Source organism: Eretmochelys imbricata, chromosome 3, assembly GCF_965152235.1.
Source record: "Eretmochelys imbricata isolate rEreImb1 chromosome 3, rEreImb1.hap1, whole genome shotgun sequence".
In the NCBI taxonomy this organism is placed as follows: Eukaryota; Metazoa; Chordata; order Testudines; family Cheloniidae; genus Eretmochelys; species Eretmochelys imbricata.
The window spans coordinates 210,947,005-211,087,622 of NC_135574.1; the positions used below are offsets into that span (position 1 = coordinate 210,947,005).

General features: G+C 49.8%; 5 protein-coding genes across 9 annotated transcripts; 4 read left to right on the forward strand and 1 right to left on the reverse strand.

Moving 5' to 3' along the window:
• Positions 1 to 2,524: 2,524 nt before the first annotated feature.
• GALM (galactose mutarotase) lies at positions 2,525 to 40,320 on the forward strand. Its single transcript, XM_077812093.1, has 8 exons — positions 2,525 to 2,533; positions 2,889 to 3,109; positions 7,895 to 8,049; positions 12,932 to 13,138; positions 21,120 to 21,201; positions 35,177 to 35,318; positions 36,411 to 36,585; positions 37,993 to 40,320. Exons 2-8 carry the CDS (start codon positions 2,911 to 2,913, stop codon positions 38,068 to 38,070), a joined length of 1,038 nt encoding a protein of 345 aa, XP_077668219.1. The 5' UTR covers positions 2,525 to 2,533; positions 2,889 to 2,910; the 3' UTR covers positions 38,071 to 40,320.
• A 299-nt stretch (positions 40,321 to 40,619) lies between these two features.
• LOC144263321 (serine/arginine-rich splicing factor 7-like) lies at positions 40,620 to 58,041 on the reverse strand. 2 transcript variants are annotated; one of them, XM_077814271.1, is made up of 9 exons: positions 57,710 to 58,041; positions 51,878 to 52,058; positions 50,293 to 50,469; positions 49,349 to 49,423; positions 49,164 to 49,265; positions 48,468 to 48,521; positions 44,971 to 45,015; positions 44,312 to 44,347; positions 40,620 to 42,473 (listed from the first exon to the last, which is right to left on the reverse strand). In XM_077814271.1, exons 1-9 carry the CDS (start codon positions 57,735 to 57,737, stop codon positions 42,416 to 42,418), a joined length of 756 nt encoding a protein of 251 aa, XP_077670397.1. In that variant the 5' UTR covers positions 57,738 to 58,041; the 3' UTR covers positions 40,620 to 42,415. The 2 variants fall into 2 exon arrangements, with proteins under 2 accessions (XP_077670397.1, XP_077670398.1); XM_077814272.1 differs by lacking the exon at positions 44,971 to 45,015.
• Positions 58,042 to 59,240: 1,199 nt separating this feature from the next.
• GEMIN6 (gem nuclear organelle associated protein 6) lies at positions 59,241 to 70,557 on the forward strand. The gene is made up of 3 exons (XM_077812094.1): positions 59,241 to 59,711; positions 62,869 to 63,014; positions 69,909 to 70,557. The coding sequence occupies exons 2-3, from the start codon at positions 62,887 to 62,889 to the stop codon at positions 70,279 to 70,281; spliced, it is 501 nt and encodes a 166-aa protein (XP_077668220.1). The 5' UTR covers positions 59,241 to 59,711; positions 62,869 to 62,886; the 3' UTR covers positions 70,282 to 70,557.
• A 3,841-nt stretch (positions 70,558 to 74,398) lies between these two features.
• On the forward strand, positions 74,399 to 80,611 carry LOC144263322 (serine/arginine-rich splicing factor 7-like). Its single transcript, XM_077814273.1, has 8 exons — positions 74,399 to 74,535; positions 74,851 to 75,031; positions 75,117 to 75,293; positions 76,170 to 76,244; positions 76,358 to 76,459; positions 77,107 to 77,154; positions 78,717 to 78,752; positions 80,283 to 80,611. Exons 1-8 carry the CDS (start codon positions 74,508 to 74,510, stop codon positions 80,338 to 80,340), a joined length of 705 nt encoding a protein of 234 aa, XP_077670399.1. The 5' UTR covers positions 74,399 to 74,507; the 3' UTR covers positions 80,341 to 80,611.
• A 14,892-nt stretch (positions 80,612 to 95,503) lies between these two features.
• On the forward strand, positions 95,504 to 120,678 carry MAL (mal, T cell differentiation protein (MAL blood group)). Of its 4 annotated transcripts, XM_077812095.1 has the most exons (4): positions 95,504 to 95,590; positions 116,617 to 116,784; positions 119,499 to 119,624; positions 120,604 to 120,678. In XM_077812095.1, the coding sequence occupies exons 1-4, from the start codon at positions 95,504 to 95,506 to the stop codon at positions 120,676 to 120,678; spliced, it is 456 nt and encodes a 151-aa protein (XP_077668221.1). The 4 variants fall into 4 exon arrangements, with proteins under 4 accessions (XP_077668221.1, XP_077668222.1, XP_077668223.1 ...); XM_077812096.1 differs by lacking the exon at positions 119,499 to 119,624; XM_077812097.1 differs by lacking the exon at positions 116,617 to 116,784.
• The last annotated feature ends 19,940 nt before the right edge of the window (positions 120,679 to 140,618 follow it).

Below are 140,618 nucleotides of genomic sequence, written 5' to 3' on the forward strand. Positions count from 1 at the left end.
CATGCAGCGGATACAGATTGCCTTTCTTCTCCAGCACAGACAAGTTATAATTGTTGCCAATGCTCACAATTCTACTGTGAAAAGAAAAGGAGGACTTGTGGCACCTTAGAGACTAACAAATTTATTTGAGCATAAGCTTTCGTGAGCTACAGCTCACTTTATTGGATGCATGCAATGGAAAATACAGTGGGGGGATGAACATGAAACAATGGGTGTTACCATACACACTGTAACGAGAAAAGAAAAGGAGGACTTGTGGCACCTTAGAGACTAACCAATTTATTTGAGCATAACCTTCGTGAGCTACAGCTCACTTCATCGGATGCACTGTAACGAGAGTGATCAGGTAAGGTGAGCTGTTACCAGCAGGAGAGAAAAAAAACCTTTTGTAGGGTTAATCAAGGTGGGCCATTTCCAGCAGTTGACAAGAACATGTGAAGAACAGTGGTGGGGGGGAGGGGAATAAACATGTGGTGGGGGGGAGGGGAATAAACATTTACTTTGTGTAATGGCACATCCACTCCCAGTCTTTATTCAAGCCTAATTTAATGGTGTCCAGTTTGCAAATTAATTCCAATTCAGCAGTCTCTCCTTGGAGTCTGTTTTTGAAGTTTTTTTGTTGAAGAATTGCCACTTTTAGGTCTGTAATCGAGTGATCAGAGAGATTGAAGTGTTCCCCGACTGGTTTTTGAATGTTATAATTTTTGACGTCTGATTTGCGTCCATTTATTCTTTTACGTAGAGACTGTCCAGTTTGGCCAATGTACATGGCAGAGGGGCATTGCTGGCACATGATGGCATATCTCATATTGGTAGATGTGCAGGTGAACGAGCCTCTGATAGTGTGGCTGATGTGATTAGGCCCTAGGATGGCGTCCGCTGAATAGATATGTGGACACAGTTGGCAATGTGCTTTGTTGCTAGGATAGGTTCCTGGGTTAGTGGTTCTGTTGTGTGGTGTGTGGTTACTGGAGAGTATTTGCTTCAGGTTGCGGGGCTGTCTGTAGGCAAGGACTGGCCTGTCTCCCAAGATCTGTGAAAGTGATGGGTCGTCCTTCAGGATAGGCTGTAGATCCTTGATGATGCGTTGGAGAGGTTTTAGTTGGGGGCTGAAGGTGACGGCTAGTGGCGTTCTGTTATTTTCCTTGTTAGGCCTGTCCTGTAGTACGTGACTTCTGGGTACTCTTCTGGCTCTGTCAGTTTGTTTCTTCACTTCAGCAGGTGGGTATTGTAGTTGTAAGAATGCTTGATAGAGATCTTGTAGGTGTTTGTCTCTGCCTGAGGGGTTGGAGCAAATGCGGTTGTATCGCAGAGCTTGGCTGTAGACAATTTATTGTAGATAAGTTTCTCCCCCCCCACCCCACCCCACCGTTCCTCACACATTCTTGTCAACTGCTGGAAATGGCCCACCTTGATTATCACTACAAAATGTCTTCCCTCCCCCCCGCACCCCCCCGCTGCTGCTGCTGCTGCTAATAGCTCACCTTAAGTGATCACTCTCCTTACAGTGTGGTACACTGTACAGTTATCCAGACTCCAGCGAGAAACTGCTGAATTGGAATTCATTTGCAAATTGGATACTATTAATTTAGGCTTAAATAGAGACTGGGAGTGGCTAAGTCATTATGCAAGGTAGCCTATTTCCTCTTGTTTTTTCTTACCCCCCCCCCCCAGATGTTCTGGTTTAACTTGGTTTTAAACTTGGAGAGTGGTCAGTTTGGATGAGCTATTACCAGCAGGAGAGTGAGTTTGTGTGTGTATGGGGGTGGGTTTTTGGAGGGGGATGAGGGAGTGAGAGAACCTGGATTTGTGCAGGAAATGGCCTAACTTCATTATCATGCACATTGTGTAAAGAGTTGTCACTTTGGATGGGCTATCACCAGCAGGAGAGTGAATTTGTGTGGGGGGGTGGAGGGTGAGAAAACCTGGATTTGTGCTGGAAATGGCCTAACCTGATGCTCACTTTAGATAAGCTATTACCAGCAGGACAGTGGGGTGGGAGGAGATATTGTTTCATATTCTCTGTGTATATATAAAGTCTGCTGCAGTTTCCACGGTATGCATCTGATGAAGTGAGCTGTAGCTCACGAAAGCTCATGCTCAAATAAATTGGTTAGTCTCTAAGGTGCCACAAGTACTCCTTTTCTTTTTGCGAATACAGACTAACACGGCTGTTACTCTGAAACCAGTAAGTTTCTAGTCCTCCTGATTGCAGAAAAAAACTTTGAAATGTGATCTCAGTGTATCATAAAAACTCAAACACCAGAAGGGAAATAAAATGAGCCCACAATGTATTATTTTTTAAATCTAATGATTTTTAAGCCAGTCTGGTGATTTTGGGGGTCTGTGTCCAGATTTTTGAACCCTGGGGGTTGGCAATCCTGCATTTTGAAAGTCTCTCTTCCCTTTTATTCTAGCTCAGGTCTCAAAACTACAGGCCACAGCATACAGCGCTCCCCCTGTTGGGGCCAGAAGCGTGGACTGTATATCCCAGCATGCAATCCTCCACCTGGAGCTGAACGGCTGGCTGCTCGTATGTCATATCAAAATCCAGCCTTGCGTGCTGGGCCCAGCAGTGTTCACCTGCTCGCTGAAACGGGATGGAGCAGCTGATAGTCGCGCTGTAGCTGAGGTTGCAGCTCAGTTTCTGATTAGCAGATTACTGGCTGGCTCCTTGCTTCAGAGTGGGGCCAGGAAAGGGTGCAGGGTAGGTTATCCCTGCTTGCTTCTCTGGTTTGGCCTGCTTGGGGGAGGATCATGTGATTTCCTGGCTCCAAGCCCTGCCCTGTTTGCAGTGTGTGTTTTCTTGCTGCTGTCTCTGCTCTCTGGATTTCCCCTCCTCAGCCCTCTGCTTACCTTGCTGTTGTGGTTTCTTGCTTGTGTTCCAGAGACGTCCGGCTGTGGGGAGCAATGACAGAGGTGACCAGAGAGGTGTTTGGACACTTGCCCCAGAAGGGAGGAAGAGGAGGGGCTGTTGAAAAGTTCCTGCTGAAATCAGACAGTGTTAAAGTGGAGATTATCTCCTTAGGCTGTATAATCACTGCACTGGAAACCAAAGGCAGGGATGGGAACCTCTCCGACATTGTCCTGGGCTTTGATCGCTTGGAAGGTGGGTTTAAATCCATTTTTTCAAAGACAATATGCATTGACCTAGCTTCTTGGTTATTTTCTTTCTGATCCTTTTCTAAGGTACTTCTCACTAGGCCCCTGGTTCTCCATGGCCCTGCCCCCAGCGTAGTCCTCTGCTGTAGTCCAAACACTACCATATCCGAGTGGTGCTGTGTTCCATCCACCCACACTGCTGTGAGTGACTACCTTATGTTCAAGGCAATGGAGAGGCTTCTATTTCAGTGAGAGTGTGTGTGTGTGTGTGGGGGGGGGGGGGTTTGCAGGTTGCCATTTGCTTCCGTGGAAGCAAGATCAGACCCATATTACACAAGAATCCCAACCACAAGAGAAGAAAAACTTCCTTCCCCAGCCCAGAAGGACTTTTGCTTCTTAGAACAAAGACTTTCAACACAGCTCAGCATCTGGGTCTGTACAATTAGGAAAGAGACGACTAAGGGGGGGATATGACAGAGGTCTATAAAATCACAAAAAGAAAAGGTTTCAGAGTACCAGCCGTGTTAGTCTGTATTTGCAAAAAGACAAGGAGTACTTGTGGCACCTTAGAGACTAACCAATTTATTTGAGCATGAGCTTTCGTGAGCTACAGCTCACTTCCTAACCAATTTATTTGAGCATGAGCTTTCGTGAGCTATAGCTCACTATTGGTTAGTCTCTAAGGTGCCACAAGTACTCCTGTTCTTTTTGAAAAAGAAAAGGAGTACTTGTGGCACCTTAGAGACTAACCAATTCATTTGAGCATCCGCGAATCAGATTAACACGGCTGTTACTCTGAAACCTATAAAATCACACTGGATTTTATAGACCTGGACACCTCCCAGCTGCTGTCAGTTTTGTTTGATCTGGTGTACTTGCAGAAGCAATGGTAGCAATCAGGTCCACAGAAAACATGTCCCAAGACTGTAAACATACAAATACTCTTTCTAGAGCAAAAGTACAGTTTTAATGTCCTTTAACTCTTTTTGCTTTACCAACCATACCACTTCCTAGCCATTAAGGAAGAGTTATTTACCCCTTCACATAACACAAGAACCAAGGATTGCCAATGAAATTAACAGGCAGCAGGTTTAAAGCAAACATAAGGAAGTATTTCTTTAAACAACACACAGTCATCCCATGGAACTTGTTGCCAGGGGATGATGTGAAGGCCAGAAGTATAACTGGGTTCAAAAAAGAATTAGATAAATTCCTGGAGAACAGGTCCAGATGGTCAGGGTTGTAACCCCATGCTCTGGGTGTACCTAAATCTCCAACTGCCGGAAGCTGAGACTGGACAATAGAGGTGGAGGATTCAAAATTGCCCTGTTCTGTGCATTCCCTCTGAAGCTTCTGACACTGGCCAATGTCAGGGACAGGACACTGGGCTACATGGACCGCTGGCCTGACCCAGTAGAGTCATTCTTATGGCAATGATATACATTATTATAGTTTTGGTTACTATAGCAGCTAGAGGCCCCAATCAAGAATGAAGCCTTGAGAAGAAGGATGATCCGCTGGTTAGGGAACCAAGCTGGCACTTAAGAGATCCTGGGTTAAGTTACCTGCTCTGCCACAAACTCCTTTTGTGACCTTGGGGAAGTCACTTAGCCTCTCTGTGCCTCAATTCCCCAACTGTACAAGGGGATAATCGTCCTGCCCTGCAGAGCTGTGAGAATAAATGCAACAGCATGTGAAGTGCTCAGATATGGTGATGGGAGCCATAGGAGGACCTTAGATAAATTTTGCTAGGTGTGTACAACCACAAAATGGGATAGTCCCTGCCCAGTGTGTAACCTTTACCTCTAAGCACCCAAGTGTCTCTCTGTCGGTTGCACTGGGGGAGTTGCTCCTGATTTACACACCTATGCAAGCGAGATCAGAGTCAGGCTTGCGAAACTTGAAAATGGAGCAGGGGCCATGTTTTTGTTCTGTTTGTACAGCATGCAGCACAGAAGGGTTCTGGTCCATGGCTAGGGCTCCTAGGCCCTAGGGTCATACAGATAATTAATAACACTGTGAATGTTGCAAAAAGAAAAGGAGTACTTGTGGCACCTTAGAGACTAACCAATTTATTTGAGCATAAGCTTTCGTGTGCTACGGCTCACTTCATCAGATGCAGCTCACGAAAGCTCATGCTCAAATAAATTGGTTAGTCTCTAAGGTGCCACAAGTACTCCTTTTCTTTTTGCGAATACAGACTAACACGGCTGCTCCTCTGAAACCTGTGAGTGTTGTCAATCCCCGGCTGCAGAGCGGGGTGCTGGGGATGGAGAGGCTGGGGACTTATGGATCAGTTCAGGGCGGGTGTGTGCAGGGCGGTCTGTGTGAGAACTGACAAGGGGGTGGAGGAGGCTGGCAACCTTGGTGCAGCCGAGCAGGCGGGGTTGGTGGACAAGAGGCGGGAATGGGCATGCAGTGAGTGCAGAGTCAGGAAGACCCATGAAGTGAAGAGAAGTAGCTTGACCCCAATGTGGAGAAAGAGGGGAACAGGTGGAGAGGCTTCGGGGGGGTGGGGAGGGCAGACAGAGTAAGTGATCCAAGCAGTTGTGCTTTGTATGGAGAGGAGGGACAGCGATGTCGATGGTAGGGGCCTGAGAGGACAAGCCTGTATGTTCAGGGCTCCGGGAGCGAGGGATGTGAGTGGACCTTTCTGACTAGCACCTTACTAGAGGGGAGCTAACAGGCCCGTCTGTTACTCTGCTGAGTCTAGTTCTTAAAACCATTTAGTTCCTGATTCTGCCCATCTTGGCCACTGAAATGGATGGGATTCCTCAGGCTAGGGGTTACTCTGCGTTACGCTGAGCTGGGCCTTTGGAAAGCCCATGAAATAAGGCTTGATGGGGAATGGCTGCCTTGAGGTCATTGTATCCCTAGACAGATCTGAGCGAGGCACGCAGCACGGATGAGTGCCCTGAGTCCTGCAACAAGCAGCCGCTCAGTTACCGCCTGACTGCAAATAGGTGCTTTCTTCCTGTTTTTAAGGCAAATTATATGAGCCACTTGGAGCACCATGGGGTGACAGCTGAGAGTAGAATGCCCCAGCTGTCACATTAGGACCATGTTCCTGCCTCTTCCGAAGACTGAGGAAGCACTCCGAATGCTCGCTTAGCTCCAGAAGGGAACACAGACTTGCTGGCAGCTCTGTGTCAGACACACATCAGACTGCTTTTATTTCATGCATTCCCTCCTTGCTATCTCACAAATTTGCATGAAAGTAGGCATCCAAATTCCATTCTCAATGGAGAATCTGAGAGCAGAGCAGAGACCATGTATTAATCTGGCCTTTTGCCCGAGGAATGGAGTTGATTTGAATGGATGGGTTCGGTGTCTCTGGTTAATAGGGTGCGTGTGTTGCTATTGTACAGCACTAACTTGTTTCTGTGTAGGCTGTAATTTTCAAACCTCTCTAAAATCCACATGCCTAGTTAGAATGGCTCAAAAATTGGCCTGTCAGTTCAGAGTCTGGGTAAAGTCTGGGGTGAAAATTTGGTGACAGTGGATGACCGTGTTCTCTAGACTAGAGTACAGACCCTCCCAGCCCTTCACCAAAAGGAAAAAGACCTGTTTTTTAAGTGTCAGCCATCTCATAATGCACAGATATGGACCAGACAGGGGGCTCTATCCCCATGAAGCCCCCATCGCTGCACTGCCCTTGCTGAGACCTAGCATCAGAACTCCTGCAAGCTATTGGAGTTTGCTTTGTGAGCTCAGCTGCTGTGAGCCATGTTCTTCTCCTGCAGCAGTGAGAGATTGTTAGGGAGACCATCCCACGTAATATACCACAGGGGAAGGGGAACTGAATTGGGAGCTAGAAACCGTGAATTAAAATTTCTTCCTGTGACTGTGAGGAATATTTCTATGCATTTCATCGCTCTTAATAGTAACCCAGGCTGCCTATATCCCTGTCCTGATGGGAGATCACAGTCCTTCCTCTATTTAGCAAATAAGCAGCTGCTCAAGGGCCTTTCAGCCAAAGCCAGGAATAGATCCAGTCTCTAAAGACTGACCCAAGACTCCTCCCCTCAAAAATGCCGCCCTTTTAAGTGACTCTGCCAAGGTGACTTGCCCTAGGCAGCAACAGAGTGTACATATATTGATGGTGACTAGGGCAGGGCCTGCAAGCAGCAAAAAGACAGTCTGGTGGCTGTGGCAGTGTACTGGGGCTCAGGAGATCTAGTGTCTGTCCTGGGCTCTCCCACAGCCTGCCTCTGGGATGCTGAGCAAGCCTCGTACAGCAGCATGGTTTGGAGGTGACCGCCTGGCTGAGATCTGCGTAGAGAATGCCTCACCTCCATTTAGCAGGAAGGATTGCCTTGTGGCTAATGCATCAGCCTAGTGCTGCAGGTGGCTACAGTGGATGGGAAGTGTCACCTTAGCTCTCCATTTCCTGGCTTTTTAAGAGGTACATCTTGTTTAGATAACTGTTCTTGAAAAGGGACCGTAAACTCCACAGTTCCCTGTTCTGCAGCCATGAGTTTTGAAACTCCTGAGGAATGAAACTCTCCCATTCTGGAAGGGCACGAGGAGTGCAGGGTAGTTGTTAGGTGTGATGGAAATGGTCGTGCACCTCCAAAATGCGCAACTGGGGATGCCTTCTAGAACTCAAATCAGTAAACAAATGGAGACTTGCAGACACCTTCTATGTTCTCATCTTAAATTAGGATCCTTGTCTTATTGCCAGGACTGTTTTTCCCCACCCAACCCTACTTTCTGAGCTCCATCTGCCTGGCCCTAGGGATCACAGTAAAACTGAACTTTGTTTTGAATGGTGACTCATTTATTTTGTTAGGTTATGTCAACAAACACCCCTATTTTGGAGCCACTATTGGGCGAGTTGCTAACAGAATTGCTAACGGGAAATTCACAGTGGAAGGAAAAGAGTATCAGTTGGCCCTCAACAACCCACCCAACAGCCTGCATGGAGGGAACAAAGGGTTTGACAAGGTAAATCTGATCATCATCAAACTGATTCTGATCTCCCTTGTTTTCAATCAGGGACATCCTGTTAAAGCAAGAGGTTGATTTTAGTATGCTTTAGCCCTGTGTTATTGATGTTTGAGGACAAGCTTTCTGTACCTTGAAAGTTGACACTCTTTCCAAATGGCTTCCTTATCACGCTAATATCTCCTTGTTTTAGAATGATCCTTCAGCTCTGTACAATTAAAACACCCAATCCCTGCAATTTGCACCAAGCGGCTTTTACAGCTGGTAAGCTGCCCCTAATTAGGAATATTGTCTGCTACAGAATTGTCCACTACAGCTAGTCTGGGGCTGGACTCTACCTGCTGGGTGACTGTGGAAAGCCATTTCTCCTTCCTGTGGTTCTGTTTCCCCTTGCTGTGGCAGGGATCTCTTCAGTTTTAATTTTAGCAAAGACATCTCTTATCCCAAATACTCATTATACACTGGAGTCAAATGGACTCTAAAAAAACTAAACAAGGAGTTTTCAACAGTGTAAGTCTCTTTCTCAGTACTTGTCTACATTTGAAAACTGCCCAGTGTTTAAACTCAATTGGATGTGCTCAAGTTAAGTAGACAAGCTGAGTAGACAAGTACTGGATGTGTCAGCCGCGTAATAGCTGTTAGCCATGACTAGCTGAGTGGTGTTGAGCAGAACCAGTTGTCATCTAGCTGGCCGCAGTGTTGTGGTCAGCATGAAGTCATCCTAGTCACAGGTTCCCAGGCAGGTTACTGTATAGCATTATGTCCTTTCTGGTTGGAGAGATGAATGGACTTTATGATAAGTCTGAGATATTTTCCTGAAATATCTTCCAAATATTTTCTATGAAACCCATTTTTTTCACACTTACAAATTTTGATTTTGTTGGCTCTGTTCTTTTCAGTTAGCTACAGAAAAACCTGTATATAGCATTAACAAAGTCTGCTCTCAGAGCTGGCTCATGTCCTCCAAAGTGCAGGAATTTGCAGCTTTGCATTGGGGATCCATGTTTAAAGATCAAGATAAAGTTTAATGCCAGGTATCCCCTTTTTTAAAAACACTCTTTGCCATTTTACCATACTTCCCATAGAAGTATCAGTGTCTTTTTTGTGACCTGTATTGGCTGCCTTTTAAAAGAACCATTTGTGTTTGATCACAACCTTGTTTTGTTATCTGTATATGTATTTTGTTCAGTTTCTAAAAATAAGTATACAAAACTTGGACTGTAAGCTCCTTGGGGCAGAGACTGTCTTTTTGTTGTGTGTCTGTGCAGTGCCTGGCACAGTGGAGGCCTGATCTATCACCAGGGTTCCTAGGTGCAGTGGCAATGCAGATAGTATCATTTCCCGATATACACATGACCTCAATCACTCAGGCCCAGCCTCTTGTCTTTTGGGATGTTAGTAGAGGCTCGATCCTGCAGGGTGCCCAGCACTCTGGTCCTGATCCAGCAAAGTCCATAAGCACCAACTTAACTTAAAGCACATGAGCTGTCCCATTGAATTCAGCAGGACAACTTATATGCTTGAAGTTAAGTATGTGCTTAAGTGCCTGGCTAAATCAGGAATAGAGTACTCAGCGCCTCGCAGGATCAAGTCCAATTTCCCTAGGGCTTCACAGTGGTGCTGGAACAGTTTTTAGAGTGGGAGTACTGAGCTGTGCCTCCCCTCACCTGTGTCTGCGTCCCTCACCGCCCCCTTGAGCTGGGGCCAGGAGCAGGGCTGTGGCTTCGGGAGGGGAGAACGCAGACACAGTAAGAGGGCTGAGGCTGGAGTCACAGCTTTGGTGTGGAACCCCGGGCTGGAGTCAGGAGCGGAGCCCCACAGCCTGGACTCTGGGTGCCGGGCTGGTTGCGGCGCCAGGTGGCCAGGCGCGGGGCCTGGCGGCTGGGACCCCAGGTCAGCGGCCGAGAGCCCAGGTGCAGTGCCAGTGGCTGGTACTGGGGCCAGCAGCAGAGCCCCCCGGGTGCGGGGCTGGCAGCCGGGACCCTGTGCAAAGCCTGGGGGTGCTGCAGCACCCCCTGCACCTCTAGTTCCCGCAGCTATGGGGCTCCAGCTGCCTTACAGCCGTCATGGATGGAAAAAACACAATATTTAATTTAAAAAACGAAGTAGAAGTGTATGTACATTTAATAGCAAATCCTCTGAGACAGCTGTTTTTGTCCATGAAGCTGCTGTTCTGGGCTTGGGTGACTGTTAATGGCTGGTGGGGTTTTGTGTGCTTGTGCTGTTCTTTTAATCCTGGGTGACAACATTCAAAAAAATTGTCAGTTTTTGCAGGAATAGAATGCTGATTTTGGGGGCCATAAAACCTTAATGATGTTTCTTTGAATGGTCAGGTCAATGAGATCTCCCCTTCAGCTAGTTAGCGTGTCTAGACAGGCTCTAACAGGAAGGCCTTTAATCACCGGAGAAGTGCTCTTACCACAGTGCAGTAGATGTCATGTTACTGAATAGTCATGTTATCAAAGCCGTTCTGGTATAACCAAAGGCCAGATCCTCAGCTGGGGTAAATCAGGATAATTCCACTGAACCGCACATTTACATCAGTGAAGGATGTGGGCCAAAAATGTGTAACATTTTTTTTCTATGGTTTCTCCTACTGCACAAAGAAAATGTCATCACTGACGCCTTGGCTGCAGTAGTAGTAACTGTAAACATGTAGATTATTTCTTTTTAAACATTCTCTGAAGATTATTTTAAAGAGTAAAGAAGAGATTTCTTTAGGTGAGAGGTTTTTCGCAGGAGTGGGTGGGTGAGCTTCTGTGGCCTGCATCGTGCAGGAGGTCGGACTAGATGATCATAATGGTCCCCTCTGACCTTAGGATCGGACAGAATGTCCTGTGCTGTTGTTAAACTGACAGCTGGGAGAAGGGAGAGAGTAACAATAATTTTTGTGACTACATCTCCTACCACACAGACCATATGGTAAATAATGTTTGGCACTCCAGAAAGCTGGTAAGAAACTGATCTTGCCTTCCGGGTCTGAGTTATATGAAATAGGTCAGGGTTACATAAAATTACACCCTTGTCATGTGACAAGGAGTTAGTAACCACTGACTGGAGCAGCTGTGTTTACACTCTGGGCCAGACTCTCACTTCACCACTAGCTAGATTTGTCTACCTCCTTCCTTCTCTGGATGCTCGCTGTGGTGTAGCCGCTTAGAGCCCAGGGTCAGCACTTACAGCAGTCCCACTTGCAGAAAGGCACATTACAATTGACCTGATTATTTGATTTCTATGTCTGGGTCAAGACCACACACATCTGCAAAGAGAAGAGCATGTGAAGGTCTGTTCAGCCATGGCAAATAGAGAGCAGGCTGATGTAACTTCATTCCAGTTAGAAGGAAGCTGACTAGGGAACTTGGAGGATGAAACTCTAGGGGGTATGAGAATACTGCGATTCAACTAGTTATTGATCCTGCTGTCTGTGTGTCCAGAGAGCTGAGGAAATCCCAGAGTCTGTGCCGTCCTGACCCAAACCCAGAAAGCAAATACATAAGATTATAATTTGCCTAGGATTTCCCCTTTTAGAGCACATTCCTGCCATGGAGCTCAAAGCTCTTTCCAAGCGTGAATTAATTAATACTCAGGATAGCACTGTAAGGCGGGTAAAGTGGTTATTAGCCCTGTTTCAGGGGTAGGTAACGTGAGGTACGCAGAGATGTGAAGCGGCGTGCGAGAGTTCTCCTCACAATGCAGCTTGCTGCATTGCTGCCTCTCTTGCTCAGCTTGATGGTGCTATAAAAGACGAAAGCAAGGAGAAGAGGAAGAAAGGGGTAAGCAACATGTGTGTGACTTTGCATCTCACAAGCTAAGCAGGATTGGGCCTGCTTGTGACCCCAAAGGACATGCTTCAGCATGGACGATATTCCTTGCTCTGTGTTGGTCACGTACCTGTGCTTCCGCATGGTGCTGTGGGAGCATGGCGCCTTTCTGATGCGATCCTAACTGTTTGTGGTCATTCTGGGTATGTCTGCACTGCAAAAAAAGACCCATGTCAGCGAATCTGAGTCCAGGTCAACTGACTTAGCTTGTGGGGCTCACGCTGCATCGCTGAAAATAGCCAGGTGGATGTTGCCTCTTGGGCTGGAGCCTGGGCTCTGAAACCTGGCAGGGGTGTGTGTGAGTCTCAGAGCCTGAGCTCCAGCCTGAACAGGAATATCTACACGGCTGTTTTTAGCCTCATTGCCTGATCCTGAGTCGGTCGACCTGGGCTCTGAGACTCGCTGCCGGGTGGGATTTTTTGCAGTGTAGATGTACCCTAAAGATCCTAATCAGACACTTATCAGAGGGGTTTGAGAGTTATCCCTAGTGCTCTGATTGGACTCCAGCTTCAGTTGTTCTGTTCCTCCAACTTCTCCTAGTCATTTCAGTTGGATACAGTGTTTGTTTTCACTTCCTGTTTTAAGCTGTGTGCAGCTGAAGAGCTCCCACCCCAGGAGTGGGCTAAGTGATCCCTGAATGTAGATTGTAGGACCTCAAGATAAAATGCAGTATATACATTTGTTTTTAGATTATGTATCTGAAATATATAGGACCTTGAGGAAGTGGGAAATAATACTGATTGGCAGCCTCTTCTTCCTGTGTTTAAATCCAACATGTAGCACAAGAGAAGGATGTTACTCAGTAAAATATTATGATTTATATTACGGTGTCACTTAGGAGCCTCAGTCATGGATCAGGACCTTATTGTGGTAAGCACTGTACAAGCACGGAACAAAAAAGGCCCTTTGCCCTTAGAAGTTTACTGTCTCACAATGGTTTCTATGTCACTGCAGCTGCAAACAAGAATTCTGTTTGCCTCTGGGAATGGAGGCATTATCTTGCATGTGGGTTTCAACGGGGTAGAGAAATGAAATGAGTGTCAACAAAATTGTTGTTGCAGGTTCTCTGGACCCCGGAGGTGCTGCTAAATGGCATACGCTTCTCCAGAACGAGCCCAGATGGCGAGGAAGGGTATCCTGGGGAACTAAAAGCCTGGGTGACCTACACGCTCGATGGTGGGGAACTAGTGATAAACTACCGAGCTCAAAGCAGCAACACTACCCCTGTTAGCCTGACAAACCATGCCTACTTCAATCTAGCAGGCCAGGTAAGATAATCATCCTTGGTACTTCTCCTGCTTTGGAAGCGTGACCGGATTCATCTCACTGAGCTCAGATGGTGGGCTCGTAACTCTCATAATGCCTTGTAACTCCCTCATGAGCTACGCTGTCCAGTGATCTTACTCTGCTTGCTACAGCATTGGAACAGCTAATACTTTAATACATCGTGAGGGGCGGGGAACCAAGAGCCACGTGCAAGTTGGGGCACGATGAGGGAGGGAAACTCTGGGGCTGTTCGTAGTGTAGGTGGTCAGAAAAGCTCAGTCCAAGGGGGTTCAGGGCAATCAGGGACATGGCGTGCTCAGGGAAGGTAATTTGGCACCAGGAGAAGCTACTGTAACTCTTTCAGTCTGTTTTGATTCCCAAGCAAGTGCAGAAGGGACTGCGTACAGGATAGTGGCCTGTGATGTACAGAGCAGACTGGATGATCACCTGGTCTTTTCTGGCCTTAAACTCCCTGACTCTGAGAAAAAATGAAGCTTGTTGGGGTCATAGAATCATAGAATATCAGGGTTGGAAAGGACCTCAGGAGGTCATCTAGTCCAACCCCCTGCTCAAAGCAGGACCAATCCCCAACTAAATCATCCCAGCCAGGGCTTTGTCAAGCCTGACCTTAAAAACTTCTAAGGAAGGAGATTCCACCACTTCCCTAGGTAACGCATTCCAGTGTTTCACCACCCTCCTCGTGAAAAAGTTTTTCCTAATATCCAACCTAAACCTCCCCCACTGCAACTTGAGACCATTACTCCTCGTTCTGTCATCTGCTACCACTGAGAACAGTTAGATCCATCCTCTTTGAACCCCCTTTCAGGTAGTTGAAAGCAGCTATCAAATCCTCCCTCATTCTTCTCTTCCGCAGACTAAACAATCCCAGTTCCCTCAGCCTCTCCTCATAACTCATGTGCTCCAGACCCCTAATCATTTTTGTTGCCCTCTGCTGGACGCTTTCCAATTTTTCCACGTCGTTCTTGTAGTGTGGGGGCCAAAACTGGACACACTACTCCAGATGAGGCCTCACCAATGTCGAATAGCGGGGAACGATCACGTCCCTCGATCTGCTCGCTATGCCCCTACTTATACAGCCCAAAATGCCATTGGCCTTCTTGGCAACAAGGGCACACTGTTGACTCATATCCAGCTTCTCGTCCACTGTAACCCCTAGGTCCTTTTCTGCAGAACTGCTGCCGAGCCATTCGGTCCCTAGTCTGTAGCGGGTGCATGGGATTCTTCCGTCCTAAGTACAGGACTCTGCACTTGTCCTTGTTGAACCTTATCAGATTTCTTTTGGCCCAATCCTCTAATATGTCTAAGGCCCTCTGTATCCTATCTCTACCCTCCAGCGTATCTACCTTTCCTCCCAGTTTAGTGTCATCTGCAAACTTGCTGAGAGTGCAATCCACACCATCCTCCAGATCATTTATGAAGATATTGAACAAAACCGGCTCGAGGAACAACCCTTGGGGCACTCCACTTGATACCGGCTGCCAACTAGACATGGAGCCATTGATCACTACCTGTTGAGCCCGACAATCTAGCCAACTTTCTATCCACCTTATAGTCCATTCAGCCAGCCCATACTTCTTTAACTTACTGGCAAGAATACTGTGGGAGACCGTGTCAAAAGCTCTGCTAAAGTCAAGGAACAACACGTCCGCTGCTTTCCCCTCATCCACAGAGCCAGTTATCTCATCATAGAAGGCAATTAGATTAGTCAGGCATGACTTTCCCTTGGTGAATCCATGCTGACTGTTCCTGATCACTTTCCTCTCCTCTAAGTGCTTCAGAATTGATTCCTGGAGGACCTGCTCCATGATTTTTCCAGGGACTGAGGTGAGGTTGACTGGCCTGTAGTTCCCAGGATCCTCCTCCTTCCCTTTTTTAAAGATGGGCACTACATTAGCCTTTTTCCAGTCGTCCGGGACCTCCCCCGATCGCCATGAGTTTTCAAAGATAATGGCCAATGGCTCTGCAATCACATCCGCCAACTCCTTTCGCACTCTTGGATGCAGCACATCCGGCCCCATGGACTTGTGCTCATCCAGCTTTTTTAAATAGTCCCAAACCACTTCTTTCTCCACAGAGGGCCGGCCACCTCCTCTCCATTCTGTGCTGCCCAGTGCAGCAGTCTGGGAGTTCACCTTGTTCGTGAAGACAGAGGCAAAAAAAGCATTGAGTACATTAGCTTTTTCCACATCCTCTGTCACTCGGTTGCCTCCCTCATTTAGTAAGGGGCCCACACTTTCCTTCACTACCACTCATGACTTTTGGGAAAATGGCTCTTTAATTCTACTCCCCATTGTTTCTGTGCCAGGAGACCCAGAACAACCCAACCAGCTAACAAAGCGTTAAATAACCTCTGCTTCAATGATACAAGTTTCAGAGTAACAGCCGTGTTAGTCTGTTTCCGCAAAAAGAAAAGGAGGACTTGTGGCACCTTAGAGACTAACAAATTTATTTGAGCATAAGCTTTCGTGAGCTACAGCTCACTTCATCAGATGCATGCAGTGGAAAATACAGTGGGGAGATTTTACATACACAGAGAACATGAAACAATGGGTATTACCATACACACTGTAAGGAGAGTGATCAGGTAAGATGAGCTATTACCAGCAGGAGAGAAAAAAAACCTTTTGTAGGGTTAATCAAGGTGGGCCATTTCCAGCAGTTGACAAGAACATGTGAGGAACAGTGGGGGTGGGGGGGAATAAACACGGGGAAAAAGTTTTACTTTGTGTAATGACACATCCACTCCCAGTCTTTATTCAAGCCTAAGTTAATTGTATCCAGTTTGCAAATTAATTCCAATTCAGCAGTCTCTCATTGGAGTCTGTTTTTGAAGTTTTTTTGTCGAAGAATTGCCACTTTTAGGTCTGTAATCGAGTGACCAAAGAGATTGAAGTGTTCTCCAACTGGTTTTTGAATGTTATAATTTTTGACGTCTGATTTGTGTCCATTTATTCTTTTATGTAGAGACTGTCCAGTTTGGCCAATGTACATGGCAGAGGGGCATTGCTGGCACATGATGGCATATATCACATTGGTAGATGTGCAGATGAACGAGCCTCTGATAGTGTGGCTGATGTGATTAGGCCCTATGATGGTGTCCCCTGAATAGATATGTGGACACAGTTGGCAACTGGCTTTGTTGCAAGGATAGGTTCCTGGGTTAGTGGTTTTGTTGTGTGGTGTGTGGTTACTGGTGAGTATTTGCTTCAGGTTGGGGGGCTGTCTGTCAGCAAGGACTGGCCTGTCTCCCAAGGTCTGTGAGAGTGAGGGGTCGTCCTTGATGATGCGTTGGAGAGGTTTTAGTTGGGGGCTGAAGGTGACGGCTAGTGGCGTTCTGTTATTTTCCTTGTTAGGCCTGTCCTGTAGTACGTGACTTCTGGGTACTCTTCTGGCTCTGTAAGTTTGTTTCTTCACTTCAGCAGGTGGGTATTGTAGTTGTAAGAATGCTTGATAGAGGTCTTGTAGGTGTTTGTCTCTGCCTGAGGGTTGGAGCAAATGCGGTTGTATCGCAGAGCTTGGCTGTAGACGATGGATCGTGTGGTGTGGTCTGGGTGAAAGCTGGAGGCATGTAGGTAGGAATAGCAGTCGGTAGGTTTCCAGTATAGGGTGGTGTTTATGTGACCATCGCTTATTAGCACCATAGTGTCCAGGAAGTGGATCTCTTGTGTGGACTGGTCCAGGCTGAGGTTGATGGTGGGATGGAAATTGTTGAAATCATGGTGGAATTCCTCAAGGGCTTCTTTTCCATGGCTCCAGATGATGAAGATGTCATCAGTATAGCGCAAGTAGAGTAGGGGCATTAGGGGACGAGAGCTGAGGAAGCGTTGTTCTAAGTCAGCCATACAAATGTTGGCATACTGTGGGGCCATGCGGGTACCCATAGCAGTGCCGCTGATCTGAAGGTATACATTGTCCCCAAATGTGAAATAGTTATGGGTGAGGACAAAGTCACAAAGTTCAGCCACCAGGTTAGCCGTGACATTATCGGGGATAGTGTTCCTGACGGCTTGTAGTCCATCTTTGTGTGGAATGTTGGTGTAGAGGGCTTCTACATCCATAGTGGCCAGGATGGTGTTATCAGGAAGATCACCGATGGATTGTAGTTTCCTCAGGAAGTCAGTGGTGTCTCGAAGACAGCTGGGAGTGCTGGTAGCGTAGGGCCTGAGGAGGGAGTCTACATAGCCAGACAATCCTGCTGTCAGGGTGCGAATGCCTGAGATGATGGGGCGCCCAGGATTTCCAGGTTTATGGATCTTGGGTAGTAGATAGAATACCCCTGGTCGGGGTTCCAGGGGTGTGTCTGTATGGATTTGTTCTTGTGCTTTTTCAGGGAGTTTCTTGAGCAAATGGAGTAGTTTCTTTTGGTAACCCTCAGTGGAATCAGAGGGTAATGGCTTGTAGAAAGTGGTGTTGGAGAGCTGCTGAGCAGCCTCTTGTTCATATTCCGACCTATTCATGAAGACAACAGCACCTCCTTTGTCAGCCTTTTTGATTATGATGTCAGAGTTGTTTCTGAGGCTGTGGATGGCATTGTGTTCTGCACGGCTGAGGTTATGGGGCAAGTGATGCTGCTTTTCCACAATTTCAGCCCGTGCATGTCGGCGGAAGCACTCTCTGTAGAAGTCCAGTCTGTTGTTTCGACCTTCAGGAGGAGTCCACCCAGAATCCTTCTTTTTATAGTGTCGGTAGGAAGGTCTCTGTGGGTTAGTATGTTGTTCAGAGGTGTGTTGGAAATATTCCTTGAGTCGGAGACATCGAAAATAGGATTCTAGGTCACCACAGAACTGTATCATGTTCGTGGGGGTGGAGGGGCAGAAGGAGAGGCCCCGAGATAGGACAGATTCTTCTGCTGGGCTAAGAGTATAGCTGGATAGATTAACAATATTGCTGGGTGGTTTAAGGGAACCACTGTTGTGGCCCCTTGTAGCATGTAGTAGTTTAGATAGTTTAGTGTCCTTTTTCTTTTGTAGAGAAGCAAAGTGTGTGTTGTAAATGGCTTGTCTAGTTTTTGTAAAGTCCTGCCACGAGGAAGTTTGTGTGGAAGGTTGGTTTTTTATGAGAATATCCAGTTTTGAAAGCTTATTCTTAATCTTTCCCTGTTTGCTGTATAGGATGTTGATCAGGTGGGACTGGGAGTGGATGTGCCATTCCACAAAGTAAAACTGTTTCCTCATGTTTATTTCCCCCCCCCACCCGTTCCTCACAGGTTCTTGTCAACTGCTGGAAATGGCCCACCTTGATTATCACGACAAAAGGTTTTTTTTCTCCCCTGCTAGTAATAGCTTACCTTACCTGATCACTCTTGTTACAGTGTGTATGGTAACACCCATTGTTTCATGTTCTCTATGTATATAAAATCTCCCCACTGTATTTTCCACTGCATGCATCCGATGAAGTGAGCTGTAGCTCACAAAAGCTTATGCTCAAATAAAAATGATATAAGTGTATCCCAGTGTCATAGGCACTTCACTTTGAACTGACACATCCCTTGGTCTGACCTCATTCTACTAGAGCCTAGAGCCCCAGCTGAGATAAGGCCCCCACACTAGGAGCTGTAGACAAATGTAGTGAGAAAGTCCCAGCTCACAGTCTAACTAGACAAGACAGAAAACAGCTGGAAGGAGAGAAAAACAAAGGCACAGAAAGGGAAGGGGAATTGTCTAAGGTCACCCAATTAGTGGACTGCAGAGCTGGGAGTAGAGCCCATGTCTCTTGAAAAAAGAAAAGGAGGACTTGTGGCACCTTAGAGAGTAACAAATTTATTAGAGCATAAGCTTTTGTGGGCTACAGCCCACTTCATCAGATGCATAGAATGGAACATATAGTAAGATATATACCACGAAAGCTTATGCTCAAATAAATTTTTTAGTCTGTAAGGTGCCACAAGTACTTCTGTTCTTTTTGTGGATACAGACGAACACGGCTGCTACTCTGAAACATGTCTCTTGAGTCACCGTGCCCTGCCACGTGGACCATACTGCCTCTCAGTTACAATTTACTCTCATTACATTTATAATCAGGCATGAAGGCAAAGGTTTAGAAAATAATTCCCCCAGGTACTGCTGTGCAGTGAGGATAGCGTCTGATAGCATTGTTACATCCTTACACTTAGATAACAAGGCTCTTTGAAACATGCTCGATAGAAAGAGAGATTTTAGAATGTCTGTGTAATTTAACTATATCAATGCCATTGTTTTAACAACTGCAGTGTAATCATCAGTATATAGTTAATTGATTAATGATAAGGCCAAGTAAACAAGTATAATTTTCAGCATAATCACATTTTGTGGAGCAGACATAACACCTGCAGTGTGTGTGTCTCTGCGTGAGAAGTTATTACGCTGATTAGAAAGTGACACAAATATTTAAGGGCTTGATCTTGCTCCTATTTCAGTCGGGGGTATGGTGGGGAGGGAGTTTGCAGGTTGCCATTCGCATCAGAGGAAGCAGGATCAGACCCGTACTTACACAGAATACCAGCCACAAGAGAAGAAAACCTTCCTTCTCCAGACCAGAAGGACTTTTGCCCTCTAGAACAAAGACTTCCAAACACAACATGCAGCATTTGTGACCCTAACACCTTCTGATCTACTTTAGTGCCAAAATGGCTTGTGGCCTTTGTTGGGTTACACTTTGCTGTTAGTTTTGCTTTTTTGATGATTTTTAAAAGCTTATTTAGGCACTTTAGATTTTTTGTTTTTGTTGCTAAACAAATGTTGTTTACATACTGAAATAAAACAGATGGCTTGTAAACCCTAGACAGAAGGTTCTTTATTTGTTTATGAAAGATAGCTGGGCTTTTACGGAATTATGAGGGTAAAACTTGGAAAGTGTGCTGAACCCCCTTCACTGGGAAAGCTAGATAGTGTTGACTTTTCTTACAAACAGGTATTGACCAATAGCCATTGACAATATCAATGGTAAAAAAACATTTTGCTTTGGGATTTACAGATTTAATTGGGTTAGGCATTTTGGATACAACAGCTGCACAAGCTAGAGTTACTTAATTTAATTTTTGATAATTAATAATAAGATGCCATGACCCATTTGGCTTTTGTACTGGCCAAATTAGAGAATTGCATACTGAAGAAGATTTATGGATGATTTTTTGTTGCAGCAAAGATTTAATGGTTTCAGCAGTATGAAGATTGGCATGATTTGGAAAAGGATTTGGGGGATTTTTTTTTTCAATTTTAGCAGTTACTTTTACTTTTTTTATACTTATGCGTGTGTTTGGCAAAAGCATTAACACGTTTAGCCACAGTTGCCTGCATCTTTGCTTTCTTTTTTTTATTTTACAATTTTTTTAGGGTACAAACACAGAACAAAAAGACAGTCCTTGTCCCAGAAAGCTTTCAGTCAAAGACCCAGATCCTCAAAAAAAACCAGTGGGAGTTAGGTGCCTAAATACCTCTGAGGATCCGGGATCAAGAAAGTGTCTACCTTAGGTTTTAGATGGTACCTTCTACCCTAGTAACGTCCCTTTGTGCACTAGGGGAAAAAGCAATAAGGAAGTGCAGGACAGGCAGACAGAGGGGAGTGCTGTGGGTGTGGAAATTACCGGCTCAGTCCAGCTGACAAGGCTTTTCAGTATACCCGCTGTTCTAGCAGTACATACAAGCTGTCATCCTGACAAGTATTCTTCTTCTTGAGTGTGTATAGAAAATGGATTAGGCTGCGAGTATATCGAGCAGTGGAGTGGGATTAAAGCCTTGGGATTATGAGGGTTGCTTTTGCTTCTCTCTGTTTACTGGGTAATGTGGAGACTGACTGTGCTAGTTGTAGGGAAGCTCAGAGTCACGAATGTTTGAACGCTGCAGTCCAGTGACATGGGCTCTGCTGGAGTTTGTGGTCAGTGTCCATGTGGTTTGATAACTGCCAGTGGAAAACACCCTGCACAGGTACCTGGACACATGTAAGGGGTACAGTGTAAGTATAAACATTTCTTTCATTGTCTCCTAGGGATCACATGATATCTACAACCATGAGGTCTCCATAGAAGCAGACTCTTACTTGCCTGTGGATGACACCCTGATCCCTACTGGTCGGTGACTTTGAGAATTGCATTTGTTTGAGGGAGGGGATTTCATAGCTCAGCTGGAGCAGGACTGGCTTTAAGGCAAGGAAAGTCATTCTTAAACATAAGTGAAGTCTCTTATTCCATTAGAGTAATGGATTGATTTTTCTGTTAGCAAACAGGAGTAACGTGGCATGAAATGGGGTCCAAAGCGACATGACAATAGCTCTTCTTGCTTGAGGCAGCTCCGCAGTTTGCACAGAACTGACCCTTGTCTCACCCAAACATAGCTGGAGAGCGATTCCCTAAGCCCTAGTGTGACTGATTGCTTTGCCTTGCAGCCCCCATTATGGTGCTGGTACCTGCTCCATGGTTAATTGAGGTTTCAACAGATGAGCCTGATGTTTGGCCTCCATTTAAAATCCCCCCAAAAGCTGCATGTGTCTCCAAATTGAGAGGTTATATCTGGGTCCCACCTGGGATCCTTCCATCAAATCTGAAGAGATCAGACAAAGTTCTGAGGGGATCAGTGGCATTCTAAAAGTCTAACACTTTTTGCCATGTACCGCACAGGAGAGGGATCTGTGACCTCATGTGTATGCCAGCTAGTGAGTCACATGTCATCTGTACAGCGACACACTAGCTCTGTGTCTAAAGATCTCATGTGCCTAGACCATGCAAAGAGCAGTTGGTGAGGTTACACATCATTCTGCTTTGTTTCAGAGATACGGGTGTGAAACAAATTACACAGCCATGTGTTCTGACATGGACATTTCCCATATGCCACATGCAAGGAAGAAAGTTGAGAGGTTGCTTTCACCACAGAGGCAGAGTTAAGGGGATTTGGCTGCCTTAACTGTGAATTTCTCTCCTTTCAGAGGTTTGGCTATTTTGGGAACTCAATTCAGAACTTCCAGGATTTCTGTCCTTTTTTTTTTTTTTTAAATCTAGCACCCTTGAAACGCAATTTACATTCTAACGTTCAAATGTGATTTACATTTACATTCAAACCACTGACAGTGCCTGCAGCGTTCCTCAGTGGATCAAGCACAGTGTGAGTAGCCACAGGCTGACTCACCACTCTCAGCATGTGGTGAGCGTTCCCACATGGGGCAAATAAATGAGGCAATTAACCAGTAAACAAGGTGAGTGATTCAGCTTGTCATCAGAGGACAGTTACTGGAGAGACAGGAAGGGGGAGGCTGGAAGGAAGGGCCAGATAAGCCCCGGATCTCCAGGAGGTGAGATCTCTTCCCCCCATCGTGTGTCTGGGGAGAAGGGGAAAGCCGCATGTTGTGGGGAACGAGCCCTCATATAGCACCTTGTGAATGAAGCACGCAGGGTTGAACTTGCCATGGGAGTGTGTGAGGAGTGTTTGCAGAGAGGAATCCAGGGTGAGGGACTTCACTCTGCTACACATAGGTATGAGTAACTTCATCAGATCATCTCGGGGCATCATGGGTCTCCATGCTTCCATTGCGTAAATGAGTCGGGAGGGGAAGCCAGTGTAACCCTTTTTGCCTGCGGTTTTTGGTCTCTCTGGGTACCTGTAGGTATGTCTATGCTGCAGCTGGGAGTGAGGCCCCAGCCTGGGTAGACAGACTTGCACTAGAAGGCTAAAAACAGGTGTGTGGGCGTTGCAGCTCTGGCAGAGGCTTAGGCTCGCCGCCCCCCTAGGCTTGAGTTCGGGTGGCCAGTCCAAGTCTCCACCTAAGCCGCAAGGCCAAAGTCCCGCAGCTGTTTTGAGCGCTCTAGCCCGAGCCACGCCAGCGCAAGTCTGTCTCTCTGGCCTGTGAGACTTGCTCCCAGCTGCCTCTCATGCCCTTCTCCCCGTCTTATCCCCACCTCCTTCCCCGGCTGCTGGTGCTGTTGCGAGCTGAGCAGCTCCTAGTGCTAGCACCTGGTTCCTTTTCCCCTTTCCATCCTCCTGCAATGCCTGGCTTACTCAGGCTCATCTAGCAGAGTTTTCCACATGATCTTGAGGTCCTACTGTCCCCATAAGCTGTGCCTGGATAATCTGTCCCTCAAAGCCTGGTCATATTACATGGTGGGAATCCCTGTTATAGTCTGATTGCTTTGTTTCACATGCGATGGGTTAGATCGTCAACTACCATAAATCAGCATAACTCGATTGCTGTCTCCCTGGGGCGACACCGACTGACACCAGCCGAGGAGTGGGCCTAGCAGCTTGTACTATGAATGACTGCCTTGGTGATGAGCCGTGGCGGCTGGGAGCCCCAGGATCTTTTAAATCACGCAGGCAGGCCGCAGGGCTCCTAGGCATGCACGGGGTGGTACCGGCAAAGGCCGCCAGGTTGGCATGTGGAAGCCCTGGCCGTGCCCATTGACTATTCTGCCCTGGGGCCTGGAATTGCTGTTGGTGGGCCTGCTGCCAGCAAAGCACTGGCAGCTAAACCTCAGTGGAAACCACCAGAGCCCTCCCCGTCTAACCTCAGAGACGCTTAAATACAATGAGCGCTGGTGGGTGATGTTCACACACTGTATGGGTAACTATGTACAAGAGGAAAGGCGAATCCTTCAAAGTTTTTGGCGAGGTCTTTCCCGGTGTGGAAGTCTCCGTGTTCCAGGGTTTCTCCGTCAGTCTGTTGATTTCAACGGAGTTGTGCTGAAGTGAATCGGAGTTGAGCCAGGCCCCATGTTTCTAGGCCTTAAGGTTTTCGTTGCAAGCATAAACTCCCGACTCGAGTGTAAGCTGTGCTGCAGGTTTCACCAGGAGGGCGCACCCATCGCGGGTGCGCCGCTCACCCTGGCTAAGGTCCGCAGCATGGAGAAGGGAGAAAGAGTTGCAAAGGCCCTGAGTGAGTTGTCCAGGCTCCTTACTCCTCTTGGCTGAGGGAGAGAAGGAGTTAAATTTAACGGGTTCTCTGTGCCTGTGTCCTCTCCACTTGACACCAGCTGAGGCCAGACCGAGAGCACTCCTGCTGTACCAGCTGCTCCCAGAACTGGCCTTATACCCGCCACCCACCCGGCAGCCGAGGCCCCTTCCCAAGAGCTAGGATGGGCAGGAGCCAAAGATCCCAGCAGTCCTCGTAGAACACCAGTGCCTCCCTAGGGACTGGGGAGCTGGCGCTGTTTGTGAGCTCTGAGGAGCAGCGGGGAGGCCCCTGCCCAGCTAGGGCAGAGATGGCTGCTCCCGCACTGAAGAGCTAACAGCTTTGGGTGCGGGGAAGCAGAAAACTGATTAATTTGTGCAGCTGAGGTGGAAGAGACCACAGAACTGATGAGCTGGGGGTGGGAGGAAATGGAGGGGGCATGGCGTTATGGGCATATGGAGGATGAATGAGGGAAAGTTGGGGTGTCTGACATGCGGGGAGGGGTGAAGCAGTGATGGAATAGCAGGGTATGACAGGTGTGCGCATGTTTGTGTGTCCCTCTGTCCACACAGAGATCTGACAAGGGGGTGTGTGTGTGTGTCCCTCTGTCAGGCAGGGCTTTGACCTGTGTCTGTGTCCCTCTGTGTCCATCCAGGGGTTTGATGGGTGTGTGCATGAGTGTGTCCCTCTGTCATCCAGGGGTCTGACGTGTGTGTCTGTCTGTCTGTCCCTCTGTCCACCCAGGGACCTGACGGGTGTGTGTGTCCCTCTGTCCACCCGGGGGTCTGAAGGGTGTGTCTGTGTGTCTGTCCAGGAGTGTGTGTCTATGGCTGTATGAGTGTGTGGGGTGGGAGTGTTGTGTGCGTTGGGGTTTCTGGTAAGCCTTGGCTAGCAAAATTTTGCTGGAGCTGGTAGGTTTTATTTCCTTGACGTTTTTGCAAGTCTGTATTACCATATGCCTTCCGGCTCCGCTGTGGGCAAGTCACATTGATTTGCTCCTGGGGGAGGGGGAGTGAGTAGATCTAGGTGAATCTTCATTATTAAGCCTCATGCATCTCCTCCGGATCCAGGACCCAATTCAGCAAGAGACTGAATGTAGGCACATCAGTATTCCCCTGGGCTTCAGAATGCAAAATGGCATTGACTTCAGTGGGACTGATGACGTGCTTAGAGTTAAGCCCATGCTAAGTACAAGGCACTTACTTACCTTGCTGAATTGGGACCTTAGTATAATGTTTCAGTGGATGCTCATGCATTTTAAATAACATCTGTTCTTGAAAGTTAGCAATTACCTGGCTGGTTATTTAAGTTTTTAATGGTGCCTTGGCTTGATAGTCCTGTTTTCTGTATCTATTTGCCTTTTAACATTTTGGATAAGTGAATACGTTAAGGCAAAAAACTAGAGGGATAGTCTGTGCTGAGTGGGTTAGGCGGAGGTTGTGTATATTTTAAAAACCATTTTGTGCGGGGCTGTCTCTCTCTCTCTCTCTCTCTCTCTCTCTCTTTTTTTCAGCACAAGTAGCAGACACTTGAATAAAAGTTTCTCTTTTTAAAGTGATTCTTCCTCCACTCTGATGTATTCAGTAGAATTCTACATTTAGATTGGATTGAAAGCCACAAAAATGCATGACTTGTAAGATAAAGAGTGATTCTGAGCATTTGCAAAGAAGAACTGGTGCAGAGCAACTGATGAGTTCAAAGTGAGTAGATCTGAAAAGCCAGGGCAGTCGGCAGCGAGGTGAGGCTGTGACTGCTGATGTGAGAAGAGAAATGTCCCCAAACAGAGACTTCAGAGTAACAAAAAGGTGAACTGTTTGATGGGAAGTTTGTCATTCCATTCAAAGTTACCCGCATTGGCGATAAATCCGAGCAAATAAAAACCTGGCAATGGCCAGGAAAATAGTTCATACAGAACTTGGTCACAGACGGCAGCACTGCGCCAGAGAACCGGTGGCTGTGATCCGTGGCCCTGATCTTACGCTGCCTGTCACTTACACCTGTGCTTCCAAATCTGGCTGGCAGCATGTGGCATCTGCTGTGCGGCATAATTTCCTATTGTCTAGGACTGTGCCGAGTGGAGGAAGAGTCACTTTAAAGAGAGAAACTGTTTTGCTCAGGTGTCTACTTGTGCTTAAAAAACAACAACACAGTGCCACGCACAATGGTCTTAAAAATATGCGCAGCCTCCACCTCACCCGCCGAGCACAGAATATCCATCCAGTGTCTTTGGTAGCATTTGACACCTGCTCTGTGGTATTGTTTCCTGTTGTAAAGGTCTGTGCAGGGAGTGGGAAATGACGGCCCTGTGTGACTGTGAAGAAGGGGATGATTTTCAAAGGGCAGCTAGGCACCAAATTCCCATCTGTGCCTCTGAAAATCTCCCCTCAAGTTACAACTTTTTGTTAATGGGTTTGAATGCTTTGGGCTCAAACAATTCTTAAGGTCCACTAGAAGTTTAGAGATCACAGTCCGTGACCTTGTTCTCTCTATGGGCTTTATTATTAGCATATCAGGTCACTATTACAGTCTTCTCTAGCTTCTCTCTACTTCTTCCATTTGCATTTACTTATTACGTATTCATGTGCTGAAGTGTGTGTTAGGGCTTCTAAAGAGTGATTATTTGGGTATGTTCTTCTACACTTTATTTGCCGATTGTCACTTGTTATGGCACTTAAATACTAATAATGTAAGAGTATGGCAGGCCCTGGTGGGGTACGGAGTGCACACTGGAGCCCCCTGGTTCAATCTGCCATGAATAGCCTGCTCTGTACTCTGAATGCAGCATGTGAGACATGTTTAATTCCACCCACAGTCCTGGTGGAGTTTGGTCCATTATTCTCCGTACACTTTTCCTTGGTTACATAACCCTTGGCAGTATTCGTTGCCATATGGGTATAACTCGATGTGCAGAACAAACCATTCAGAAGTTTCTTGTTAATTTCAGAGGGTTTGATGACGCCTGTAAGGCCCAGTCTTGTGTCGCAGAGTTCCGTGGTCCACAGCGTGCGGGGTGCATAAACCGCTCTCTCTCTTTAATGAGGGCATATGCCGCTCCTCACATGGCTAGCCATCTCTGCTGATTGGTAGTTAGAGATGGAGTCATGGCTCTGCCCACTCCCTGCCTCTCTGGTGGGAGCCCCTTCTCAGCAGCCCCTGCACTCGAACACACTCACTATGTGACCACATAAGGCGCCAGTCTCGCAGCTGACAGTGATTTTTAGCAAAGCCAAGTGATCTGCAATAGACATTACCTCACTGCAGGAATCGGTGACACCACCCAGCCACGTGTGCAGATCCGGCACTATTCATAGCCAGCTTGTGACTTGTACACCGATGGTGCTTGAGGGTAAGCCATGAGCTGCTATCAGCAGCTGAGGAAATGCTGGTGATGATGTGACTGAGAGTATTGCACAATACCAGCATGCTCATGAAAACGCTGGCTGCTGGGAAACTCAACCACAGAGAAATATGAAGTTGGATCCTGAGTCAGCCTAGATCATTTTATGTTTCTAGAATAACTAGCTGCAGTTGGAGGTGGTGCTCATCCAGCCTTGGCCCTCATCCATTTCCCCAGTCGACTAATCACTGTGTGTGTTCTGCGTAGCAATAAGTGATGGAGGAAATCAATGGCGGCTAAGGTCAGTTTGTGCTCACCAGTGGAGTGACAAATATCTAGCAACTCTTTGGGAACCATGGGCCAGATCCTGAGCGCCAGCTAAGCTGTGCAGGACACAGAGGGAGTGGGGAAAGGTGGCTCTAGGCAACATCTCTGTTCCTCTAATCCTGGGGCTGTGAGGTGCTTCAGGGGCGGGACAGGAGCCTGGGTCTGCAAGAGGGCAGACGCACAACCGGCAGCCGCGGTAGGGCTGCGTGCATTACTGTATGGACCCTGTGGGAATAAATACCACAGGACGTACTGCCTCAGGAGGAGGAGTCCAGGAAGTGTCTGTACAACAAGATGGACTCCCCTGTTGGCTGTAAGGGCGGACATGCCTCTTGGCTTGCTCTGGGACTCCTGACTCCAGCACTGACTTTCAGAGCTGTTCCTAGTCTCTGACTGCCACTGCTCTGACCACTAGGTATGACTGCCCAAGCCCCAGTCATGACTGACTGACTGGCTAGGCAGTAGTTTGTCTCTGGTGGAATTTACAGCAACCTCAGGGATGCTCTAAATTTTGCCAGCAATAATGTTCCCATAGGGACTGTTCTACCAAGGATCACCGGGGTCTCCAAGATGCTTCTGGCCCACCCCAGTGCCTAAGGGGATGCTGGAACGGGTAGTCAAAACTGGCTACACCTACTTTATATGCCACACAGGGACTCTCCTACAGTAGGGTAATCTACCCATAAAGCGAGCTAATTGTCCTGTCTGAGAAGCACCAAGCAGTTGGACGGGGGCCTGAAGATCTGCTGTATCCATGCTAAAAAGCTGAGGTGCTCTGATCTGAATGTTCTTCCTCTTCTCTTTCCTTTCAGTAGGGGGTTAAATCATGGGTTGGTCTCAGTTACCTTTCCAGCCTCCTTTAAGTCATTGTCTCTTGTTCCAAACCATCGGTCGTCCGGCTTGCTGCGTGGTGGAGGCATGTTATGCTGCCATGATGCAGGACATCCCGCTAGAGGAGCTCTCTGAAGCAGAGGAGAGAAGGGATGTGGAGGAAGTGGTTGTGGGATATGACTAAGAAAATTTGCAGTGAGTGGGCTTGTATCAGCTTCGGTGCACGAGAACTGAGCGTGGTTCACACAGGCACAAGCCAGGAGGAGCCGGTCTCGGGCGGCTTGCGGCAGCTACTCCTGCTGGAAAGAGGCAGCAGCTGACAGTGGTGGAATTGAGCAGGGGGTGATTGGAGGATTGGCCTGGAGATTATCCCTGATTTACAGCTGGGGACACACAGAGGGGAAGTGGCTTGCCCCAGGTCACCCTGCCTCTTGTGCGTGTGGGAGAAGGGAAAGAGACACCACAGATAACACCAATAGCCCTCTGTGTTGGGAACTGGCTGTCACCCAGGTCTAGCAAGCTGTTAAGGCTGTGCACCTCACACCCCTCCTTGTTTAATTATCCTTTTAATCTGAGCTAAGGGGCCCAGACTAAATGTACGTTTGCACTTTGTGGGAAAACATGCAGACTCACAATGTGTCAGTCACCGAATCACTGGAGATCCCAGACCTTATGGCATGGCAGGCTTAGCCTCCAGAGACGTGGAAGGAGGGATCTGCTCACTTAGTGCACAGGCCTTCTCTCCCCTGACTGAGGGCCTGAGCCAGACCCCACTGAAGTGTGTGGGAAGACTCCCATTGAATTCAGCAGGCTTTGGGTGAGGCCCTGACACTGAGCAGCGTGATGTGAAGTAGAAAGGCCCCGAGGAAGGGAGCAGTTTGTCACCTTCGAGCGCTGTGAGGAAGTTCTTGTGGTGCAAAGTTGTCATGAGTTGCTCATCTGAGAAGAGCGCGCTGCGGTTACTGGGATCACAGACACTTTAGAGCACAGGCAGGCAAACTTTTTGGCCCGAGGGCCACATCCGCGTTGGAAACCTGTACGGAGGGCTGGGTAGGGAAGGCTGTGCCTCCCCAAACAGCTTGGCCCCCGCCCCCTATCCGCCCCCTCCCACTTCCCAACCCCCTCAGAACCCCCGACCCATCCGACCCCCCGGGCTCCTTGTCCCCTAACTGCCCCCTGGCCCCCACCCCCTATCCAACCCTCCCTGTTCCCTGAGTGCCCCGACCCTTATCCACACCCCCGCCCCCAGACAGGCCCCCACAGGACTCCCATGCCTATCCAAACCCCCCTGTCCCCTGACAACTCGCCCCCCAAGAACTTCTGCCCCATCCAACCTCCCCGTGTTCCCTGTCCCCTGACTGACCCGACCCCTATCCAAACCCCTGCCCCTAACCGTCCCCTGGGACCCTCTGCCCCTTATCCAACCCCCCTGCTCCCCGCCCCCTTACCATGCTGCTCAGAGCAGCATGAGCTCGCAGCCCCACTGCCTGGACAGAGCCAGCCACATTTCCGCGCGGCCTGGCAGGAGCGGTGGGCCAGAGCGCTGGCAGCCTGGCGTGCTGAGGCTGCGGGGGAGGTGGGACAGCAGGGGAGAAGTCAGGGGCTGGCCTCCCCAGCCGGGAGCTCAGGGGCCGGGTAGGACGGTCCTGTGGACCAGCTGTGGCCCGCAGGCCATAGTTTGCCCACCTCTGTCTTAGAGAGAAGCAGTCTGAGCAAAGGGACAAAATGCAAGATTCAGCATAGAGCTTTTCAATGGCTCTTGTAGAGCTGTGACATCGAAGCAGCTCTGGGCCTGGAGGGGGTGCAGCATTTGCTACTGGGATCCCCACCAAAGCAGAATTTCCCATTGCAGTGCAGAGCCTAAAACAACACCGGTGTAAAGACAGACCAGAGTCGCAGTGCTCCGAATGTGAAATAACACCAGTGAGGTCAAGGACATTACACCCGTGGGAGTGGGTGGAGAATCAGGCCCTCGGTTTCAGAAGTTTAGCTCTCTAAGGCTAGAGCATTAGAAAAGTGGCTACTGAGCGTGCGTGTCTCAGTTTTTGGGTACCCAATCTGAGATCCTTGGGGCCAAACTTTCAGAGGGGCTGTCCCCCCCACAACTCCAGCCAAAGTGAATGGAAACCTGTGGGTACTTGGCACTTCAGAAAAACCAGCCTTAGGTATCGCAAGCTGAGTTCCCAGCGTTTGAGGTATCCTGAAGTTAGTGTACTCATTTGAAAATGTTGGACACAAACAGTTACCAGTAGCCCGCGTTGGCTTTGCTGTTCAGATCCGTTGTAGCAGGCTTGGGGCCCAATTTACTCTTAGAGGTGCTACTGATAAAAACGTAGGACCCTATCCGATGGCAATGGAGATGCGTCACTGAGCACCGGATCGTCCCGTCAGTCAGGTATCCACGCGTGCGCACTGAACCTGCCCCATGTGAAACCAGTGCCACAGGGCCACGAGAACAGCTTTGCTATTGAACGTGGCTTGCTCCAAAAAGTCATGTCTCTGAGTCAGCCTTGGAAGTTTTGATATCAAATTCCCCTTGCTTTGAAGCAAAATGACTTGATTCTGAGTGTCAATGTGTGTTTGCAGTACCAGGAGGAGGAGGGAGGAAGTAGATGTTCCATCTGCTTAATTATTTTACTGTTGACTGAGTTTAGAAAAATCCCCGTGTGCTCTTCCTTAGCATGAGCCGCACTTTGCTTGTTGAGAGAGCCACCTGCTGTTTTCAGTAACCAGTTCTAAGATTGCTATTTCTTAGAGCCCTAGCTAGAGAAACCACATACAACAGTCGTCTTGTCGAAGCAGGTGTGCTTGCATGTTAGCATCTTTCTACTTCTTCCAAGGGTGTTGCTCTATGGGCCTTCTGCGATAAGCGAGGAGAATTGCAGAACATCAGGCCGTGCCTTGGTGGGTTTACTCTGGAAGTGTGGGGAGCTGGGGAATGTTGTGTGCACTTCATGCTGACTTGCTGCCTCATGTCTTACATTTTAAACCCCGTCCATTATGATCAGGGAATATACACAGAGAGTTGGGGGGAAACAATTCTCACACTGTCTGAAAGGCTGCAACATAACACGACTTTATTTCTTAGAATCCAAAAATCTAACACACACAAACCAAATGGAGCCAGAGACAAAGCAGGCTGCTCCCTAAGGCAGAGAAGCACAATTCATCCTACTGTAGGCTGGGTCACTGCAGACTGACTGCTGGCACACTTCCCTCAGAGCCCCCTAACCTGTCAGCAAGACCGGGAAGCCTCTTGGAACTTAATCGCTTGTAATTTCAATAGGTATAATTTTCAGTACCCTAGCCCCAAGGGAGTAGGGAATTATCCTGGTTGTTCTGAGCTTCTGCAGAATTTCTGCTTTCACATAAAAAGAAGAGTAGGTTTCTAGCCTTCATGGTGGTGAGGGAAACTTGATAAATCTGAACTGAGTGTAACCAGTGTTGTATTGATCAGGGGTTGTGAGCATCTCTCTGGCCAGGGGGTTGCATTGTGTATGTCTGCCTAGAGCATGGGGGTGTGAGGGTGGGTGAGCGTGCCTCCATTTATCCAGGGGTGTGGAATGGGTGTAAGTATGTGTCTCCATCCAGAAGGGTGATGGGGAAGGGTCGGTGTGTTCATCCCAGGGTTTGAGAGCGTGTACGTAAAAAGCCCAAGTGAACGAAAATGGGTGAAGTCAGTGCGGCCACAGGAGATTTCCCTCTCAAGAATAAACCTGGATCAGTTCTTTTCTTGCTGGGAGTTTCTACAAGATACCCTAGAGAACAGCCCATTGTTCCCCTGCCGAGCTGTAGCTACACACCTCCTGCCTCAGCCATGCACACTGCTACTTAGGCCAGAATGTACAGTGGCACAGCTAGGTTGGTTAGAAGTGTGAAAGACTCCTCACCTCCTAGCTACGGAGCTGGGTTGGCAAAACCCGCGGGAGAGAGGCAGCTACGCTGACACCCGGGCAGCCAGAAGCCATCTGGTAACGTCGGTCAGGAGGGTGGTGTCCCTCTGCCATCAGAAAAACTCTTGTCAGCGGAGCTGTCTGTACTCGTGGCTCTGCCAGCGTCACTCTACTGCCATGGGCTCTGTAGCATGGACACGGCCTCAACTGCCTTCTTCTTTTACTAAGTCTCTTTGTCTCTTCCATTTTTCTCTCCTCTCTGTCTCTCTCCCACTTTTTAGATTCTGAGAGGCTGCTGAAGTGACCCACCACGCAGTAACACTGAGCACAGCGTTCAGACTATGCCTCGTCCCGTGCATTTGTAGCAGCCCTCTCGCATTTGCATACACAGTGCGTTGCAAGCTAAGCTATCTTTTGCCTTCCTTGCAGCTGGCTCTGGTTCCTCACCTGCCCCATTTCTTACTGTAAAGCTTAAAAGCAGGGCATGCTTCTCCCTGCCCTGCATGTCTGAGACGGCCATAGCTCAGCAGCGTGAGCTGGCTCACCTCAGCCAGCAGTGCCCCCGCAGAGCCGTGGTTAAGGGTGCATTTTGAAAGAGCTGGTGAAGCCTGAATCTGCTGCTCAGCTGAACCCTGTCACCAGATTAATGGTGTCTCCAGCAGAGGGGCATGGGTGTGGAGGGGAGAGTGTCTGTCCATTGTGTGATGTCACAATACAGCAATGCCGATCGGGATGCTGCTTCCCCCTCCCGCTCCGGCTCTGCACTGCTGGGGTTTCTTGAACAAAGCCCCTGCGCTCACAAGCTTTGTCACTTTGCAGATCACACTGGAGTGGATCTGACCTGGCCCAGATCCTGAGGTTCTTACTCAGGCAAACATCAATGAGTGGGAATGACCCCTGTGAATTAGGCCTCGGAACGAGAGGGTCGCACATTCCATGGCTTCGGTAGGCTGAGCTCGGTGCAGCCCTCCATTCCCCCCGCACGCTCCCTGTGGGCCACCCACCAAGTGCCTCTGTTTCGGGGGTTCCCTGCAGCTCTGTGTGCCCCCATTTATTTTCTCCTTCCCACATACTAGAGCCTCCCAGCCACCTTGCCAGGGGTTCGGTGTGCTCCCCGTTCTTCCCGCCCCCAGGACAGGAGCTGTGTGCACACCCTCATTCCCCTCACCATTATTCCCTGTCTTCAGCCTGTCTGGGAGGTCAGTGACTCGGGGTGTCAACATGCCAACTCCACTGGGTTGAGGGGCAGCGCTGCATTAGTATTATGGTTATGTTGGCAGGGCCGCCAGCCAGCTCTTAGGGCTCTGGACAACTGCAGAGTGCTTAAAGCTGTGGCTTTGCTAATCAGTGGCAAGGGCTCCCTGTGTGTCTCCTTCCCCCTTCTCATTTTCCAGTTTCCCCCCAGATCAATAGGGTTCTGCCTAGTGATGCCTAGGACATCCCCTGCAGGTTTGGAAGTGATCGGATGAGGTGTTCACAGACATGCAGAAAATGCCGGGAAGTGCAGTTGTGCTAAGTGTAAAGCCTTGTACGTTTGGCCAACTGTTCTCCATAGCTGGGTGGTGTTGCGTACAGCAGGATGTGAAGCATTGACTGTATTAATGCATTAGGGGCTGATCACAGAATCCTAGAATATCAGGGGTGGAAGGGACCTCAGGAGGTCACCTAGCCCAACCCCCTGCTCATCAGATTGTGCCATTTGGACGCCCGTTTGCTAGTCTGCATGAAATGAGCCTGTGAGCTCGGTCCAGGTCACTGTGGGCAGCACAGACCCCTCCTTCACAGTGTCCTTGTTGGCGTTGCTACTAAAAGCACCAAGGCGTCAATGGGAGACTAGTCTGTCATCCCTACAAGTGGTCCCTTCAGCGCCAGGTTGAGCCGTATTGACTCTGTCCTGTGGGGAAGTCTGTACACAGTGCCTGTACGGTAACTCGTTCTGTAGCTCAACAAAGGGCTTCCATCTCTCAGGCTATCCACTTTTCTGAAGCATGAAATGCTTACTTTAAAAAGTGGTGTAAGGAGTTCTAAGAACACCCAGATGGTAAGGCCCTTATTCAGCAGATTCACTACTTAGAACATCAGCTCTTTGGGACAGGAACTGTCATTTTGTTCCGTGTTTGCACAGCGCCTGGTGCAGGGGGGCCTGGGCCACGATGGGGCTCCTACGTACTGCGGCAATGTTAATAATAATAATAATAAAACACTCAGGCACATGCTTAACTTTACGTTCCCGGGACTACTTTTGTGCTTAGAGATATGAATGGCCTTAATTGCTTTGCTGGGTTGGTAATACAATATGGGGCGTAACAGTCTTCAAGTACATAAAAAGTTGTTACAAGGAGGAGGGAGAAACATTGTTTTCCTTAACCTCTGAGGACAGGACAAGAAGCAATGGGCTTAAATTGCAGCGAGGGAGGTTTAGGTTGGACATTAGGAAAAACTTCCTAGCTATCAGGGTGGTTGAGCACTGGAATAAGTTGCCCAGGGAGGTTGTGGAATCTCCAGCATGGGAGGTTGTTAAGAGCAGGTTGGACAAACACCTGTCAGGGATGGTCTCTAATACTTAGTCCTGCCTCAGTGCAGGGGACTGGACTAGATGACCTGTTGAGGTCCCATCTAGTCCTACATTTCTGTGATTTCTACCGCAGGGTTATCACTGACATCCTTCAGTATTTCAGAGCTGCAGTGTCCTTCTCTTTATGGTTCCTGGAGCCTCTCTGTGAGCTGCCAAAACAGGCTGTGTGCTCACAGAGAGCCTCTCTGTGCTATTTCCCCCCCAGGAGAGGTGGCTGCGGTGCAGGACACCGCTTTTGATCTGAGGAAGCCGGTGGAGCTTGGAAGACACATGCAGAAGTTTCAGCTCCCTGGCTTTGACCATAACTTCTGTTTGGAACGGTCGGAGGCTCGACGCTACTGTGCAAGGTGAGAACTCGATCGCCTCAGCTGTGTAAAGCCGTGGTGGTTCCCTGGCTTCAGGTCTTTCTGGTTTGTACCAGTTGTGCTTGAAGCACAGAGGGCATCGACTGGGGACTCCGAAGGAAGGTCCCAATTTTCTGTCCCTTCAATCTACAGGCCACCCATTACCAGGGTATTTGAGCCTCACAGTCTTTAATATATTCCCCCTCACAAGAGGCCCGTGAGGCAGGGCCGGGCTGCCGTCCCCATGCTGCAGATGGGGAAATAAGGCACAGAGAGATTGAGTTGTTAAGGTCACAGTGGGAGCCTTGGGCAGGGAATTGAACCTCTCTCCTGAGCACTGGGCCGGCACCCTGACCACTGGACCATCCGTCTCCCCTCTCCTTGCCCTGCTGGCTCCTGTTTTTTTTGGCTCCCTGCCCCTCACTCTGTCTGGCTTACACCTCCCCGGTCTATGCATTGCAGGGCCCTTTCCCTCCCCCACACCCTGCCTTGCTGCTCCCATCCTCTCCACTCCTGTCCCATAGGCCATCCACTGCCATCAGCCTCCTGTCAGTGGTGCTCCACGCCCCGCCCACCACTTTGTCTTCTTGGCCTTCTCGTTGCCTGGGCATTCAGACTGCACTAATTGCCAGGGAGGCCGAGTGCCCTATGAAATTGCATGAGCTGCAGGCTGATCTTCTGGTTCCTCTAGCAGGCTTCTCGTTAATGTCACTGTTCCTGTGGGGAAGCTGGGACAAAGAGGGCTCTGTCCTGTGCACTGTGTCCTGAAGTGCTGGTCAGTTCTTCTCATCCTGTCTTCTTTCCTTGCTCTCCAGCTTCCGTTCCTTTCCCCTCTTGCTTTCTGTCCTTGCTCCCTGGGTACAAAACTGCCTCTGGTCACCACCCCCCCCCACTCTCCTGCTGGTAATAGCTCACCTTAAGTGATCACTCTGGTTACAGTGTGTATGGTAACACCCATTGTTTCATGTTCTCTATGTATATAAATCTCCCCACTGTATTTTCCACTGAATGCATCCGATGACGTGAGCTGTAGCTTGCTCAGATAAGCTGGTTAGTCTCTAAGGTGCCACAAGTCCTGCTGTTCTCTTTGTACAGAGCACACCATCCCCCTAGCGGCAGGACGATGGAAGTTTACACCACTCAGCCTGGGATCCAGTTCTACACTGGAAATTTCCTGGACGGCTCGCTGGAGGGCAAAGGGGGCTCTGTGTATCCCAAGCATTCAGCCTTCTGCCTTGAAACACAGAACTGGCCAGATGCGGTTAATAAGGTAACTATTGCTGTCCTGGAAATGCGTACCAGCGCTGAGGGGAAGGGCTCCTCTCAGCTAATGGCAGTTACACACGTGCTCACGGAGACGCAACAGCTCCTTAGGTCGGGCCTACACGGCTTCGTACCAGTAGATCCATGTTGGTTGGGTGTGCGCCTCCTCATGTGGGTGCAGTAACTCCAGTACAAAGGGGCCTTCTACCAGTGTGGCTTGGTCCCCTGCCTGTATGGGACTAGCGATACCCGCATAAAGCACCGTTACACCAATATAACTGGGTCTGTACCTGGGGGGGATGGCGCATCCCTTTGACTTTACAAGTGGAATTAGGGTAGTACAACTCATGTGTGTAGACAAGTCTTTAAGAAACTGCCTCTCTCGGGCCTTAATTCTGGAGGCTGTAGTTAGGCAAACACCCACTGAAGTCAACCCCCCCAACTCTTACGAAGAGTGTCCTGGGATCTTTCACAGCTGCTTTTCCGGTCACGCCCTCACCTGAGCAGGAATCTCAAGCCATGCATTGATTGCGGGGTCGTGACAAAATGCCACTAAGAGCACCACAAATAACCTCCCCTTCCTAGATCTCAGTTTGGACTCAGGTTTCCAGGAATGTATTAACCAAATGCACCACCAGCCCCGCTGTGTAACAGCCCTATCAAATGCCAGAAGCTGGGTGTGTAAGGAGGTAGCTGAATGCTTTCCTTGTAGGAGGAGGAGATATTTTCACTTGCTGAATGATTGTATCTTAGCAACCAGGGGGTCGCACACTTTGTTCCTTTTGTCAGGTGAGCTCATTGCACCCACCAGGGGCTCCCTGTAGCCCTCCATTCCCCCCAACAAGCTCTCTGTGAACCACCTCCCATCCCCCTCCATTTCAGGGACTCCCTGCCATCCCTTCCCTCATGCCAGGAATTCTGAACTGTGTCTTAGCAATGAACGCTTCCTACAGTACTCAGCCCTGGCATCCCTTCGCCCATGCCCTGCTCCCGTTCTTGCAGGTATGTGAGAGCCTGTGAAAACACACGTGGCACCCTGCAGCCAAACTGTGAACAGCAATGTACAACTCATTTCACAATGTTCCTCTCCCTCGGGAGAGCTGCGCCTGGAACAGAACAGCTGTTTTAAATGCACAAAACAACGCTGAAGCTGAGGATTAAAACAAACGTTAAACTAAGCAGTCTGAAGTAGCTTATTTGGTCCTAGCATTTTAACGTGTCCTTAGCTAGCTAACAATAAGCTGTATCAGGTTAAACCACCTTGCCTTAGAAGGCTACTATGAAAGTTCAAAGGAGCACGAGGGTTTTAGATCTTTTTACCAAAGCTAAAAATGGCTCTTGCTGAGCAGTGATTGCACTCATCACCAAGCTGTGAGACTGTCAGATTGAAGAGACTGTGTTTTTCTTTCCACAGCCCTATTTCCCCAGTGCGCTGCTGCGGCCAGGAGAGGAGTACAACCACACAACTTGGCTCAAGTTTACTGCAGCTTGAGGAGTCACCTCTGCAGCCACAAGGAGAAATTCATCACAAAGTGCTCTGAGTATGGGGGAGGGGAGCAGGGGAAATCACTGAAAACAGCAGCAGGAGCTTTCAAACTTCTCCAGCACAGGCAGAGGTGACAGGTGCGGGGACGTCTCCTAAGGACGGAGTTTGTAAAAGCTCTCAACTCTGGCTTGACGGCTCCCATTGGAATCACTGGTAAATCTTCCCTTGATGTCAACAGAGGAAGAGTTAGGCCAGTGCTGAGGCCCTGATCCACAAAGGGACGTGCACACCTAACTGCCATTGATTTCAATAGGAGTTAGGACCCTAAATACCTTTGAAACCTGCCCCTTAGTCCATACAAAACTTGTCTTCCTCATCTATCAATTGGACCGTGTCAAGGCCTCTTTTAAACTCCTCTCCCCTTTTTCCTTCCCCATGGAATCAAGTTTAAACCTTTTGTCCTGTCTTCCTTCCCGGCCATGCACTCTTCACTCAGGGGACAAGCTTATCTTTGAGTGAGTCATTCCCACTTGCCCTGTCAATTCTGTCACGTTTGTCTCTTCCCACTCCCCCATCAGTGCTGCTTTCTGCACCATCCCTTTTGCCATTCAAGTGCTAACTAAAACCTCACTTCTGTGAACCAAAAATAAATCTACCCACTATTCCTTCTTTCTCTGTATCTGTATTTTAGGCCTGGTCTACACCAGAAACTGTTACCTGTGTATCGGTTAGGGGTGTGATGTTTTACCAGTAGTTATACCAGGAAAGGCACTAGTGTGGATGCAGGTAAACCGACATAACACAGATGTACTTATTTCCCTCTCATCTAGGTATAAAACAGTCCAACTTACTAGTGTAGAGAAGCCCCCAGAGAAAGAACTGCCTTTGTAAGGGTAGCTCATACTCATACAAGTAGGGACTGAAGCCAGGGGGTCTATGGCCTACATCCTCAAAAGCATTCAGCTACTTGACTCCCGTGGGCCTATGTGCAGGACTAAGGCCAGGTCTCCACAACAAGCTTTAGCCAGTGTAGCTATGTTGGGCGGGGTATCTGTTCCCTATACTGGTACTTACAGATTGATCAAATTACTCCATCTTCTCTTCCGTAAACTAAACAGATTGAGCATCTTGAGTCTTTGACTATAAGGCATGTTTTTTAATCATTCTCACCGCTCTTCTCTGCACGCTCTCCAATTTTTCAATATTCTTGAATTGTGGAGACAGACCTGGACAGACTCTTCCTGTAGTAGTTACATCAGTGCCAAACACAGTGATAATATAACCTCTCTAAATCTATAGTCCCATTTATACACTCAAGGATCACATTAGCCCTTTGGCAACAGCATCATGCTGGAACCTCATGTTCAGCTGATTATCCACTGTGACCCCAAATCTTTGCTTCCTAGGAGAATCCCCCATCTTGTGAGCATGGCCTTGGATCTTTGTTCCTAGATGTATGACTTTAGATTTGGCTATGCTGAAATGCATAGTTTGCTTGTGCCCCGTTAACCAAGCAATCCAGAACGCACTCTATCAATGTCCTCTTCATTATTACCACAGTGCTCCCATCTTTGTGTCATCTGTAAAATGATCAGTAATGATGATGATTCCCACTCAGCCCCTACTTCTTACTATAATTGTTGCCTGGTTCTCTCCCACTGAACATTCTCCTCCCAGCTCTAAGCCTGCAGGTTTTCATGGGCAGTTAGTTTCCTCTTGAACTTGGTCTACATGCACAAGTTACACTACCAAAAAAAAAAAAAAGTGTTAAACTCGTGCAGCAAAACTCTGTGCTGACTTGTTTCAATTTAAGGGTTTGTCATTCCAGTTTAGTTCAGACCTGTTCCCAACCAATTAACCCCAAACCAGAATCAAGGAGCATCCACATAGGAGTTTGCACAGGTCTGACTAGATTTAAATTCACACATCTTAAACCCATGCAACTTTTCATGTACACAAGCCCTTAAACAGCTGTGGTTGTTAATAGCAATAACTAGACTGGCATCATTTCCAGCTGCTCACACCACCAGATGCTCTTAAGGTTTTCCACTACTTGCCAGTTTTTGTTTGCGGAAGAGATGCACTGTTGATAATAGCCCACTTTAATCGAATTGTCTCGACCCTCCACTTGGTAAGGCAACTCCCATCTTTTTGTGTACTGTTATATATACACATCTTCCTTCTGTATTTTCCATCCATGCATCTGATGACTTGGGTTTTAGCCCACGAAAGCTTATGCCCAAATAAATTTGTTAGTTTCTAAGGTTACACAAGTAGTCCTTGTTCTTTTTACTGTATTACAACACATCACTGGCCACAGCTCCTTTATAGTCTGCGCTGCCCACTGTTTGGGCACTATGCCCCCTACCACAGAAGGAGGGACCCTTCCCTTTGAAACAGTCCTGCCCGCATATACCCTGATTCCTTACGTACTCCCATGACAGACCGTTAGCTGTGCACCAAACTGTTAAATCCTAAGGAAATGCAGTCCCAGCTGCTCCGTTTTCTGTGCTGCTCTGGAGGAGTGGAGAGACAGAAGAGATGGACCAATACAGTAATTTTAGAGTCTGCGTGTTTATTGTGGAGTAGGTTTGTCTTAACAGTACAGAAGAGAAAGCGCTCATTAAATGCAATAGCATCATTCCATGTGGCACTTTTACTAGTTATACTGTAAAACTGCCAGACAACGGACAGTCTATATTGATGAATGTCATCCTAAGCAATGGCTTCTGGGTATATTTGCTAAATTATTCTAGGAGAATGTTGTCATTTCCTGCTCCTCATTTTGCAGTCTGGTTTTATGGATATTAGCAGAATATTAATCACAGCATAATTAGGATTGGGAGTGGATGCTTCTGTTGCTAAGCAACAATGCACTGAATGTATGGAAATTAGACACCAGAAAAATCAAGACTAGGCATCAAAGCTAGGAAAGTGGCTAGTACACTTCAGAAATAAAGCTGCCAAGTGGAATATCTTCAGAGTGTAGGGAGTACTTAAGGGTTTTAACATCTACCAGACATAAGTGGAGTCTAACATTAAATGAGAAGTCTGTTATCTGAAAATTATGGGTTACCCAAAATTTGTCTTTTGGTCCAAAAGGTCATTTTGCTATTTAAGGTACTACATTAATAACTTCTTTTAATCTGCCATTAGCCATTTCGTTAGGAGCCCAAACAAGTCTGCTCTTTCCAATTCAGTGGATGTTTAGAAAACCCTAACAGTTCTTCTTAAATGTTGAAACTGACATCTAGCGACATTACATAAAGTAGTCCAGAATAAAAATATAACCTGGAGATTTTTAATATCTATTAAGAAGGATGCTGGCAGTCTAACCCTATTTTTGCCAATCAGGAAAGACCTATCTGGACAGCCAGTCTCAGTTTCAACGTGAAATGCCGTATCCCCATGCAACTCCTGCCTACAGACCAACAAGGCTTTCAGGAGTTTCACATAAGATTCATTTTAAGCTCTTCAACCACATTTTTCCTGTGTGCGCTATAGAGTTTATCTTACCAATGTCTAAACAGGTTTTGTCTACCAGCATACAGGCTGCTTTTATGATTGTAAAGTGTAGCAGAACAGTTCTCAACTGCACAAGTTCACTCAGTTTCGTTCAGGTTTTCTCAGGTTAGACTAACTGACCATAAATAGGTTGTTGTAGAGAGAGCAACCCAGCTGCCTTTTCTCTCGGGACATGAACCGTTATTTAAAGGTGACCTGCAGTGCAAATACTGTGCTTGTGCCCTTCTGCTTTGTGATAAGAAAGGCTTTACTTTTTGTAAACAAACTTTAGACATTAGAAATTCATACTCTCTCTACACTGAAAGATTACAATGAATAGAGAGCTCATGTAAATGGTATTACAGGAAGTTATGGCAACTGAGCGATCAAGCATTTTTAGTCAGTGTTTAAAATTTTGTCATCATCCATTTAACATCAATAACAAGTTCACATAACTAGAGACTACTTAAAATAAACTGGGATGATTACGATTGGTTTGGGGTAGGCTAATGGTAGCCACCTTTTTTCTTGTTAAGCAGTAGGGCACCACAAGGAGGGTTTTAGTTAGAAATACACATTTTATTTCAATGCCTCAATAAAAAAACTTGTCAATAAAAGAGCCCCACATTTTCAGATCACAGGATGTTAATACATACAACAAAACAAGTTGTGCACTAGTCTACTGATGTGACTTTGCAGAATTTAAAAGATCAAAATCCATGCCAATAATCAGATTGAAATACCCTTCTAGAACTAAGCCCTTACCATTTACATCAAAGACACCACAAAATCCCTTATAATAATGTAAACAAAATAACGTTCTTCCCAGAAGGTTAACTTTGAAATTTCAGTCCATTCTTACAGGACTTGCACTCCTTCTTCGAGGGCTTCCTGACGGTGAACGACTGAAAGTGAAAAGAAAACAGGAGTCAGTTGGACTAACTTCAGTATTCATCTGGAACTGCAGATTCAACACCACCCACCATACCCAGAAAGCCCTTTCCTCCCAGCACTGATCAGCTTAGCGAGTTAGTTTTACACCTCTACCCCGATATAACGCGGTCCTCGGGAGCCAAAAAACCTTACCGCGTTATAGGTGAAACCGTGTTATATCGAACTTGCTTTGGCCTCGAGCATTTCCATTAATAGTCACTTCCCGCCCCCGACTGACTCCTCAGAACCCCCGCCCCATCCAAGCCCCCCCCGCTCCCTGTCTCCTAACTGTCCCACCCCCTATCGACACCCCCATCCCCTGACAGGCCCCCAGGACTCCAACGCCCCTGCTCCCCGTCCCCTGACCGCCCCACCCCCAGAACCTCCGAACCATCCAACTCCCCCTGCTCTCTGTCCCCTGACTGCCCCCCAAGACTCTCTGCCCCTTATCCAACCCCTTGGCCTCGGCCCAGCACCCTTAACATGCCGCTCAGAGCGGCGTGTCGGAGCCAGACAAGCGGATGTGCTGATCCACCGGAGCGTGCAACCCCACCGCCCAGAGCACTGCTTTACTGCGTTATATCCGAATTTGTGTTATATCGGGTCGCGTTATATTGAGGTAGAGGTGTACTTTTAAAACAGACCTTGCATACATACACTGTTAGACGATACCCTCAAGGATGTAAGAAATCTCAAGTTTGCTATAGTCATTAGTAGGATTTTAAAGTTTTTAATTAATAAACAATGCACCTTCAAGATTTGACAGTCATTTCTAAAGTGTCCAAAAGAATAGCAGGAAAAGAACAGAGTAAGGAGGAAAAGGAAGGCTACAAACAAGGTCTCAGTGTGGCATGTTACAAGCGACTCCCGTTCCCATGTACTCCTTCCCTCAGGAGATTTTTACCAAGCTTGGAAGAGCTGTCTCCAAGTGTTCAGAAGAGCATACTTACCCGAGTTAATGGAGAATGGTTATAAATGGCTCAGACTAAAATTGAAAAAACAAGGCTAGTGATTAATTACATAAAAACATACAGAAGTTCAAATAAGAACCGATCTGGGCTACACAAGGGAAATGTAGAGAATTTTATCCTGCTCTTACCATGTAGGAACAGCAGACTGCGCAGCTATTTGTTAAAGTAGAGCCAGCAGCAAGGATGACAGCAGTTTGAGTCCATTCAGCCAGATGGGTGTTTGTTACAAGAAGTCTTTAGTTTATGTTTTGTTTCACACATTTAATCTGTTTCCAGCTTTACTCTGAGCCATTTCCATTTCCCACTATTCTTAGTATTATTCAGATTTTTCCTCTGGCTACAAACATCCCTTGAGAAACTGGGTTCAGTCCTTCTGAAGAAGGTTTAACCTTAAGCCAAAAGTAGCCACTGCACCTTCTACAAAAGAAGTTAGTCTCATTACAGTCACTGGAGTTTTTAAACAGACTGTTTAAAATGGATTCTCCCTGTGGCTATTTTCCCATAGGTTTCATGTATTTTTGCTTATCCTCTTGCATGGATCTCAGTTCAATGAAACCTTTACAGAGGATGGAAGTCCAACAGAAATAGCCCAAGACAAGCTCTTCATAGTGCACCATGTTCCCACTTTCTTCTGAGCACCTCATTTTAGTAATCAGTGTCATATGCATTAAGGAAGTCCAGTCTCTCCAAAATATTCCTTTTAGTGCTTACAGTTAAGTAAAGGAAAAAGTTCCGGTAACTTCAGTGTTGGCAAATGCTGACTTTTCAGTAGTGATGACAGGACTAACACTGTCATATATGCTACACCCAGCAGTCTTTAGTAGCAAGTTTCAACTTACCTTCTCTTTGGAGAGGGGGATCTGGACTTTGATCGGCTGCAAAACAGAAAGAAATACTAAGTGACAACTTAATAAAGTTACATTACATTATAACAAAACAATTTCTCCCATACTTAAAAATAGTGAGAAAATCTCCAGAACCTTAGTCAGCATTATATATAGGTATCATTGACAACACGTCCAAAATCTTTTACAAGGATTTGTAGGGGCATCAAATTAATCCTCACCATCCCTACTAGAGCTGGAGCTAGATATGACTTTGCAGCAAACCCTTTTAGGTGTTTCAAGAACAATTTTTCTTAACTGTCACAACACTTCCGTGATATAGGGGTGGAGGAGAGGAACAAGTTGAAGTAAGAGGAATCAGTACTGTGGTGGAAACGAAATGGTTAAAACAAAAAGATGGGCTAGGGAAATTTCCCTGCCTTCCCCCACAGACACCCGCAAAGAAAATATTTTCTAGCCACAGTTATGTTTGAAATAGAAAACTCACTAAATATTCATGACCTTTGAAGTAAAAATCCCAACTATTAAAACTAAGCAATAACATCCTTCAAATACAAGTGAAATATTGGTCCAAGCAAAGGGCTTTGTGAATCATGACGAAGCAATACTGACTACTAAAAGGTCTAGTGCAGGTTTCAGCATTACATGCTCACCTTTTAGCAGGTGAGCCAGATTTAGATCTACCATGGGACCCAGACCTACAATGGGAGAGAAATAAGGCTCAGCAAGGCACAAGTGGGATGTATGTACAGTGACGTTACCTAAACCAGTGATAATGAAATTCATACCACGTGCCAAGAAAACTGTGGAGGGCTAGTAACCAACAGGCAGAAATCCATCCGTGTGGGGGGCTTTTGCAGTTAAGTTTCAGAAGACAGCTTTTTAATTCAGTGCCACACATGCCGCAGTCATCATTCATCAACCTATTCTAGATATTACTTGAGACAGTTCGTATGAGTACATTGTCCAATCGAAGCTATGACTAGCATTTTCACAAAAACAATTGAGTGCTGTATTCCAAACTGGCAAGATTCCATTGGGATCTTCCACCTAAAAGCCAAGCTGTTTTCCAGACAGTACTCTCCTGCAACTCAACCATCATCATTTCAATGTTAACACCTTCGCCACTTGAAATCTTCAACCTTGGTTAAAAGTGTCTGCTGAAAGTGTGACATGTTTTCTAGCTATGAAAAGTTAACTGTTCTGAAAAGACTTCCAAAGGTGTCAGCTACATTGGAACAAGTTTGAAGTGCACCTCAATGTTACCAATGTTGTCCATAAAAGTAGATTAATTTTCATTTTCTAGATAGTTTAATCAACAAATAGTATTTTAGTTTTCCAGTATTCAAGCCTTTCCTCAACTATTTCAGCATTTCATAAGCTTTGATGTTGTCAGGATTGTGATCACTATGTTTAGGTAAACCTTGAACTACTACATTGAGTTCAGTCAGAAGAACACATCAAGTCATTCAACCACTGCACCCCTTAATGTCCTTTCTGAACCAAGAACTTGGTTTCTTTGAAACAAATACTGCCTTAGCCAAGTGACACTGCTGTACCTCAGTCCTAATATTAATTCTTGTAAGAATCTAGAGCTCTCAATCATCTAAAGTCACTATGATCAAGAAATTCACAATCTTCCTTCCTTACCAGCTTCACCACACCAAGTGTTGCTCAATTGCTTTTGCATAGACTTTCTTGACACACAAGACAATGAAATTTCACTCATGTGGCCAATTAGTTTATGAAGATAATGCATGAAGCCTGCTACAGTAAACCATACTCTGAACTTTACTAGGGTTGCCACTTCCAGGTATTTTCAGAAGCAGAAACCTTGAAACAGGGCACTGATATTCTTTACTTATAGCAATTCCCAGTAGTGTCAGCAGTTAGTTTCTGCATTCCATCTCATGTGATGCACATCTTGCAGTGACTGCTGACCATTCCCAGGAGCATGCATCAATACTTGTGTAATGAGATATACCAGCATGTTTTCAAGGCAGATATAAGTTGCTCACTCATATTCATTTGTGTTTGATTCCCCCCAACTATTTCTGCGGTATGGCAACACTTGTGCCATTTTCTTTGCTCAGAAAATCTTTCAACAACAAGAATTAGCATGAGAGCAGTGCCTCCTTAATATAACCACCATCAGAAAAAAGCTGCTGTGTGATTTTGTGACATTTTAAAACTAGCAGCAGGATGAGAATGTTTAACTGGTTCTAGAACTTTTATAGCTCTAATGCCAAGCCTTCCCTTTGTTCTTCTGTAAAAAAGCCATGAGAATCGTCTGCTTACTTGAAAGTCTAATAGTGAATATTCTGAAACCATGCACAGTGAACAATATCAATGCTTCACTACTTTTCAGTTACTCGAGTCCTGAAATGGCCACTTAACTGCACACTTACAGTGAAACAGGTATGCTGTGAATAAGTTTAATGTTAAAATGGGAATTCTAGGTGTAATCCCTTCATCTGAGAACAAACTGCTGACTCCAAGAACACAAAATCCCAGTGCTAAAATTCAGTAGATAATGGTATGCAGGGTTATTCAAGAGTCTCCCTCGCTGACACGTAAATTGAGCTTGATTAGTTGTTCTCTGCACATCACTGGCATATGCCAATTAAAGTCTGGGCAGATTCAATGACGATGAAAAGAATGGCCAAGTGGAAAAGTGAATTTAGAGGAACAAATGTTAAGGCTCACTGTGGCACTTATGAGGTAACAGGTAGAAAGAGCCCACCTTAGCAGCAAGAGAAAGCACACCACACTTCTCCTCCCTCCAGCCTCCCCCACACTAGGCAGGGCTTCTCACCTCACTTCCTCCTGCATCTTACTGCACCCATGTCAGTATTTCTCCTCTCTTATCCACCGCCTCCTCCTTTGGTCCTTCCAGTAAGGATTCACCTCTCCTGCCCCACTACCAAGCAGGGCTTCCCCTCCTCTTCATCCTGCCCTTCCCCGAGAAAGTTCTCACCCTCTCTCCCACTTGTAACAGAGATCCTGTCTCTTGCCATCACCAGTACCAGGCTCTTCCTCCCCTCTAGGCAGGGGGCTGTCCCACCTACTCCCTCTAGGTGCTGCTTCCTTTACTTTCTCTAGGCATGCCCCACAACCCCACCCCAAACAGCAGGAACTACTGTTGCTGCTAGAAGAAATGGAAGAGATGCAGCTAGGAGAGAGCTCGTCTTTAATTCTGCAGCCCTTCGAGAGAGGGAGCAAAACCAACGGATGTAGTCAAGAGCAGAGAATGGAACAGCATCATCCGTAATCCTAAATTTTAATTCTATCTTTACATAACAGACAGCAGGAGACCTGGTCCACGAATGCCAGCTTTGCTGTCCATCGCACACCCATGCACGGACTGCAGCTTAGACCTACTCATTACAGAAGTATGAATGAGAACTCAGGCATGAAACATTTTACACACAATTCTTTAAATCTGGTTTGAGACATTTAATTCCTATGATCCGTTCTGTACAAAACAATCCTCCACATTATTATGCCACCTTTTAATCTAATTCAGCTACCACAACTGACAATTGCTGCCCTGTACTGTTCAGAGATCAGCATTCAGACAGTCTGAATCAGCAGTAACCAAGAATTTGGGCACTAGTGAGTCTTTCATGCACTTGTCCCAGACACATACCCAGGATGCTACAGAATACCGAGAATCTGGCATGGAGAACCCTTGGGAGAGGAATGCTTTAAGGAGTAGCACAACAGTACACTTTGACTTCCTGCAGGTTAGAAGCAGGAAGGAATTATGATCTCAAATGGGCAAGGTGCATTTAAGTACTAGGACTTACTTCAGTTTTAGGTGACTTATGTGTTTCTCATACATATTAACTGGCATACATGCATATTAGTTAAAAGTGGTTTATGTACCAAAGGTTTGCCTATTGTTCACCATCACAGCTCTAGACCTAAGGTGTCCTGTAAAACTGCAGGTAAAGTAATAAAATATATTATAAATAAGACTATGATGTACAGTTTTAGAATACTTCATACCCTAAACTTGCTGGAAAAGCAGTTTAGACAGCACCCAGCATTTACTGAGAATTGAAAAAAACTAATGCATTTGACCACAAGTTAATTCAGCCTGCAGCTATTAGTTAGTTGCTTTAACCAATTCTGTCAAAGATCTTACCTGCTTCTTGGCCATGTAACGGACCTGGATCTTGAACGTGATCTGGATCTAGATCTAAGTTTGAAAAGAAACTAATAAAAACCAATCAAGCTCCAGGAGAAAGTATTAAAGTCACCTATCAAAGTAGCCTTGTTGCCGATTGGTGCTAAGGTAACTGTCAAGATCACAGGACCTACAGGGTGAATAGGACAATCAGAACAGACACCTAGCTTACACAGAATAAGGCTATAGGTTTAACCATGTAGTCCCAAAAGCTCAGTGCTTGCCTAAATGGTGGGGTAATGTGCTACACATTAATTTGTCTGTGTAGCCCGTTTTTGTTTGAAACAGCACTATGTTAAAGCACACCAGGGAACCTTTGTGCGCACCAGCAGGGTCTACCCAGACCAATTAACGCACAAGCATATTAATGCTCTTTAGAGATCACATCACAGTACTGCACATTTCTGCTCTGTGTAAACAAGCCCTCAGAAAACTATTTTTTCACTATCTACTTTAGTTCAAGAGGAACTAAAGTTAATGTATTCCCCAATAGCCCTTTTAAAGGAATTATAGTTCGGTCTTGAGGGTTGTCAGGCCCTTTTCAAAGAGTCTGCTCTGCAAACACCGTAAAGTTACACTTCCCACAAATATGTTCTGAATCTACCACCTTAATAAAAACATTATCTGATAGTCATTGTGCATAATAACAATTACCTTGATCTTTTTAAAGAACCCGACCGGGACCTGCGGGGTGAGGCTGATCTAGATCTACGAGGAGAGACAGATCTGGATCTGCGAAGGGAAGCTGACCTGGACCTGCAGGGAAAAATTTAAAAATATAATTATGCAATGTTTGATTTCTCTTAAAAAAGGGAAGCACAAGACAGTCTGAAACGCACCTCCTACCACGGCTTCGGCTGCGTGACCGAGAATACCTTCTTCCTCTGGACCTTGAATGAGATCTAGACCGTGACCTAATGTTAGGTTAGAAAAAATAAGTATTAGAAAAGAACTTTAGCAATTAGTGCACTTGAGCCTCTGCTGAAGTCAAAATTTCAGACAACTAAAAATTAGTGTCTGTCAGTTGGAAAAAACTCAGGGCCTATTTGTTTTGAGTATTTTTACTACCTAGAAAAGATGTTAAGCTGAATTACATTTAGAATTACATTATAATATAAAACACTGTAATGTGTATTTAAAATAAACCTTGCAAGTTTGCAGGTCGACCCTCTTTGGCCCAAGGTCTAGCAGATCTAGACGATCTAGAAGTATCTATAGCCGATCGCTGCATCTAGGTGTTCTCTTCAATCTAACGACGATCAAACTGACAGCCAAATGAGCCAGGGTGAGGCTTGATTGACGCAAGAAGATTTTTCTAGGTGGGAATGTGGTCAATCTGGTGTTCCTCTTTCTAAACCGGAGGGGGGGGGCCCCAATTGAAAGCCAAATTTACTGTTACGGCGATCACCGTCTCAAATTTTCTGCCCTTTAAAGAATATGGTGAAGCTAGGTGTAGATGGCTCGAGGGGATCTGGCCTCTTATGCTGATCACCTCAAGGTCTAGGAGGATCTTAATTGTCGGATTTTGCAAGGCGCCTCAGCATGATATCTTAAGGCTCGTGACATTCTGAATCAAGGCGACTGACTCAAACGAAGAAACCTGAAAGGTTTTGACCAGGTTGATTATTAATATATTAACATTTATATGAAATAACAAATTGTAATATATACCTGTATAATTACAGCATTAAAGTTAAATTAAACTGGCATAACATTCTCTCCTTGGCTAATGACTACACCAGTAACTGGTGAAAAGAACCAATCACTCCTTTCACACGCATACCTGCTCCTCCGTCGACGACTATAGCGATGACAGTCATAAGCATAATGGCCTTTCTCGCCACATTCATAACATCGGTCATTAGGATCAAATGGTCGCCGCGCAGGAGGTCTATCGTAGCGGGAGCGACGGGGCATGCCTGTTGACAGCTCAACTCTCACTCTGGAGCCACAAATCACCCTGTAATTTGATATATGCAAAATATCAATTAATAATCTGGTATTTTTCCTTATCTAATGCCTATTAAATAAGAAAGCCAATCTCTAAAGAATCACTAAAATTTGAGAATCCCATTTCTATAAAAGAGTACATCTTTTAAGCTCTGGTCTACACCTAACACTTCGGTCAACCTAGTTATGTCGCTCAGGGTTCTGAAAAATTCTCACCTGAGAGATGTAGTTAAGCCTACACAAGCCCTGTTGTAGACACTAGGGATGTAAAATATTAAACGATCAAATGTTAACCGATATTAGTCTTACCGTTACTATATTGCAGTTTACATTTAAAACAGATTGCCCCTGCCCCCACGTGCGAGCACACCATGTGCATTAACAAATCCGCCTCTTCCCTATCCTCATCCTGCTCCCCACTCAGTGGCAGCGCCCAGGCAGGACAAGCCAGGCTGCCCTTGCACGGTGATGGCTCGAGAGCCCGTAACACCAGGGAGCGGGGGCGGATGAAATGCGTTGTGCTCTCGGGCTATCAATGCCGGTTCCCAGGATTGGGTGCCTCACTCCCCACCAGGAGCCAGCACAGCAACCCCAGCCGCGCACATGCTCTTCCACACAAACATGGGCCCCCTGCCTGTGGTGCAGCCGCCACCCCCCGCTGGCCCAGCCCCTCGAGAGACCCCTCACCATCTCGGGAGACTATGCGGAGGCCCTGGACACCATCCAGACCCCTACTGTGTGGGCGGCTACTCAGGGCGCCGCTCACTGCTGCCACGTGATGTGGGTGCGGCGGGCTGAGGGGGCAGGTGGCGCTGGGCACTAAGTCTGGCAGTGCCGCTACCAGGGAGTTCTCGCCACCTCCTGGCCTGGCCCATGGGGTGGCCAGGAAGCTGGGAAGCAAGGGGAACGTGACCGGAACTAGCCAAAGTCCCGCAATGCACCAAGGGAGACCAGACCACATGAGAGGGGAGACTGGTGTTGCCATGACACCTCCCAGTCACTTGACAGGTTCTCCCTGCCACCATAATACTCCCAGATTACGTGATGGTCTCTCCCTCTCCCCCCACCTCCCATCGCCATGACAGTGTGTGGGGCGGGGAGGGGGGGAATATGACGGGGTGCGAACTGGGGATGTAATATATTAAACAGTTAACCGATAAAATTTTTAGTTGCTTAAATGGGTATTTTTTAAAATGATATTTACATCCCTAGTAGACACCATGAGGTTTATGGAAGAATTCTACCGTCCTTGTCTCTCAAGTGCTGGATTTACTGCAGTGATGGAGATACTGTTTCCATCCCTGCAGCAGCAAGTGTCTACACTACAGCGGGACGGTGGCAATGCTGCTGTAGCACTTATAGGTCAGACACATCCTTAGTAAGAAGTTAAGGCCACCAGAAATACAATACATTCGTACTTTCCATCCAAACCTCGAACTGCGTCTTCAGCATCTCTTGGGTCTTCAAACTCCACAAAGGCGAAGCCCGGCGGGTTCCGCGCGATCCACACAGTGCGCAGGGGGCCATAGTAGCTGAAGGCTCGCTCCAGTTCTCCCTTCCCGGCCCCAGTGCCCAGGTTCCCCACGTACACCTTGGTCTCTGCAAGAGCAAATCACACAATCGTTGAGTAACTGAGTAGCCCTTTCCCTCCCTCCCCCAAGACCTGCAGGGTCGCCCCAGTTAAGCAAGGCGGCTGGTGTAAAGTTACAAACTGCTGATCATCACAATTTGCTACTGGCAGAAGTTACTGACATCTAGGTGTTCTTTTTGCTGCCCTGTCACAATCTGCTGCCTCTGACTTTCCCATACTCCCATCCTAGGTAGCAAATTATGACAGATGGGGTAGACCCATCACAACTTTCTACCTCTCACCTTCCCCATCCCCGTCAAACTGGTGGGCGCAGAATGTATTCGGGGGTATGGGGGGTTGAGACGCTTTATGGGGAAAAAAATAACTGCACACATTTTACCCACAGCAATGAACAACTAGCAAAGCGGATTCCTCCAGACATGTCAGGTCCTCAGACGGCGCTGTGCCCTTGACTCTAGATGGCGCTGTGCGCTTGACAGATTTCTGTTTAGCTTGCACAGCATTATCCAAAGTTGTTGCCATCTGTACATTAATCTGTTTGCTACGATGGGGTGTGCACATTTAACTGAAGGTAGAAGGGGATCTCCAGAGAGTTGTCTCAAGTGTCCAACCCAGGATGGAATTGTTCTGCTCCAAAAAACAGGTGCACCTATCACATTAGTAACAACAGTGTGATGCAAGTAAGCAGTATCTCACTTTAAATTTACATTACTATATACTTCCATGGCTCTGTCTGAATCGATGCCATACTGTTTTTAATATTTAGTGAGAGTTGCATGTTGATGTTTTAAAAATTGGCATATGTACTAGTGTGGCAGGGGTGTGGGGCAAATTACTACAGACACAAAGAAGGCGGCATGATCAGGGGTTAGAGCAGTGGTTTTCAACCTTTCCAGACAACTGTACTCCTTTCAGGCATCTGATTTGTCTTGTGTATCCCCAAGTTTCACCTCACTTAAAAATTATTTGCCTACAAAAATCAAATAAAAATACAAAAGTATCACAGCTCACTATTACTGAAATAGTGCTGACTTTCTCATTTTTACCATATAATTATAAAATAAATCAACTGGAATATAAATATTGTCCTTACATTTCAGTGTATAAAGCAGTATAAACAAGTCATTGTCTGTATGAAATTTTAGTTTGCACTAACTTCACTAGTGCTTTTTCCGTGGCCTGTTGTAAAACTAGGCAAATACCTAGATGAGTATACCCCCTGGTTGAGAACTACTTGGTTAGAGCACTCAGCTGAGATGTGGGAAACACTGTTCAAATAATTTTTCCTCCCTTCTGCCTAAGGGAAAATGAACTTGGGTACCCCACATCCCAGGCAAGTGTACTAACCACTAGGCTAGAAGTGATAAGGTAAATGGTAACCACATCTAATAGGCAGCCTCTGAGCACAACCACAGGATCAGGCCCACATGCAAAATAAGCATTGCCTCCCACCATCTTCCCTGGTTTGTGAATTGCTCTGCGTCTTGGGTGGGATACAGGTAACCAGATGCCTAGAGTAAGGCAGCAGTGTGCATGCTTAAAAGTAGACACTTAGGCACCTAAGGAACTTTTACCCTTAGAATATAAAAACCGAGTGCTTAAAGGGTTTGGTGAGATTTTTGGGAATTTCAGTGGAACTTAAAATTGGGACACAGGCATCTAAATCTTTGTGAATCTCTTTATAGAGGAAAAAGAGGACCCAGGAATTACAGGCCAGTCAGCTGAACTTTGATATCGAGAAAGATACTGGAAATAATTATTAAACAGTCCATTGGTTAAAACCTAGAGGATATAGGGGGTTATAAGGAATAGCCAACATGGACCTATCAAGAACAAATCATGCCAAATAAACCTGATTTCCTTCTCTGGTAGGATTACTGTCTAACTGGATGGGGGGAAGCAGTAGATGTGACATATCTTGATTTTAGTAAGGCTTCTGACACAGTCCCACACGACATTCTCATAAGAAAACTAGGGAAATATGTTCTAAATGAAACTACTATAAGGCAAGGGCATAACAGGTTAAAGATGATACTCAAAGAATAATTATCAATGGTCAAATTGGGAGGGTATATCTAGTGTGGACTTGCAAAGGTCAATCCTGGGTCCAGTACTATTCAATATTTTCCTTAATTACTTGGATAATGAATTGGAGATTAGGCTCATAAAATGTGCTGATGACAGCAAACTGGGAGGGGTTGCCAGCACTTTGGAGAACAGGAGTAGAATTCAAAAGGACCTTGACAAATTGGAGGCCAGCAACTGGCTGATTAGCCCCACTCACTGCACCTGGGAAAAACACCTGTGGCTTAACTGGTTGATCCTCATAAAAGGAAGAGCAGCTCCTAGAACAGAGGAGCTGTAATACCAGCCAGAGGCTAGAACAGCTATGCTAAGGAACAAGTGGATAGAAGGCAAACTGTGGGGGTAAATCCTTTTATCACGAAGGCTCTGAGGTAAAAACCAGGAACTTTTGGGTTGAAGAACTTATGGGTGTGAGGGATAGACTTGAAGTTTAGATCTTGTTTTGTTGAGGAGATTAGAAATAACAGAAAGAAACCACAACTAACCCTGCTACAAACTACCTCCCTGGGCTCTGAGATGGTTCCAGGCAGAATTCCCCCAGGGAAGGGGCTATCTGAGCAAGTCTACACCCAACTGGAAGAGGGTGCTATAAAACAGCCTCCAATCCCTTACGCTTCCACTCTATTTAAGGATGATTCTGGCCAGGTGATCAACTCTGCATTCTATACAGGTGCTAAGACACAACATCTATGTTTTAAGTTAGCTGAAAGGATGCAACAAAAATATCATACTGACCCACAAAGGGATGAGGGCAACCACAGTAACAGACTCATTAATATTACTATCATAATGTAAGACATTTGTATGTGTATGCAGTATTGTTGAAAACTTTCCTGGGATAAGATATGGTTTATAGTTGGGTAGCAAGCAGGTAGAGGCAGAAATTAAAGAGGAATCTTCACAGTTAAAGCACTAAACATGTGAACCAATTGGCTAATTCTAATGGGATAATAGTACCACCACTTTACATGCATTGCTCAGAGATGGAATCACTGTACGCGTATGCCACCACTCTCTGCATGCACAGCATCATCTAGCACGATGCTATCAGGCCTTCATTCTCCAGCTCACGAAAGATGCCCTGATCAGCACAGGACAGAAAGGAAGAGCAAGGTCACCTGAAATGTTAAGGTTAAAATTTAAGTAAGTGGCTTATCAGACTTAAATTGATACCACTGAAATAGTGCAAAGGCTTTTCTGTAAACTAAGACAAGTATTCCAGTACTACACGCCTACTCTTTGGATACAAAATGTGGCTAAACCTGGACTGGTTCAAATTTTAACTATTCAAAACCAGCCAACAGTCTGATTATTAATAGCTTGTTGGGGAAGGACTCCTGCAAGCATCTTTGATTGCGACAGTTAACACTGGCCACTTTACTTTTGAGTGAAAACATTCACACAGGATATATATACACACACTAATTTCACACCCTCTAGACATTCCCTTAATAAAAGCCAATAAGGCAAATTGAGGCAAACTATTAAAGCATTTTGAACTAAAGGAATTATCTGGTTTTCCATGACACCCACACAAATGGAGAGCTGAAGACATATAGATGCAAGTACCTCTGATGGCAAAGAAGCAGAACTAACCACACAATTGGTATCTGTCAAGCTATGAATGTTTAATTTAACAGCCTAGCCAGAATCAAAGTCTGTACCCTCATTGTTACAAATGTGGGTTTTTAAGTTTGGGGTTTTACGGTTTTTTAAACAGGGATTAGCTATCCTCTCCAAAAACCTACCGGAGACACAGCAGTCTAATTTAACCAAAAGACAACCAATACAAAAGAGTAATGGCTTTTTTTTTAAAAGCCTTCATTTCTGGCAGAACATTAAAATTGTCAGAATGAAGAACATCTCTGAAATGTAGCATACAGAAGGCTATGAAATTAAAAAATGCTATCAGAAATATAAACAATGCAGTAGAAAACAACATTTATGCATGCAACAAATGAAATAACGAGGAAAGTGTGCATTTCAGCATTTGCAGAATGGGGAATTACTTGGAGAAATAAGGAATTTTTTGAAGTGTTTTCAATAAGGGGGGAGGGAATCTCTACTGGATGTCCAAAACTGTATTTAATGTTACAGGAATGTACAACTGTTCTAGATATGAATTTTTTGGGAGAGGCAACAGGAAAAAGTATAAAACTAGTGTGCCTTACCTCAAACAAAAAGGCAAATTAAAATAACCCCTATTTTTAATTTCATTACTTTTGTGGGTGTATGACTCATGATGTTTGAATACTTGTCCGTCTTGGGGTTGTACTCTTAACTTTTTTAAAAAAGCGGAAATTTTCCTTTGAGAATTATTTCATACAAGATAGTACAGTGCCCTGAGGGCCAAAGTGTGTTTGTGTGTTTTTTTTTAAAGGTATTTAGGAAAATAGTGGGATTCTCAAAAGCATCTAGGGGCTTTCAACCTTTGCAAATCTGGCCTGTAGTGAATATTGTGGAACCAGGTTCCACACAACTGTTGATCTGAAAAAGCATAAGGGTCCTGGAGAAAGTGGCAAAACGGCACCTGACGAATGCAATCCCCATGGGTGGATTAAAGGAAACTGAAGAAGCTCTGATACCAACCCAGGAAATCTGTCAGCCTTGATGTCATAGGATCCTAAATAATAAACTTAGTTCTGAATTTCCCCCTTCTCCCCCCCCTTCTTTTAAAGAACAAACTGCTAATGCCACCATACAAACACAGTGCTGTAGGAGAAACAGTGAGAGGTGATTAGAAATATTGGGGTTAGGAGTTTCCGCAATGATTATTTGCTCTTAAAAATATGCACCAGGTCAAGGCCGTGCTCAGAGTAATAAATCACCTTTAAAATGAAGTGAAAGGCAGGAATTTACACCCAGAACACCCCTCACCCCCCGGGGTGCGTACAGCTTTACGCAGACCCCCCAGCTGAGGGGGGTTTCTCGCCAACACTAAAAAGGGAACCCCCCCCTTAGCACGGTGGGGGGGGGGCAGCGACTAGGCCCAGGTTCCACCCGAACCTCCCTGCAGCAGGGGCCGCCCTGACCGGGGGGAGGATCCGGCCCCGGGCAACGGCTGCTGAGCGGTACAACCCTGCGGGCGGGGGGGGGGGGGGGAGAGAGACCCCTCGGCAACCCCTCCTCCGGGCGGGTCACCACTGCAGCTACCTCGCGCCCATCATTAACCCCCTCCCCCGCTGCGGGACTCGCCTCTGCAGCCGTGTGCGCCCAGCCCCCCCCCGGCTCGCACGCGCATGCTCCCTGGCAGCCGGGGGCGCCCCTCCCCCCCGAGGCGCCCAGAGGGAGGCGCTGCGCGCGCCGGCGCTCGCGGACAGTCCCCGCCCCGCTCTGAGGCGCCGCCATGTTTGTTGACGCCGCGTCCGTTTCGCTCCCCCGCACCCCTCCCGCAGCCCGGCGCTCCCGCCGCAGCCCGGCCCCGCACCGCCCCTACGCGCGGGGAGCCGCGGCCCTGGCCCGGCGCGCGCCCGACCTGCGCAAAATGGCGCCGCCCCAGCGACCCCCGCGCAGGCCACTCCCCCGAGGAGCGGAAAGGCGGGGGCGGCCCCTCCACAGCCAGCCCGGCACCTACCGCCGCCATAGCGCCCGTAGCGAGACATCGTCGCGGCTCCGGCCGTAGCTGCGCGCCGGGCCGTTCGCGCGCATGCGCCGGGAGCCCCGAAAGGAGCGACGGCTCTCGCGCATGCGCACGGCACTCCCCCCCACCCGTTTCTGCGCGCCGGCTGAGGCAAAGCGGGAAGTGGAAGCTTGGTTTCTATAGCAACGCGCCGTCGTGCCGTCCGCCATGTTCTCGAAGGCGGCGGCGGGCGAGCGCCCGGTACTTCCGGCCCGGGCTGTCACGGGCCGCGCCGCAAGGGTGGGGGCCAGGCCCCTGAAGAGCCCCCTGGGGGCAGGGCCCGTAACCCCAGAGGGCGGGGCCCCAGTGCAGCGGGGGGGGAAGGTGGTGGTGGTGGTGGGGCGGGGCCTATAGCCCCAGGGGGCGGGGCCCTAGTGCCGCGGGTTGTGGGGCGGGGCTGGACAGGGCCCCCGGGTGAGGGGCTGCGCCTAAAGCCCTAGAGGGGCGGTTCCCTGGGGCGGGGGTCGGGGTCGTGGGATTTAGTGTGACTCATATAACGTTACTGGGCCTTGATAATCTTCTCCCCTCGGCCTGCTGCTGTCCACACCTCCAGGGGTAGGTCGGCTGAAGGGCATCGCTAAGGGCGGGGGGTTTTCACCCCTCTGAGCGACAGTTGTACTGTGGGATTACTCATGGCTGTAAAGTTAAGCATGTGCATCTTTTCAGGACCTTGTCTGGGAAGTGGCGGTCCTAACCATACCAAAACAGGAGTGTGCGTGGGGGGGGTAAGCAGGGGTACAGCCCCCCCCCCCAGTCAGGGGCACAGAACTCTGGGGCAGGGGGAGCATCCTCCTCCGGCCTGGGGCTGCACAGCAAGGGTAGGAAATGGCAGCTCCTCCAGAGCTGTGAGAGGAGGGAGGGAGAGCTCGCTCCTCTGGGCTCCGGCCAGGGGGAGCACAGATATTTTTTATTCCTGTGCACGCTGCTGGGAACTCACATCTTATTCAGACGCACAGAAATTGAGAGAGAATAATGACTAACTTCCTATCAAAAATCAAGTACCATATTCAGTATTGCTGCTCATAATATTTGAGGTTTTCCTTAAATACCCAGCTCCTGGAGGCAGGTGATTAGGGAAGAATCTCAGCTTTTTAATTAAAAAAAAAAGTATGCGGCTAGCTCTCATAGTTACAGAGAAACGTTTGTAAATGTGACCCATATGCAGAAAGCAAACAATATCATCTAGCTCATATAGCCCTTTTCGTGAGTAGATCTCAATAAAATAGGTTATTTTTATTGAGATAAAAATATTGAGATAACTTTAAAAACCCCCAAAACTCATGATTATTAAGCCAAACTAATGCTTTTTCTGGCCTTGACTTGTGATTTGTTAATATTCTGGGTTGGCAACACTGTCTACACCTAAAAATACTGGGTTTCCTTTAAATCTCACGGAAATTGGAAATAAAAAGCATAATGATTTAAATATATTTCATGCAGCCCCCCCCCCCATTTATTGGTAATATGCATCAATCCATTTTGTAAAACATCCCAAATATATGCATGTTTTTGTGAGATACGGTTTTGTAGCCAAACGTTGTTTCCAAGCTATTGAAACCGAAATTTACAGTTGAAAAAACCCCAGGGGGCTGGAATGCGTGGAGTTTTTTAGGAAGACAGATGCTGAGCCCGTTACTATTTTAGTACAAATCCCTGTAATTTATTAAATTTTCAATTGCATATGAGCTAGCAGAAGCACGTGAGCTACTCCAACAACGCAACACCGGTAGCAATGAGGAAAGCGAGAGTACTCTCAGAGGATCACTGGAAAACTACAGAACAGGGTCTTCTGGGGCCAGGAAATGAGGTCTCTGAGCAAAGCGTGCTGGGTTGCACGGTTGGCCATGCGTTTCCGGGCGCGGGGATGGTGTTGCTGGAGGCGAAGGCTGCTGGCAGACAATCTATCAAACGGGAGCTTGTGAGTGTGAGCCAGCTGTTCGCTTCGGCACTGTTGCATGTAAGTCAACAAAAGCGTGGCTGTTGGGTGGTTTCAAGGGGTTTTTAGTGCTGCAGAGTACACTGGCCTAGATCATGTTGGCTGTCTACTGCAGGAAGCGCAATTCAGTGCCAATAAAGATTTGAGCAGGGGTCTCAGACAGTCTGCTTTTTCTGTTGGCCTGTGGTGGCGAGCAGGCTCATGGAAACAAGCTTGGTTTAAGTGAGCATGAGTGCATGAACAGAGCAGAATAGCAAGGACACTCTGCAACCAGCAGAATGTGCAGTGTAGAGACATTAAGAGGCCGGGATCCTGTAAACAATTCCACACTGGCTTAGTTTTGAATAGTCCTATTGAATATAGCGTCTGCCTAAAGTTAAAAACAAATGTCTTTGCGAGACTGAGGGCCTTAGATTGTAAACGTAGATTGTAGGGCACGGACAATTTCTTCCTCTGTGTTTGTACAGCATCAAGTACAAATCCTGAGTGGGGCTCTGCACTCTACATGCCGGATAATGGGCATCATTAGGAAAGGGAGAGATAGTAAGACAGAAAATATCATGTTGCCTCTATATAAATCCATGGTATGCCCACATCTTGAATACTACATGCAGAGGTGGTCACCCATTTCAAAAAAGATATATTGGAATTGGAAAAGGTTCAGAAAAGGCCAACAAGAATTATTAGGGGTATGGAACGGCTTCCATATGAGGAGAGATTAATAAGACTTTTCAGCTTGGAAAAGAGATGACTAATGGGGAGTATGATGGAGGTCTACAAAATCATGACTGGTGTGGAGAAAGTAAATAAGGATGTGTCATGTACTCCTCATAACACAAGAACTAGGGGTCACCAAAAGAAATTAATAGGCAGCAGGTTTAAAACAAACAAAAGGAAGTATTTCTTCACACAACACACAATCAACCTGTGGAACTCTTTTCCAGAGCATGTTGTGAAGGCCAAAAATATAACAGGGTTCAAAAAAGAGCTAGATAAATTAATGGAGGATAGGTCCATCAATGGCTATTAGCCAGCATAGGCAGGGATGGTGTCCCTAGCCTCTGATTGCCAGAAGCTGGGAATGGGCGTAGGGGATAGATCACTCGATAATTGCCCTGTTCTGTTCATTCCCTCTGGGGCACCTGGCATTGGCCACTGTTGGAAGACAGGATCCTGGGCTAGATGGATCTTTGGTCAGACCCCGTATGTCCGTTCTTATGTTTTAATAGAACAATGGTTCAGAAAAGCAGAGGGTGAACTGCAGGTTCCATGATCCATGCAGAGGGGTCTAGGAAGTGAAGGACTCTCCCTGCCTGCTGGTGCTTTCCTCTCCCCAAATACAGTGGACAGGAAGTGGAAGAGACTCCCAGTGCTCCCTGCCTCTGCGCAATGAAGAAATGGGCTTCTCTTGGCTCTTTTGGACTCAGCCCTGTACACTCCTCTCCCTCTTCCACCCTGCACTCAGTTCCGTGGAGGGGTCTTGGGAAAAGGAGATGCCTTCCTGCCCCAAACTGAGAAACAGAAGAAGCTGTGCTGCTGTTACTGATCAATAAGCCTTTGGGAAGGCTTGAGGGAGGAGTATGTATCTGAGCTCCCCCCATGGCAGGGCACAGGAATGATGTGATAAGAACAGACATACTGGGTCAGACCAAAGGTCCATCTAGCCCAGTATCCTGTCTTCAAACAGTGGCCAATACCAGGTGCTTCAGAGGGAATGAACAGAACAGGTTTCAGAGTGGTAGCTGTGTTAGTCTGTATCAGCAAAAACAATGAGGAGTCCTTGTGGCACCTTAGAGACTAACACATTTATTTGGGCATAAGCTTTCGTGGGCTAGAACCCACTTCATCGGATGCATGGTGTGAAAATAAAGGAGCTGGTATAAATACATGAAAGGATGGGGGTTTGCTTTACCGAGATTAAATCAATTAACAGCAGGATACCAAGGGAGGGAAAATAACTTTTGAAGTGGTAAGAGAGTGGCCAATTACAGACAGTTCGTAAGAAGGTGTGAGTAACAGTAGGGAGAAATTAGTATTGGGGAAGTTAAGTTTAGGTTTTGTAATGACCCAACCATTCCCAGTCTCTATTCAGGCCTAATCTGATGGTATCTAGTTTGGAAATGAATTCCAGTTCTGCAACTTCATGTTGGAGTCTGTTTTTGAAGTTTTTTTGTTGAAGAATGGCCACTTTTAGGTCTGTTATTGAGTGACCAGAGAAATTGAAGTGTTCTCCTACTGGTTTTTGAATGTTATGATTCCTGATACCAGATTTGTGTCCATTCAGTCTTTTGCGTAGAGACTGTCCGGTTTGGCCAATGTCCATGGCAGAGGGGCATTGCTATCACATGATGGCATAGATCACATTGGTAGATATGCAGGTGAACGAGCCCTTGATGGTGTGGCTGATGTAGTTTATCTCGTTAGACTGACCTCACACTTGGTAAAGCAACCCCCCATCCTTTCTTTTGTATTTACACCTACTCCTGTATTTTCACGCCATGCATCCAATGAAGTGGGTTCTAGCCCACGAAAGCTTATGCTCAAATAAATTTGTTAGCCTCTAAGGTGCCACAAGGACTCCTCGTTGTTTTTGCTGAACAGAACAGGTAATCCTCAAGTCATCCATCCATGTCATCAGCTAGCACATGAGGCTAGAAGGCAAATGCACTGCCCACAGTAGTGAGAGTGACCATGCACAAAGGGTGCTCAAATGTCCACTGTAAACTGACAAATCTTTTTCTGCTCTTCTCAGTGACCGTGATGGTAAGATTTCAGAGTAGAAGCCGTGTTAGTGTGTATATGCAAAAAGAACAGGAGTACTTGTGTTAGTCTCTAAGGTGCCACAAGTACTCCTTTTCTTTTTAGTGATGGTAAGAGTTACTTGGGCCAATAGTAGAAGGTACATAGTCATCTCAGTGGTTACATGTGCCAATAGAAGGTACGCAGTTTTGTGTGTTAGAAATATGTATGTTGGTTTTTGTGTTTTTAGCTGTGTGTGCCTTTAAAAACAACAAATGAAGGAAGAAATGGAAGTGTTTTTATTTTAATGAAGAAGTCAATTTTGATGTAAGAAGTGACTAAGCTGATTAAACAGAAAAGGGAGGCAAACTCAATGCTGTGCAAAGGGTTGGAGTAGAGGCATCTGCTGTTGCTAATAACTACACTGATTGCTCTTTAGGTTCAGTGAGTGGGAAATATGAGTGAATGGCAGAGGAAAAGTCCTTTAGAGTGGCAGACTTATGTGAACAACGAAGTAAAAGTCACAGCTGCTGAGAAACATGAATATGAAGGATGGGTCTTAACAATTGACCCAGTTTCTGCAAAGTAAGTACAGAGCTGTTATTTGCTTATAACAAAGAGAACGGTGATCTGATATGGAAAGACTGAAGCTGCTGAATCTGAAGCAAACTTGCTTGAAGCAGAAATGGCACACTGGGGCTTTGGTCCATAATTCTATATCTGTGCTAATTAGCAGGGCCAAGAGGAAGGGGATGCTAGGGGTCATAAGGATCGTTCATATGATTTCAAAGGGTTATCTAATTTGAGAGACTAATAGATTTGGGGAACAGATGGAACCCAGGAGCTTGGTTGCTCTTGATTCATGCCAAATTTGCTGTGCATTTTAAGCACTCTTAAAACATCATCACTGCTTCTGTGTAGTGCTGTGTTTTAAATATAGTATGCATTTGGCCTTCGTCACATCCAAGAGAGAGCCAAGAGGAAGTATACAAGGGAGCTTAGCATCTTAAAAATACCAATCTATTTTCCTGTTAAATATCACCTAAAGCCCCAGTTCTATACTGTAATCCATAGGGTGAACTGATTTGCACCAATGCAGATCACAATTGGGGCTGAAGATAATTAAAAGCAAATTAAAAAAAATCAAACTTTACACTATGCTTTGTTTTTGTAATTTATTCATCTTGGACAATGGAAGTAGATAAATCAGTTTATTTTCTGTTCTCATGGGCTAGCACAAGTGATTTTAGGCTAAAAACACTGCAAGGGGATGTTTATATCCAAGCAAAGTCTTTTAGCTAAAGAGAGAATGTACCAGAGGGGAGAGGATGCATAAATTCAACATAAGGGCTTTGCATTATTATTTAGTTGGGAATTGAAAGTCGTCTACTCTGTGTCTTTATGGTTCCTAGCAAAATGGGCCCCATTTTTTGTTGGCCCTTAGGCATAAGTGTAATAAATGTGATTTAATAATAATTAGGGCTGTCAAGGGATTAAAAAAATTAATCTCAATTAAATTAGTTGTGATTAATTGTGCAATTAAACAGTAATAGAATACCATTTATTTAAATATTTTTTGATGCATTCTATATTTTCAAATATATTGATTTCAGTTACAACACAGAATACAAAGTGTACAGTGCTCACTTTATATTTTTGATTACAAGTATTTCCACTGTAGAAAAACCCCAAAAGAAATAGTACTTTTCAGTTCACCCAATACAAGTACTGTAGTGCAATCTCTTTATCATGAAAGTTGAACTTGCAAATGTAGAATTATGTACTAAAAAACAAAACCATGTAAAATGTTAGAGCCTGCAAGTCCACTCAGTCCTACTTGCTCAGACAAACAAGTTTGTTTACATTTGCAGGAGATAATGTTGCCTGCTTCTTGTTTACCATGTCACCTGAAAGTGAGAACAGGCGTTCTCATGGCACTGTTATAGCCGGCATCGCAAGATATTTACGTGCCAGATGCGCTAAAGATTCATATGCCCTTCATGCTTTAACCACCATTCCAGGGGACATGCATCCATGCTGATGACGGGTTCCGCTCAGTAACAATCCAAAGCAGTGTGGACCGACGCATATTCATTTTCATTATCTGAGTCGGATGCCACAAGTAGAAGGTTAATTTTCTCTTTTGGTGGTTTAGGTTCTGTAGTTTCTGCATCAGAGTGTTGCTCTTTTAAGACTTCTGAAAGCATGCTCCACACCTCGTCCCTCTCAGATTTTGGAAGGCACTTCAGATTCTTAAACCTTGGGTCGAGTGGTGTAGCTACCTTTAGAAATCTCACGTTGGTATCTTGTTTGCATTTTGTGAAATCTGCAGTGAAAGTGTTCTTAAAATGAATAACATGTCCTGGGTCATCATCTGAGACTGCTATAGCATGAAATATATGGCAGACTGCAGGTAAAATAGAGCAGGAGACATACAGTTCTCCCTCAAGGAGTTCAGTCACAAATTTAATTAACACCTTTTTTTTTTTTTTTTTTTTTAACAAGCATCATCAGCATGGAAGCATGTCCTCTGGAATGGTGGCTGAAGCATGAAGGGGCATACAAATATTTAGCATATCTGGCACGTAAATACCTCACAATGCCGGCTACAAAAGTGCCATGCAAATACCTGTTTACACTTTCTGGTGACATTGTAAATAAGAAGCAGGCAGCATTATCTCCTGTAAGTGTAAACAAACTTGTTTGTCTTTGCGATTGGCTGTACAAGAAGTAGGTCTGAGTGGACTTGTAGGCTCTGAAATTTTACATTGTTTTGTTTTTGAGTACAGTTATGTAACAACAAAAAAATCTACATTTGTAAGTTACACTTTCACGATAAAGAGATTGCACTACCATACTTGTATGAAGTGAATTGAAAAATACTATTTCTTTTATCATTTTTACAGTGCAAATATTTGTAATCAAAAATAATATACACTTTGATTTCAATTACAACACAGAATACAATATATGAAAATGTAGAAAAAATTTAAAATATTTAATTTCAATTGGCATTCTATTGTTTAACAGTGTGATTAAAACTGCAATTTTTTTTAGTTAATTGCATGAGTTAACTGCGATTAATCGATAGCCCTAATAATAGATGCTTATGTACATCTCCTAGGTTGTGTTCTTGGAGATAAGTTAAGGATGAAGTAGTCTGTGCTTGGAGACTAATCAGAGCAGACTCTTCATTTAGTCCTGTTATGATCTTCTTGGGTACCTTAGTATTCAGAAGTTTGAAGAGCTTGCTCCATCATATATCTAAAGCAGTCACTGCAGTGTGCCTGAGAATTGTCCCTTACAGAGATTTGTAAGGCTGCTAAATGGAGTTCTGTTCTTCTGAAAACATAAAGCACTACAAGTGATTAGGATCTTTCCATCTTGGAGTAGCTTTGCACATGAGAACAAACATTCTTCCCTATATCTTAGCTCTGCTTTATGCTGAACTAGAGTGTAAGGTGCAAGGCTCTGAGAATGCATTGAGAAGGAATCGGGGCGGGGAGGGGGAATATCTGGCAGGAACATTTTGAGAAAGTACAGTGAGCAGCACTTTAGCTTTTGCGGTCTAGTAAGTTAGGGGTCTGAACGTCCAGTTTGAAAGACTGAGTGTGCCTGGTGCTACAGGCTGAACTCGAGGCTGGGCTTGCATAGCCCTTGCTTCTCAGCGTAGATAAATAGAGTTCCGTGCATTTAGCTTTGAATTTGTTCAGACAAGAATGAATGATGGAGGCTGTCTACTCCGTATGAGACATCTGAGCCTGCGATGTGTTGTGGAAGAGTAGAGGGCTGTTGCTTCACTGCCTTCCACTCACCAGTTCTTTGTGTTTCCTGTGCCACTGGTGACTGTCCTCCCCCTCAAGGTGGCTGCAGTGCTGTGGTCTTGTATCTGTATCATTTGTAAAGCAGTTTGGTACAAAAGGGGCTGTGAAAATTTAGACTAGCCCAGGCTAGTTGGCTAACTGGGCCAGGCTAAATCAGGCATCTTCTTTAGTGGGGCATCTCCCAGGAAACTAACATAGTCAAATAACAGTGAATGGTAATGATTATAGCTTAATTGTAACAGTGCTAACACAGAGTTCTCCTGACAGGTGGCTGGCAAAGAGGAAAAATAGCTTCTGCCCTTTTCCCCTGAGGTAGGAAAAAAACCTCCATTATTGTCTCCCTTCTCCACAAAACTTATTTAGTCTTAGAAATATCAAGTATTTTCTTCACTGCATTTGTTTTGGGACTCTTTAGAAGATCAGAGCTGGGAAGGCAGCACTCTGAGCCACGAACTGACTGGCCCAGGGCTACAGTTACAAAGATTTCCCCCCCCAGCTGTTGGCCAGATTTGAGTTGAATAGATATTTAAAACTTGGTTTTTAACAAGCAAGACCTAGATGCACAAAGGTACGTAGGTGCCTATATCTGTGGTTTAGGTGCCTAAATCCCAGTTTTGGCTCCAATGCATTCCGCAAAACTCCCACCGAACTCCATAGGCACCTAAATTTGGTGCCTAAGTTTTCAGGGTAGAAGTTGGCAAGGCATCTATGTTTCTGCTGCTGGGCATGTGCACTGTTGCCTCCCTCTAGGTGCCCAGATGCCTAAGCCCCAGAGCTGTTCACAAACTGGGAGAAGATAAGTAGCCAAACACTTATGTCGTGGGTGGGGCCCACTCTGGTAGGTGTGCTCCGGGCCTGCCTGTCAGGTCAGGTCTAACTCGCAATTTGGCTGGAGGAGGATATGGTGGTAGTTAGTGCCTGACCCCTAACTTTTAGTCCAGTGGTTCGAGCACCCACCTGGGATGTGTGAGACCCAGGTTCAATTTGCCCCTCTACCAGAGGGGAGAGAGGATTTCAACAGGGGGCTCCCACCACTGAATGCTCTGACCACTGAACTGCAGGATAGGCTGATGGGGTCCCCTCAGTCTCTCCCATTGAAGCCGTTCCACTCTGGGTGCCCTAAGCACTGAACTACAGAGTCATTCCCGCTCTGTCACCCAGTGACTATTTATGTATCTCTCCACAGTGGAAAGTTGCTGGGCTGGAGAGAGAGAATGACTCTGTAGTCCAGTGCTTAGGGCACCTACTTGAGAGGTGGGAGATGCAGAGTCCAGCCCCTCTGCTCCAATCACTCTGTCATTAGTTATCCAGAGTGGAACTGCTTCAACAGGAGAGACATGGGTCTAGTCTACACTACAGACTGATAATGGTATAACTGTTGCTCAGTGGTGTGAAAAATCCACACCCCTGAGTGACTGGAGTTACACTGACCCAGACCCCAGTGTAGTCAGCGCTCTGATAACAGGGGAGCTTCTCCTGTCACCAGAGCTGCCACCTCTCGGGGAGGTGGATTGGCTACGCTGGCAGGAGAGCCGTCTCCCGTCAGCCTAGAGCGTCTTCATCGAAGTGCTACAGCGGCACAGCTCCATCGGTGCTGCTGCGTGATGCAGGGTTTTAAGCGTAGACCGACCCACGTCAGACTATCCCATTGCCCAGTGCTTTGAGCACACTCCTGCGAGCCCCCTGTTAAAATCCTTTCTCCCTCTCTGTGCCGGAGGGGGAGAAGAGCTGAACCTGGGGTTCCCACATCGCAGGTTAGTGCCCCGCCCCCGGGTCTAAAAGTTGCAAGGTGGGCGGCAGCAGCTGCACGTCCTCCTCCTCTGGCTGTTTTGCTTGGAGTGAGGCAGGCACCGGACTCCTCCCGCGGGAAGTGGCTCAGGCGCCTCAGCTGCCTGGCCGCGGAGGCGGATTCCTATCTGTGGATTGCTCAGCAGAGGCTTCGGTCATGTCTGTGCTGTGGTGGCATGACTGCAGTGCTGCTGCGCCATAGCACAGACGCGGCTCTGTCCGCGTCGTCAGTCCCCCTCTCTGAGAGGCAGTAGCGAGGTCGACAGGTGTAGGCCAGGCCTCCGGCACCTCTTCCCGAGAGAGGAACAGGGCCTAGCACACACCTCTCTGGTCAGCATCTCCCCTTGGCTAGCTTAGGTGGGGAGCTGCCTAGCATGCTGGCTTTTGTGGCTCCCATTCTGAGTCACCTCTCTCTCCCCATTGATTGTATAGGGAGCCTAGGTGTCTGACTCAGGCTTTGTGGATTGCAGCGTTGTTTACATGACGTTTTTTTCCCCTTAGGCGCCTAAAAGATATATCTGATGCTCAGCATTGCAACGCCTCGGGCTACATCTCCACTACAGTTTATGTCAGCGTAACTTCTGTCGCTCAAGGGGATGAATAAATCGCCTCTCTGAGCACCAGAAGTTACCGCGCCAGTGTGGACAGCGCTATGTCAGTGAGAGAGCTTCTCCCGCCGACACAGCTATTGCCACTTGCAGGGGCTGTAGTAGTTAAGGCAATGGGAGAACTCTCTCCTCTCGGCTTAGAGCAGCTACATTAGAGAGCTTACAGCAGGGCGCCTGCATCCATGCTGCTGTAAACTCTCTACTGTAGCCGTGCCCTCAATCACTTTGTGGTTCCCACCCTAAATTCCTTCCCATTGCAATCACTCAAGCCATATCTACACTGCACTTTGTCATTAAAACTTTTGTTGCTCAGGGGTGTGCGTGCAAAAAACATTCCCCTGGACGACAAAAGTTTTAACGACGAAATGTGCCTGTGTGGACAGCGTTTTATTGGTGGGAGCCGCTCTCCCATTGACAAAGCTACTGCCCTTCATTCAGGGTGGTTTTATTTTGTCGCCAGGAGAGCGCTCCCCCAGCGACAAAAAGTAGCTACGCTGCGCACCTTACAACAGCACGCCGTTGTAAGGTGCACAGTGTAGACATAGCTTCAGGCTTTACCTCTACTGTCCACAGTGATTGTCCTCTCCCTGCACTGCCAGTCACCTTGGGAGTCCTCCAGAGGAAATGAAATCTGATTTTTCCAATGTACAAACAAACAGCCCTCCTCTCCCATTCTTTTTCCCCCCCACGAAAAAACATTCTGGCACCTTTTATATAATAAACAAGCAAAAAAAGCAGAATCTCTCCTCTGCCAGCACCTTAATGGTGATGAATTTATCTCCTGTATTTACATGGTAATTAAGGTGTGGAATTCTATGTTCTGCCCTTCAATGCGCAAGATGTTAAATAGACTAGGGTATAATATTCCTGGGCACTCAGGAACCCTGTGTCAGGTTTGCACTTGCAGCCTGACTCTGGAATACTTGATTTCCCAGCCCTAGCTTTGCTGTATGGATTTTTTTGTTTTGTTTTGCATGGAATATTCTGCTATACAGAATGTAGTGTGTGTATATGTATGTATATACATATATATAGCCAAGATTTTCCAAAAACAGGTGTCTGAAATTTGCCTGATTATGTGGCATGATTTTTAAAGTGACTTCTAATGAGAACTCCTGAGTTCTCATATTTTGGAAATCTCGCTATGTATTTACTAACGTAATTCTAAGCACCCATTTTTGAGCAACACGGCCTAGATTTCTCACTGTCTTTTTCTGCTTAATGACTTACCATTCAATATATGTCCTCTTTCCCGGCAGTGTTGTCCTAGTGAAGCTCACGGAGGATGGAAAAGTATGTGTCTCAGTCATCTTGGGTCACGCTGTACAGGAAGTTGAAATAGTGAATGAAGGGGATGATGAAACGAAGGAGCGGCTTGCTCACCTATTCATGCCAGAAGAGAGCAGAGCTTATGGCCACGAAGAACTGGAGAAGAGGAAGAGCAGCCTGAAGACTTGGCTGGAGACCAATCACATCCCTGTAACAGAACAAGGCGAGTCACAAAGAACACTGTGTGTGGCAGGTGTATTAACTATCGACCCGCCATATGGGCCAGAAGACTGTAGCAGCTCCAATGAAATTATTCTATCTAGAGTCCAGAGCTTGATACAAGGCCACCTTGCACCGCAGTAGTAATGGACAAGTTGACAAACGCTTCTCATCTAAAACTCTTCTATTTCAAACAGGAGGAGGTGCTCTTTTCCCCTTAGATTAAGAATTGTTCTATGCTATTGGTTGACTTGATTTTCACTGATTGATGTGAGGGTGAGCAGTACTGTTGTGCATTAGCCACTCTGGCTGATTCTGTATGTGAAGGAACAGATGGTGGAACAGTCTTATAACTGAAAGCAGGAAGCATTTGTACTACCTAATATTTTGTATAAAAAACGTTATTTGGTATGAATGACATTTTATTCTATGGAATCCTAATTCTTTATCTAACACTGTCTCATATGAAAGATGGAGTTGATGAATTTTGTCTTCCTGGCTGTGTCCCTCCTCTCTGTGTCTGCCTTTAATTGCCTCTCCTCCTACCTGTGGATGATATAAAGATTGGTGGTGTGGTAAATACTGAGGAGGACAGGACAGTAATATGGCACAATCTAGATTGCTTGGAAAGCTGGTCCCATTCAAACAAAAAGTATTTTAATACAGCCACATGCAAAATTATTCATTTAGGGACATGGAATGCAGGCCCTCCCTACAGAAAGCAGCGCCTCTGAAAAAGATTTAGGGGTCATTGTGCAAAAGCAACCCGAGCTCCAAGGGCAATTGTGTGGCAAAGAGGGCTAATGTGATCCTCGGATGTATAAATAGGGGAGAAGTGAGTAGAAGGAGGGAGATGATTGTACCTCTGTATGTGGCATGGATGAGACCGATATTGGAGTATTATATCCAGTTCTGGGGTCCACATTTTAAAAAACAGTTGAAAAATTGGAGAGGATGCAGAGAAGAGCCACAAAACGTTATTTGGGGCTGGAGAAAATGCTGTAGAGAGACGGACTTAAACTGAACAGATTGAGCTCTTTATCAAAAGAAGGTTGAGGTTATGTCTTTCATTGGAGAGTTAGCCCAGGCTCTTATCCAACCCGCCTCCCAGTCACACATTCACAACCCTCTCAGCTGAACTAAGTGGTGCTTTCCATCTGGGCTAGCTGGCCTGGTTGGGGGTTTAGGCTGGAGCTCAGCTTTCATTTGGGCTGGAAATTTGCCCACTTTGCAGTAAGGACACAGGCTAAGTCATTTGAGTGCTGACAGTCTTCCAGTGCTTTACCACAATTCCACCGATTTGCCCAGGACAGACAAGTTCTCCCACAATTCACTCGGAACAAATCAGTGCCACAGCTTACTGCAGAATAAAAAGTCATGGGAAGTCCTACTGATGCAGGTGCATGAGTGCAGAACCAGTGAGGACATGGTAACTTGGGTAGGGCTGAGTTGTGAGACTGTACCTGGGGTAGGCTGATCTAGGGGCCAATCTCTGAGTCAATTGCGTAGTGTGTGAGAGGCAACTTGATTACAGTGTATAAGTATCTTTACAGGAAGAAAATATCAGATACTAAAGGGATTTAATCTATCAGAGAAAGGCATAACAAGAACAAATGGCTGGAAGTTGAAGCTACACAAATTTCCTAACCTAATTTCCTTCTTTGATAGTGTTACTACGGCCCTCCATCCACTAAGCCACCAACCCTGTCAAAAATTAGGGTGGTTCGGCATGATTTGTTCTTGATAGGGTCAGATAAAAAGCTTGTCTCTCTCACCAAGAGAAGTTTGATCCAGTAAAAAAGATTACCTCATCAGCTGGTGTGTCTCAGCAAGGATACTGACATTTAAACTTTCATAGGCTTCAGAGCTATTTCAATCCCTTATACAGGGTTTGAGCCAAAATCCTTTAAAATCATTGGAATCCATTGATTTCAATTGGCTTTGAATCAGACTCCCATTAAAATAAATAGGGCATTTCACATTCCTTTCACTGCAATTGTTTGTGTATCTGACTCTGACATCAGTTTACTGATTCATTTTGAAGATTAATTTAAAATAATCACTTAAATTCTATATTAAATGAAAAACCAGAAAGGAATACAGTATTAATTAGGCTTTCATTATTCTTTCTTGTACCTTTTAAAATATGTAATCTACATAATTCTAGATCAGTTCCTAATTACTCTTCTTCAGTACAATCACAGCTGAGAAGGTTCATCTGTGACAAGCCTTTTTTTTTTATGGGTGTTATGTCCAGGAGCAGAAATATCTTTTACTTATTTTCAGTCCCAAAATTATTTTTTTTAAGTTAGATGAAATGCCCTTGGCTTGTTTAGAGCTATGGCACATGAAATAACAGGGGTGCTTTTCACCATGGAAAACCCTGACGCAGTAGACATTTACACGCTTCACTCAGCACAGGTGACTGCAGCAGATTCTACAGGACTCTGAAGTGTTCTGTTTCAAGCCATGCAACAGGATGCCCATCATTTCTTCAAACAAGTCAAAGACAGAAGTTCTCATTTAGGACTAAAGCCCCTGTTCTGCTGTTGGATCTGCATTACCCACCGGACTTGCTCACCCCGACCCAATTACAGGAGCAGAGTCTCGGGCTGGGCAAACGTGAACTAGCAGAAAGAAGCTGTTAACCCAGTAGGTGTGAACCGAGTACAGAACATGGCTGAAAAAATGTCTCCGCTCCCTACCCAGGAGAGCTCTAATGGGGCCTAGCCCCCTGAGCTCTACTACAGCCCAGCCCCTGCCTCACCCTCCATAGCTTTACTGGGGTTCAGTCCCCCCGTACCCTAGGGGAGCTCTAATAGGGCCCTAGGCCCCTGCATGGCTCTATTGGGGCCCAGCCCCACATAGCCCTACTGGGGCTCAGGCCCCCCACATGCCCCAGGGGAGCTCTAATGGGGCCCAGGCCCCTAGCTCCCCCATAGCTCTATTGGGGTTCAGTCCCCCCATATCCCAGGGAAGCACTAATAGGGCCCTAGCCCCTCCCATGGCTCTAGTGGGGCCCAGGCCCCCCACATGCTCCAGGGGAGCACTAATGGGGCCCAGCCCCCTAGCCCCCCCATACCCCAGGGGAGCACTAATGGGGCCCAGCCCCCCACCATGGCTCTAGTGGGCCAAGCCCCCCCCATACCCCAGGGAAGCACTAATGGGGCCCAGGCCCCCCCCATGGCTCTAGTGGGGCCAAGCCCCCCCCATACCCCAGGGAAGCACTAATGGGGCCCAGCCCCCTAGCCCTCCCCATGGCTCTAGTGTAGCCCACCCCCCCATACCCCAGGGGAGCACTAATGGGGCCCAGCCCCCCACCATGGCTCTAGTGGGCCAAGCCCCCACATGCCCCAGGGGAGCACTAATGGGGCCCAGGCCCCCCCCCCATGGCTCTAGTGGGGCCAAGCCCCCCCCATACCCCAGGGCAGCACTAATGGGGCCCAGCCCCCTAGCCCTCCCCATGGCTCTAGTGTAGCCCACCCCCCCATACCCCAGGGGAGCGCTAATGGGGCCCTGCCCCCCCCATGGCTCTAGTGGGCCGAACCCCCACATGCCGCAGGGGAGCACTAATGGGGCCTGGAGCCCAGCCCCCTAGCCCCCCCATGGCTCTAGTGTAGCCCCCCCCCATACCCCAGGGGAGCGCTAATGGGGCCCAGCCCCCCCCCATGGCTCTAGTGTAGCCCACCCCCCCCATACCCCAGGGGAGCGCTAATGCGGCCCAGCCCCCCCCCATGGCTCTAGTGGGCCGAACCCCCACATGCCCCAAGGGAGCGCTAATGGGGTCCGGAGCCCAGCCCCCTAGCCCCCCCATGGCTCTAGTGTAGCCCACCCCCCCATACCCCAGGGGAGCGCTAATGGGGCCCAGCGCCCCCCCCATGGCTCTAGGGGGCCGAGCCCCCACATGCCCCAGGGAAGCACTAATGGGGCCCCGCCCCCTAGCGCTCCCCATGGCTCTAGTGGGGCCCAGCCGCCCCCCACCCCAGGGGAGCGCTAATGGGGCCCAGCCCCCCCCCATGGCTCTAGTGGGCCGAACCCCCACATGCCCCAGGGGAGCGCTAATGGGGCCCAGCCCCCTAGCCCCCCCATGGCTGTAGTGGGGTCCAGCCCGCCCCCAGAGCTGACAGGGGCCCCGCCGCCACCGGTCGCTCCCGTCCCCCCCGCCCGCGAGGACAAGTTCTGCGACCCGAGCACGTTGCTATGGCAACGGGGAGAAGGGGTGGGCTCTCCTTCCCGCCTTCTCACAGCGCGCGCGGCGGCGGGCGGGGGTGCTGTGCGCGTGCGCCGCGCACTCTATATCAGGGGCTCGCGGCGCCTGCGCGCGGAGAGGCAGGCAGCCGGCTGGCGGGCGGGCGGTTGGAGCGGGAGCCATGTCTCGCTACGGCCGCTATGGAGGCGGTAGGCGCTAGGCCGTGCCGCGCGGGGGCCGGCAGCGGGGGGTTGGTGGCGGGGGGGGGTCTCCTCGCCGATCCCGGGGGGGCGGGGCGCGGGGCGCGCGGGGCTCGCCGCGGGGGAGGCCGCCGCCGCCATTTTGCGCACGTTGGGCGCCCGCCGCGCGCCTGGGCCAGGGACGGCCGCGGGTGGGGCGGCCAAGATGGCGGCGGCGGCGGCGCCTCGGCGGGCCGTGTGCGGCGGGGCCGCGCCTGGCTCTGCCCGCCCGGGGGCGGGGCGCGGGCTGCGGGGCCTCGGCGACCGCGTGCGTTGCTCTTGCAGAGACCAAGGTGTACGTGGGCAACCTGGGCACCGGCGCCGGCAAGGGCGAGCTGGAGCGAGCCTTCAGCTACTACGGGCCGCTGCGCACGGTGTGGATCGCGCGGAACCCGCCGGGCTTCGCCTTCGTGGAGTTCGAGGACCCGCGGGACGCGGAGGACGCGGTGCTCGGGCTGGACGGAAAGTAGGTGGCGGGCGCGGGGGGTGGTGCCGGGCGGCGCGGCGCGGGGCGGCGGCGGGGAGTGACCGGCGCCTGTCTCGGCCCGCAGGGTGCTGTGCGGCTCGCGGGTGAGAGTGGAGCTGTCGACGGGCATGCCCCGCCGCTCCCGCTACGACCGGCCCCCCGCGCGGCGCCCCTTCGACCCCAACGACCGGTGCTACGAGTGCGGAGACAAGGGCCACTACGCCTACGACTGCCACCGCTACAGTCGTCGGAGGAGGAGCAGGTACGGGGGGGCGCGGCGCGGCCGGGTCTCTTCGCTAGGGACAGAGGCGGTCTTGTTAGGCAAGGAGCGCATGCTGTGCCAGATTAGCGTAACTGTGATGCTGTAGTCATGCAGGTGTGTTTTACGTTTTGTTGATATTTCATATTAAATGTTAATATATTAACAATCAACCTGGTCAAAACCTTTCAGGTTTCTTCGTTTGAGTCAGTCGCCTTGATTCAGAATGTCACAAGCCTTAAGGTTTCATGCTGAGGCGCCTTGCAAAATCCGACAATTAAGATCCTCCTAGACCTTGAGGTGATCAGCATAAGAGGCCAGATCCCCTCGAGCCATCTACACCTAGCTTCACCATATTCTTTAAAGGGCAGAAAATTTGAGACGGTGATCGCCGTAACAGTAAATTTGGCTTTCAATTGGGGCCCCCCCCCCTCCGGTTTAGAAAGAGGAACACCAGATTGACCACATTCCCACCTAGAAAAATCTTCTTGCGTCAATCAAGCCTCACCCTGGCTCATTTGGCTGTCAGTTTGATCGTCGTTAGATTGAAGAGAACACCTAGATGCAGCGATCGGCTATAGATACTTCTAGATCGTCTAGATCTGCTAGACCTTGGGCCAAAGAGGGTCGACCTGCAAACTTGCAAGGTTTATTTTAAATACACATTACAGTGTTTTATATTATAATGTAATTCTAAATGTAATTCAGCTTAACATCTTTTCTAGGTAGTAAAAATGCTCAAAACAAATAGGCCCTGAGTTTTTTCCAACTGACAGACACTAATTTTTAGTTGTCTGAAATTTTAACTTCAGCAAAGGCTCACGTGCACTAATTGCTAAAGTTCTTTTCTAATACTTATTTTTTCTAACCTAACGTTAGGTCACGGTCTAGATCTCATTCAAGGTCCAGAGGAAGAAGGTATTCTCGGTCACGCAGCCGAAGCCGTGGTAGGAGGTGCGTTTCAGACTTCCTTGTGCTTTCCTTTTTAAAGAGAAGTCAAACATCCTATTCACCTTTTTTAAAGACAAGTAAAGCATTGTATAATATTTTCAATCTTTTCACTCTAGATCCAGGTCAGCTTCCCTTCGCAGATCGAGGTCTGTGTCACCTCGTAGATCTAGATCGGCCTCACCCCGTAGATCCCGATCACGTTCTTTAAAAAGATCAAGGTAATCGGTTTTGTATTATGATTATCAGCCAACATTTCTGTTAAGGTGGATTCAGAATATTTGAAGGGTATGGTGGGAAGTAGTGTGAAACTCATTCTTTGTTTTATTTGGTGAGTAGATTCTGTGAGAATGGTTTGAGCCTTCAAGACCAAACATACTAACTTGGGGAAATTTCCCCTCAACTAAAGTGAATGTTCTGGAAACAATTCTCTTGAATTTTTGGTATTGCACGTTTAGCTGTCTTAGGGTCTGGTGTACGCTTAAACATTATGCCAGCCTAGTTATGTCCTTAAGGAGTGTCAATAAAAACACACCCCAAACAATAAAAAAAGCCCTGGAGCAATTATGTAAATAAAAATTGTTTTACATACCATAACATAATATAAGCTTATCAATGACATGAACTTCCCAAATTTGAGTGTTTGATTTTTTGGAAAATAGTGCCTCTATCTAATGCTGGCAAACAGGATCTTACTAAGATAACAAAATTGCTGCTACAGTATTGACTGCTTGATGGAGTTTTTTTTACCTAGACAGCAAATGCTGTACATTTTTATTTTTCTTAACTGCATTTCTGTATTAATACAGAAATTAATTCTTACGTGGATTTGAGTTGGCTTTCATTAGTTTCCTTCTTCAAACTTTAGGTCTAGATCAAGATCCAGATCCAGATCTGCTTTATGGCCACGAAGCAGGTAAGATGTTTGCCATAATTAATTAAAGCCACTTAATAGTATCTACAGGTTTACTTAGTCAAATGTGTGTGTTCTTTTGACCGTAGATAGATGCATATCAGGCAAAACTTGTTCATGTACCAGAAGTTTGTCTGTGGTTCACCATCATGCACTAAAACCCTAATGTATCCTGTAAAAATGAAGTTGGTGCCAGGAAAAAATATTACAAGGGAGACTTACATGGTTTCAAACCCCAGACTTGCTGGGGAAAAAACGCTTAAACATCATCTAGCAAAATATAAATGCACAGTAATAGAGAACTCAAGAGACTCCGGGGGTGTGGGATCTGTTTGGGGGAGAAATGACCTCTTGATGCTAAAATGTGCTGTTTCTGCCTGTTATCTCATGAACGTCCTATTGAAACTTAACTTTAGTTCCCCCGTAAATTCAAATGTCCATTTGGCCATTCTCCAGTATGCCCTGGTTCGTTTGCATATGCTAGTGGTGTGCAGCGAACAACTAGCCATGATCAATTTACGTGTCAGCTATAGGGAGACTCAAATATTAGGGCATGTTACTGAGTTGTAGGACTGGGACTGTTTTTCTATGAGTCAGCTGTTGGCTCTTGTGAATGAGGTACTCCTAGAATTCAAATCCTAACATAAAGCTTCTTTGTGACATACCATATGTATGCAGTTTAGTGCTCCGGTAGTAGTGGAAGAGTTTTTTCAAGATGGGAGTTACTGAAAAGTGTCAAAGCATTGGCATTGTTCATTGCATAGTTTTAAAGATACTCTCCATTGAACTTCACCTTCAAGCAAGCAGAAGGTTCTAATGGCTTATTTACAGAAGAACAAAGGGAACTCTTGGCTGCAGAGCTCCAAAAGGATCAGTTAAATGTTCACATCTTGTTGGTAGTTTTAAAATGTCACAATCACAGCAGGAGAACTTTGTTTCTGATGGTGGTCATATTAAGGAGGCACTGCTCTCTTGTGCTAATGGTTTTTGTTGAAGGATTTTCTGAAGAAACAAAACTGCACAGAAGAGTTGCCGAGAAGTAGAAATAGGTGGGATCAAACACAAATGTGAGCACCTGACTTGAAATGTACCAGCATGTTTTCATTACATGAGTAGCGATGGATGGTGAATGCATCTCAAGAGATGAGGACAGATAAAACTTCAGTGCAGTATTTTCAGAAACGGATGATGCTCAGTTATTGCTAATTGTAGCAAGTGTCATACAGTATCTTTATAAATTTTGAAATAGAATGGTATTCAGCGCAACACTGACAGCTGCTTCCTCATGTTTATCCATCAACCAATCAGTGCTGATATTGAACAGTGATGGTGAAAGAACTCTCTCCAAATGCCTATGGAGATAAGAAACCATGCAGTGTATCTGCCTTAGTAGTAGGGATTGTGGGGATTAACTTGATGCCCATACAAATCCTTTTTAAAGGATTTTTGCATACATTCAGTGATGCGTATTTAAAATGCTGACTAAGGCATTTTTGGAGATTTTTCAGTATGGAAGGAATTGTTTTCATGTAACTTTTTTTTTCACTTGTGTCCATATTTTGCAGCCGATCAAAGTCCAGATCACCATCTCCAAAGAGAAGGTAAGTTGAATCTTGTGACTAAAGACTACTGAAAACTTGTTTGACTGAGATTACCAGAACTTTTCCCTATACTTTGTCTCTGATTTAACTGTAAGGTGTATTTTGGATGGACAGGGCTGCCTTAATTAATGCATGGGACACTGATTACTCAGGTCCAAAATGGTAAAGCTGTTTCCAAGAAAGTGAGGATCTTGCCTTTGGCAATTGCTGTATTACTTCCATCCTCTACAATGGCTTCATTAACCTGAGATTGTACAAGCGGATGAGCTAAAGCATGAAATAAATTTTAAGCACAGGGGGAATCAATTTTAAGCAGTCTATTTAAAAACTCCAGTGATCATAATGAGATTAATTTGTGTTCTAGAAGGTGCAGTGGGCTACTTCTGGCTTACAATTAAATCCTTTTCAGAAGGACTGAACCTACTTTCTCAAGGGGGCGGGGGGGGGTATAACCAGAGTCAAAAATCTGAATGAGAGTAGTAAAGATAATGGAAAACATAAATGGCTCTGAGTAAAACTGGAAATGGATTAAATGTGTTGAAGCAAAATATAAACTAAAGACTTCTTATAGCAAACACTCATCTGATTGAATGTAGTCAAACTGTGGTCCACCTTGCTGGTGGCTTTTTCTTGACTGGTTTCAGAGTAACAGCCGTGTTAGTCCGTATTCACAAAAAGAAAAGGAGTACTTGTGGCACCTTAGAGACTAACCAATTTATTTGAGCATAAGCTTTCGTGAGCTACAGCTCACTTCATCGGATGGATCATCATCCGATGAAGTGTCTGTCTTGACTGACAGCTGTACAGTCTGTTGTTGCTACGTGGTAATAGCAAGATAGAATTTTCTACATTTCCCTTTCATAACCCAGATGAGTACGTGTTAGAACATTGTATATTTTATGTAATTAATCATTAGCCTTAGTTTTTCCATTTTAGTTTGAGCTATTTATAACCATTTTCCATTAATTCAGGATAAGTACGATCTTCTCAACACTTGGAGACAGCTTTTCCAAGCTTGACTGAAGTCTCTTGAGGGAAGGAGTGCATGGGAACTAAAGTAGCTTGTGCCTTGCCACAGTGTGTGCCTGACCTTGAGATCCTTGTTTGTAGCTTCCTTTTTATCCTTTCCTGTTAACGCTTTCGTGCACTTCCGGAAAGGATTCCATACTTCAAGATGTCATTTTCATGCCCAGATAAATTTGTTAGTCTCTAAAGTGCCACAAGGACTCCTCGTTGTTTTTGCTGATACAGACTAACACGGCTACCACTCTGAAACCTTTCATTTAAAGGTTACTAATGCTTCTGTAGCAAAGTTACAATTTCATATACCCTTTGAGGATGTATGTGTAAGATCTGTTTTAAAAGTAAAACTAATTCTCTACCTTCATTGGTGCCAATTATTGGGTTATTACAGAAAATACATGAGGTGGTTTTTGTTTTTGTTTTTTTCCTGGTGATATTGCTATATCGGCAGTTCCAAGTCAACACTAGAGTTACTCCAACTAACTTCTGTTTTTCTTTCACTTTCAGTCGTTCACCATCAGGAAGCCCTCGAAGGAGGAGTGCAAGTCCTGTCAGAATGGACTGAAATTTCAAAGTTAACCTTTTAGGAAGAAAGTTATTTTGTTTACGTTGTTATAAGGGATTTTGTCTCTGATGTAAATGGTAAGGGCTTAGTCCTAGAAGGGTATTTCAATCAAATGACAATTGGCCTGGATCGGGATCGTCTAAATTGTGACATCACATTAGTAGATTAGTGCTCAACTTTTTTTGTTGTATGCATTTGCATCCTGTGATCTGAAAATGTGGGACTTTTTTTATTGACACATAGAAATAAAATGTGTATTTCTAACGAAAAACCTCTTTGTCGTAGCCGTACTGCTTCTGTTAATGCTTCAGTAACTTCAAAGCAAGTCATGTATGTCATTGAAGTTGACGTTATACAGGTTGTCAGACTTAAAAAATTGATAGCTATCAAACCAGTCATATCTTCTCAGTTTATTTTGAATTCTGGACTGAGGTGTATCTTTAATTTCTGCGTTTGTTCTGAGATATGGATGCAGTGACACAAGTTAAAGGTGATCTGCAAAGTGTTTTTACAAAAGGTGCTTGTGCCTTTTTTGATAGGTTTTTTGATTCTGAAAGTGATCTAAAAGGAAGTGTAACTTTAGTTCTGCTGGTTTTTAACTTAAAATGATCAGGAATGTAAAGTCTAGTCTTCTGTAGCTGTATTGGAGAACCAGTGAAGTATCAGATGATGTTTTGAATTCTTAAATGAAGGCGTTGAAAGGCGTTTTTACTCAAAATGAAATTAAATGGCTGTTTACAAAATTTTAAACACTCTGGTTAAAAGGTAACAGCTCAATTGCCACTACTTTTTACATATAAAGAAGCAGAAAAGGGCAGAAGCGCAAGTTGTCTGTTGCAGGTTACCTTTAAACAGTGTATGTTGAGGGAGAAAAAATACAGCTCTGTCATGACTTTCTCTTCCGCAACCTGCTGTGTCCGATTAGACAAACTGGGGGGGAAATGAACTAAACTGAGTGGTTTTATGCAGTGACAGTCTGTTCTGCAACATACGTTGCAGTCATAAAGCAGCCTGTATGCTGATGGGCAAAACCTTTTATGGTACTGGTAAGATAATTCCTGTAGTACGCAGCAAATACATGATTGAAGAGCATAAAATAAATTGTATATGAGGAAGTATTTCAAACTGAAGCCTATTTTGTGATCTCTAATAAGTTGCAAGGGGCTTTGGCACTTCATGTGGAAGCTGAGCATGACCCGGTAAGGATGTTGTTAGACTGCCAGGAACCTTTTTTGATAAATAAACAAAAACCCTGCAGCTCCTCAATATTCTGGCCTGTTTCAAAAAAGAACTAGATAAATTCATGGAGGCAAGGTCCATCAATGGCTATTAGCCAGGAAGGGCAGGGATGGTGTTCCTAGCCTTTGTTTGCCAGAAGCTGGGAATGGGTGATGGGATGGATCACTTGATGATTACCTGTTCTGTTCATTCCCTCTGGGACATCTAGCATTGGCCACTGTGGGAAGACAGGATACTGGGCTAGAGGGACCTTTGGTCTGACCCAGTATGGCCGTTCTTATGCAGTAGTCGAATACCATTTCAACATTCAAGGAGAACGCTTTAGAGCACCTTCACAGGCACTGATTTTGAAAGAACAAACTTGTTTGTACTTCTAATGAAATGTCTAATGGTAGATTATGCTTGTAAAAGTATAAACCTTCTTAATGTAGTAAATAGAAAATTACTTGGCCCAAAAGACACATTCTGCGTAATCCACAAGTTTCCGATAGACTTCTTATCTAAAGTTAGGCTTCACTCATGCCTGTAAGACTTTTGGAACTATTAAGTAATCCCAACACTCTGAACAGGTCGGTCCCTAGACTTGTTCACACACGAAGGTTCTTGAGTACTAGCCATTGGAATGGCCTACTTTGGTAAAGTTCTCTTACTTTGACAGTTTTCATGGTCACCTGCCAGGCTTATTTCTTAAATCTATTAGCTAGTTTCCTAGGTTCATGCCTTGACTTGATTTTTGCTGCGTCTAGTTTTCAATACGTACAGTGCATTGTGGTTTAGCAACAGGTGCATCAGCTTCCATTGCTAAGTAGTCTGTGATTCTGTAATTATGTTAATTCTTAAAAACAAGACCCCAAAAACTGAAAATGGGGGTGGGAGATAACCTTATATAATTATGAGGAAATGATTTAGCAAATATACCTAGAAGTCATTGCTTACAGGTATCCTTATTCATTGTACAGAGGAGTCTGGGCATCAAATAAAAGCTGAAAGTGAGGTCAGTCTAGAGTAGTTGAAGCATAGCAGTGTAATGGCTTGTGTACATGAGTTGCACTGGCTTAACACTAGGTGTGAATTTACTGTGGGGATGCTCTTGATTTTGGTTTAGTGTAAATCAGCTGGGAACAGGTGTGAACTAAACTGCAATAACAAGCCCTTAAACTGAAACAATGTCAGTGCAGAGCTTTACTGCATTAGTGTAAACTCATGCTTTAGGTCAGTGGCTCTTAACCTTTGCAGACTACTGTACCCCTTTCAGGAGTCTGGTTTGTCTTGCATACCCCCCCAGTTACACCTCACTTAAACTACTTGCTTACAAAATCAGACATAAAAATACAAAAGTGTCACAGCACACTATACTGAAAAATTGGAAACAACTGGAATATAAATATTGTACTTACATTTGAGTGTATAGTGTATAGAGCAGTATAAACAAGTAATGAAATTTTAGTTTGTACTGACTTCACTAGTGCTTTTTATGTATCCTGTTGTAATCTAGGCAAATAGCTAGATGAGTTGATGTACCCCCTGCAAGACTTCTGCATACCCCCACAGATACACCTGGTTGAGAACCACCGCTTTAGGTTAAGCTTGTGCAGTTTTTCCATGTAGACCAAGCCCCAAGAGGAAACTAGATGCCTGTAAAGACTCAGAGGCCTGGAGCTGGGAAGAGGATGACCTGGGGGAAAAAAGTAAATGCAGAGCATGTACAGAAATGGAGGAAGAGATTGGGACAGGAAGGTACTTAGGGTGGAAAAGAACCAGACAACAAATGTAGCCCTTTAGTGATACTTTAACACAGCTGTTGATTGGTGATTCACCCATTACAAGACTGTGCTAAGAGGAATGTCGGTACTGAGTGGGATGCACAGGGCAATGAAGGAGCTGTCATCAGGACCCCTGGAACAGGTCCTTTGTTCATTGCAGAAGAGGAAAACTGGTTCACAAGGAAACAAGTAATGGGGATGGCCATCAGGAAACTTGTACCACCGAAAGGAAAGAGGATAGCCCCCTTGTGGCCACTCTGACTTTTTCAGGCTCTCACCCTTTGCCTCAGTGCTTCCTCCTTTTTGCACAGCATGCTTTTGCTTTTTGTTCTGACAGATCCCTTTGGGGTGCGATGTCTGCTTCAGGAAGCAGACTCTTGTCACCCTCCTGCCTCTAGGGCTGATTGACTCACCTCTTTAAATAGAGGAAGTTTGCACAGTTTCCCGGAGACCACTTGGGTGTTTGCAAGCTTCCCTGGTTGACTTGACCTACACTGCAGCTGTGAGTTGCATCTCTCCTGGGAAGCAACTGTCATTACCAAATTGTGGTGCTTTTATGTGGTGCAAAATGCTCCTCGAGCAGCAGTGAAGGCCAATACACTTTCAGTTATGAAGGAAGCTCCCCCCCGGCAGGGCCATATCCCAGCCTGGCAGATGGAGCCAGGCTCTAGTAGAGAAGTTAGTGTGCAGGAGGGGATGCAGGGATGAGGAATGAGCCAGCTTTGGGGTTGGGTGAGGGGTGGTCAGGAAAGGAGGCCACTGAAGGGTGGGGGAGGGTGTTAGTGGGGAATGGGGGGAGCCACCCAAGAAGGCTGCTGTTAGGGGCTGGCCAGGGCTGAGGAGCAGATTGGGGGCTCATTGCCTCCTTGCTACTTTCTGGTTGGTGCAGTGGGAGGCCTCAGGAAGCTAGGCTCAGCCAGAAGGAGCCTCCTGGCTTCCCTCAGGCTTTTGTTTGGGCTGCACCCAAGTGTGGTGCTTCTTTCCTGGTGCTGGGAAGGCTTAGATGGCACCTCCGTGGCATCGGGGCAAGGGGCAGAGCTCCAAAGCAGCTGCACCAGCCTACATGGCATTAGGGCTTTCCCTGAGCTCGCCCAGTGGTTCCATACCTTGAAGCATGAGTCTGAGCCCAGCCTGGAGACCTAACAACTCCTGTCCCTACAGCCAGTGCTGACCCCATTGGGCTTGAGCTCCTCCCTGCCCAGCCCTGTTTGCCACTTTGGTGGTAATTAAAAGCTGGACACTGGAGTGCTGGAATCTCCCCTGCCCTGCTTCCTTCCCCCCAAGGCCCTGCCCCCATGCACCCCTCTTCTCCCCTCCCCCTAGTTGGTCGCTGTTTTTCGCCTTCTACCCCCCTGACCAGGTCAGCAGGGACTCTTCTGTAGAGCCTGAGCTGGGAGCTACGGCTGCCTGAGGCAGGTAGGTGGCGGCCCCAGCTGAATAGGGGCTGGCAGGGGTGATGACCCAGCACCTACCTGCCTCCCCTGCCCGCAGTAACTGAACTTTGGGTGTCTGGTCAGTAGATTTGACCGGACACTGTCAGGTCCCCTTTTCGACCGGACTTTCTGGTTGAAAACCTGGCACCTAGCCACTCTACCTGTCCCACTCAGGCTAGCGTAGCCCGAAGGACTCGGCACCCACCATCCCCTAGAGCAGTGGTTCTCAAACGTGTATTGACAGGTTTCAGAGTAGCAGCCGTGTTAGTCTGTATCCGCAAAAAGAAAAGGAGGACTTGTGGCACCTTAGAGACTAACCAATTTATTTGAGCATGAGCTTTCGTGAGCTACAGCTCACTTCATCGGATGTATTGGTGACCTCTTTCACACAGCCAGCCTCTGAGTGTGACCCCCGCCCCTTTATACGTTAACTTTAACAGTATTATAAATGTTGGGGGTGGTGGCTGACTGCTCACAAGCCTCCATGTAATAACCTCATGACCCCTAGGGGCTCTCTACCCCCAGCTTGAGAACCCCTGGCCCAGAGCCCTGCTCCCAACTCAGCCAGAACCACTAGCACAAGAACAAGCCTGACAGGGTGTGTTTATTGCTCGTTACTCCAGTACAGTGGGGGCTTGAGCCCCAGTGTGCTACACAAACTCACAGCTCAGAGACAGGCCCAGCCCTGAAGAGCTGTCAGCAAGCCCCCTGCAAGCCAGTCATTCCCTGCGCCAAACTCCCAGTGAATTAACAGGTAGGAGAGCCTCGTATGTGAGCAGCAATCCCACGCCAAGGGCCACTGGGTCGTTACTGAGCATTCACTCCCCGGCCAGTCCGGCGCACGTGCTCACCACTCACGCAGACAGACGATGGTCCCTATCAGCAGCGACCTCCTGGTAGGGCAGCTTCTTTGTCCTGAGGGAGCTGGTGCTGGACTCGGCGCCTCACCAGCTGGAGGTTCAGGGTCCTGAAGGAGACCATGAAACACTATTGCCTGTTGGCTCCTCAGCCTGTAACCCCCTCCCCCAGCCAGCCAGCCAGCCCCCAAGCCCAGAGAGGAGGGTGAGTCGTTCCAGCTACATGTTAGAAACAAGGCAGCAAGAGTGCTGCAGTCCTGAGGAGAACAAGGCTCCTAGTTAGTGGGGATTCCCGCAGCCAGCATAACGAGCGAGATCACACGGCCATCGGGATGTATTAATGACTTTGTGATTCATAAGGCGACAAGAATAAACAAGAAATAGACACCATTAACTTCAGTGCACACGGAGCCCTAAGGATACAAAGAACTAGTCCCTGCTGATTGTGGAACCCTACCTGCTGCATTGGGACATACACGGTATTAAACCCTTCTCTGGTCCCTGTCCTAACTGTGGGGTGGAGGGGGCTCCCAGTGCTGTCTAACCACACCAGACCTCACCAGGCTGCTCCAGGACCCTCAGGCTCTCCTCTCCTCTCCCTGCGGCTTTAGGGTCTCGAGTACTGACCTGCTGGGTTTGATGGGGGCGTGGGGAGGGCTTCTCTCCCCAGTAACAGGCTGCTTTACTGGCCCAAAGTGCTTCACTTTGAATTTGGCTTTCTGATTTAGGGCCTTGCCCTTTATTCCTTGTGTACCTGAAATTCCCTGTTATTTATTACATATGATATGTACGCTACTTCAAATACAGCACATCCTCTGTATATGCCCCATGCTTTCCTCTCACCGGTAGGCATAGAGCTCTTCCAGAATTAGGCCCATTGTCATCAGTGGGGAAGAAAGTAGAAATTACCTGTTCGTAATGGCTTTTGCTGGCTCCTTTTCCCGCTGCTGCAGCATCTCCCCCCAGGGAGGGTCCCTCAGATCCTCTGACTCCTGATGTGGTCTGCATGGGAAAGGAGCAGCTGTGGTGGCTGAGGAGTTTGTGAAACAACACGAGCTTTCATGAGGAACTTAGTTCTGAGGATCTCGCTTCCCTGTTTGCAGAGAATTGCACCCCTTGCCTTTGTGAGGCTCAGTGGGATGAATGTCACTGCCCCATTGTCTCGGGGGAAGGTGGGCCTGTGTGTGCTGTACTGGAGTTGTTGGCATGGTGCACTTGCTAGGCGCTTTTGTGGAGGAAGATTTTCTCCCGATGGCTGGAGAGAAATTTCCTAGGGTGTCGATAACAACAAGGAATAATGGGATGTGATGAGGCAATGGACTTGGAGCTTGAGCTCTCAAGCTATGGAATAGCCTCCCAGTGAAGGATGGCCTAGCCCCACCCATCTCTGGGGACTTTACAATTAGACTTGAAATACACCAAAGGTAGCACTCCTGCATAATCATGGAGGGACTGGATGATCTTCCCATCCTCTGCATCTCTGATCTCTGTGACCTTTTTGCCTGCTTCCCATTCTCTGCAGAAAATCCTGCTCACCTCATTCCTCTTTGCACCTTGTGCTCTGCCTGGTCCAGGAGCTGTGAGACAAACAGCCAAAGGCCTGGCAGAAAGGAACGAGAAGATGGAGAGAACCAAGGGAAGGTTCCTCATCTTTATTTCTAAATTCAAACCTGCAGGAAAAGCCTCTCTGGGGAAATCCACAAAGAACCTGTTCTCTGAGCCAGCGGCTGAACTTGTAAACTCCCAGCCCCACAAGCGCTGTCCAATTGTGGGTTGCGATTCTTGAGATGGAAGGGGTGGGAACGTCATGGAAAGTGCCTGGTTAGCCTGCGGTGAGGTCTATTGCACATTACACTGGCATGCCATCTCCACACAATGAAGGAGTGACTTTTATGGGTGCAACGTGAAGTCCTGGCTCCCTCCCACCCCCAGTGGGGATTAGGCAGGGGAAGGGGGCAAAGCTCCTCAGAGTTCCAGTGGAAACATGTAGCACTACCTGCAGGAGAGAAAACTGGGCCATTAATCCGAGCCAGGAACCAAACCCACCTCCTGTCCGGATCCTGCCACTGAGCCGCTGCAGCGATGGTCCTTCTACCATGACTCCCCCTCTCCTCTGGATCTCCTCGACGGTCCCGCTTGCGCACACACGTTCAGATTATGGTATAAGTGTCAGAGACCGAGAGAGAGGCTGCCTTCTTATCCAGCTTTGCCCTTCCCTGTGGTCCTGCACCCTGCCCTTCTAGGCCTTCTGGGCTGTTCGATGCCCATGTTCTACACACCACGTGTGTATTATGAAGCACTTTCCCTTGACCAGGACGAAGAGGGAAGTGAGCGTTAGATTCTCCCTCTCTCTTGAAGCTGGGCAAAGCAGTGTGCTCTCATGGAAAGACCATGCTGGTCTCAGAGCATGCTGATGTCCTTATCTTTGCACTCTATTGCTGTGAGCACGTCACGTGTTCCCCAGGGGGGTACCGGGGAGCGTTTACAGGCTGAGTTCCCTTGGTGGTGCTGGTGCCTGGTTTCCCATCTCTCATGTAACTGAACAATGGGAGGGTGCTGGAAAGGTTTACGGAAATTCATGCTCAGCTGGGACTGCTGCGTCCAGCTAGGGACAGAACCTGGCACTCGACTAGAAAAACACATCAAACTCCCTCTCGTCCCATGGGTGTTGGGCTGCAGGGCTTAACTCAGTCAGGTGAAAAACCAGGCAGGAGAAACGCCAGTTACAGTGTTAAGGAACTGGGCTCTTTGGCCTGTTTATGTGGAATCTGCAAACTGATGCCACCCTCCACTTCTCCCCAGCCCTGGCACTGTCCTGCCAGCACTCCAGGAATGACTGGTCCCAGAGGAGAGAACGCAGAAGGTTATGTCAGCCCCATGTCACTCTGTGCTCTAGTTCCCCACGGCAGGGGGCCCCCAGCCATAGCCATGTGGACATTGTCTCTAGATGCTCTGATGAGAGCTCTGGGACATATACCTTTAACAGAACCAGGGTGTGCTGGAGAAGCCCCATTGTAACAGTGGGTCAGATTCTCCACTGGGAACGCCTCTCAGCCCAATCAGCACTTGCTTTCTCTGATCCCGGAGCGGTTGAATGAGCAGGTGGAGGCCTGTGAGAGAGGCAGAAAGGAAAAAGAACTCGGGGGAAGTTTTCTTGTCTCTTCAGATTTGAATTGCTGATGAGATGTTCGGGTTATCAGAGAGAAACGGCTCTTGAACCAGGTGTGAATCCAGTGGTGGTTTGCTATGGCCCTGCTGGGATGTCCAGGCATGTTGGGGAGGCAGAACACCCAGCCTGAGCCTGCTCAGAGGGGAGATTTGTGAGCTCAGATTTGGACTCCTGTTCCTCTGTCCCCCTTCAGGTTGGGGGATGTGGTTTGGGGGGAGAAGTGAGGAGATCCTCAGAACTCCAAGGGGACAGTGCAGGAAAGCCCCCAACACTCCCGCCCCCCAATCAATAACTATTCAAAAAAGGGCTCCTGAAACCAAGATTGAGACTCACTTGATGCCAGCCCCATGTGGCCTCCTGCCTGGGACCAGTCATTCAGCTGCGGTGCAGTCTTTCTCCTCTTCCTTCAGTGTCCACTGAGAGGCCCCTGCAGAGATGGTCACAGTAAAGGATCTGGCAGCCATTCCGAGGTGGTCACAAAAAAGCAGCATTTCTCTGCAGCGGTCCATCCCCTGCTCTATTTATAGGATACTCCACTGCACTAAGTTCCTACACTTTTCCTCCCACCTCCACTGCATGTTTAAATATTGGAAGGGCTGAGGGGGCCGACAAAGAGCCCAGCCTGGGTGGAAGAGGCCGGAGTGTGGCCTGTGCTACGTTGACGGGCTAGCTGGCATCAAATTGTAAGGACTGCAGTCCTGGCGGGGACAAATGCCAGATGCTTTGGGATGGAGGCTTTACACCAGGGGTGATAAACCGGCCCCAAGGAGGGCTATTGTTAGCTACAAAACCCAAGGCCCAGCAGGTCTAGAACCCAGGCCTGCAGGGGTGTTAGGTAGCTCGCAGCACCATGCTGCTGCCCACAGCCGCTGTAACTAGTGTCACCCCACTGCTGATGATCCTCTGTGGACACTGATCCTGGGAAGTCCCGCCTCAAGGGGCTGATGGGCAGCAGCCACATGGCCCTGATTGGCTCCCTGCCCTATATAAACCCAAGGGGTGTTCTGGGAGCTCTCCAGGTACTAATGTGGGTCTCCTGTAGCTGCCATGGCCATCTCTGCTCCTGAACTCCTGGCTTTGACCTTCGCTTGATTTGGACTTTGCCTCCTGACCCAGACCCTAAAACGTGACTCAGCCTCTGACCCTGGGTATCGACCCTGCCCTGGAACCTGACTGTGAGCTCCCAGCTACTCCCATCTCAGGTTTGACCCTGCTCTGACTGCCTTTGTTAGGGTCCTGGCATGAGAGCTGTCATGGAATTACTGGGGACTCTGAGGGAGGGAAACCGAGGCAGGTGCACCTTTTCTGCTGTAGCTGGCTGGTAGGGAGGGGGCGCTGCCCCTGTGACAGGTGGTCTGGTCTCAAAAGGACAACGCAGCCTGAGTGAGAGAAACACTTTTTCCTATTGACAGTGAGACTCCTTGTTGCAGGGATCTTGTCTTTGTCCGTTAGAGTTCCCAGGGTGTGTGTAGTTACGTGACGGACCTTGTAGGCCGCCTCGTTTGGGATAATTCTGTCTCTGTCTCTCTGGCGTGGAAGCATGAGGGGAGAATGCTGCAGCAGGCGGGTGGGGAACCAGGCAGGCGGGAGGGTTGCCGGGGGGGGGAGATGGGGCTCACGCAGACAGAAACCTGGGACCCTGGCCCGGCCCCATGCTGCAGTGACTGTGACAAGGTAATGTAGAATTGTTCTCCCGGGACCTGCCTGTGAGTAACTGAACAGGCCGCCAGGGGGCTGTGTTGCTCCACTCCGAGGTGAGCAGAACATGGCCTGTTCCTCCCTCTGGCTTTTTCCCCGTCCCTGGAGTCGCTTCAACAATTGTGATCTATTCCATCAAAATATTGTGGGTCTTTCACTCACCCCCTGCCTCTAGGTGAATGAGGCGATGCAGATGGTGTAGCATTAGGGTGCTGGATTATGGACATTAGGTCTCTCTGATTTCTTGCAGTGGTGTGGTGATTTTTAAGGGGCAATAATTAAAGAGAATTCTGCTGGTCAGTGGAATTACGGCTAGGGGCCTGATCCTGTGGCGGAGAGATGGAAAGTCTCAGGCAGGTGCCAGTCTGCAGGGGGATGCTAACTGTGGAGATAAATCTTCACAGCTTTGTGTGTGGTGAGGGCAGGGTGGGTGGGGGCCATGTCATGCCTCCCTGCTCCACGTCTGAGGTCTCTCTCCATGTAAGGAGAGTCTGCCAGCAGCCTCGCTGAGGCTGTAGTCAGAGAGCAGTGCTCCGGGCGCTATGCGGTCTGGAAAGGGTGGATTGGCTGGATTCTGTCCTCTCAGCACCACCTAGACTATAGCTGCTAGATCCCAAGGAGCCAGGCTTGGAGCAGGGTCAGGGTTTGGCTCTGTGTAACGAATAATCAGACCTGTGCAGAGGAACCCTGAGTGAGATTTCTCATCTTGTCAGCACCCACCCTGGGCTCAGTGCTGGAGCGCTGCAGACCTTCTCTGCAATGAGTCGAGACTCCTGCTACAGCACACGCTCCTGTTGGCATTAAACCCGCGCAACCAGGCGGGCATCTGGGCCAGATAGTCTAGCAAATCCGTAATGCCCCACACTAGCATCATAATAGGTTTCATGTATATTTAAATATGCTAGGTTAAATAGACCTGAATTTGTTAACTAATGCATCTTGGCTGCAGTTTGACAGCTCTAAACAAAAGCCCATTTCATCACCCACTGATTAAATCTTCATACAGATCCTTTTACTAATCAGTTGCCAGGTTTCCTGACAGGTAGCTAATAAACAATAAGTGTCTTGCTAGGTCTGGACGTGGACACCCCATTGCAGTACTTCAAAGTTACATTCAGAACTGACTCTTAAAAATACATTTACTAAGTGTCAGTTTTTCACATCCTGTGGTATTTGTCACGTGGCAAAGAATCCGTGTCCTTTTCTTTGTTCTGCTCAGGAATGTAACTAGAAGGAGTAAATCAAGATTAACCCTAGAACGATGTTTTTCAGAGTTTGGGTCGCGACCCAGTACTGGGTCGTGGCATATTGGGCACGGGGTCGCTCTGGTCAGCACTGCCAACAGGGATGTTAAAAGTCTCGTCAGTGGTGCTGTTAAGTCTCGTCCGCACACTGCCCCCACCCCAAGCATCGGCTCCGCAATTTTCCCGGCCGATGGGAACGGGGGGTGGTGCCTGCAGGCAAGAGTCGCGCAAAGTCGCTTGTGCGCCTCTGCCTAGGAGCCGGACCTGCTGCTGGCCACTTCCGGGGCGCAGCGCGGTTCATGGTGCCAGGACAAGCGAGAAGCCTGCCTTCGCAACCCCTGCTGACGGGGTTACCTCCGGCGGTTCCCTAATCCCTAGCCCTGAGGGCCCCCCCCCCAAAATCTGGAACTCATTCCTGCACCCCAAGCCTCTCATCCCTGGCCCCACCCCAGAGCTTGCACCCCCAACCATGAGCCCCCCAAACCCAGAGCCCCCTCCTGCACCCTGAACCCCTCATCCCCAGCCCAGAGCCCCTCCCAAACCCCTCGTTCCCAGCTCCATTGGGTTGCAGGCTTCAACAATTTTCTTCAGCTGGGTCCCCAGAAAAGTTTGAAAACCACTGCCCTAGAAGAACTACTTCCTCCGCATTTCCCTAGCATCCCCCGCCTGGCTTCCTATCACAGAAAGAAACCACACTCCCATCCTCATGGTAGTCAGTAACATACAAAAGCTACATCAGTTTAAAAAGAAAAGGAGGACTTGTGGCACCTTAGAGACTAACCAATTTATTTGAGCATGAGCTTTCGTGAGCTACAGCTCACTTCATCGGATGCATACCATGGAAACTGCAGCAGACTTTATATACACACAGAGATCATGAAACAATACCTCCTCCCACCCCACTGTCCTGCTGGTAATAGCTTATCTAAAGTGATCATCAAGTTGGGCCATTTCCAGCACAAATCCAGGTTTTCTCACCCTCCACCCCCCCACACACAAACTCACTCTCCTGCTGGTGATAGCCCATCCAAAGTGACCACTCTCTACACAATGTGCATGATAATCAAGGTGGGCCATTTCCTGCACAAATCCAGGTTCTCTCACCCCCTCACCCCCCTCCAAAAAACACACACACAAACTCACTATCCTGCTGGTAATAGCTCATCCAAAGTGACCACTCTCCCTACAATGTGCATGATAATCAAGGTTGGCCATTTCCAGCACAAATCCAGGACCCTGCATGCCATTAGGAATTGCAATGTATGTGGTGCTGTGCAATGCACAAAGGGAAAGGGTAGAGACAGCCCTAAAAGACAGTACAGTCAGACTGGTAGACATAGAGAAACCATTATGCACTTGGCCAGCAATGACGGGGGATCTCTTTGGTTCTGTGATGTGTATGGCCACAATGATTGACTATAAAGACAGCTGGAGGTGCCAGACTGCAACAGGTGCTAGCATGAATGCTGCAGGTCCTCTGAGCAGTGTAAACCAGGAAAAATAAGGGCCTGGGAAGGTGCATTGACCCTACCTCTGCTTTCTGACTCTGTGCGCCGAGGCTTTGCAAAGGACTCTTATGCAGCTGCCTGCCAAGAACTAAAAGGATGCTCATCGCATAGCCCCTGTGGAGGCCCTCCCCAGACAGACCCCTCCACACAGAACTTCACTAATGGGCCCAAAAGGTACTGAGGTCAAGAAGCTGGGTCTGCACCAGCCTTGCCCCCTCCTGTCTCATGATAGTTGGTATGTTTCTTGGAGTCCCAGCTTGTGCAGTCCTGTGAGTACATGAGAATCTCCGCTTCTATTTGAACACAAATGGGTCTAGACTTTGTGGCTGTGGAGAAGGGCTTGAAAATGTGACTGCTCACTTCCCTCCCCCCCAAGGCTTCAAAACGGAAAGGCCAATAAACAACCCAACATTTGCCAGTTTGGAAATGTTTAAGCCGGTCTCTGTCTGGGGACCTGATTCCTTTCTGGACACTGGGGGCTGCCGATACGAGGGTTAGGCTGCAGACCCCATTAATTCATGCCAATCTGGTCCCTTTACGCCCTGTCTTCACCTGGTACCTGGGTCTCTGGTTTCCAGGCCTAGTTGCCTTTCACTTCACCCCCAGCCCTGGCTCTCCTCGGGGCCAGGAACTGGCCACTCTGGGCTGGTGAGAATACACTGCTCTGTGGCTGGAGAGGAGGGGGATCTGTGTCCCATCGCTGCAGCAGCTGTTAACCCTTTCCTTGTGCCCGTAAACTAGGTGAGGACTTCGTTCAACTGCCCCTTCCCCTTAACATGCCCATCTTTAGGGCACTTGTACTAGCCCTCCAGGGATTCTGCCTCGCAGAGGCAGCTTAGCTGCACTCACCAACAAGGAATGAGCCCTGCCCTGGGCCTCCACCCAGAGTTTTGTTGAGTCACTATCCTAACGCAATCATAGGGCTGCCGTGGCCAGGGGCCTGGCCCATTAGCTGGCCGCTTGCCCAAAGACATGGCCCAAGATCAGCCCAGCGAGGAATAGCTACAGGCTGGGCCACTCCTCTCATGCTCCAGGGAATGTGGCTTACCCCAGCTGTCCCCACAAAGGCACTTGGTCTCTAAAGACAGGACTGAGTTTATCTGCCCTCCGCAATGTTAGGGGCTGCTGGCATGCTGCAAAGCAGCCCTTCCTGGGCAGCTCTCACTGCGCATGCTAGAACTGCTCCCAAGCTGCACCTCAGCCACTAGCTGCACCAGGCAGCCCCCAGTGCTGGAGTCAAAGGGGGTCTACAGCTGCCCAGTGGAGTCGGGACTGGTACAGCACCAGTCTCTAGATTCCCAGATCTTAAGACCGGCAGGGACCATTAGATCACCTGGCCTGACCCCCTGTATTGCACAGGCCTGAGAAGTCCCCCCAGTGAGTCCTGCACCAAGTCCCTGCCCCATGGGTAGGCTAGGATGTGTCTATTAGAGAGACCGATGGTCCTGATTTAAATACACCCATCAGTGGAGAACCCATCACCTCCCTTGGTGACCTGTTGTGCCGGTCAGCTGCTCTCGCTGTTAAAACCAGGAGTGCTTCCTGGGCTCGTGGTGGCTATTTCAAACTCTCAGACATTTCCGCTGGGGATGAGGGCTGTCCTGGATCCTCTCCTTTCCCGGTGCAGGATTGTTCCCAGCTCTGCCAAGCCATGGCCGTTTGCTAGGGAAACACTTGAGGAGTTTGCAGTTGCAGTGGGTGGTACTAAGGGGGGGACTGGACTCTGCATCGGGTGGGACCCTGGAAATCTCAGAAATCTCACAAGAGCGGCTGAGGTTGCAGTTCTGGAGCACTGGCCAAAAGCCAGATCCACTGCGGGTGTAAATCAGCATAGATCCACTGATGTCAATGGAATGACGCTGCTTTACCCCAGCTGAGGAGCTGGGCCCCATCCTTTGAGTTCTAGCTCTGGCAGCAGCGTCTGGTTCCAGCCAACACTGGGCCAGCAGGTCTCTACCGTTAACTCTGCCTGGCCCAGGAGAGCGAACGACATGTATCCCACGCCGCCACAGCAAAGTTAAAATATAACACTCTGCAGTCTCCTCCCAGGGCTTATAAACACAACAGGCAAGTCTGTCAAATTAGCCGGCCACACCTAGGTTAGCTCCTTCCCTCTAGGCAGGTAGCATTCATCCCTCTGATCAGCCAAGAGCTCACCTGTCTCAGGGAGGGAGGTTAGCAGGCTGCACTGGAAAGCCCCTTCCAGTGGCAAGAACCGGGGAGTCTGAGGTGGTGCAGTTGAAAGGACAAAGATGTCGTCGGCAGCTGCTGCAGTCTCCTTGCCTACCGGCTTCTCGGTCCTGACGACGTTTCCTGATCTCCTCTTTATCCCCGAATTTGTAAGTTTGGGCCTTTTTTTTTTTTTTTTAATTGAGTTTTTAGAACCAGAGCAACGGTTGTGAAGGTGCCCAGAGGCTTTGTGTTGCGGATTTCTGAGTAAAGTACAGTGTTAAGCCCTGTGCTGGTATGGTGCCGTGCACCTCTGGCTCACGGCTTTGCACGGTGGCAGTGTATATCCCCCCCGCCGTGCTCACTGTGCTCCTTACAGGATACAGATGGGGGCATGAATTCAGAGTTTTTCAACCTTTCTAAGCGAGACCATCATAATTGGGACAATGGAGAAAAGAGTGGGGACTTCACGGCTGAGGTTCCCACAGCCATTAATGGCAATTGGACAGCCAAATCTCCTAGGCAAATTTCAATATCTCAGCCTCTGCCTGTGCCCTGTTTCTTGATCAATGTCCTTGGATAAGTGTTGGCAGCACAGCAGCAGAAGATAAAATGTAAAATAGGCTAAATGAAGCCTGTCGTTTGTGAAGGCCATTCAGCTGTTGAACATGCACAGTACAAGCTTTCCGAGGGGCAGCCAAAATCTAACTCAGTGCAAATTTGGAGGCTTATTTAAACGAGTGAATTTTGACTGTATACCTAATATGTGGAATGTTGTAAAAGTCTGGCGAAGATTAGACTTTCCAATAAAGGGCTGGCATGAACCCTGGCAGACACAGCACTGCAAGAGTGCTCAAAGGCAGCAGAAACAACTGTCTTGCATTTTATGATGATGGAGTAGTAATATGAGATCATGAGATTAAAGATGGTATCCGATGAATAGGCACAAGGACAAAGAATTAGACTGATTTATGTAACCTGAATATTACAGTGGGAGAAAATGATGGACTCTCCAGGTATTTAACAAACATTAAAGATGTAACTAAGGCCGCCTGAAAAGTTTCCATCTAACCTCTTTTTTGACAGAAACGTGGAGCTTTGACTAAATGAGAATTTTTGCAGAGAATATTTGTTTTCCTCTAAATTTTTTTTGTTTGTTTTGTAAAAAAAAAAAAGCTTATCTGAGATTTTTCAGCCAATAACCAATAATTCAGATAAAAATTGTAAAATTACTTGTTTGTTTTTGTTTGTGGCAGTTTTTGGGCCAAAACTTTTCAATTTTCCAGTGGAAAAGCTAAAATTTTCCACAAGGGGCGGGGGAGGATTCTGACCAGTTCTCAGTGTGACAGGTGGGCAAACGGGTTCCCAGGGCAAAAGACTGCTGGTCCCATTGGTTTCAGTGGGTCGAAGGCTTCACCTGAATGGTTTAAGGGATTTGTTCAAGGTCTCACAGGGCAGAGACTCCTTCCTCTCCCAAATCTCACCTGCCCTGCCTCCCCACCCCACTGCCCTTGCGCTCTGTGCAGTTTTAAAACAGGAAACCAGGAGATAATGTTATATTGCTGGTAAAGCATTTGTTTGAAAAATGTAACTGAACAAGTAAAACTAGCATTTACATTGTGCTGTCTAAACAATGATCGCTCAGGATCGTTGGGTCACGTCAGGCCTGATCCTGCCCAATGCTTAGGTTCAGATCAATTTAGGTTCCTAATTCCCACTGAGACTAATGGGCGTTCTGGGTCTCAATACCTTTGAGCTCTTATTGCCCCCTGTGAGTTATGCAGCCCCCTCTGCTCCCGGTGAGGCCCTCAGGAGTGGGAGGGCTCAGTGCTTTTCCAGCTTGGCTCTACAGGGCAAATGTCTAGGCACGGATGCTGCAGCTTGGAGCCGTCTGCAGCATCGGGGCCCTAGTATCACCGAGATCGGTAACTGTCGTGGAACAGTCACACTCAGTCTTTCCCATTTTAAAGACCCACGTCTCGGCCTGTGGCTCTGAGCCGCCCTGCAGGAGCCGTAGCAGCAGCAACAAAGATCTGTCACAGTAATGCTGCTCTGACCCAGTCCCCCTCCTCTGCCATGTCCATCCTGTGCTTCCACCCACTTCCCTGAGCCTGGTCTGTGCCTCTGGGACATCACTGTCCCCTCGCATGCAGCTGCTTCATCCCCATGGATTTGGGGACTCTGACCCCTTGGGGCATGCGTGCAGACCAGGAGGAAGGCTGGGGCCTCTGGAGTTTCCTTTTCTCCTCCCAGATTCTGAGCCTGTACATGGTGTCACTGTGTAACTAACAAGAAAGCTTAGCTACGGGCCAGGACTCAGAATTTGCCAGCTTGTTGGCTGTAGGGCCCATCCTAGGGGTGGTCTGGGAACGGAGCACACCTTCCCTTCCCATTCCCGCTCCCAGAAAGAATAAGCTGCAGGGAAAAACCGCTCCCCCAGGGCTTGAAATCTGACCCCTGACTAGGCCTGGCCACCCAGGTACCCTGGTCCGCTGCTTGTGGGAGGCCAAATAATCAGATCGCTGAACAGCCCAGAGGGTTTATTATGCCCATTTCTCTCCACCATTGAACAAACTGATAAGCCACCTGAGAACAGCCCTGGAGATAATGAAACTAAAGGAACTGCAGGTGGGGCTCAGTGCCCCTGAGATAACAGGACAGGTCCTGCAGCTTGTGGGAAGCAGAAACAATTTCCACCCTGTTGACAGAAGGCTGGGGAGTGTGATAGTGAACAAGGGCTGGGGACGAGGGGACAAGTGGTTGTAGAGCGGGACCGGATGAGTAGGGACTGAAATCCTTAGCTGGTGTAAATCGGTGTACTTCTAAAGATTTAATTGGAGTGGCAGTGATTTACACCCACTGGGGATCTCTGGTCCATGTGTGACGCTGAGCGTGGGATAAAGGATGAGAAAACTGGCAGAGGAAATGCAGTGTGTGCAGCGCCCTGAAAATCTGCTTTTGAAAACACGAGGTTTGTATTACAAACCTCTCGCTGGGCAAGAAACAGGGTAAATATTCTGTGTTGTTGAAATGCACCTTGCTGCTTTGTACATACTATTTGTTCAAAGCTTTAGCTCAAAAGCAATCTGTTTGGTGAGCGCTCGCTGTTGGAACTAGAACTGGTCAAAATGTTTCAAATTTTGAAATTCTAAAAATAAATGGGGAAACATTTCAGAAAGTGTTCATGAAATACGTCCTCGTTATTTTGAGCAATCCTAAGTCTAATGTTTAGACAGAGAATGAAAAGAAGCCAATGAAACCTGGTCATAAGGTGATGATGCAAAGGTATGTAGCTGGTTGTGCTTGTTGATGTGAAACATGAGATGAACGTGAAGAATGAAACCGCTTACAATGGAACTATTAAAAAAAACCAAATAAACAAAAAACCTTGAACAAAAATAGTACGGACTTTTTCAGAGGCAGGCTAAATACTGTCACAGGCCCTGTGGCTGGTTCATCCATGTAACTGTTGTAGCGAGCATGGGGCTGTCTGTGCCCTGCTAACATGGGAGCAGAGTAGGTGCTGCTCCCCTGAGATCAAGGGGATTACACTGGTGTAAGCTGCAGCAGAAGCAGGCGTGCAAGAGGCAGACAGGCAAAGTGACCAGCACCGCGTACATCTGTACCCCAGCTCGGCCCCCTGGCCCAGACTCTATTCGCTGGCTCCTCCTCATTGCTTGCAGTAGGTCAGCAAACCACAGGTTACGCTGATATCTTTCCCCATCTGTAATCCTCTCCCCAGCTCCTCGGACCATACCTCCTGCTCCTTGCTCCCCTTCCCCAGCCTCCCCGCACCTCCCCTCCCCGGCACAAGTTCCCTTCTGTCAGCCGGCGAGAAATGCAATCAAGTCACAAGCCCTGAGGCCAGAGGGGCTCTGGAGGTGGGAGCTGGCTGCTCCAGTCTCTGGGAGTAGGCGCTCCTGTCCCGTGTGGTCTCCATGGTGCCCCCCACTGCTGTTTGAGGGGTGGGTCAGTGTCCCTCCCCCATCCTGCCTGCTCTGCCACCTGTGACAGATTTCTCATTGGTCTCTGTAAAGCCAGGATGTCGCCCATTGCCCCGACTCCAGGCGGGGGCCGGGGGAGGGATTGCAGCCCCGTGTGGTGCCTAGCACTTGTCAGGCCCTGTCCTCTCGCCTCTCAGGCCTGCCTGCTGCTGCTATCCTTGGGGAAAGCCAGTGTCAGAATCCAGGCCCCATAATATAGCTGGACACTGGGTCTCCTTCTCCCTCATATACCCGGCCCCATCTGCCTTTAGCCCCAGAGCCAGAGGGAAGGACCGCCCTCCCTGGGAGGGTGGGGACAGTCCTCTGCCTCCCCAGGGCTATCCTGTCCCTACACCCCTCTGCCCCAAGGGAGAGGTGTCTCGGAGCTAGGCCTCCCAGAGCTAGAGGCCAGGGCTCCAGCTAGGTGCTTCTTACAGTAGATTGAAATGGATGCCAGGGGCAGCTCCAGCCTTTTGCTCCTCAGCCCCGGAGATTTAACTGTTGTCAGTCCCTTGCCTGTGATGGAATTCATAACTGATTCCGTCACAGCTGCAGCTGGGAACCCAAATCCCACCCCTGACTTTCCGCATCCTCCTGTCACCAGACACGCAGTCCCTTCCCTGTTAGGCTGATCCTGGACAGAGCTGCTTTTGATACACTCCACCCTGCTCATCCGCAGCACGCTGGTCAAGTGGATTCACAGTTTCACCCACCTGCCCCCTCCATGGTATTACCACTTCCCTTCCCTTATTGTCGCCACCGCAGATTGTGCAGCCTAATCCTGCCCCGTAACCAGCCCAAACTCGATACTTTCAGTTATGTGTAGCCTTGAGTTTGTTTCCCTGTTTGCTAGAACTCAGTCAGCACAAAGTACAAACGCTGGTGAACACAAACAGCTGCAGGAAGTTGCTGAACCCCTTGCGAACAGAACACGCCAGGTTTTGGAGCCGCAGGAAGGAAAATGATTCAGCCAGTCTCCTGATTTGCAGGGGCCTGACTCCATCTCCTTTTGCATGGGTAACGACCGTGCAAGTGGAAAGGCAATGGAGACTCAGGCCCCCAAAGCTTCAGTAACACTGACTTGCAAGTTGTAAGTGATTACTGTTCATAGGCCCTATTAGCTGGAAGGTGTTCTCATGCCAACAATCAGATAACTGTAGATATCAATTGTGCTGAAAACTCCTATGGACATATCGCTCCCAGCTGTGTACTTAGGGGGAGTCATGCATTGGTAACAAAATTTGATTAAAGATTAAGAGTTACCCAACACAATGTTAAAACTGAAAATTGCCTTTCTTGGGTTGATATAGCAACCGCTCTTATCAGGGGAAAACATTGACGTTTGAAGCATTTATGCAACTATTATGGCAAAAGGTCCTGAGATAAGAAAACATGATCAGGACATCTGATTTTACCATTTGGGAAATCTGGTATGTATTGTGTTGACAACTAGTTTAATTATGGGTAGGCTTGGCAGAATTCCAGTTTTATTTTTTATCATTTCCACAGATCTCTATTATTTTTGAAGCATTTCCCCCCCCCCCTTGCATTTTATCCATTAAAATTTTCATGGTTGCAGGAAGCTCTGGGGGTCAGACCATTATTTAATGCCTATAGATGTTGACCTTATAAAAGTTAAAGCTTTATAACCATTAAAACACAAATTGGCAACATCCCATGACCAAGTATACAAAGTAAATATCCCTAAATCAGACTCTATGTTCTCAAGCAGCATTTTGCTTACTTTGTCTGTTTGTCGATTTTGATGATTATCGATGGAGATATTTTTTTGCCAGTGTGTGTGTAAGAGGAAATTGTTGTTTACTGGCATTTAACAATAAAAATCCAACCCTTCCAAGCCTAACTATAGTCAGATATTCGATGTTCAGAGCTTTCCAGACAGTTGCACAAACTTTAGTAGCAAGGCCACGTAGTATGTCTGTGCTTCAAGCTGGAGAGGTAATTTCCAGCTCGAGGAGACGTACCTGTGCTAGGTCTGATAGAATGCAAGCCGCAGTGGTGAGAGCGGCAGCAGGGGCTAGCCGCCCTGAGCATAAACCTGCCATTTTGGTTTCCTGCTGCTTGTGCCGTGGTGTCCGCCCTCTGCTTGCCGTGCACCAGCTTGATCAAAGTTAGCAGGGGCACCTCTAGTCCCCTCCAGCTTGAAGCAGACATGCCCTGAGAGAAACCAGACTGGAATGTGCTGTGGGTTGGGTGTTTTCTCTGCTTTTTAAAATCCCTCTGATGCAACCTGCCAAAGGAGGCTTTGCTCAGATGTCAGAGTAACAGCTGTGTTAGTCTGTATTTGCAAAAAGAAAAGGAGGACTTGTGGCACCTTAGAGACTAACCAATTTATTTGAGCATAAGCTTTCGTGAGCTACAGCTCACTTCATCAGATGCATACTGTGGAAAGTACAGAAGACATTTTTATACACACAAACCATGAAAAAATGGTTGATTATCACTACAAAAGGTTTTCTCTTCCCCCACCCCACTCTCCTGCTGGTAATAGCTTAAGGAGAGTGATCACTTTACTTTAGCTATTACCAGCAGGAGAGTGGGGTGGGGGGAGAGAACCTTTTGTAGTGATAATCAACCATTTTTTCATGGTTTGTGTGTATAAAAATGTCTTCTGTACTTTCCACAGTATGCATCCGATGAAGTGAGCTGTAGCTCACGAAAGCTTATGCTCAAATAAATTGGTTAGTCTCTAAGGTGCCACAAGTCCTCCTTTTCTTTTTGCTCAGATAGTGGCCCCCATCCTGCAAGTGGATCCATTTTGGCAGACCCCTGGGCTCTCATTGCCACAGGCTGTTGTCCTCTGCCAAACTGGTCCTTCCAATGAGCTTTCTGGATCTGGCTGAGGACAGTTTAATTTTATTCTGGTGCTGGCACGAAGTCGGCTGCCCTGAGTTGTTACATCCTGTGTGATAGCGGGAATTGCTGGGTTTATTATCATCATTTTGGATTACTAAGGGAACACTTCCCCCTTTTTTGTAGCTACAGAAACACAACAAAGCTGTCAGGACACCTCAAATGATGAGAGCTCTCTTAGAGGGAACATTTCCAAAGACAGGTGTGGGGAAATCTAGGTGTATGACTGCTTGATCTGAAAGAGTATCCATCAGGCCCTGTGACACTCCGAGGGCCAGCTTCCTCCGGGTTTGTGTAAATACTGTCACTTTCATCTGCACAAGCCCATGCCCCTGAACCTGGCTTTGGGCGTTCTGTTTAACTAGCCTGCAGGCTGAGTTCCTCTGATACCCAGAGGGGAGCCATTCCACAGAGAGAGCTTGGAGGTTTCCCCGCCTAGGTGCCACCTCCCCAGCCCCCAGCTCCGATCTGTGCAGCCCGTCAGCTATGCAGGAAAAGAAGGTGCAGCTGGAGTGGAGAAGTACCGCAAAGTAGCAGACTCCAAAGGCAGAGAGGATCAGCAAAAACCTCCTGAGCTGTTCTCGCATTCTCCTTCCACCTCCTCGCTGCTGAGGTAGCCAAGTGAAATGTGAGAAGGTTGGGATTTCCTAAGGGAGTTAGGCGCCTAACTCCCTTAGGCTCCTTTGGAATCTGCAACCTCCATTCCCGTGATGGTACCACAGATGTGGATTAAGTGAGTTTCACTTTGCTGCCAGCTCCCAGAGGAGAGTTGGGTGGGGCAGGAGGAGCAAATGCAACTGAAAAGAAGGGCTGGAGGCTACAGTGGCTGAGACGAAACAGTAAAAGTCTAGCCTGAGTTCCTGCATAACACAGGCCCTGCGAGGCCCGGCTTGCCCCAGGAGCTTGGGTTTCAGGCAGACGAGGAAGGATGGACCAAGGTTAGGGTGCTAGCCTGGGGCTCAGACCTGGGTTCAATTCCCTGTTCTGCTGCTGACTTGCTGTGTGACCTGAAGCGAGTCACTGAGACTAGGGCTACCCTAGGAGCTGGGGGGTGGGGGGGTGATGCCCCTGCCCCTGCCCACCTGCTCCAGCTAGTGCACGTGTACAAGGCAGTGTAGCCTGGGCAGCAGCCGTGGAGGCATGGCTGAGCCGTGCTGAAAACAAACGCAGGAGTCCAAAGCTGGGCCCCGCCTGGCCCTATGGCTGGGAGAGCAGCGACCATGGGGAGCCACAGTGCGTGTTTTGAACTCCGCTCTCTAGCTGTCGGGCGGGTGAGGGGGGAGGAAGAGTTCCTGATGGGGGCAGTGACCGGGAGGGGGGGCGCGAAGCTGTTGAGCGTAAGTATAGCCATCGGTGCTGGGTGAAACTCTCCATATGAAACTTTTTTCAGCAAAACAGGCGGCTTCAGTGGCCTTGAGATGTTTCACAGATTTGTGCTCAATTTGCCAAATTTGGTTTTGGGGTCTCCCCCCCGAGAAATTGAATAAAATTCCCCCCAAATCACCACGTTTCAACATTTTTTTTAAAACAAAATGTTCTGGTTTTTTGGTTCAAAACGTCTTTGTTTCAAAAATGCTTTTAACCAAAAACATTAAAATGCTTGAAATGGAACCAAAACAATTTTGGGTTGAGCAACTTATTTATTTTTTACTTTTCAAGTCACCAAAATGTTGTTTTCAGTTCAACCCAACTCAACTCCCTCCCACCCCACCCCCAATTGTCTGAGTGGATTTAGTTAGGCCGTGAGTGGGGGAAGGTTTGGGGGAGGAGAGGAGCTGGGAGAGCAGTGGGGAGGAGTGAGAACAGGAGGTATTCGGGGAAGACTGGAAGTGAGAGAAGATGTGGCCAGTGTGACCCAGCCGTCAGCCACTCCCACGAAATCGCACCGGGCAAGTGTAGCTGGCAGCGCATGGATGGGCAGCCGGAGCCCAGGCCAGAGGCCACGCTGGGATCCATTTAATAAGGGGGTGAGGCTGGCTCCCCTTGGTCCCTGTGCCAACCCTAGCACCAAGGCAGGGTCAGTTTTCACATCCCCCTTCACTGTGCTCTGCCCTTGGCCTCTGCACCCTGGATGGAGGGACAGGACAAAGGGACATGTGCTGGGGCACTGACTATGGAGGGAGGGGAGGAGGGTCGGGGCTCAGGGCAATGCCCAATGGACAGGGAGAATTGGGAACTGGATGCAGGGGAGCAGGGATGTCAGGGGAACTTGACTGTCTAGGAGGCAGCTTGGAATGAAACCATTTAACCTGGGCATCTCCCACTGTTGGTTCATGGCTCAGTGTGGCTTATCCAGTGCCGGTGAGGCATAAATGGGAAGCAGCAGGAGAGAGGAGCCTCCGAGGGGCTGTGTGCGCAAAGTAACAGCGGTCCCTTTGATAAGAGCAAATCCTGTTTCCGCTAATGAAGTCAATGCTCTGGGCCCAATGGGAAGTGGAGGCGATTTCTCAGCCAGGCTTTGACCCAGTCTGAACCACTCAACTCTGTGTCTCTTTCTGAAAGACATCCGCAAGGTCTGGGCCGGGGCGGCTCCCTGGCTGTGTGACCCAGGAGGTCTGGCTCTGTGGTCTGGTGGACCCTGCTGGCCTCTGAGTCTATCTCTCTGTAGCCCAGACATTGTTCTCAGCCACGGCCTAGGCTCCTGGCTGGCTTTTGTACCGCAGCCTCGCGAACACCCACCACTTTGTAACTCTCTGCAGTTAGAGGCAGGAGAGAGGAGGGAAAAGATGCAAACAAGGCCGGCTGGGACTGCGGCTGGGAAACCTGCCCTCACACAGGCTCAGTGTGTCGCTAGGGGGAGGTGAACTGGTTCTGGAGAACAAAGCGCAGCACTCCCAACTCCTTGTCTCTATTTGCAAAAGAAGTCTTGGTTTTACAAGTGTAGTTGCAGAACTGTAAAAACAGTTGTCAAAGAATGGCTACAAAACCCCAAAGGACCCTACTAGTAACAAAAGAGCAACAAAAGAAGTTTGCAACAGAATTGTTAACCCACAACATAGAAGGGACTTTCCCCACTGAAGAGCTAGTTTTGGATTCAGCAATACGAACTGACTGGCTGAAAAAGAAAACATGTGTTTCCAGGATTTAGCCTGCAATCTAAGCAACAGTTCCCTCTTCTGTTCCTTGCTGCATTTTGCTGGTCAGACCACTAGTGGGACACTGGCAAAGTCTGATGCCTCAGCAGGACCACAGTAGAACTCTCTTCCCCGAGAAAGCAGAGAAGGGAAATCAGATTCCAGAGGATGGGGCTAGAATTTGCTGACCAGTCCTCAGAAGAAGCAGCTGAAGGGCACACAGCTTTCTGGAAACAGGCGCTGCAATGGGCAAAAGCTGGATTCTCTCTGAGGCATTTGAAAACACTGCCCTGGACAATGGCTGTAAAAGTACTGATGGGAAACGAGTCTGTGGGATTTGTGCTCCTAATTCCCTAAGGGGCTTGGGGAAGCGCCCCCCCCAGCAATAATCACGTATGGCCTGTTCCCACGTACACTACTCTACACACCGTTCAGGTGTGGGCTTTGCACCGAGCTAGTTCTAAACCGTAGTGAGGCTGCAGCTCTGTTACTAGACTTATCCCCGGATAGCTGTATGGGAAGGGGAGTAAGAACCTTTACACGGGCACAAGTGTGCCGGCACCAGGGGCCTGAAATGCTCTAACACACTGGGATAGGTCAAGTGGTACAACTTGTGTGTCGAGCAGGGCTGGGGGGCTGTTCTGTCGTCCCAGCAGAGAAAGTTAGGACCCTCCCATAATGAGGGGAGGGGAGATGTTCCCACACGAGCCCCGATTGTGTGTGTGTGTTTGGCTGGAGGGCGTCTGTGCAGTCACCACATCTAGCCGTGGCTCCAGACTGGTGTCCAAGCGTCCCTAGCGCTGAGACTAGTTGCTGGAGCTCCCCGGCATGCTCGTGGCTTTGTTGCTGGTTTGGGCAATGGAGACTGTTGTTCTCTGGAGGCCTCAGAAATCATTTGAGATTCACTGCTGTGCTACCTTAGGGCTGGGGAGTTAAAAGGCTGCTGCTGAACCCGGTGCAGCGCTCCGGAGCGGGTGGCTGCCTGAGGTTGTTACGGCGCTGAACCAGGAGCTGGGCGGGCAGGGCTGGCAGGGGACACACCTCATCACGCACCGCTGGAGCTGAACCAAATGGCTTTCCTGGGTCAGCCCTGGGGAGCCGGCTCCGCAGCGGGTGCATGTTGGCACAACGTCACGGCCTTTCCGTCCAGCCCTGGGGCCCGGGGGAGATTCTCTTCCGGGTCCTACCGTGCCCAGGCGGAGGCAGGGGGCTGCGATGCCCCAAGGAAGGCGGCTCTGGTGGCACTTCTAGCTGAGAGCAGACGTGCCGCCCTCTCAGGCCTTTCCTCCTGGGATGTCCAGCCTAAGGCCGCAGGCTCCAGCGGGTCCAGGTCATACAGCCGGCTCTGAAGGCTCAGCTGACCCGAAAGGCCGCACCCTCATCCAGGGTCCATCAGCGCGGAGGAGCCCCTGCAGCTTTGAGCTATGGGGAAAAACCCAGGCAAAGGCAGCTCCAGCTGTTTGCTGTTGCATTGACTCAGACGGTGGAAGGTGAAAGGAGCCTCTGGGAAGGGAATGTGATACCACATCAGCATAATGGGGCTGCCTCCGGGCGGGGGGGGGGCACATTCCTCTGCCCCCCCTATCTGTTTACTCTCCTAACAGCCTTTCTTTTACTGATCCCTGCAGCTAGCTCCAGCCAGGTGGCTTTCATGACCTCTCAAATCAGACTCTTTACAACAGGGGTAGTGGGTGAGGCTTGATTTGTGAGGCAGAATTATGCCTGCCCGAGAGAAGAGAAGGGAAATTACCCAGCCAGCAGCCACTCTTCCATTGCTAATGGCTGTGAATGGTGCTAAGAGATGTTGGAACAGCTTCTCTGAAGTGTATGACAACAGTACCTGAGGCTTTGGGGGAAATAGCAGGGCTCTGGGCTCATTATCCTTTCCCATACTTGACAGATAATTGGAGGGGCTATTCATCAGGCTGTCCTGCTCTTTGCTTTAACAGAGTAAACTAGGTCCTTCTCTCCTGGTGTGTGTGGGCTCATGTTACCTACTTACCATGAAGAAGAATGTCAGAAAACGATACTGGAACAAGTTTTGTTTGTTTTTGTTTTTTTAACCTCACATTCCACACTGTGCTGGGTTTCAACTGAGCACCTACTGGCTCTTGGGGATCTTCACAGTCCCTCGCTGCCAGTGAGTCACGGATCGTCCGCAGATTCCAGCAACTGACCAAGCAAATTCAGACCCTATTTATGCAACTGTGTTGTGATTGCCGTCTGGCTTGTTGTTAGAATATACACATTTATTAGTAGGTCTAAGCTCATGAAAGAGGCATCCAGCTGGTAATCTCCATGCGTGATATGGAAGAGTAAAAATACTTCTACATAGTGCTTAGTGTGTCTCTTGCATCAATAGGTTTTGAAGAGGTTCACTAAGTTGGGTGAGGACCAGAAGAATGTTTCCTCTGGGGTTTGCAGAAGACCTCATTCAAGTGATCAATCCAGCATGTGTGTTTCTGGACTTGTACAATGCTCCCATCCAGTGTGTTCTCTGAATGTGTCGAACTATTGGGCTTTTTGAGACTAGCCAAAGAAACGTATTCCCTTCCCAGGATAAAGTTGGGATGAAATAAAGGCATCTCGGAACTTCGGGTCTTCCTACAGCATTCAGAGGATTTCTGAATATTGTGCTGGTGCGGGAGAAATATCGTCTCTACTTTCAAAACGCTCTCAAGTGGTGTCAAATATAAGTGCTGTGATTTGCTAGGGTAAGTTGGTGTCTGAAATTGGAATCAGCCAGACCTCAGGACAAAATGGTAACTTGGGTTATGTCTACACTGCAACAGCTCTAGTGGTGCAGCTTTGGCACGGCTGTGTCGCTGGAGTGTAGACCCTTCCGATGTTGATGGAAGGGTTTTTCTGTCAGTGTAGGTAATCCACCTTTCTGAACGGCCGTCGCTAAGTTAAACAGAAGAATTCTTCCATCGATCCTAGCCATGTCTGCAGTGGGGGTTAGGTCGACCTAACTGCATCGCACAGGACACACAACTTTGCGTAGCCCGGGTGCTGTAGCTAGGTTTTAGGTGCAGACCAGGCCTCAGAATGATTCTAGGCTTGTTGAGCCTGATTTATCGTGTGGAGCTCTAGCTGCTCAAAAGAGCCTCCATTTTCCCTTCTGCGGGACACTCCTTCCTTGCTCTGCCGTTACAGCACCCAGGAGTCCATTGAGCCTCCGCCTTCTCTCCCCTGTGACACAGGGCAGCAGCCGTCGGGCTCTCTGTCAAGATGAGGAGACTGGTAATACAGAGGCTAAAGCCCTGATCCGGCCAGCGCTTCCTACAGCATGCGCTGCTCACTCCTGTGAGGAATAATGGGCGTGTAAGGAGTGAGACTGCTCCCAGCAGGTGGCAGGTGAGAGAAGTCTCTTGGGCCTCCATGTCCAGTCAGTGCTTGCATCTTCCTCGGTAGCAGCAGCAATGCCCAACTGTTCCGGGTTGTGTGGCGTCCAGCCAGCCCGGGCTGCCCATCACACAGGCCCCGGCAGCACGGGGAGCTGGGCTGAGCGATCTGAAACACGTCAGGCTCCATGGGCCATTGTCCAGCCCCCAGGGCTAACAATGCGCCCGATCCCATTCAGCATGCGGAGGGCCTGGGGAGGAGTCGGTGAACTAACTCCCACCTTTCCGGGCCAGGCTCAGCCATAGGCTCTCTAGGATTCTGCCAAGGTCCCGGGTCAATGAAGCACTTAAGCACGTCCTTCAAGTTAAGCATGTGCTTAAGTCCCCTTTGACTTAATTAAGCATGTGCTTAATTGGCTTGCTGAATCGTGGCCTACAGCCTATTGACCCACTTCCCCTTGCTGTGTTTTCTCCTTCCTGTTCCTCCCACCCTCTTTCCTCTCCCCCCCTGTGCCCACGGTGTCCAGCTGTGGTCCTGTGCCCCTCCCCCGTGGTGTCCTCATTTTAACTCTTTTGGGCTCCTATATTCCATCTAAATTCATACAGCAGTGTTGTCACCCTTCCCTTTGCCTCCCCGGTTGTGTTTCATCATTTCCGTTCCATGCCCGCCCCTGCAAACACTGCCAGGTACTACGCAACAGCTCCTAGGTACGTGGCACCGCAAGGGAGTGACCATGCCGGCTAGGTCTGTGTGCGCGGCCCATCCCTGCTCAGTGCCCGATGGGGCATCGGGGTGAACTAGTGAGTGTTGCCGGGCTTTGGGCTATTGGAAATAGGGACAGTCTGGGCATTTAGATAATGCTTAGTCCTGCCATGAGTGCAGGGGACTGGACTAGACGACCTCTCAAGGTCCAGGCCTAGGGTTCTATGATTTCAAACCGATTACCACCGATTAAAACTGCTATTGGACCGACTGGTACCAGGCATAGTACCACAAGCTATCATGAAATTCCGGGCCACCGTAGTCTCGGAGCGCCGCTGTGGGGCGTGATAGCTGCCTGCCTGTGGGGCACCCATGTCTGTGTCACCTGGAAGAACTGTGGAAAGAGCCTCCAAGGAGACCCCTCCCTCCAATGCCTGGCTCTGGGTGGCCAAGGGTGGCTGGACGCAGTGGGTCATCAGCAAACCACTAAAGCAGCAGAACCTGGAGTTGGTGTGGGATTCTGCTGGGGCCCCAGGACGCTGAGCCAGGGCATTAGCTGGGACTGATTGTCTGTCAGATGAGGTTGGAGCGACCCTTAATACGAGGGATAAAACATGTTCTGTGACTGGCAAACACGACAGCTTGCTGGAACGATGCCCTGGGGTGTGTAGGGGAGCGGTGGGAGAGGGTGTAATAATCCTCTCATGGGTGGGAAGGGTCACGCCTGGCCAGGTAACAGGTATAGCAAACACGGACAGCCTGGAGAGCATTATGAAGCGCTCTGGGGGGACGCTGGCAAGGCACAAGGTATGCTGTTGGGGAAGCACAAAAAACAGGAGCTCTGACGGTCCAGCTAGCTAAGGGTGCATTTACAGTGGAGCTGGGAGGTGATTCCCAGCTTCAGGAGATGGACCTGGGCTAGCTCTGACCACGCCAGCCTGCTACCCGTAGCAGCCTGGATAGCCCTTTCCACCCCATGGGCTGCCGCGGCTACGCTCTGTATTTAGCATGCTAGCTCGATCAGAGATTGTCTCCTTCAGCTGGGGATCGCACCCCGCTCCAGTGGAGATGAGCCCTACCTTCGCCGCAGACCCTCTGGCTCTCAATTCGGGGCGTTTTCTCCCTGTGCGGGAGAGGAATGGAAAGTAAATGAGAAACCAAGAAACCGCCAACCTGTCAAATCGGGTCCCAGACCAGTGCCCCCGCACTCCCCGGCGACGGGTGATGAAGGCGCATGGAATGCGGTGGGCACATGCGGCGTTCCGGAGAGAATGAAGGAGAGGCCCTTGCACGCTGCTGTGTCGCCGTGTGGTTGCTGACGGGTCGATGGAGAGCGTCCAGAGACACTGATGGCATCGGAGCAAGACAGAGATGGTGTCTTACCGCAGACCACAAGGGCCTGCTAATTATCTGGCCAACCAGCATCTCTGGACTGGTCTCGTACTGCCCAGGACCAGGTGGGAGACGCCAGAGGGATCAGCCGGGCTGGAGGGCCATGCTGCCCAACTCGCTGTGCTGCCCGGAAATGGATGAGCCCCAGTTCTCACCCCAGAGCAGCCTGCTCATGACAAACGATCAAGCCTTTGGCAGGGGAGCAGCTGAGGACTCGAGTCGCTGGGCTGGCCAACGAGTACGGGTTTGGACGGTGCGTTCGGCTGGCTGCTGTTTGTCAGGCACGAGGAAGGGTCTCGTTCAAATGGGGGCGCAGCATGCCACCCCAGTGACTCTGCTGGCTGGCTCGCGGGGTGGGGGGCATATCCACAGGCACCCTAAAGGGGCTGGGCTCCTCCCAGCTGGGAAGGCCCCGGTCTCAGGCAGTAACCCTGAGAGGAAGGTCAGGGTGGGAACGGTGGCGGATTAATGATTTTGCCGCCTCTAGACCCAGAAATAATTGCTGCCCCACCAGCAGCTCCCCTCCTTCCCCCCCGCTTCTCCCCACTCCCTGCCAGGGCTTGGGCGGGAAACAGCTTCCAGAATGGGGGGACGCGGCGCGCTGAGGGACCGGGGCGGGGATTTGGGGAAGGGGACCAATAGGGGCGGGGAAGGGGTGGAGTTGGGGTGGGACCGGAGGCAGAGGGCGCGAACCGGCACTGGGGGGAAGCAGCTATTTTAAATTTGTCGGCCTAGGCGATATTCCCACCCAGCGGCGTAGTGTGTCTCTCAGCTGGAGCCGAAGAAAACCAGCATTTCTGAGTCCAATCCTCCCTCGGCAGCAGGGGTTTCTTCTGCCTCCAGGGGCCGTTCCCGGGCACATGGTTCATTTACTTATTCCCACCCTGCTAGAGATAAGTCGTCTGTCCATCTGGTCTGCCCTTCGCGGTGGTTTACAATCCCGTGGGGCTCAGGGAGAGCGCTGGGATTCGGTGCCGTAATGGGACTTCCTTGGGAGGCAGCCTCACTGAGGGGAAGGCACCATCAGGTTGTGAAAAATGGCACCAGGAGGGAGACTCTGGTCGTGATCGGCAAGGACCTAATGGCCGAGAACGCAGGGGCTGGCTGAAATCCAGGCTCCAGGAAGGGAGAGCGGCTGTATAAAATCAAGAGGTAGTTGGCTGGCAGCGTTGCGTGGGGAGCGAAATGCGTTTTAGCGCTCCAGTCTGTGCTCAGCTGACAGTGCAGCCTAACGAATAACGATGTGTGTTCGCAGAGGGCTTTTCTGCATTAAGATTCAAGTCCTAACCCGTCAAGGTTTAACGCCTCATCGGACTGGGCGCTGCCTGTGCAGCACTGGGAATGGGCGTCCCGTTGGATCAGTGAATGGACGGGGGGTTTCTAGTTGAAGGGGCCATGGGTACAGGTCAGTAGCCCTAGGAAGATTGTCAAAGCAGCCTGCGTAGGCAAGTCTTCGCTCCTTCCATCAAGGCAGAGGGTGATCTCTGCACCCTGTTGATTTCAGTTGCGCGTGAAGAGGGCACAAGCCAGCCTGCATTTGGCTCTGTGTCTGGCTGGGTCAGAGAAGCAGGTGAGGATTAGAAGTGAGGAGGAAAAACCCACCCGAAGGACGGGAGTGGCTCCAGACACAGGGTTCTTTGTGCATGCATTTAAACAGGGAGGGGACGTCAGTGCAGCGTAACCCCAGAGCCCTGGAGGACATGCAGGTAAACCGACAAGTTGTTCCTGGCAGCATGCGGAGCATTGTGGGATAGCCATCAGAGGCCTGCCAAGCTTATGTGGATAAGCAGTGTGGGCACATGAACATCAGCCTGCACGGACGCAATATGCAACGACCTTACTGTGACGGGATCCCCGGGGTGCAACCTGGAACTGGGGTGCCACTGAGCCCTCTGGTCCTCCGACTGGGGCTCCCTCTCCCAGTGTGATGCTGTGACAAGCGGCAAACCTCTCCAGCTTCTGCACTTACACAAACATCCACCAGCAGGGATGCACCCAGCTGACTTCCATAAATGCTTCTCCCAGCCACTCATGAACCAACAATGGAGAGGCTCCGGCCAATTCCCCCCAGCTCCCCAGCCTAGGACCCCAGAGCTGTACTGTTCTGCCCTGCTCAGAAGCCCGACCACTGTAAATTTATTACCCAGGCCACCCCTCCCTCCGTGTGAAGAGGGTATTTAGCCTTTGTAATCTGAGCTCAGCATTCCCAAGCACTTCAACCAAAACACACTGATTTAGGGAAAATATAAAACAGGTTTATTAACGACAGACAGGTTTTAAATGATTACAAGTGGTTGGCATAAAAGAACAGCGATGGCTACCAAAGAACATAGAAATAAGCGCACAGTCTAAATCTTAAACCTTATTACACGAGGCAGTATTTAGATCGGGGTCTCAAACACGCAGCCCGCAGGGTTCTTCCCTGCTAACCGCCAAGCTCCCCACGGCCCCCCCGACCCCTCCCCAGCGCTCCGCGTCCCCAGCCTAACTCCAGGCCAGGGGTAGGCAAACTAGGGCCCCGGGCTGGATCCGGCCCGCGGATTTGCCAACCCCATGGTGCTGATGGCCCCACGCTGCCCCCGTGGCCCCGGCGGGAGGGGGAGCAGAGAACTCCGTGAGCTGTTCTTGCCTGCGGGTACCTCCCCCGCAGCTCCCATTGGCTGGGAACGGGGAACCGCGGCCAACGGGAGCTTCGGGGGAGATACCCACAGGCAAGAACAACTCACGGAGTTCCCTGCTCCCCCTCCCCCCGAGGCTGCAGGGACAGGGTGCCCACCACTTAGGGTGCCTATCCTGGTCCCGGTGCGTGCTCCTGCCACCCCGGAGCTGCTCAAGGTAAGCAGTGCCAGGCTGGAACCCAAACCCCTCCTGCACCCTGCACCCCAACCCTCTGCACACCCCACACTCCCTCCTGCACCCCAACCCCCTGCCCCGAGTCCCCTGCCACACCCCGCACTCCCTCCTGCACCCCCAACCTCCTGTCCTGAGCCCCCTGATGCACCCCAACCCCTGCTACACCCCGCACTCCCTGCCCTGAGCCCCCTGCTGGACCCCGCACTTCCTCCTGCACCCCCAACCTCCTGTCCTGAGCCCCCTGATGCACCCCATGGGTAGGGGTGGGAGTGGAGTGGAGTGGGGGGCGGGGGCAAAGGGAGTGGGGTGATGCAGCCCTTGGGCCAACGTACGAGTCCTCATGCGGCCCTCCTGGTGATTCGAGTTTGGGACCCCTGATTTAGATCAAGCAATGTCCTCACCCCACTGGATGTTACAGTCCTTACTGCATGGGCTTCCCCCTGAGCCTGGACCAGTCTCCTCAGATGAGCTTTGTCTTCTTGGCACCCCGGCTGTGTCCAGTGTAGGTGGGGGAGGAGAAAGGTGAAGACCTGATGCTACTGTCCCTTGTTTTACACCCTCGGCCCATGTGCCTGGCAGACACTAGGCAGGCATGTCCTGGCGGGCTTTGCTGAGTCATAGTGAACGGTCAGTCCCCATGTCACAGTGACTGAGCAGTTACCATTGTGTGATGCTCGCATGGCTGAGTCACACAGTTGATTAATGGGTGGTCAACACCCCCCCTGAGCAGGGATCCTTTGTGTGTCACTAGCAAACTTACAGCATATTTCACTAACAACCATACAGCACAATTTCATAACGTTATAGACTCTCTAATAATATACATATGTGGACAGACTAGCGGGTTTCAGCAGATCATGACCTTTCATATGATGCCTTACGTGGCATGCTTTGTATGAAATCTCATGACAATATTTGGGGGCGACAGGATGTCATTCTGAGGTACGGTGTGTCCCACTTACTCCACTTTCAGAGTGGATTGAAGAATACGTATTAACTAGCTAGTTAGTGTGTGTTAAGAATTGTATGGTGTGTGTGTGAAGGCCATGTTGGATGTGTCTACGCTGCAGTTAGACACCTGCAGCTGGCCCATGCCCGCTGACGGGCTCAGGCTATGGGCCTGTTCAGCTGCAGTGTAGCATGCAGTGTTGTTGTAGCCATATTGGTCCCAGACAAGCTCTCTCACCAACAGAAGTTGGTCCGATAAAAGGTCTGATCTCCCCCACCTTGTTTCTCCAATTACAGTATAGACAGCCAGGCTCAGCTTGGAGCCTGGGACCCTCCCCCATCATGGGGTCCCAGAGCTCAGGCTTCAGCCTGAATATCTACACCACAATTAAACAACCCCTTGGCCCAAGCCCTGCGTGCCTGAGTCAGCTGGCATGGGCCAGCCACGAGTGTCTAATTGCGGTGTAGGCACACCCTTTAGTGCACACAAATTAAAGTTAGTACACAGTAAATCCTTGTGTAGACAAACCCTTCTGAGCTGTATTAGCAGGAGTGCTGTAAGCAAGACACAAGAAGAAATTCTTCCGCTCTACTCCGCACTGATTAGGCCTCAACTGGAGTACTGTGTCCGGTTCTGGGCGCCACATTTCAGGAAATATGTGGACAAACTGGAGACAGTCCAGAGAAGAGCAACACAAATGATTAAAGATCTAGAAAACATGACCTGTGAGGGAACACTGAAACAATTGAGTTTGTTTAGTCTGGAGAAGAGAAGACCAAGAGGGAACATGATAACAGTTTTCAAGTACATAAAAGGAGGAGGGAGAAAAGTTGTTCTCTTTAATCTCTGAGGACAGGACAAGACACAATGGGCTTAAATTGCAGCGAGGGTGGTTTAGGTTGGACATTCGGAAAAACTTCCTGTCCGGGTGGTTTAGCACTGGAATAAATTGCCCAGGGAGGTTGTGGAATCTCCATCATTGGAGATTTTTAAGAGCAGGTTGGATAAGACACCTGTCAGGAATGGTCTAGATAATACTTAGCCCTGCCATGAGTGCTGGGGACTGGACTAGCTGACCTCTCGAGGTCCAGCCCTATGATTCTATAGGAGCCACATTGTTAAAGCAGGAGAGCCAGAAGCCAGTGGAAAGCTGTGTGTCTATGGCTGTGCACAGATAGCCAGAAAACCAGTACCAATATCACAGGAAGAGTCAAAAACTTTTTGTTTGTTTACTTATTTACATTTCAACAAATGCAATGCTGAGCTCAGTTGCTGGTCAACAGCACCCCCCTCCCCCCCGATGCAGACACAATTTTTCATTGGAATTTATTCTGTTAATGGAAAATCTAATTTTCAACAACAAATGTCATTAAAAATGGAAAATTAAGAAAACTTTGGCCAGAGGTAGCAGTTGGGTTGTGGAAAATTTCTCTATTATGTCTGAGCGTTGGACTCCATGGAGAAACACTTCCCTTCATAAGTGTTTCGTTTTGGGGCTATTAAATATAGGCAGGCCTCAGACTTATGACGTTCGACTTAAGTTGAACAGCACTTACGACGCGTCTAGATTGACACCCTGAATCGACTTGAGACTATAGGTTTTGAGTTTCCCACGCTCGTCTCACAATGGAGTAGTTGTGGTTCCGAGTTACAACGTTCCGACTTACGACACAATTGTAAGGAACCAATTGTGTCATAAGTCTGAGGACTGCCTGTATTCATGTATAAGATGGCAACTCCCCCCCCACCCCACCGCATGACAATAAATTGCAGAACTAGATGATTGCTGCCTTGTGAATTGCCTGAGAAGAAGTGAAATCTAGGTGTAGAACTGCTGTATTTTATTAAGACAGGGTTTGTTAAATTAATATCCTTATTTGCCTTCTTTCCCCAAGAAACTATCTTGATGTACAGCTTTCAGGTTGAGACCAATGGACTTATCGTGTCTTTTGAGCTCATAACATGACACATGATGATGAAACCTGAATTATTCTGTTCTCTCTCCCTTTTGCTTATTCTTGTAGGTCTTTGGAGGCCTTGTCTGGATTCTGGTGGCCTCAACCAGGGTAGCTTATCACTTACTGCAAGGCTGGGTTATGTTTGTTTCCGTGTTCTGCTTCACATTGTCAACTCTTCTCATGTGCCTCTATTTCTGCGGCGCTCATGGTGGAAAATCTTCCTGGATTGCAGTGGTAAGCTGATCCTGCCTTTGTATAGCTCCCTGTCACACACAGTCTGAGCACTTTGGCCCTGATCCAGCCAACACTTGGGCATGTACTTGAATCAATGGGACTATTCACCGGTGTCAAGTGAAGTTAAGCATGTGTGCTGGCAGACTCTGGGTTTATATGCCTCTCACTGTGCCCTTGCAGGATTATCAAAAGCTGCTATCAGCCCTGAATCCAGAATAAGCAGCCTCCGTTGCTGCTGGCTCAGGAAGCCCAGCAGTTGTGCATGTTGCACCCTGTTCTGATGAGCAATTAGCAATGCTGTGTTTTGCATCTCGCCCTATCCCCGGGAAGGGACTGTAGTCCACACCCCTCCTGATGTACCTCCCTTCCCTCTTCTCCTCCAAAGCCCTTTCTTTCTGGGGAGCCTTCTGCCCCCTCTGAGTTGTCAGCCATTGATAAGCTGTAGCGCCAGATGCAGGGAAAGGATGTTCTTGTGGGCTAGATGTTGGCACGGGACTTGGAAGATCGGAACTACAGCTGGTTGGGAGTTTTCTGTCACAGGAAATAGTTTCTGCAAAATTAAAATTTTCCACAAGATAATTTTGAATTTGCTGAAATTTTTCAATTTTCTGCCAGGAAAATCAAAACAAAATATTTTGCTTTGGGTCGATTCACCGCTAAACTGCATTTCCCAATGGGGACACCCTTGCCCTGTGGGAACTGTAATTCAAACTGCTCATGTCCCCATTCGTTTAAGGGCTGGTCTCCCTGGCCGGACTACACCTCCCCTGGTGCAACACAGGGTTCTCCTCTGACTGAGCCACATGGCACACCATGTGAGATACATGATTTCAGGTGCATCACGGAAGATGAAGCATGGCCGGGGAGCTCACCCCATAGGGGAGAATGGAGGCCTGAGATGCCCAAACTACAGCTCCCATGAGGAATGCAGTTTAATGTTGAACTGACTTGAAGTGAAATGTTTACGGGTTAGTTCAACAAACTGAAATGCAAATTTTTGCTGTTTCCAAAATGAAATGTTTTGAAAAGTTATTCTGGGGAAAATTTTCAATATTTCATCTTTGTCCCAGTTCAGCGGGGGTCAGGGGAGAGGGGGAGTTGAAAATCAGAACTTCCCATGGGATGGCAATTCCGATTATTGCTCTGCTCTGACCCGAGTTCTGTTCCTGCATCTGTGACAGACTCCCTGAATGACCTCAAGCAAATCTCTTTGCCTCAGTCTCCCCATCTGTTTAAACAGGGAAACTACTTCCCTCTCTCTCGGGTGCTGTGAGGGGCTCAGACACAACGGTTGAGGAGTGCCCTAGAAAATCGAATAATTCCAAGTTTCCCTCCCTCCCCACTGGAACATTCCTCCAGTGGCTTGGGAGGCGGGACGAAGAGGTCCCCAATGATGGCTAGCTGAGCAGGATGGAGCCAGTCTCCTCAGGAGTCCTTGGTGGAAGAGGACAAGATGGCTCCTGGGCTCTGGGGAGTATCGTGCACCAGAGGGCTTCTTACGGCACCTCGAGAGCAGAGCAGCAGGCCCTGCCCCTCCTGCTGTCGCCCCGTATTGACGGGCCATGCCCTCCGGGGGCCCTGGCACGGGGAGAGGCATATTAGCCAGGCCCTTCTACCAGTCAAGACCATGCCGGGTGGGGATGTAACTGCTCTGCTCCTGCTTGGGGTCACTAGGCCTTCACCCCCATCCTCTCCTCCTTTCTAACAAGGCCAGGCCCTGCAGCTCAGCCTTGCTCATTACGTACAGGAACTCGCTCCCTAACCCAAGGCTACACTTTCCCTTCCAGTCAAGTCTCCCCTCCACAGGGCTAGATTGTCTCTGTTTCTCCCCCCACCCAGGATGCCCTCCTCAGCTTAGGACTCCAGCTGTGGGACTGGGCAGCAAGGACGGCTGGCCCGATAAGCTTCCCTGCAAGGCAGGGGTGGGTAGAGAAGGGCGGGGAGTTTGGAGAGCCCTGGGTGCGTACAGGGTATGGGTGAAGTAACTTACACTCTGCCCACTAGCACTCACGCGCGGGAGGAATCGGACGCTGAGTTACGGCTGGTTTCCAGGCTAGACGTGCCACTCCAGGAGCACATGCGCTCCCTTGCCCAGGGCAGGCAGCATGGCTACCAGGGCAGAGACTAGGTACCGCTGGGATTGCGGGATTTGTTGCTTGTTGTCTCAGCGCAAGGGCACGGAGTGCGGCAACTGGGAGTTCAGCTCCCTTGCAATGAGGCCTGCTCCGAGTGGTCTTCCACACAGGCGCAACGTGAGGGAGAACAGCCTCCATATACCACAGCCCTGTGGAAAATTGTGGATTTTGCCTTGAGTCGGCTCTCTTATTTATTGTTTGTGTTACTGTTGCACCTAGGTGTCCCAGTCACAGGCCAGGCCCAGAAGCAAAGACCAGATCCTCAAAAGTATCCAGGCACCTAATTCTCTTTGGGAGTGGCCCATTGGGAATTAGGCACCTAAGTATCTTTGAGGATCTGGGCCACAATGCTGCTCCTCCCTGCCAAAATGTATTCACCAAAATGCCAGACTTGGACACAATCCCATTTGCACAAACCACTTTGGCCTGAGTCTTAAGTTAAATGAACTAGTTGTGTTTGGCCCACAGTGCTTTTGTCGCTCTGCCGGGAAAGTGTGTGTGTGTGTTTTTTAGATTACCTTCTGTCTCTGACTTGAATAGTAGTCTTGGAAGCGATGGTTAATTATTATTGTTTTCTAGGATGCTTTCTATCATTCAATGGCTGCTCTGTTTTACCTGAGTGCTGCTGTTTTACAAGCCTTTGCCACCATCCTAGCCCATGACGCTGGCGTATTGAAAACTTACCAGGAAGACATTGCAGCAGTGGTAAGTGTCAAATAGCTTTCACAGTGGAGGGGCGAACAAAATGTACCAGGAGTGAAAGCTGAATGGCCTGAATGGAGACCACCTAAGACCCAGCACTTCCATGAGGGGGGAGGGGGATAACCCTTCTCTCCCTCACTATGAGAATGAGCAGTGTTTGTTGGTTAATCATCCCCATCTATCAGACTCCAAAAGACACTGGGATCCAGGCCATTCATGTCCAGTACAGTAGCCCACCCTTTCCTAACATGCCCGCTGGTTTTAACATCTTTCTAGTATAGTATTACTGAGTGCTATGCTCTGTGGCCAAGTGACTACCATCCCTAAGCCCAGCCGGGGCTTCGTCCCTGCTGATCACAGGAGACGCCAGTGAAGATCTTTACTCGTGGCAGCTTCTCTTTTACCTGCAAAGACTCTGGGGAATATGGTGGTCATCTTAACTGAGGGCCAACTGTGGCTTCAGCCCCATTGAAAGAAATGGCAGATGGCAGCCGTTTGAGAAAGGGTGAAAGTGTGTGAGATGCCACCAGAGATTGAGACCCCGCCTATCGTGAGACATGCACAAATAGTATTGTGAGGATCAGGGAAACCGACTAAAAAGCACCTAAGTGACTCAAGGACTTAAGCCCTGTTTTCAAAAGTGACTTCTGCACTTCACAGCCTAAGTGACTTTCAGTGACACTTAGGATTCTCAAAAAGAAAAGGAGGACTTGTGGCACCTTAGAGACTAACACATTTATTTGAGCATAAGCTTTCGTGAGCTACAGCTCACTTCATCGGATGCATTTAGGATTCTAAATCACGTAGGTGACTTTGAAAATCTTACCCTTAGCAAGTCTGGAACGGAGTCATTGCTTTTGGGCTCCAAGTACTGTATTGGTTAATATGAGTACTGCTGAATGGGCAAATATAAATATCCGGTCAGCAAGCAATACCCTTTAGCAATTAACTGTACCTGACTCCAGCTTTCTTTCCATTGTAGGTATTTGCATTTTTAGCCACCTTAATGTACGTGATTCATAAAGGGTTCTCTCTGCTGAGATGGAAATCATCATAAAACCTCCAGAACTTCCCCTAAGGAATCCATCTTGAGCATTCTTCTCAGTTATGATACAAGCATACGTCATTAAATGGTTGCTCATTTTACACCGGTATACTTTGATGTACAGACTACTATACACTCCTTTGTACTTGGTAACATGACGACGAAGAAAAAACATCAGCCTGGAGATATCTATTTTTCAGCAAAATGGTTTCTTTTTGGTGTCTTCTAAGTCAGACACAGTTTTGTTGTAGGGAACTGGGAACCTGCTTTACTTCTCTCTGTTTTGTCCTATCTCCCGGAACTGGGCCAGCTGTTGAAATGAATCCAGGGCATCTCCCAATCCCCTGTCAGTGAAGGGAGCCTCAGGCTTTGGTGGAACTTTGGTCTCAATGGTTTTGCCTCCTGAGGACTGGTATGCTTTAGTCTAACTAAAGTCTTTGGGCTTAATATCGGGGTATCTGGGTGAAAATTAATTGGCCTGGAAAATTCAGGGAGGTCAGACTAGATGATCTAATCTCTGGTGGCCTCAAATTCTATGAAACTTTCAAAGGAAAGCCTCCCAGCTGAGTAACTTGATTCATTCCTGGGGTCTACAAATGAAACCATCATTCTCCATTGGCCCATCTCTTTGCCTTCCTCTCTCTTTCAGGTGACTTCCTTGGGGATTGTTTAATTTTACATAAACTACATGGAGAGTAGCTCAAATGGGCCCCGATCCTGCATTTAGCTCCATGCAGAGCTCTGCTGACTTCATGGGGGCTCTGCAAAGCTGCAGGGATCTGCTTGTAGGGTCAGGGCCATATTCTGTAGCAGCTGTCAAAGAAAGTAGATAGTGTCTGTTGGCTCTTTAGGCAAGACAGCCAGAAAAACAAGTGACATGTTCTGTCATTTTCTCAACACTGCGAGCGAGAGTGGAGAAGAAGCAGATACATGAACTGGTAAAATTCACCATGTTGAACAGAATAATTTAAACTGCGTCAGCATTTTTAAGGTCACAAATACGTATATGGGCTGCTCTGACACACTGATGCCAACAGGCCAATTGCCACTGACTTCAATGGAAGCAGGAGCAGGGTCTAACTACTCAGAACCCTGACACGCTGAAAGGTACATGCCACATTTTCACACTTAGCTGCCTAATGTTAGACACCTGAAGCTGTATTTGGGCGCTTAATTTTAGGCACCTGACTTTGAATATTTTAACCAAAATATTTTCTCTTCTGGATCCAGACAGCAGCAGGCCCAGTACAAAATCTCCTGGCACATAGAAACACAGCTCTGGGATTTATTCATCGTTAGGCTTTTCCTTAACATCTAGCGTGACAGAACAGTATTTCAGGCAGTGACTGTCAACGTTCTCTTCACCTTGTGATGAGAAACCGGAACAACTAGTCTGCTTTCCTGGGGGGATATGTGAATTTTTGCAAACTTTAAGGATATTCTTGAATTAAGAGAGCAAATTATACATCTCAAGAATTACTGTTGTCTTAGTCAGATGAGGGAAGATTATTTAGATGGTGTGCTGTGTAGTCTGTAAACTAACTTTAAAATATTGATCAGCGCAATAGGGATAATAAACTATTCTCAAACAAATTGTTTGGTTTGTTCATTAGGAAGAATCCAAAAAGAAAATCTTTTGAAATATACAAATACTGCATAGCGAATAAAAAAAAATCTTTGCCATGGATTTTCCAAAATGGTTTGTCCCTGTCTTCTTTTCATAGCCGCTGCAGAGATTTTAATGCGATTACAGCAGGGCAGGTAAGATTAACTCTTAACATTGCTCAAAGATACATTTTCAGTAAATGTGCAGCCCCTAGGGAAAGTTTCCAAAGGTGACTCAGACTCTCGAAAGCCACTTAGCTAGCCAGGGTGTGTCTGCACAGCCCGTGGCAGTGAGTCTCAGAGCCCAGGTCAGAGTAGCAGCCGTGTTAGTCTGTATTCGCAAAAAGAAAAGGAGGACTTGTGGCACCTTAGAGACTAACCAATTTAGCATCCGATGAAGTGGGCTGTAGCCCGGGAAAGCTTATGCTCAGGTAAAAGTGTTAGTCTCTAAGGTGCCACAAGTCCTCCTGTTCTTGTTTTAGAGCCCAGCTCGTCACACGTGGGCTTTCACTAACCCTAACATGCTAAAAATAGCTGTTTGGGCATCGTGGCCTGGCTGGAGCTCGGCCGCTGAACTTGCCTCCCTCCCTCCCTCAGCTGTTGAGCCGGAGCGCTGCTCTGAATGGCGACGCAGCTGTTTTTAGCCAGGTCGTGCAAGCGGCATGAGCCCGTCTGTCCACCAGAGCTCTGAGTAAGTCTAACAAAGTCAATGGGATTTAGGCTCCTAAGGATGAGATTCACAAGGGGGATTTAGGTGCCTTTTAGATACTCTGCTGCCCAGGGGCACCGAGGCCAGGCTGGCACCAGGGCTCACTGTACAATGCATGACAGAGAGTCAGGTGCCTAAAAAGGGATTCACAGAAGCCTGCCAAGCTAGCCACTAGGAAATGCGGAGGAGAGGGGTGGGGTGTCAAAGAAAGTTAGGCCCTAACTCCAGGTGGGGGGAGACACCTCCCCCGTCACACATTTGGGATTCTTGATCATAAGCCCTCCCCTCGAGTTGGGTGTCTAAGCCAGGCCAACCCCTCTTGCAAGCGAGAGCTGCCCCTCCCCCCTGATAGCACTTGCTGGCTGGACGCCTGCCTAGGAGGTGGGAACCCCAGGTTCAAATCTCCACTCCGCCTGATTTGGAGCAGAGCCTGGATCTGAGACCCACGTGTCTATAGGCTATTCTGGGGTGGGTCCCCCAATCTCTCCCGGTGGAGCTGTTCCACTTCCTATGACATACTTGCATTGTGCCGTGGCACACGGCGCTAATCTAACCCGGCCATGACAAGGGGAGGGATAAGCACAAGGTGTATGGGGGAAAGATGGCTCCTTTCCAGGCTTGCTTGCAGCCGCGAGCCGTCACGGAGCCCGCAGAACCCCTAAGTTAGGAACCGGCCTCATGGGCAGTGGGCGCAGTCTCTGAGTCCGGGGGCACCACCAGTGCATTCGAGCGCGTCCCAACCCCTTCGTTAGCTGGGGTAACCCTCAGCCAGCTTGCCCAGGCTCAGACACGCTATCAGCCATAGCACTGAAAGCATTACCACGCCCCCCCTCAAAAACAAATTGCAGCTGTCCGGGTTGGCCAGGGAGCAGAATCGCCAGCCAGGGCAGCCAAAAATAATGCCCAAACTTGCCAGTCCACGTCCCCACCCCTTTCCTCGGTATCACCACCACCAAGGCAAGTCCCAAAGCAACACAGCCGCCGTGTGGACCCAGCACCATGCAGCACCATGCCACCCTTTCCTCAGGACCTGTCTTATCAATAAACAGCTCACAAGCAGCTGAAAAATAACACAAACCCCTGCGTAACAGTGGCCCACCCTCTGCAAGCTGGGCAGGCAGCAACCCCGCCATCCCCAAGGCACCCCTTCCTGGGCAGTCCCGAGGGAGCGCCTAGGGCCCCAGGCAGGACAATCACCACAGGGTCTTACACGCAGCCCCCAGCCCAGACTGAACCCACAATGGGCCTTTCTGTGGGCTCCAGCACATGACTCTTGGTCAGCCGACCCCCACCCCCACCCCAGCTCCACCATGCGAGCGAGGGGGAGACCTTCGCCCCTGCTGTTAAAGGGCTGGGCCCTGCTCCGGACCCAGCCAAGGCCCTCACTTGGCTACAGCTGCCGTGTGCTGGGTTGGGCGATGCCCTGCAGCCCAGCGGGCCCACACAACGCAGGGCCCCCCACTCAGCACACGCAGGGTGCCGGCCGGGTGTGACACAGCGATGTGCGTGGTGCCGTTGGGCCAACCCCCACGCTGCAAGGAGCAAGGTTGCTCCCCCCTCCTCCTCTCCCCTCCCCCCACCCCTCTCCCCCACCTCGAGTCCCTCCAATAGGACACATTAGTTTTTAAAAAAACAAACGAAACCCCGCAACCCAGACCATTTTTGGACAGGGTGTGTGGATCCAATTACTGCTGCCAACTCTCCCGCAGTTCTTGGGTGAGCTGATACTGATCCCCGGCTGCAGGCAATCGCCCCCTCCAGCTTCCTGTCCCCTGCCTGGCACTTCTGCCCCCACCCCATCGGGGGTGTGTGGGGGGGGAGAGTGGGCGGGGGCTGAGAGTGGGGGTGACCATCCAGCCTGTTTTTAATGGGACTGTCCCGTCTTTAAGCCTGCTTGCAAGCGTCCCGCTTTTTTCTAAAAACCGGGCAAACTGCCCCGTATTTTCTGCTCCCCCTGCTGGTAAGTCAGCAGCCCCAGCCCCTCCTGTTTGCAGCGGGCTGGTGGGCGAGTGCGGGCATGAAGGTGTGTCCCGCCCCTCCGCGAAAGGCCTGTTCTCCCCACCCCGGCTGAAACCCTTTCCCAGGTGCCCCCCCCCCCCGGCACTCAAACCCCAGCACCCCCCCCTCCCCAGGCTGAAGCCTCCATCCCTGCTGCCTGCCACGGGGCTGAAGGCAGGAGCGACGGGGCTGAACCCCCATCCCTGGTGCCCCCTTCTCCCCCCCTGGGCTGAATCCCCATCCCCAGCGCTGCCCCACCCCCCCGCTGAAGGCCCGGCTCCCCCTCACTGAAACCTGGATCCCGGAGCTGAAGGCAGGAGCCACGGGGCTGAATCCCCAAACCCTGATGCCCCCCCCCCAAGCCAAGAGTGGTGGGACTGAAGCCGAGAGCCAGGGCTGAATCCTGGATCCCCAGTGCCCCCCACCCCCCGGTGGGAGAAGCCTCCTGAGCCCATGGCAGCGTTGGGCGGGTACTGGGGGTGTTGTCCCCCCAAACTGCAGTGCAAGCGCAGGGCAGTCCAGGGGCAGCTCCCCACGTGGCTCCTTCTCTCCTCCGCACCAAGTCGGAGGCTGGAGGCTGGAGGCTGGAGGCTGGATCCGGCCTGTGCCTGCAAGGCAGCTGCTCCTGCGGCTGGTGCCCGGTGCCGCGGCGCTCGCAGCCGGGGAGGTCTCCCCTCGCCTGCTGGGGCAGGGGCTTCAAGCTGCGGCCCAGGCCCCTTTGCTCACGCAGCCGGTAAGAGCTGCCTGGGGGGACCCGGCTCTGTGGCTGGCAGAGCCCTGAGGGAAGAGGGACGGGAGGGGAGCCCTCCCGGCCCACAGCCCCTAGCTGCCCCCTGAGCTGCCCCCTGAGCTACCCCCTGGCCACACACAGCCCTTAGCTACCCCTCTCTGCCCCATGAGCTACCCCCTGCCCGCACACAGCCCCTCGCTACCCCTCTCTGCCCCCTGAGCTACCCCCTGGCCACACACAGCCCCTAGCTACCCCTCTCTGCCCCCTGAGCTACCCCCTGCCGGCACACAGCCCCTCGCTACCCCTCTCTGCCCCCTGAGATACCCCCTGCCCGCACACAGCCCCTCGCTACCCCTCTCTGCCCCCTGAGCTACCCCCTGGCCACACACAGCTCCTAGCTACCCCTCTCTGCCCCATGAGCTACCCCCTGCCCGCACACAGCCCCTCGCTACCCCTCTCTGCCCCCTGAGCTACCCCCTGGCCACACACAGCCCCTAGCTACCCCTCTCTGCCCCCTGAGCTACCCCCTGCCGGCACACAGCCCCTCGCTACCCCTCTCTGCCCCCTGAGATACCCCCTGCCCGCACACAGCCCCTCGCTACCCCTCTCTGCCCCCTGAGCTACCCCCTGGCCACACACAGCTCCTAGCTACCCCTCTCTGCCCCCTGAGCTACCCCCTGGCCACACACAGCCCTTAGCTATCCCCCCCCCTTCCCCCTGAGCTACCCCCTGCCCGCACACAGCCCCTCGCTACCCCTCTCTGCCCCCTGAGCTACCCCCTGCCGGCACACAGCCCCTAGCTACCCCTCTCTGCCCCCTGAGCTACCCCCTGCCCGCACACAGCCCCTCGCTACCCCTCTCTGCCCCCTGAGCTACCCCCTGGCCACACACAGCTCCTAGCTACCCCTCTCTGCCCCCTGAGCTACCCCCTGCCGGCACACAGCCCCTAGCTACCCCTCTCTGCCCCCTGAGCTACCCCCTGCCCGCACACAGCCCCTCGCTACCCCTCTCTGCCCCCTGAGCTACCCCCTGGCCGCACACAGCCCCTAGCTACCCCTCTCTGCCCCCTGAGCTACCCCCTGCCTGCACACAGCCCCTAGCTACCCCTCTCTGCCCCCTGAGCTACCCCCTGCCTGCACACAGCCCCTAGCTACCCCTCTCTGCCCCCTGAGCTACCCCCTGCCTGCACACAGCCCCTAGCTACCCCTCTCTGCCCCCTGAGCTACCCCCTGCCTGCACACAGCCCCTAGCTACCCCTCTCTGCCCCCTGAGCTACCCCCTGCCGGCACACAGCCCCTAGCTACCCCTCTCTGCCCCCTGGCCACACACAGCCCCTCGCTACCCCTCTCTGCCCCCTGAGCTACCCCCTGGCCACACACAGCCCCTAGCTACCCCTCTCTGCCCCCTGAGCTACCCCCTGCCCGCACACAGCCCTTAGCTATCCCCCCCCTTCCCCCTGAGCTACCCCCTGCCCGCACACAGCCCCTCGCTACCCCTCTCTGCCCCCTGAGCTACCCCCTGCCCGCACACAGCCCCTCGCTACCCCTCTCTGCCCCCTGAGCTACCCCCTGGCCACACACAGCCCCTAGCTACCCCTCTCTGCCCCCTGAGCTACCCCCTGGCCACACACAGCCCTTAGCTACCCCTCTCTGCCCCCTTGAGCTACCCCCTGCCCGCACACAGCCCCTCGCTACCCCTCTCTGCCCCCTGAGCTACCCCCTGCCTGCACACAGCCCCTAGCTACCCCTCTTTGCCCCCTGAGCTACCCCCTGCCGGCACACAGCCCCTCGCTACCCCTCTCTGCCCCCTGGCCACACACAGCCCCTCGCTACCCCTCTCTGCCCCCTGAGCTACCCCCTGGCCACACACAGCCCCTAGCTGCCCCCTGAGCTGCCCCCTGAGCTACCCCCGGCCACACACAGCCCTTAGCTACCCCCCCCTTCCCCCTGAGCTGTCCCCTGCCGGCACACAGCCCCTCGCTACCCCTCTCTGCCCCCTGAGCTACCCCCTGGCCACACACAGCCCCTAGCTACCCCTCTCTGCCCCCTGAGCTACCCCCTGCCTGCACACAGCCCCTAGCTACCCCTCTCTGCCCCCTGAGCTACCCCCTGCCGGCACACAGCCCCTCGCTACCCCTCTCTGCCCCCTGAGCTACCCCCTGGCCACACACAGCCCCTAGCTACCCCTCTCTGCCCCCTGAGCTACCCCCTGCCTGCACACAGCCCCTCGCTACCCCTCTCTGCCCCCTGAGCTACCCCCTGGCCACACATAGCCCCTAGCTGCCCCCTGAGCTGCCCCCTGAGCTACCCCCTGGCCACACACAGCCCTTAGCTATCCCCCCCCTTCCCCCTGAGCTACCCCCTGCCCGCACACAGCCCCTCGCTACCCCTCTCTGCCCCCTGAGCTACCCCCTGGCCACACACAGCCCCTAGCTACCCCTCTCTGCCCCCTGAGATGCCCCCTGCCCGCACACAGCCCCTAGCTACCCCTCTCTGCCCCCTGCCCGCACACAGCTCCTTGCTGCCCCCTGAGCTGCCCCCTGAGCTACCCCCCTGGCCGCACACAGCCCCTAGCTACCCCTCTCTGCCCCCTGAGCTACCCCCTGCCGGCACACAGCCCCTAGCTACCCCTCTCTGCCCCCTGAGCTACCCCCTGCCCGCACACAGCCCCTCGCTACCCCTCTCTGCCCCCTGAGCTACCCCCTGGCCACACACAGCCCCTAGCTACCCCTCTCTGCCCCTTGAGCTACCCCCTGCCTGCACACAGCCCCTAGCTACCCCTCTCTGCCCCCTGAGCTACCCCCTGCTGGCACACAGCCCCTCGCTACCCCTCTCTGCCCCCTGAGCTACCCCCTGGCCACACACAGCCCCTAACTACCCCTCTCTGCCCCCTGAGCTACCCCCTGCCGGCACACAGCCCCTAGCTACCCCTCTCTGCCCCCTGAGATGCCCCCTGCCCGCACACAGCCCCTAGCTGCCCCCTGAGCTGCCCCCTGAGCTACCCCCTGCCCGCACACAGCCCTTAGCTACCCCTCTCTGCCCCCTGAGCTACCCCCTGCCTGCACACAGCCCCTAGCTACCCCTCTCTGCCCCCTGAGCTACCCCCTGCTGGCACACAGCCCCTCGCTACCCCTCTCTGCCCCCTGAGCTACCCCCTGGCCACACACAGCCCCTAGCTACCCCTCTCTGCCCCCTGAGCTACCCCCTGCCCGCACACAGCCCCTAGCTACCCCTCTCTGCCCCCTGAGCTACCCCCTGCCCGCACACAGCCCCTAGCTGCCCCCTGAGCTGCCCCCTGAGCTACCCCCTGGCCACACACAGCCCCTAACTACCCCTCTCTGCCCCCTGAGCTACCCCCTGCCGGCACACAGCCCCTAGCTACCCCTCTCTGCCCCCTGAGATGCCCCCTGCCCGCACACAGCCCTTAGCTACCCCTCTCTGCCCCCTGAGCTACCCCCTGCCTGCACACAGCCCCTCGCTACCCCTCTCTGCCCCCTGAGCTACCCCCTGCCCGCACACAGCCCCTAGCTGCCCCCTGAGCTGCCCCCTGAGCTACCCCCTGCCCGCACACAGCCCTTAGCTACCCCTCTCTGCCCCCTGAGCTACCCCCTGCCTGCACACAGCCCCTAGCTACCCCTCTCTGCCCCCTGAGCTACCCCCTGCCTGCACACAGCCCCTAGCTACCCCTCTCTGCCCCCTGAGCTACCCCCTGCTGGCACACAGCCCCTCGCTACCCCTCTCTGCCCCCTGAGCTACCCCCTGGCCACACACAGCCCCTAACTACCCAACTCTGCCCCCTGAGCTACCCCCTGCCGGCACACAGCCCCTAGCTACCCCTCTCTGCCCCCTGAGATGCCCCCTGCCCGCACACAGCCCCTAGCTGACCCCTGAGCTGCCCCCTGAGCTACCCCCTGCCCGCACACAGCCCTTAGCTACCCCTCTCTGCCCCCTGAGCTACCCCCTGCCGGCACACAGCCCCTAGCTACCCCTCTCTGCCCCCTGCCCGCACACAGCCCCTCGCTACCCCTCTCTGCCCCCTGAGCTACCCCCTGCCCGCACACAGCCCCTAGCTACCCCTCTCTGCCCCCTGAGCTACCCCCTGCCTGCACACAGCCCCTCGCTACCCCTCTCTGCCCCCTGAGATGCCCCCTGCCCGCACACAGCCCCTAGCTACCCCTCTCTGCCCCCTGAGCTACCCCCTGCCGGCACACAGCCCCTAGCTACCCCTCTCTGCCCCCTGAGCTACCCCCTGCCCGCACACAGCCCCTAGCTACCCCTCTCTGCTCCCTGAGCTACCCCCTGCCCGCACACAGCCCCTCGCTACCCCTCTCTGCCCCCTGAGCTACCCCCTGCCCGCACACAGCCCCTCGCTACCCCTCTCTGCCCCCTGAGCTACCCCCTGCCCGCACACAGCCCCTCGCTACCCCTCTCTGCCCCCTGAGCTACCCCCTGCCCGCACACAGCCCCTAGCTACCCCTCTCTGCCCCCTGAGCTACCCCCTGCCCGCACACAGCCCCTAGCTGCCCCCTGAGCTGCCCCCTGAGCTACCCCCTGGCCACACACAGCCCTTAGCTATCCCCCCCCTTCCCCCTGAGCTACCCCCTGCCCGCACACAGCCCCTCGCTACCCCTCTCTGCCCCCTGAGCTACCCCCTGGCCACACACAGCCCCTAGCTACCCCTCTCTGCCCCCTGAGCTACCCCCTGCCCGCACACAGCCCCTAGCTGCTCCCTGAGCTGCCCCCTGAGCTACCCCCTGGCCGCACACAGCCCCTAGCTACCCCTCTCTGCCCCCTGAGCTACCCCCTGCCTGCACACAGCCCCTAGCTACCCCTCTCTGCCCCCTGAGCTACCCCCTGCCTGCACACAGCCCCTAGCTACCCCTCTCTGCCCCCTGAGCTACCCCCTGCTGGCACACAGCCCCTCGCTACCCCTCTCTGCCCCCTGAGCTACCCCCTGGCCACACACAGCCCCTAACTACCCCTCTCTGCCCCCTGAGCTACCCCCTGGCCACACACAGCCCCTAGCTACCCCTCTCTGCCCCCTGAGATGCCCCCTACCCGCACACAGCCCCTCGCTACCCCTCTCTGCCCCCTGAGCTACCCCCTGGCCACACACAGACCTTAGCTACCCCTCTCTGCCCCCTGAGCTACCCCCTGCCGGCACACAGCCTGTAGCTACCCCTCTCTGCCCCCTGAGCTACCCCCTGCTGGCATACAGCCCGTAGCTACCCCTCTCTGCCCCCTGAGCTACCCCCTGCCGGCACACAGCCCCTAGCTACCCCCCCTTCCCCCTGAGCTACCCCCTGGCCACACACAGCCCCTAGCTACCTCCCCCTTCCCCCTGAGCTACCCCCTGCCCTCACACAGCCCCTAGCTACCCCTCTCTGCCCCTTGAGCTACCCCCCTGCCGCACACAGCCCCTAGCTACCCCTCTCTGCCCCCTGAGCTACCCCCTGCCCGCACACAGCCCCTCGCTACCTCTCTCTGCCCCCTGAGCTACCCCCTGCCCGCACACAGCCCCTCGCTACCCCTCTCTGCCCCCTGAGCTACCCCCTGCCCGCACACAGCCCCTCGCTACCTCTCTCTGCCCCCTGAGCTACCCCCTGCCCGCACACAGCCCCTCGCTACCTCTCTCTGCCCCTTGAGCTACCCCCTGCCGGCACACAGCCCCTCGCTACCCCTCTCTGCCCCCTGAGCTACCCCCCTGCCGCACACAGCCCCTAGCTACTCCCTGCCTGCACCCGGACTTACCCCCTGCCCGCACCCTGAGCTATTCCTTGTGCATAGACAGCCCCCAGCTACCCTCTCCCTGCCCCCTGACCTACCCGGGTCCTGCCATGTGGAGTTGGCTTGAGCTCTGCAAGCCCCTACCCCCCACCCAAAATAAAAGTCAGAGCAGTAACCACTTAATTGTAAGTCTGTACAGTGCTTATAATTGTTACCTGTGCTTAATGTTAGAATGACAATGGCGTCTGCCCTTTTAACGGGGGCTCGGTCACCCTAGAGTTATTTTGAACGGTTGTACTGCATGGTTCTGATTGGTTGCCATTGCACTCGTTTGCGTACAAGCCGTTTTCCCAGGTGTCCCGTGTTCGGCATCGGGCAATATGGTCCCCCTCGGTGGGGCACAGCGTTTCCATTCCATCCTCATTGCGGGCAGGGGCCTCTGGGCTCTTTCTGAGCCATAAAATGCCCGTGAAGGGTGTTGGCTCCGGGCATGGGGCTGGAGGTGTGTGCTTTGCCTGTCTCCTGGAGCAGCTCACATTGGCTGCTACCCTCCGCCAAGGCCGTGGGGAAGGCAGCCAGCGGGTTCCCGCCCCCCGGGGCAGAGTTTGGCTGGCGCGCCTGGGGATGCAGCCGTGTGTGTTGCAGGGCGGGGGCCCTGTGCGTCCCTAGCAGCCTGTGGGCAGGCGCTGGGCACTGCTGGAGGCCCCCCCATGCCCTGATAACAGGGCCTGTTTGCCGGACGGCTGGTGGGTGGAGCGCGATGTGCTGCACCCGTCCCTGCCCTACGGCAGAGGGGCCAGACGGGGCTTCCCAGGGGGCTGAGCGGTGCCAGTCTGAGGTCAGCGTCACCCTCGCTGCAGGGCATGCGGGGCAGCCCCCAGGGGAGGACCTGTCCCTGCCCCCAGAATCGACTCTACGCCGAGCCCGGGGCAGTGCGCGAACCCGCACAACGCCCCCTCCAGCGACCCCTCACTGCCGCTACGCAGCGCGCCTGGCTCCCAGCGTTAACACCCACGAGCCAGGTCAGCCCGAGAGGCAAAACTTGCTGGCACCCCCAGACACGGCAGCTGGAAGTCTGGGCAATGGTGCCGCCGGCTGCCACGTGCCATCACCAGAGCCCCGTAGAGCCAGCGTGTGTTTAAACGCACCCGCTGTGCGCCTTGCCGGGAGACTAAACGCGCCCTTCTCGGCGGGAGGGGCCCAAGCGCTGCGCCCCGGGCAGAGGCGGCCTTGCTGGGGCATGGCCGCGGGCTGACGGCTCCTGTGGTGCGGACTCTGCACGCGGCGGCCGGGTGAGGCAGGTCCCATGCGGGCCGGTGCTGGGCTGGCCCCCGGGCGGTTCTGTGCCTACAGCTGGGCAGGGACGCGGCCCCCAAAACTGGCAGTGAGCGTGGTGACACACCTGCTCCTGAAATGCGTTCAGTGGACGGGCAAGTCCCTGCCAACGTCCCCTCTCCCCCCCAGACAGGCTTCTGGGTGCCCCCCCACCCCTCCCCTCCCCTCCCCTCCCCTCCCCTCTGGCTTTATCCCCCAGCACTATGATCACCGGCCCCTCTGCCTTCTTTCCAAGCCCCGGCACCCATGACGCCAGGCCCTGGACCTAGAGCCAGACCCTTCTGCATCCTCCCTTCCTCCCCGCACCAGTCACCAGCTTCAGCACCCTGCTCCTCGTCCTCCACCGATTGCATCGCCGTGCCCCACCCTTGCAGCCCCTCTCCCGTCCCTCGTGAAAAGCGCTTCTGCCCGTTCATGTTAAAACCACCAGCCGCTCCTCCCCACCCGTGGTAACGGCACCTTTGCGCTGTACCCATAGCTCACTCAGCCCCCAGCGGGGTCTGACTGGTCACAGCATTGTCCCTTGCCCCCACGGGGGCCTTGCTTCTTGGCTTTACGTACAGGGCCGAGTCTGGGCGTAAGCTCCATCCTGCAGGCGGTGGGACACGGGCAGACACCCGGACCCAGCTGGCTTCCTGCTGCTGGCAATGGGGTGTTGCTCAGCGACAGAGAGCCCCCATGCGGCACAGCGGGTAGGGGCAGAGAGAGTCGTCAGCTGCGTCTGTGCAAGACTCCCTCAGTGCTTCGGGCATGTCGTGCTGAACGCCGTGACTGGCTCACAGCCCTCGTTGAAACCAGCAGCTGCGCCAAGCCTCCCCCCGCCCGCTTGCTCCAGTGCAGACTCGACCGAGCCCTGTTATAAACGCAGGTGGCCACCCTCCGAGGCAACAAGCCGTGTCGAGCCAGGGCTAACCCTGGTAGATTAACAGGGGTGTCTCTGGTTGCAGGCAGCGGCTAGGCTCGCTCTGTAGGTTGCAGGCAGGAAGCCAGGAGTACGCATGGTGGGTGTGACTCTGCGTGCAAACAGAGCGCACCAGGGTATCCTGGGCACCGAGCTGGCCAGACTGGCAGACCTGTGACTGCTGCCCAAGGAACCTGCTGGCTCCTGCTTTGCTCTTCCATGTTCGGGGGAACAGGCCTTGGTGGCCATTTTTGTACATAGACAGGAATGGGCCCGACTCATGTCTCACGGAGCCACCCCCCATAGACAGACCGCTCAGGCACCACGAGCCATGGCGCTGAGGGACCCTGCCTGCGCATTCCCGTTTGGCTGTTTTATTGCAGACCGAAGGCTCCCACAGCCCCTGCGGGGCCTGTGTGGGGCCAGGGGTTCAGCCCCCGCTCGTCTGAGCAGCTCCCCGGGAGCAGGAAGCACGAGCGGTGTGGGCCTTTCAGCTCGAGCCTGGATGTTTGCACGAGCAGCAGGCCTGGTCAGCTGTGGCCCATCTGGGCGCAGTCCCTGAGACCAGGGCTGCTGCATGTCAGCCGATAAAGCACCAAATCCCCCTTCCAGCCAAAGAGCCGATACGAGGCCGAGGAGTGGTTACTGAGTCAGGGGTCACTGAGCTGGGACTGACCAAAAGAATGGGCTGCTGCCATGTCGCGCTCTCCCTTCCACGGCCCTGAGCCCAGCAGGTAGGAGGAGGTCGCTGGACCAGCAGGGACTGCATTCTTCAGCTCACCGTGGCTAAAAATGGATCCCAGGGCTTTTATAGCCAGTGCTATGTAGCCCCACCTGTGACCAGTAATGACAAGTATTTAGCAGAACCACCTGCAGTACAAAGCGTTGCTTTGTTCGGTGCCGTGCCCTGAGGCCCGGGACGTATGTTCCCCTGCTCGGGACCGTGCACTGCAATCCCAAGAATGGTTACCCTGAGAGGCGTGCCGGAGCCTCGCCCGCAGGTTTCGTATTTGATTAATATACTGATGTGCCCTCAATCGCTCTTGGGGCAGGAGTGCTGAGTCACAGGGACATTATTGCTGCAGGGAAGAACGAACAGAGGAAAAACAAAGCTGTAAAGAACGAAGTTGCTGCAATAGCTTCATCCCTGCACTAAAAAAACAGGGGGCGGGAGGGACAGAGCGGGAGACCATGTTTGCTTTGGAAATGGAGCTAACGAGCTACTGCAGCGCTCAGCATCTCTCTGATCCATCTGCCTACGGGCCAGGCCCCTTTGCAGGGCTGCTTTATCATTCGGAAACTAAGCTCCCACTTGACCACATCACCCAAGCTGGGGGATGGGCGCTCTGGCTCCTCCTGCTGGCCGAGCCCCAGAGAAGGTGAAGGAGTCCGCTACTGCTGCTGGTCTGGACACTTCAGGCCTTAGCTCAGGCGGCCGTGGGAGCTGGCTTGCAGTCTGTGCGCAGGGGGCCAAACCCAGTGGGGCTGGTTAGAGCCGTACACGTCAGCTCTCGACCCAAGCCGCTTCCGTGCCAGGCAGGTTCACGGACTGGACCTTTCTCACCCAGGTGCATGGGCTGTGGGGACCACAAGCCCTGCATCACCCAGGGAGAGCAGCCAACGGACCATCCTGCCTGTTCCGCGGGGCGGGCAACCTCTCCCTCCGCGGGCCGCTCCTGCCACCGTCCTTTCTGGAGCAGCAGGGCTGCGCCGAGCAGGGAAGGGAAAAGAAGAATTTCACTCTCCCAAGCAACAAACATCCTCTTCTAGTCACCCTGAGCAGAGGCTGCTCGCTTCACCTCCCTGACAGCACCGTGAAGAAGATGGCAGAGCTCACGGCTGCTGAATTAAGCAGGAGGCTACTGCCCTTAAATACTGTTGTTCCTTTGGCCCAGACCGTTAGCCAGTGTTTGGGACCTTGCAGGGTTGCTTCCATTGGGCGGAGACATCAATGCTACGAGTCAGGTACATTCTTGGTGCAATTTACAGACAATGTGCCCCAAGTCCTGTTCCCCTCAACATGGTAGAAACAAGCAGCAGTAGGTAGTTTCCCTGCTCAGAAATCCCTGTCGAGGACTCGAACCCCAGGCGGCACGGCTCGTTGTCTGACTGGACAGAGACAGGCAACACCAGCAAGGTCTGAACTCAGAGCTCTTTACTGAAGAGTGCACAGAACAATAGAGAGCAGCCCGTCTCCAAAGAGAACCAGCCAGTCTCTAAGTAAAACTCATAGGTTTTTATAGACAGTCCCGTCGTGTCACTGATTTAGTCATAAAGCAGCCCACCCCTCCCCTATGTTAGTTAAAATCCTCTTTCTCTATTATGCATGCACTTCTACCCCCTTATTGTAGATAACTTTTAGCAAATCGCAATGCTTCACTAACTTTCTTATCGGTATGGGTGTCAACCAGGAGACGAGGAGTTAAGAACAGACATAACACAAAAACAGGGAGTGGAAAACAGTGCCTCCTATCTCAACAAACTGTTCCCAGAAGGTCTGGTACAAAAATGCAGGAATGCAGGCCTCCCCTTTTTTCTTACTCCCCTGCAACTTAAACAAGTATTCTTTCATTCAGGGACTTTCCCAGCAACCTTTATTGGCCTGACTTTGGCTCGGTTGGCATAATTGCTTCATATTTAATTTTTCTCACCTAACATCCCCAAGTCTGCTAAGAAGTCCTGTCACTCTGCGTCCCCTTGGGGGTCACACTCACCACTGCTTCTCCAGGTTTTCTGCGCCAACACACACAGCTGCAAAACCAATCTCCTAGCTCCTGCACTGGCATTGGGTATGGAACGGCTTCCATATGAGGAGAGGTTTATAAGACTGGGACTTTTCAGCTTGGAAAAGAGATGACTCCGGGGGGAATATGATAGATGTCTATACAATCATGACCTGTGTAGAGAAAGTAAATAAGGAAGTGTTTTTTACTCCTTCTCACAATACAAGAACTAGGGGCCACCAAATGAAATTAATAGGGAGGAGGTTTAAAACAAACAAGAGCAAGTATTTCTTCACACAACACAGTCCACCTGTGGAACTCTTTGCCAGAGGATGTTGTGAAGGCAAAGACTATAACAGGATTCAAAAAAGAACTAGATAAATTCATGGAGGATATTAGCTATTAGCCAGGATGGGCAGGGATTGTGTCCCTAGCCTCTGTTTCCCAGAAGCTGGGAATGGGCGACAGGGGATGAATCACTGGATGATTCCCTGTTCTGTTCATTCCCTCTCGGGCACCTGGCATTGGCTACTGTTGGAAGACAGGATCCTGGGGTAGATGGACCTTTGGTCTGACCCAGTATGGCCGTTCTTATGTAACTCAGCCCACACAGCTGAGCTGTGATCTGCCACGTGCCTTGGGCAGTTCCTCCTTTGTTTGTAGCTCACTAATTCAAAGTGGCTTAATTGCTCCTCCTATTATGTCAGAAAGGGGCCTTAGTTCACCCATTGACTTTAACTAGGTCTGTGATTGTAACTGGATCAAGAAACACTTGATGGCAGCCACTGATTTTCAGAAGCCCAAGAGACATGGCCCATGGTCTAGCTAGAGCACGGCGCCCTGGCGCGGCCCATGGTCTAGCTAGAGCACAGCGTGGGGAAAGGTCGGAGAGGATCTTCTCCTTAGGCTTGTGCCGAACCTTTGCACGGGATTCAGCACAAATATACGCTGCCCCCTCCCACTAAACGTGTGTGGCCGTAGTTTGTTTCAAATGTGTGAGAGACCCACAAATGAGGCCATTGCAAGTCAGCTTGTTCTCAGAGTGCGTATTTTGACCATAGCAGCTGAGTCTTGTTTGTTAAATATACTGTAATTCTGAACAAACCCTTAGCTCCCTGGACATTAAGGCCAGACGGGATCATTAGCTCAGCTGGCCTGACCTCCTGTATTGCATAGGCCAGAGAATTTCATCCACTCATCCCTGTCTTGAGCCCAGTAACTTGTGTTTGGCTAAAGCTGGGGTGGGCAAACTACGGCCCGGGGGCCACATCCGGCCCTCGAGATGTTTTAATCTGGCCCTTGAGCTCCCGCCGGGGAGCAGGGTCTGGGGCTTGCCCCACTTCGCACGGCTCCGAGAAGCAGTGGCATGTCCCGCCTCCGGCTTCTACGCGTAAGGACAGCCGGGGGCCCCACACCCAGGAACTGCGGCCAATGGGAGCTGCAGGAAGGCACCTGCAGACCGCCTGGCCATGCCTCCGCGTAGGAGCCAGAGCGGGGACATGCTGCTGCTTCTGGGAGCTGCTTGAGATAAGCGCCGCCTGGCGCCTGCACCCCTGACTCCTCCCGTGCTCCAACCCGCTGCCCTAGCCCTGATCCCCCTCCCGCCCTCCGAAACCCTCAGTCCCAGCCTGGAGCACCTTCCTGCACCCCTAGCCCCTCATCTCCAGCCCCACCCCAGAGTCTGCACCCCCAGCCGGAGCCCTCACCCCCTCCCACACCCCAACCCCCAATTTCATGGGCATTCATGGCTTGCCATACAATTTCCATACCCAGATGTGGCCTTTGGGGCCAAAAAGTTTGCCCACCCCTGGGGTAAAGTGTCTTCCGGCGAGACGCGGACTTGATCTGAAAACATCAAGAGACGGAGACGCCACCACTTCCTTTGGTACTTTGTTGCAATGGTTCATCAGCCTCCGTGTTAAACAATGGGGCCTGAGCCGCTCACTGGAAAAAGAAAAATAGCCTAACTATCATAGAATCATAGAATATCAGGGTTGGAAGGGACCTCAGGAGGTCATCTAGTCCAACCCCCTGCTCAAACCAGGACCAATCCCCAATTAAATCATCCCAGCCAGGGCTTTGTCAAGCCTGACCTTAAAAACTTCTAAGGAAGGAGATTCCACCACCTCCCTAGGTAACACATTCCAGTGTTTCACCACCCTCCCAGTGAAAAAGTTTTTCCTAATATCCAACCTAAACCTCCCCCACTGCAACTTGAGACCATTACTCCTTGTCCTGTCCTCTTCTACCACTGAGAATAGTCTAGAACCATCCTCTCTGGAACCACCTCTCAGGTAGTTGAAAGCAGCTATCAAATCCCCCCTCATTCTTCTCTTCTGCAGACTAAACAATCCCAGTTCCCTCAGCCTCTCCTCATAAGTCATGTGTTCCAGACCCCTAATCATTTTTGTTGCCCTTCGCTAGACTCTCTCCAATTTCTCCACATCCTTCTTGTAGTGTGGGGCCCAAAACTGGACACAGTACTCCAGATGAGGCCTCACCAATGTCGAATAGAGGGGAACGATCACGTCCCTCGATCTGCTCGCTATGCCCCTACTTATACAGCCCAAAATGCCATTGGCCTTCTTGGCAACAAGGGCACACTGCTGACTCATATCCAGCTTCTTGTCCACTGTCACCCCTAGGTCCTTTTCCGCAGAACTGCTGCCGAGCCATTCGGTCCCTAGTCTGTAGCTGTGCATTGGGTTCTTCCGTCCTAAGTGCAGGACCCTGCACTTATCCTTATTGAACCTCATCAGATTTCTTTTGGCCCAATCCTCCAATTTGTCTAGGTCCCTCTGTATCCTATCCCTGCCCTCCAGCGTATCTACCACTAACTATAGAGGAATGGTTCAAAAAAATATGGGAGCCTGTGGCTATAGAAAAATTAACACACCAACTACAGACCCAGAAAAGTAGACGGAGGCCCGATGGCTACTTAGATATTTGGTTACCTTTTGTTCAATACTCAGACACAATACAGTCACCTGCAAAATCTCCAGCACAATTATCCAAGTTTTTTGAATATTAATATTTGCTAAACATGCCTGGTCAGGTAGATGTGTACATTGAGATTTCAAAGAATACAATCACTAGAAACGACACAGGTGTTGTAATGATGGTCGCATGGTAACATGGAAACACCCTGTTAAACAGAAAGACTTGCTGACTATAGATAGCCCTGTATAATCTCTCTAGAAACAAAACTCACTGTTGTAATGATTGTTTTGGTTCTGCTATTAAATGGCAAAGATTTGTAATCTTGTTAAAACTTTCTAAATCAATAGTTTAAAAAATTTGCATCTGAGTTCTAATTGGAATTTGGCTGTCTTCAGCTTCCAGCCACTGGTTCTTTTTTGGCCTTTCCCTGCTAGGTTAGTACCCTGTGATTCGGCACTTACACATTAACAACTCTGTTTCTTAGGATATGTCTACACTACGAAATTTGGTTGATTTTATAGAAGTCGATCTTTAGAAATCGATTTTATAGTCGATTGTGTATGTACACAGTAAGCACATTAAGTCGGCGGAGTGTGTCCTCAATACCGTGGCTAGCATCGACTTACAGAGCAGTGCACTGTGGGTACCTATCCCACAGTTCCTATAGTCTCTGCTGCCCATTGGAATTCTGGGTTAAGGTCCCAATGCCTGATGGGGCAAAAACATTGTCGAGGGTGGTTTTGGGTACATGTCTTCAGTCACCCCTCCCTCCATGAAAGCAAAGGCAGAAAATTGTTTCATGCCTTTTTTCCTGGGTTACCCATGCAGGCGCCATACCACGGCAAGCATGGAGCCCACTCAGCTCACTACTGCTGTTGTGAGCATTGTAAACACCTCGTGCATTATCCTGCAGTATGTGCAGAACCGGGCTAAGAGATGCCAGCACGAGGACGATTGTGATGAGGACATGGACACAGACATTCCTGAAAGCACGGGCTGTGGCAATTGGGACATCATGGTGGCAGAGGGGGCTGGCTGATACAGTGGAACGCTGATTCTGGGCCCGGCAAACAAGCACAAACCGGTGGGACCACATAGTGTTGCAAGTATGGGATGATTCACAGTGGCTGCGAAACTTTCGCATGCGTAAGGCCGTTTTCCTTGAGTTGCTTTCCCCTACCCTGAAGTGCAGAACTACCAAGATGAGAGCTGCCCTGACAGTTGAGAAGCGAGTGGCAATAGCCCCGTGGAAGCTTGCAACACCTGACTGCTACCGGTTAGTCAG

What these genes read in the sequence shown, in the direction of transcription:
- GALM (XM_077812093.1), top strand. Translation starts at nt 2,911, where the DNA reads ATGACAGAGGTGACCAGAGAGGTGTTTGGACACTTGCCCCAGAAGGGA. An exon ending in GGAACAAAGGGTTTGACAAG is followed by an intron (nt 8,050 to 12,931) that starts GTAAATCTGATC and finishes TTGTTGTTGCAG; the next exon opens with GTTCTCTGGACCCCGGAGGT. An exon ending in TGACACCCTGATCCCTACTG is followed by an intron (nt 21,202 to 35,176) that starts GTCGGTGACTTT and finishes TTTCCCCCCCAG; the next exon opens with GAGAGGTGGCTGCGGTGCAG.
- LOC144263321 (XM_077814271.1), bottom strand. Translation starts at nt 57,737, where the DNA reads ATGTCTCGCTACGGGCGCTATGGCGGCG. An exon ending in GGTTCTTTAAAAAGATCAAG is followed by an intron (nt 48,522 to 49,163) that starts GTAATTGTTATT and finishes TTTCAAACTTAG; the next exon opens with ATCTAGATCCAGATCACGTT. An exon ending in TCTGGCTCACCTGCTAAAAG is followed by an intron (nt 44,348 to 44,970) that starts GTGAGCATGTAA and finishes TCTGTTTTGCAG; the next exon opens with CCGATCAAAGTCCAGATCCC.
- GEMIN6 (XM_077812094.1), top strand. Translation starts at nt 62,887, where the DNA reads ATGAGTGAATGGCAGAGGAAAAGTCCTTTAGAGTGGCAGACTTATGTG. An exon ending in ATTGACCCAGTTTCTGCAAA is followed by an intron (nt 63,015 to 69,908) that starts GTAAGTACAGAG and finishes CTTTCCCGGCAG; the next exon opens with TGTTGTCCTAGTGAAGCTCA.
- LOC144263322 (XM_077814273.1), top strand. Translation starts at nt 74,508, where the DNA reads ATGTCTCGCTACGGCCGCTATGGAGGCG. An exon ending in GTGCTCGGGCTGGACGGAAA is followed by an intron (nt 75,032 to 75,116) that starts GTAGGTGGCGGG and finishes CTCGGCCCGCAG; the next exon opens with GGTGCTGTGCGGCTCGCGGG. An exon ending in AGCCGAAGCCGTGGTAGGAG is followed by an intron (nt 76,245 to 76,357) that starts GTGCGTTTCAGA and finishes TTTTCACTCTAG; the next exon opens with ATCCAGGTCAGCTTCCCTTC.
- MAL (XM_077812095.1), top strand. Translation starts at nt 95,504, where the DNA reads ATGTCGTCGGCAGCTGCTGCAGTCTCCTTGCCTACCGGCTTCTCGGTC. An exon ending in AATCTTCCTGGATTGCAGTG is followed by an intron (nt 116,785 to 119,498) that starts GTAAGCTGATCC and finishes ATTGTTTTCTAG; the next exon opens with GATGCTTTCTATCATTCAAT. An exon ending in AGGAAGACATTGCAGCAGTG is followed by an intron (nt 119,625 to 120,603) that starts GTAAGTGTCAAA and finishes TTTCCATTGTAG; the next exon opens with GTATTTGCATTTTTAGCCAC.